Raw genomic sequence first — 144,179 nt, 5'->3', positions numbered from 1 at the left:
CCTTCACGACATATGCCGCATATTTACGTCATACGTCAATGCCCTGCATCTGATGCAGGCTCACACACAGTCCGCATCTTTCTCTGCACATGTTGACTGATTTAAGAGCCAAGAGGAACGGTACTGTGCCCAAGGGTGTCAATCTCTTAAATCCCACTGCCAATCTGACAACAGTATTTAACATGCACCTGCGGGGCACTCATCATTCCATGCTCCAATTGGCACGCCTGGGATGCGATCGTAGGGTGCCGATGACATGTCATGCAGCCGAGGGTCTGCTGCTAACCCTCCTGCTTGTCATTACGATGCTACTGTGAATGCTGGCATTAATGGGAGATAGTCATTTCTGTTATATACATCAGTACTAAAGCCTTGTTATTTACTGCACAGGCAGTTGGAAGTTTGCAGCTTCAAGTCTTGTAAAGCAACTTGGGGTTTGTGCACACGCTGCGGATCCGCAGCAGTTTCCTATGAGTTTACATTACAATGTATACCTATGGGAAACAAAAAACGCTGTGCACATGCTGCGGGAAAAAAAAAAAAAAAAAGCGCGGAAACGCAGCGGTTTACATTCCGCAGCATGTCACTTTCTGCGGATTCCGCAGCAGTTTTACAGCTGCTCCTATAGAAAACCGCAGTTGTAAAACCGCAGTGAAGTCCGCAGCAAAAATGCAGCTTTTTGCCCTGCAGATTTATCAAATCCGCTGTGGAAAAATCTGCAGTGGACCAGAATACGTGTGCACATAGCCTAAGAGTGAACAGAAGAAAAAAAATTGCCAGGTAGTGAAGGGGTTAAAGAGGACCCAAGTGTCACATGCCAAAAGGGACTCAATACGATACCTGTGACAACCGTCCCGTCTGTGTTAAGGGGCAAAAAAACCTGCACTAACCGACCATAATAAATGCTTGTTATTGTCAGGTTTATTGCATCTCGTATAAGAGACGTGATTATTTTACAGTTTTGCAGTGAACCTTGTACTCCATACATAGAATAGAAAGTACATGGACCCTGGTCCACCATGTGCTATAAAAACAGAAAATCTCATCACATTGCAATGTTTATGTCCCAGATTTCTATGGACGGAGGAAGTTATGTTTGTCACGGATCCCTTCTCCGTGATGTCACTTATTCGTCACGTGCCTGCTCTCACACGTGACTTGGGGTTGTGCCTGCAAGGGTTAATCTATCTCCCCACTCTCAGTCCAGCATTCAACCTCTGTCCTATGCTGTAATGGGAGCATAAATCACACACCAACCCAGGCCACACACCCGCTCATACACGCTACCACCACTCATCGAATACACGGGCGATGAGTCCCGGAACTAATAATACTAATAAAAATGTCTATCACTCATAAGGCTCACACACCTTAGGCTATGGATTCTTTTGAACATTGAAGGTTCAACTTGTTCAAGTTTTATACTTTAGTAACAATGCTTACAATAAGAAAAAGGTATAAAAATATGATCATAAAAAGACATACAGCTTATGCAAAACAGTATCAAAATAGACAGGAGAAAACTTACAGAAATTATCTAACTGGTAGTTGCTTTCTGCTCCTTGAGGGTAGGATGAATGTAGATTTGATCACACCAGCTTCTCAGGCTGCCCCCCCATCATGTGAACACAATTCTCTGTCTGCAGCCTAAATTTATAACTTTGGTCTGAGGTCAGGTTTCTAGACTGGCCCCCCAGGTTAATATCATAATTGCGGTCTGTTTGATTGGGCACGGCCGCTCTACTAATGAATGAGATATATATATATATTTTTCCTCTGGAGACACTTGTGAGATGGTTCCCAGGAATAGCTAACCCTCAGGCCGCAATTAGCATCTCCCCTCCAAGCACTAGGGGGTGTCAAGTGTTCCTTTCTTCTTGGCCCTAACCAGACCTCCTGGTGAGATATGGAGAGACAATTTCTACTAGTCCCAAGGAAGTACCTATTAACACCTAGGTGTGACGTGCCTTCAGGACAGATGTTACATCATCACTAGTCACACGTATAACCCCTAGACATATGTCACTACACACATATAGATATATATTACACATATTTCACCACAATATTGTATGTGAAAAAGTACAAGAATGTGGACAGGGGCAAACAGATTGGAAGTACAGGGCCCAGAGCACCACAATACTGCCACAGTAGTAGGGACAGGTACTGAAACTTTTCTGGGAGCCAAAAAGCTTATCGCTTTCCACACTGCTGTAATCTGCAGTGCGCTACAATTTGTGGACCACCGAGTGTACTGAATCTATACAGAAAGTTTGTATTTTTCACTTTACTGCATGGATTCAAAAGAGAGAAAAAAAAAATAAGTAAATAAATACCCCCAATTGCCTTACCTCGGCAGCAGCTTTCAGCTTCATACTGATGTACAAGTTGGAATCATCTCTGTCTCCCACCTTTTAGAAAAAAATAAATAAAAAACCATCCCAAAACACAGATTCAGACATGATTGCAGCTGTAAAGTGATAAAAGGGAAGGTCCAGCACTGTTCATTTCTGCAATGGGATGAGAGCGGTGTCGGATCTTCACATACCTGCCAGGACTCATACAAATGGGCTAAAGCAGTGTTCCCCAAGTTTGGTCCTCAAGAGCCACCAACGGGTCATGTTTTCAGAATTTCCTTAGTAATGCCCAGGTGAGAACTCCATAATCTAGACAGGCATCAATTCCATCACCTGGACCATATACTTGAAATCCTAAAAACACGACCTGTTGGTGGCTCTTGAGGACTGGAGTTGGGGAACACTGGTCTAAAGTATGAAAATGTAGTTTAGAAGCCATATGCAAGGCAAGCTGGAAGTGCTCTGTGCTTCCACAGTGAATTTCAGATGACGGGCATATCTGAGCTTCACAAAAATGTATGATATTCATTACGGGACAAAAGGCCACTACTCCTATATGTAAAAACGTGCCGATGACCACATGTTTAACATGTCCGCCACAAAAGAGAAAATCCCTTTTGGATCCAGGTTACAGACAGCAAAATCCAGATACAGCGTCACCACTGTTACACGTTCTAGGGGCTTTTTCCAGCATTAAAATCAGACACAAGGTCAAGAAACACATACAAACCTGCAAAATGGCCAGACCCGGGCGGAAGCCAGCGTGCCTTTCCTGCATGGCTGCAACTTCATTTTTCAGACGTTCTCGGACAAGTCTGTAATAAAAGATGTAATAAGCGGCATTATTAGATGTGCCACAGCGTCATACAACATCCCGGTAGCATCTATACATATGAGAAAAGGCTGAAGAACTGGTCAGTCACATTCAGAATTCCTGATGACAGGGAGCTCAAAAAGCATAAAGACAATCAGGGAAGTTTTTTTTATTTCCTGCTTACAATTTTTTTTTTTTTTTTAAACCAACTGAGGCTCATTAATAATTTTGGCTCATTTGTCTTCTACAGCATCTATGAATCACTGTACATAAAATGCTGGAGAACAGATTGATGTACCATAGATAGAATAGCCAAGTTCATTAGCGAGAACATCTTAACTTTTTTGGATAAGTTTACTGAAGGAGTCAAAGTTAACTCACCCTACAATGCACTGATCCATAGAGGATAAAATAAAAAAGGGGGGTTGGAATCATCTAGTAGTCGTGTGTGATCGATGCTCATGTGACCCCCAGAATATAGCATTTCCTGCTCAGTTACCAGTGCAGACATCTCCGGATGTACAGACATAGCCCCCCAGGGTGCAGATGACATTACAATCTGATCAGCAGCATGCATCGTCCTTTGTCATGCCCACAAGAGCAAAACTGCGCAAGCCAAGCAACCGGGCATCACGCCACCTTGTGACAAGGGGCAAAGTTTAATGTTGTTTTTGTTTCCAAGAGACCCGTACAAAAACAAGATGAGGGTTATAGACCCACAGAGAGCAGAAAGTGGGGGATGGGAGGGAGGCCCTGGCACACTGGGGTTAAAAAAAAAAAAAAAAAAAACCTTTATGAACTGATCCCATCCAGAGTATTAATATGTGAATGTACCAAGGACCCCCATACAGGTTAGAAAAGGTCCCTGCATACAACCTCCACAGGCTGTAGGACAGCAACCTGCACTGAGCACTTTATCCTTCACCTGTCCCTAACTTAACTCCTTCAGCGCCAGGCAGGGTCATTCCTAAAGCTGTGTGTGTGTGTTGATACATTTGCAACAAAGAATATCAGTAGTGGAAACATGTATAGCTGGTGCAGATGCAATTGTAACAGACCCTCAGCAGTGGCAGCCCCCGGTGTAGCACACCTTCCTGGCACACTTTGTTTAAAAAGTTTCCGCAAAGCTTTAAATTTAACCCCTTGCATGTTGAACGACCCCCAAATCCAAACTGTCAGCAGCCTAACACCCCTGCTGCACCCGAACCTACAACTGTATATCCCAGCGACCCCCACGTGCTGCATTAACCCCTCCACTACCGGGGGAGGGGAGTTGTGAGGCTTCCTCCAGGAGCCGACATACCTTGGCAGCCGCTGCAGTACTTACCCGGACACGAGCTTCCCGCTGAGCACCTGGGCCGGCATAATGAGCGGGGAAACGCGGGTCCACACCACTCCGATGATGAGGGACGAGAAAGATTCCGGGCCGGGAGTGACGCTGACCCTCGTGGAGTAGCTCAAAGCCTACTGCGCATGCGTGTATCAGTGGGGAGAGGGGTGTGTTAACTCTGGTGCATTGGGCGGGGTTAGGAAGGTTAGCTCCGCCCTCGTATAATAAGCGAAGCCTCAAGCGCTGATAACATGACAGGAGGAGGCGGGTTGGTACTTGGTACAAGGTGGCGGACTCGGAGGCGATACACCTTTTCTCTTGCTCTAGCTGACAGGTTTCTTTTTTCGCCTCTTCTCCTTCCAATACCGTGACGTGACTAATTTATACTTCCGTTGACAAAGCCATAGCTTATGAGGGCTTTTTTGCAGGACGAGTATTAATTTTTTTTTCCAAATAATCTTTATTGGATGACGAGTATTAATTTTTACCTCATAATGTAAGTGGCGGGAAATGGGGAAAAACACGCAATTCCACCATTGGTTTTTGGGTGTGTGTTCATGTTATGGTAAAATCACTTTACACCGTGACTCCCCCAGTCAGTGCAGAGACGGCGAGGCCACAGGGTGTCATTTTTTTCTTTTGTATAATATATATGCACATTTTAGTGGTTAAAAATCTGAACTTTAACAAAAAAAAAAAAAAAATTATGTCACCTTGTTCTCAGACCTGTTTTCTGTGGAGACTATGTTTTACTTAGTCTACGTTCACATTAGCGTTGTGCGGGGCTGTGTTGGGCGCAGCTGCGGCGACGCATGTGCCCCTATATTTAACATGGGGGGGGGCGCCTGGACATGCGTTTTGTGACGCATGCGTCTTTTTGGCGCAACAGAAAACGCATGATGCAGTGTTTTCTGTGCCACAAATCATGAAAGCATGAACGCATGCATCACAAAAAGCTGCGTTTTGCATGCGTTGTGCGTTGCGTCGCCGACGCAGCACCGCACAACGCAAATGTGAACGTAGCCTTATTGCTTAATTAAGACCTGTCAATAATAATCATTTTTATTTCTATAGCGAGAATATATTCCGCAGCACTTTACATTTCAGAGAGATAGTGTACAGACGATAAAGACATCACAGAATAACACATAATTCAAAATGTACCAAGTGGTGTGGAGTCCTTGGTCTCTAGCTCAAATAAATTGAATTACATGCTTTTTTTTTATAAATCCCAGAGCTCCCCTGATTCTGATGCTCTTTTTGTTTTTGCTCTGAGTCGCTCCTTTTTTGAGGTATTCACATTTGTTGCTTTTGGAGCTCAGTATAATAACAATAATTTTGTTTCTATAGAGCCAACATATTCCGTATGTGAAATCTCTGCTTGGACTCCAACTGGGCATTTCATCAGTCTTTGGAGGCAGGCGCTTTCACCCCGCCCTCCCAGACACGACCAATCACAGCACAGCCGTGCCTGTGTGCTAGATCAACTACTGAGCTGTATTGGCCAGAGAGGAGAGGGATGAAGACACCCCCACCCCCAGAGATGACTCTGAACAATCCCACAGTTGGACTACAAGCAGAGATTTCACAAACTGCTCTCCAAAACCAACAAATGTAAATATCTCTGTAATGGAGCAACTCGGCAAAAAGCGGCAGAATCTGGGCCAATCAGGGATTTATATAAGGCTACGTTCACATTAGCGTTACGCTAATGTGCATCGCTGTTGCGTCGGCGACGCAGCGGCGACGCAGCGGCGACGCGCCCCTATGTTTAACATAGGGGACGCGTGCGTTTTTTTGTTAGCGTTTTTCGACATGTTCGTCGTTTTCGACGCTAGCGTCGGACGCACGAAAATGCAACAAGTTGCATTTTTCGTGCGTCCGATTTTCGTCAAAAAATGACGCACGTGTCGCAAAACGCAGCGTTTTTGGTGCGTCGCCGACGCACCGGCGCGCAACGCTAATGTGAACGTAGCCTTAGGTATTTCATTAATAAGTAAGTCTCTTTAAGTAATGAGTAAAACAATTTTCTTTAAAAAGGAAAAACTCACAAAATGCTGCAAAAGATGCACTACTTCTACTTCCAACCTTTTATTGCCTTCATATTGACTTGTATTGTAAAGTATAGAGCGTCTTCCAAGTGGAAACTACCAGAAGAATGGTCCGCTCACTTCTTTTAAAGGGAACCTGTCACCCCCCAAAATCGAAGATGAGCTAAGCCCACCGGCATCAGGGGCTTATCTACAGCATTCTGTAATGCTATAGATAAACCCCAATGTATCCTGAAAGATGAGAAAAAGAGGTTAGATTATACTCACCTGGGCGGCCGGTCCGATCTGATGGGCGTCTTAGTTCGGGGCTTCCTATCTTCATAGGATGATGACGACGTCCTCTTCTTGTCTACACGCTGCGGCTCCAGCGCAGGCGTACTTTGTCTGCCCTGTTGAGGCCTCTCTGACCTTTCCTGGCGCCTGCACACTGCAGTACTTTGCCCTCAACAGGGCAGACAAAGTACGCCGGAGCCGCAGCCTGAAGACAAGAAGAGGACATCATCGTAAGGGTATTTGTCCACGTTCAGGAAACGTATCTAGATGTTACAGCATAGTGGAGGAGATTTCACGAAATCCCGTCTCTACTATGCGGTAAAACACGCAGGCGGCAGAGCCGCGTAAACGGACATGCGGCGCATCTTTTCAGAACGCAGCATGTCTGTTTACAGTGGCACACGGACCCTGGAATGGCCTTCCCTACCACCACAACCATGCAGTGGCACACGGACCCTGGCATGGCCTTCCCCACCATCACAACCATGCAGCAGCACACGGACCCTGACAGGTCGCCCACCATGGCCAGGCTGCTAGCAATGAGCCCAACGAGGCTCCCCCTACCTCAGCGCCGATCCCAAAAACGGAAAGGCAAGAAGAAACAGAAGACTATTGCTATCCCTCCCCTCTCACCTCTCAATGTGTCTGTAATGTCTGGTTTGTCTCACCTTTCCAGTGTGTCTTTGACCTCTCATTCGTCGAGCCCCATCCCTGAACTGCCAGACCCCAGTAATTTAATTGCCCCTTCTCCTGCCACCCCTGCGTCATCCACAGTGAGTCAAGCTTCACAGCTACATACCCCCCGTTTCCGGCACTCTACCCCAAGTAGGCGCAGTAGTTTTGTTTGTTTTTTGGTGTAAAAATAAATAATAATGTTTTTTGCCCAAAAAAATATTTGGCTAATTGTGTATTCCACCTCCGGCAACACACACCGTGCGCCAAATAAAACACTGCACCGCACACTTTATTTTTTTGCCACCTCATAGCTCCAGTAGTTAGCAAGTACAACACTGCAGCTTTGTGTGTGTTTGGTATAGAGATATGAGGTGGCCAAAAAATGTATACTTGTATTTTCTCCATAATCTCTTCCTTCTGCTTACTTTGTGACTAGTGTTGCAGGCTGAAGAGAAAATGGCGGCAATACAAAGCAGAACTCTACAGGTCATGTGTCCAAAAACTCATTAGTTAGGACACCTGACCTGGTGAGTAGAGAACTGCCTTGTATAACCTACATTTTCTCTTCTGTGTACGTTATCTAATTCACACAAAGTGAAGGGACGATGGCGGTCATACAAGTCATATCTATGCTCACCTGGACATGTGTCAGAAATGGTGAATTCATGAGGCTGTTATATGTGCATCATGAATTCATTATTTCTGACACCTGACTTGATGAGTATAGATCTGTTTTGTATTAAACAGCCATCGTCTTTTCAGTCTGCGTCCAATAGATACTGCAGAACAGAATCAGGACGCAATTACGTCAACAACCTTACCACTAACAACCTATGGTTTGTAGAGGAAATACATAGGAGACAGTCAAGATAACAAAACACATAGTTTATTAACAAATATTAGTAACATTTAAAGCATAACTGGTACAGACCCAAACCCAACAGGACACAATATTGTCCTGCCATGCCACACTTCCAATATCAGAATAAAAAAAAGCAGCAAATTGGTTCTGCATGTGGCCAACTTCAGCAGTTGACCCCAGCGGGTGATGCTGGTAATCTGGCAATGGGTTTGCAACTGGTTCATCCAGTTCAATGTTGGGTCGCTCCTTAGCCAATATGTAATTGTGGAGAATCACACAGGCTTTGACCATCTCATCGACTGTCTCCATTTTTAGATTAATGGCTGTTGCAAGAATGCGCCATTTTGAGACTAGAATCCCAAAGGTACACTCTACTGTTCTTCGGGCCCTGGTCGGTCTGTAGTTAAAGATCCTTTTAGTGTGGTTCAAGTCCCGACTGGAATATGGCTTCAGTAGGTTTTTACACATCTGTAAGGCCTCATCCCCAACCATAACAAATGGCATCGGTGGGCCTTCAGCGTTGGGGAGAGGTCGTGGCCGTGGAAAATTAAAATTTTTGCCATACACACGGCGGCCCATATCCGAGTTCTTGAAAGACTGGGAATCGTTGCCCCGGCCAAAAGCTCCAATGTCCACGGCGAGGAAGCGACAGTCCGCATCTGCGATTGCCATGAGCACAACAGAAAAATATTTCTCTAGTAACCCCCCACGACAGCACACCTGGAGGATGTTACCCCTTTCCTAATAGGGACAGGAAATGACAAGAGGATAAATAACCCCTCCTTCATCCTCCCCTCAGTGTTCTTTCCTGTCCCTACTAGGAATGAAGAGGTCATCCCAGGTGCACTGTGCCGGCAGCGGTCACCGGGGGTAATAGAATAATCTAGCCGGGCAGCTGGGATCAGACTTACGTCCATTCCCCGTCGCTGCTCCTGTCTCCTACGACTCGGGACTCCTTTCGCCACCATTCCGCACCTGCGGGTAAGGTCTGGGGCGTTCTTCGGCTGGAGGCTTCTCTGAGCTCTCCAGCCCTTCTCCTCCTCCGCGCGCGCGCGTGTGAGTATTTCCGGTTTGAAGCCGGCGGCCGGATATGACGTCAGACGCCGGCCGGCTTCTCTGAACAGGAAGTTCCTCGTGCGTTCCAGCCGGAACGCTAGGCAAACAGCGTGGAATACGTCGGCGTTCTCCCCCCACGTACTTCCGGACACCGGAGGAGGAGGTCCTCATCCAGGAGGACAGGTGCTGCGGTCCGGTCGCCTATATATTCAGGCCCTGGACAGGAAGACATCGCAGGTAGGACCACTGTGTGGTGAAGACTATGGAGATGTCTGCTTCCTCGCGCTCTGCACCTGCAGAACACAGCACCATCCCTGCCCCAGTGAGTAGTCTGGCCCCGGGTGTCCATTCCCTGATGTGGGTTGTAGTCTTATGATTCCTTCTCCCCTTCCTTTTTAGGGGGACAAGGAATCCACATCAGGAAGCCAAACAAAAACTACCCGCAAATGCGCAGTTTGTATGAAGAAGCTGTCCTCTTCATACAAGAAATCATTGTGCAAAGAATGCACAGACAAAATTATCAGGGAGGAACAGCCGTCCCTGATGGAGGAGATTAAAACCTTAATCCAGCATGAGATTAAAACATCTCTGGCCACTCTTTCCCAGCCTACACCATCTCCTAGTGCCCCTCCTGAGGCTACGAAAAGGAAACTTAATCCACAGGAGGAAAAGCAGGAGGACTCTCAGGGAGAGACGTCGGACAAACCCCCAGAGGAGGGTGAATTATCCCTGGACTCTGAGACCGTCCAGCAAGAGAGATACTACTTCTCTTCATCTGATATAGAAGAACTCCTCACGGCTGTAAGGAAAACTATGGAGATTGAGGAAGAGAAGACGGCCCAGTCAGTACAAGAAGAGATGTTTGGAGGACTTTGTTCTAGGAAGCGTCAGGTGTTTCCTATTCACCAAAATATCCGGGATTTAGTTCTGGAGGAGTGGGAATCCCCAGAAAAGAAGCTGACTACTCCAGCGGAAATCAAAGACAGATTTCCTGTAGATGCCGAGACAGTGTCATGCTGGTCAGAAGTTCCAAAAGTGGACGTCCAGATTGCCAAAGTAGCCAAAAAGACCACGCTACCATTCGAGGATGCCTCCCAACTGAGAGACCCTCTGGAACGTAAAATGGACGGACTACTAAGAAAATCGTGGGAAACATCAGCGTCTTTACTGAACATCAATTCAGTATCGACTTGCATGGCTAGATCGATGCATCGCTGGCTGGGGCAGCTAGAGGAGCACTTGTCCTCAGGTACTCCGAGAGAAGATATTCTTGCCTCCTTGCCTATTTTCCAGAAAGCAACAGGCTTTTTTAGCAGATGCTTCCGCAGAATCCGTGAGAGTGACGGCGAGATCATCTGCACTGTCAAACTCAGTAAGGCGTGCACTCTGGCTAAGATCCTGGTCTGGTGACATGACTTCCAAGATGAGGCTGTGTTCTATTCCTTTCAAAGGAAAGTATATGTTTGGACCAGCCTTGGATGATCTCTTTGGAGAAAAAGACCTTACCAGAACCTAGAAACCCTAGGAAAAGACCCTTCCGCGCTCAGCAAGAGCATACTCCTCAATACAGAGGAAAGGGTAAGACAGGTCGCTGGAGTTATCCAAAAGGAGGGAAAGACAGAAATCTTTTTCTTTCCCAACCCCAAAACCAGAGAAAGCAATGACGCCGTCATAGTGGGGGGTCGAATTTCAAACTTCCTCCCAGTCTGGCAAGAGATCGGTGTGGATCAGTGGACCTTAAGATTGGTCAAAGAGGGGATGAAAATAGAGTTTACATCATATCCCCAAAAAAGAATGAAAACGACAACGTTATCAACACCGAAGCTACAGTCCACTCTGATAACTGGGGTAGAAGATCTCTTATTCAACAATGTGATCTCCATAGTCCCAGAAGACGAAAGAAACAAAGGTCATTATTCCAGCCTATTTCTGTTAAGGAAACCAAACGGATCCCATCGGATGATAATCAATTTAAAACCTCTGAATCAATATGTAACCAACAGAAGATTCAGAATGGAGTCCGTGAGATCAACAGTACCCTTAATAGGGCAAGACTTCGTCATGGCAACCATCGACTTACAGGACGCATATTATCACGTCCCAGTCCATCCAACCTATCGAAAATTTCTAAGGTTTGCTGTCACCAGAGGAGAGGCTATAGACCACTTCCAGTTCAATGTCCTCCCATTCGGACTATCGTCAGCTCCAAGGATCTTCACAAAGGTCATGTCCGAGGTAATGGCCTACATCAGAAGTCGGCAGATATGCATAATCCCGTACCTAGACGACCTCTTGGTAGTGGCTCCCACGGTTCCAATTCTACAGGAACATCTTCAAACAACAGCCCAGATCCTGTCATCCCTGGGATGGGTGGTAAACTCCAAAAAATCGGATATGGTTCCGTCCAAAACGAAGATCTTTTTAGGGGTCTTATTAGACTCCCACAACCAAACATCTTTCTTACCCGAACAAAAGCGGTCCCTGCTTACATCAAAGATAAGAATGTTGCGGGACAAGAAGAGAGTATCTCTAAGATGGGCCATGTCGGTTCTAGGAAACATGACATCTTGCATCCAGATGGTGGCATGGGCACAAGCCCACACCAGGATACTTCAGACCCATATTCTATCAAGCTGGGACGGATCCCCAGGTTCTCTAGACAAAAAGATCTGGATACCACCGCATGTAAGGTCCTCATTGACATGGTGGCTACAAAAAGAGAACTTAATAAGAGGAGTTCCCTGGTTGCAGGTCCCAGCAGTGACCATAACAGTAGATGCCAGAGGAAAAGGTTGGGGAGCTACGGTAGACCAGCACATATTCCAGGGATTCTGGTCAACTGAAATAGCACAGCAATCCTCAAATTTCAAAGAGCTAAAAGCAGTAGAAGAAGTTCTCAAAGCGGCAGTAACGCTTGTACAAAATTCCCATATAAAAATATACTCAGACAACATGACAACAGTTGCCCACCTTCGCCATCAGGGAAGTACAAGACACGAAGAACATGTTCTCTCCATATCCGCCCTACATATAAAAGGAGAGATAAACATACAAGCAGACTTCCTGAGCAGGACAGAGGTCCATGCAGGAGAATGGAGCCTAAACCCGGAAGTCTTTCAGATACTGGTCAAAAGATGGGGACAACCAGAAGTGGACTTGTTCGCGAACAGTCAGAACGCAAAGGTAGACCAGTTCTTCTCGCTAGATCCAATAAACCCGGGGTTAGCTGTGGACGCATTGGTCCAGCCATGGACTTTCTCACTAGCATATGCTTTCCCGCCATTGCCAGTCCTACCAAGAGTCCTGCAGAAGATAAGGGCAGAAAAACTCAAGGTGATCTTAGTGGCTCCACTTTGGCCCAAAAGAAGTTGGTTCGGGGCCCTCATCAGCCTAAAAATAGATGGACCAATAGCACTTCCACCAGTCAAAGACCTTCTCTACCAGGGGCCAATACTCCATCCAGATCCCGAGAGGTTACACCTATATGCCTGGCTTCTGAATTCTCAATTCTGAGGACCAGAGGGCTATCAAAGAGAGTAATTAAAACACTACAAAAAAGCCGTAAAACAGTTACTAATTCTATCTACCAAAAAATCTGGAAGACTTTTATCACATGGTGTGCTCCTGAACAACCTAACCCAGACAGTCCGAACCTAGCCAGGATCCTGGATTTCCTACAAGATGGGCTGGAAAAGGGTCTCAGACCCAGCACCCTCAAGGTACAAGTGGCAGCCTTAAGCTCTTATTTTGACCAGTCTTTAGCTGACCATAGATGGGTGAGAAGATTCATGACGGCAGCATCTCGCATATCTCCAAGACCCATAAATATAGTACCATCCTGGGACTTGAATATAGTCCTGAAAGGACTTACACTGCCACCGTTTGAGCCCTTGTCATCCATAAGTATGGATAAACTCGCCTGGAAGACCACCTTCCTGGTAGCCATAACAACAGCCAGAAGAGTTGGTGAACTACAAGCCCTGTCAATCAATGAGCCCTACATGAAGATTCTTCAGGACAGGCTTATCCTGCAATTAGACCCATCCTTTCTCCCAAAGGTCGTCTCTGATTTCCACAAATCGCAGGAGATAATTCTTCCGTTGTTCTATCAGGAACCAAAGAATGAGGAAGAGGAACATTTCCATACTTTGGATGTTCGAAGAATGGTACTCTATTATCTTCATGCATCAGAGAAGATTAGAAAAGATCAGAATCTGTTTATTCATCTTCTTGGCCAGAATAAGGGGAAGAAGACTTCCAGATCCACAATTGCAAATTGGATCAAAAGAGCAATCCTGGAGGCTTATCAAATTCAAGGCCTTCCACCACCAGAAAAGCTCACAGCCCATTCTACTAGAGCAACAGCTGTCTCCTGGGCCGAGAAAGCCAGTGCTTCCATCGAGCAAATATGCAGAGCGGCTACGTGGTCATCGGTCCATACGTTCTCCAAACATTACAGGCTTGAACTGATGTCAAAAGAAGACTTAGCCTTCGGAGAAAAAGTCCTTAGTGCTGTAGTCCCTCCCTAAAAATTACTCTTGGGTACTGCTCCAGGTGTGCTGTCGTGGGGGGTTACTAGAGAAAATAGAATTATTCTTACCGTTAATTCGGTTTCTAGTAACCCACCACGACAGCAGGAGTAATCCCTCCCTTTTGCTTAATATACGTTCTGAAAAGAATAAATATAATTTGAAGCATTCATTCTCCTGTGGTCCTTTAGAATAACACTGAGGGGAGGATGAGGGAGGGGTTATTTAACCTTGTCATTTCCTGTCCCTATTAGGAAAGGGGTAACATCCTCCAGGTGTGCTGTCGTGGTGGGTTACTAGAAACCGAATTAACGGTAAGAATAATTCTATTTTTTTGTAGTTGAAGTACTCCGATCCTGTTGTGGCTCGTTTGATAATGCGTATGTGCTTTCCATCCACCGCTCCCAAACAGTTGGGGACATCACACACACTCTCCAGAATTTCTCTGCAATTCCCATCCACATGTCCTCGGTGGGTAGGGGTATAAACTCATCCCGGAGAACATTCCACAAAGCCCGGCAGGTGTCTGCAACCATTCCGGACAGGGTGGAAATTCCATGCCGGTATTGGAAGTGGAGGGATGAAAAGTTCTCTCCGGTTGCCAGAAATCTGTAATAAAATAAATAAAAAATAAATTACAATCAATTCTATTTATGGTGTTGTTCTGCTAAAGACATAAAGGAAAATACAAAGAATACATGTCAGACCAACAATAATTATGAATGGCATTTGTTTAGAATTGTTACATACCTTAATGTAACCAGCAGATGTTCCTCTGCTGGAATCGCTCTTCGGAGCTGGGTGTCCTGTCTCCGTATGGCTCCTTGGACACGACCAAACAAATCACAAAAAGAGTCTTGCGAGTCGCGACATTCGGGTATATTCCGGGAATTTGTCCGGGTTGGCAATAAGCTCGCCATATAGCGTGTGATAGGCTCCACGGCTCTCACGGAGTTCGATAATGGGGTGTCACCAAAAACGCCTACGCTGTGTCCGTCTCTGTCTTTCGCTATTTCTGTGTTGCTCCCAAGCAAACGCACAGACAAGAAACAGCTTGATGCTTAAATCCAGGTTGAAATAAAAGCTATCCATGCGAACATCCATCATGACACAGGATACAGTAGCACACTGTTAAGATTTCAGCAGTCCTAGGGTCTATATATAGATATCCCATGATACACGCCCTCTGAAGTCCCATTGGCGGTGTCTGGTTATCTAGATTTTCTCCTGTAAAATTTTCCACCATGCGCACAAAAAACGCGAACGCATGGAAAAGCGTGAAAATGCGGCGTTTTATAAACTCCATGCGTCTAAAAACGCTGCGTTTGTACGTGTTTCTATGTGTTTTTTCCTGCACTTGCGGTTGCGGATTAAACGCTGCGGATTCGAACGCAAATGTTAAACTAGCCTAACGCGTCAAAAAACGCATGAAAAACGCAGGTGACCTGCCAGTGACCTCAGGTGCAGATTTTACCTGCGTCAAATCCTGATGCAATCCTGAACGTGGAAACATACCCTAAGAAGATGGGAGGCCCCGGACCGCGACGCACATCGGACCGGATCGCAGTGGGACCGCCCCTGGGTTAACCTCTTTTTCTCATCTTTCAGGATACATCGGGGCTTATCTAGCATTACAGAATGCTGTAGATAGCCCCTGATGCCGGTGGGCTTAGCTCACTTTAGATTTTGGGGGTGACAGGTTCCCTTTAACTAATTGGCGAGTTTAGAAACCTGAAGCTGCTAAAAGATGATCAAAAGACCGAACAAATAAACAGTACAATATATTTTTTTTTTTGGGGGGGGGGGATTCATGATGCACAGATACAGCAGAGAAATATAGCACAGCCGAGTAGCATATAACACAGCCCACGTAGCATATAGCACAGCCACGTAGCATATAACACAGCCACGTAGTATATAACAGCCCACTTAGCATATAACACAGCCCACGTAGTATATATCACAGCCACATAGTATATAGCACAGCCCACATAGTATATAGCACTGCCCACGTAGTATATAGCACAGCCCACATAGTATATAGCACAGCCCACGCAGTGTATAACACAGCCCACGTAGTATATAGCACAGCCCACGTAGTATATAACACAGCCCACGTAGTATATAACAGCCACGTATATAGCACAGCCACTTAGTATATTGCCTAGCCACGTATATTGCACAGCCACATAGTATATAGCACAGCCCACGTAGTATATAACACAGCCACGTAGTATTCAGCACAGCCCACGTAGTATATAGCACAGCTCACGCAGTATATTGCCCAGCCACATAATATATTGTACAGCCACGTAGTATATAGCACAGCCCACGTAGTATATAGCACAGCCCACATAGTATATAGCACTGCCCACATAGTATATAGCACAGCCCACATAGTATATAGCACAGCTCACGCAGTGTATAACACAGCCAACGTAGTATATAGCACAGCCCATGTAGTATATAACAGCCCACGTAGTATATAACAGCCACGTATATAGCACAGCCACTTAGTATATTGCCCAGCCACGTATATTGCACAGCCACATAGTATATAGCACAGCCCACGTAGTATATAACACAGCCACGTAGCATATAGCACAGCCCACGTAGTATATAGCACAGCTCATGCAGTATATAACACAGCCAAGTAGTATATTGCCCAGCCACGTAATATATTGTACAGCCACATAGTATATAGCACAGCCCACGTAGTATATAGCACAGAGACGTAGTATATAGCACAGCCCACGCAGTATATAGCACAGCCACGTAGTATATAGCACAGCCCACGTAGTATATAGCACAGAGACATAGTATATAACACAGCCCACGCAGTATATAGCACAGCCCATGCAGTATATAACAGCCCACGTAGTATCTAACAACCCACGTAGTATATAGCAATGTGGGCACCATATCCCTATTAAAATAAAAGAATTAAAATAAAAAATAGTTATATACTCACATTCCGGCGGCCCCCAGATCCAGCCCAGGCATTTAGCAATGCTCCGGTCCCAAGAATGCATTGTGGTCTCGTGAGATGATGACGTAGCGGTCTCGAGAGAAAGACATTTGTCCATCCAGTTCAGCCTATATTCCATCATAATAAATACCCAGATCTACGTCCTTCTACAGAACCTAATAATTGTATGATACAATATTGTTCTGCTCCAGGAAGACATCCAGGCCTCTCTTGAACCCCTCGACTGAGTTCGCCATCACCACCTCCTCAGGCAAGCAATTCCAGATTCTCACTGCCCTAACAGTAAAGAATCCTCTTCTATGTTGGTGGAAAAACCTTCTCTCCTCCAGACGCAAAGAATGCCCCCTTGTGCCCGTCACCTTCCTTGGTATAAACAGATCCTCAGCGAGATATTTGTATTGTCCCCTTATATACTTATACATGGTTATTAGATCGCCCCTCAGTCGTCTTTTTTCTAGACTAAATAATCCTAATTTCGCTAATCTATCTGGGTATTCTAGTTCTCCCATCCCCTTTATTAATTTTGTTGCCCTCCTTTGTACTCTCTCTAGTTCCATTATATCCTTCCTGAGCACCGGTGCCCAAAACTGGACACAGTACTCCATGTGCGGTCTAACTAGGGATTTGTACAGAGGCAGTATAATGCTCTCATCATGTGTGTCCAGACCTCTTTTAATGCACCCCATGATCCTGTTTGCCTTGGCAGCTGCTGCCTGGCACTGGCTGCTCCAGGTAAGTTTATCATTAACTAGGATCCCCAAGTCCTTCTCCCTGTCAGATTTACCCAGTGGTTTCCCGTTCAGTGTGTAATGGTGATATTGATTCCCTCTTCCCATGTGTATAACCTTACATTTATCATTGTTAAACCTCATCTGCCACCTTTCAGCCCAAGTTTCCAACTTATCCAGATCCATCTGTAGCAGAATACTATCTTCTCTTGTATTAACTGCTTTACATAGTTTTGTATCATCTGCAAATATCGATATTTTACTGTGTAAACCTTCTACCAGATCATTAATGAATATGTTGAAGAGAACAGGTCCCAATACTGACCCCTGCGGTACCCCACTGGTCACAGCGACCCAGTTAGAGACTATACCATTTATAACCACCCTCTGCTTTCTATCACTAAGCCAGTTACTAACCCATTTACACACATTTTCCCCCAGACCAAGCATTCTCATTTTGTGTACCAACCTCTTGTGCGGCACGGTATCAAACGCTTTGGAAAAATCGAGATATACCACGTCCAATGACTCACCGTGGTCCAGCCTATAGCTTACCTCTTCATAAAATGCTGTGTAACGCAGCCATTAACCCTGTGTGAGCGCTGACTGAAGGGGAGTATAGAGGGGGCACTGATGGAGAGTAGGAAGGGGCGAATTCGCGGACGGACTGTGCCCGTCGCTGATTGGTCGCGACCTGCCAGCCGCAACCAATTGGCGACACGGGATTTCAGTTACAGACAGACAGACAGACGGAAGGACCCCTTAGACGATTATATAGGTAGATTAATGGGGATGTCCACTCCTGAATTCCTATGTTTCCCCACCCTCCCAGGAAAATAATAACATTCACCTCCAGTGTCGGCGCCATTCTAGTGGTGTGAGCATTTGCTCTCCCGGGGATCGCATGACATTTTTACGTCACGTGATCCCTGCGCTCAATCAGCGCTTGCTTCACTCTCTTCTCCGACAAACTTAATTAACATCCGGAGGAATTGACAGCATAGGCAGCTCTCACTTTCTCTGAATGTCTTATTTTTCCGAATGTGGGGAGAATAAAGAAGACGCTGATTGGTTGCAAGGATTGCATGACAAAAATTTCATGAGATCTTTGTTAGAGCCATAGTTGACACAGCTGTAATGGCGCCGCCACCGGTGGTGAGTATAGGTGTTATTATTTTGCAAAGGGGAAACATAGGGATTTAGAGAAGGGATTGTCGGAGTAGTGAGCAACCCCTTTTAATTGATCAACTAAAAATTGGATGGAAGACCATATGGGATCTAATTTTAGGGGTTTTTTTTCGCAGAGAATTGAGACAGAAAAACACATTTGAGCAGCCCTATTCAATAACATTGGACAATAATACGGACAGCACAAATAATAATAATAGCAGCAGCACACATACTGATAATACAGACAACACATACAGGTGCTTCTCACAAAATTAGAATATCATAAAAAAGTTTATTTAATTTCTTCAATACAAAAAGTGAAACTCATACACCATGTTTCAAATTATTATGTTAATTGGATTTAAGTGTCATAAAGATTTAATTGTTTTGTTTTTCAAATACTCGTGGATGGTATTGTGTTTCAGGGCTCAATGGATCACTGAAATCAATCTTAAACACATGTGATAATTGGTTTTCCAGGTGATTCTAATTAAAGGAAAACTACTTAAAAATTATGTTACACATTATTAAGCAGGCCACAGGTTTCAAGCAATATGGGAAATAAAAAGGATCTCTCTGCTGCTGAAAAGCGTTAAATAGTGCAATGCCTTGGACAAGGTATGAAAACAATAGATATTTCACAAAAACTTAAGAGTGATCATCATACTGTGAAGAGATTTGTGACTGAAACGAAGCACAGAGTTCATGCAGATAAAGGCATAATGAGGAAGGTTTCTGCCAGACAAATTCATTGGCTTAAGAGAGCAGCTGCCAAAATATCATTACAAAGCAGCAATCGGTTATTTGAAGCTACTGGTGCCTCTGGAGTCCCTCGAACCTCAAGGTGTAGGATCCTTCAAAGGCTTGCTGTGGTGCATAAACCTACTATTCGGCCACCCCTAAACAGTGTTCACAAGCAGAAACGGTTGCAGTGGGCCCAGACATACATGAAGACTAATTTTCAAACAGTCTTGTTTACTGATGAGTGTCGAGCAACCCTGGATGGTCCAGATGGATTAAGTAGTGGATGGTTGGTGGATGGTCACCATATCCCAACAAGGCTGTGACATCAGCAAGGAGGTGTAGGAGTCATGTTTTGGGCCAGAATCATGGGGAAACAGCTGGTATTGCAGTCAATAGGTGCGCTAATGGATCCGTTACATAGCGTTAATTGCGACAATTGCGCCATGTAACGGAGTCCGTTAGCGGACACCCACTAACGCAATGTGAACCTAGCCTGAGGGTAGGAGGCAGTTCACATCAAAACAACAGCTCTGGGAGGCTATTCTGACTTCATGCAAAGAAATAGAAGCAGATACTCTCCAAAAACTCACAAGATCAATGGATGCAAGAATTGTGAAGGTGATATCAAAGAAGGGTTCCTATGTTAACATGTAACTTGGCTTGTTAGGATGTTTTGGAGTTAAATAGTTTTTTTTCTTCAGTGAATGAGACCTCCTAATGCTGCACAAATTCAAGAAATTAGCGTTTTCAGTTCTTTAGAACATATCAAATGTTTAGAAATTCTACTGTGCCTAATAATTTGGAACAGTGCATTTTGAGGTTTTATTCATTTTGGAGATTATACTGTTATCATTGGGAGATTTCTTCAATAAAATTTGCTGTATACTCTAACAGGTGATGACTTTTATTAGACTGTCATTTGCACCGACCATTTAGGAAAATCTGAAAAAAATACCATTTGCATAATAATTTGGATCATGGTGTATATAGAGTCATTACAAAAAGAGTGATCTATTTCAAGTGTTTAATTCTGTTAATGTTGATGATTATGGCTTATATGAGTTTCACTTTTTGTATTGAAGAACTGAAAAATAATTTTTTTTTGCTGATATTCTAATTTTGTGAGAAGCACCTGTACTTATAATACAAACGGCACACATAATAATATGGATAGGACACATAATAATACGGACAGCACACATACATATAATACAGACAGCACATACAGATAATACGGATAGTACACATACAGATAATACGGACAGCAAACATACATACAGTACAGACCAAAAGTTTGGACACACCTCATTTAAAGATTTTTCTGTATTTTCACGACTATGAAAATTGTACATTCACACTGAAGGCATCAAAACTATGAATTAACACATGTGGAATTACCGTATATACTCGAGTATAAGCCGAGATTTTCAGCCCATTTTTTTGGGCTGAAAGTCCCCCTCTCGGCTTATACTCGAGTCATACCCAGGGGTCGGCAGGGGAGGGGGAGCGGGGGATGTCAAGTTATACTCACCTACTCCTGGCGCGGTCCCTGCACATCTTTTCCCCGGCGCTGACAGCTTCTTCCTGTACTGAGCGGTCACAAGGTACCGCTCATTACAGTAATGAATATGCAGCTCCACCTCCCATAGTGGTGGAGCCGCATATTCATTACTGTAATGAGCGGTAACGGTGACCGCTCAGTACAGGAAGAAGCTGCCGGCGCCGGGGAACAGACGTGCAGGGGCCGCGCTAAGAGCAGGTGAGTATAATGGGGAGGGGAGCGCTGCACAATATTCACCTGCTCGTTCCGGTGCCGCCCCGTCTCCAGGAGTGACGCTCAGGTCAGAGGGCGCGGTGACGTGGTTAGTGCATGCCCTCTGCCTGAACGTCAGTGCAGGAGACACTGAAGATGGAGTGGCACCGGAACGAGGAGCAGGTGAATATTGAAAGTGCCGGGGGCCTGAGCGACGGAAAGGTGAGTATGTGATTTTTTTATTTTTTTATCGCAGCAACAGCCATTATGGCAAGTGTCTGTATGGAGCATCTATGGGTCCATAATGTTTGTGCAGCACTATATGGGGCCATAACGTTTGTGCAGCACTATATGGGGACATAACGTTTGTGCAGCACTGTAGGGGGCCATAACATTTGTGCAGCACTGTATGGGGCCATAACGTTTGTGCAGCATTATATGGGGCCATAACGTTTGTGCAGCACTGCATGGGGCCATAATGTTTGTGCAGCACTATATGGGGCCATAACGTTTGTGCAGCACTGTATGGGGCCATAACGTTTGTGCAGCACTGTATGAGACCATAACGTTTGTGCAGGACTATATGGGGCCATAACGTTTGTGCAGCACTGTATGGGGCCATAACATTTGGGCAGCACTATATGGGGCCATAACGTTTGGGCAGCACTATATGGGGCCATAACGTTTGGGCAGCACTATATGGGGCCATAACGTTTGTGCAGCACTGTATGGGGCCATAACGTTTATGCAGCACTATATGGGGCAAGTGTCTCTATGGGGCCATAACGTTTGTGCAGCACTATATGGGGCAAGTGTCTGTATGGGGCCATAACGTTTGTTCAGCACTATATGGGGCAAGTGTCTGTATGGGGCCATGATCAACGTTTGTGCAGCACTATATGGGGCAAATATCTTTATGGAGCATCTTGTGAGGCCATAATCAACATTTGTGCAGCATTATATTGGGCAAATGTGTCTATGGAGCATCTTATGCGGCCATTATTAACCTTTATGCAGGATTATATGGGGCATATTTTAATATGGAGCATCTTATGGGGCCATCATAAACTTTATGGAGCATTATATGGGGCTCCTGATTCAATATGGATATTTAAAAACACTTAACCTACTGATGTCTCAATTCATTTTACTTTTATTGGTATCTATTTTTACTTTTGACATTTACTGGTAGCTGCTGCATTTCCCACCCTAGGCTTATACTCGAGTCATTATGTTTTCCCAGTTTTTTGTGGTAAAATTAGGGGGGTCGGCTTATACTCGGGTCGGCTTATACTCGAGTATATACGGTATATAATTAACAAAAAAGTGTGAAACAACTAAAATTATCTACTATATAATTGTCTAAGGGTCACTTCCGTCTTTCTGTCTGTCCTTCTGTCTGTCACGGATATTCATTTGTTGCGACCTCTGTCTGTCATGGAATCCAAGTCGCTGATTGGTCGTGGCAAAACGCCCACGACCATTGCCACGACCAATCAGCGACGGGCGCAGTCCGGTGGCCAGGGCCGTATTTGCCACTAGGCACTTGAGGGCACGTGCCTAGGGCGGCGGGATGCGGGGGGGCGCCCTTGAGCTAGGTTTTTTCCTTTTTTTTTTTTTTTTTTATTTTATAAAACTCCGGGGTCACGTTTCCGCCCCCCCTCCTCCCTCCCCCCTTCCCGCCCCCCCCTCCTCCCTCCTTCCCGCCCCCCTCCCTCCCTCCCTGAAGACGTAATACTCACCTTCCTCCAGCGGTGGCTGCAACTGCGTCTCAGCGCCGTCCTGTCTTCAGCGGTCACATGGTACCGATCATTAAGGGTGATGAATATGCGCATATTCATCACCCTTAATTAGCGCTACCATGTGACCGCTGAAGACAGGAAGGAAGACGCTGAGATGCCAGGAAGTTCTGTGCTGCGCGCCGGTGAGAGGTAAGTATGACAGGGAAAAAAGTGGGGTGCCGTGCACACAGGGGAGGAGGATGGGGAGCCATGCATACAGGGGAGAAGGATGGGGAGCCGTGCATACAGGGGAGAAGGATGGGGAGTCGTGCATACAGGGGAGAATGATGGGGAGCCGTGCACACAGGGGAGAAGGATGGGGAGCCGTGCATACAGGGGAGAAGGATGGGGAGCCGTGCATACAGGGGAGGATGGGGAGTCGTGCATACAGGGGAGAAGGATGGGGAGCCGTGCACACAGGGGAGAAGGATGGGGAGCCATGTACACAGGGGAGAAGGATGGGGAGCCGTGCACACAGGGGAGAAGGTTGGGGAGCCGTGCACACAGGGGAGAAGGATGGGGAGCCGTGCACACAGGGGAGAAGGATGGGGAGCCATGTACACAGGGGAGAAGGATGGGGAGCCGTGCACACAGGGGAGAAGGATGGGGAGCCGTGCACACAGGGGAGAAGGATGGGGAGCCGTGCATACAGGGGAGAAGGTTGGGGAGCCGTGCACACAGGGGAGAAGGATGGGGAGCCGTGCACACAGGGGAGAAGGATGGGGAGCCATGTACACAGGGGAGAAGGATGGGGAGCCGTGCACACAGGGGAGAAGGATGGGGAGCCGTGCACACAGGGGAGAAGGATGGGGAGCCGTGCATACAGGGGAGAAGGATGGGGAGCCGTGCATACAGGGGAGAAGGATGGGGAGCCATGAACGCAGGGGAGAAGGATGGGGAGCCATGAACGCAGAGTGGGAGGATGGGGGAGCCATGAACGCAGAGTGGGAGGATGGGGGAGCCATGAACGCAGAGTGGGAGGATGGGGGAGCCATGAACGCAGGGGAGAAGGATGGGGGAGCCATGAACGCAGGGGAGAAGGATGGGGAGCCATGAACGCAGAGTGGGAGGATGGGGGAGCCATGCTTGCAGGGGAGAAGGATGGGGGAGCCATGAACGCAGGGTGGGAGGATGGGGGAGGCATGAACGCAGTGTGGGAGGATGGAGTATAAATATGGAGTATAAATACTGGGCCCTATAAGGGGGACACAGTGTGAGAGGACAGTGTGAAGAGGGGACTGGTATAGAAAGGAGAGGACAGTGTGAAGAGCATGTACCATAAGAGGGACAGTGTGGGGGTCATACTTTGTGCAGACAATATAGTGAGGGGCAATTTTTTATTTGGGAGCATTATAATGACACTTGTATCTTTAAGGGCGTCATGTGGAGACTTTCTGCAAAAGAGCGGCGAAGATGGAAGTCTGCAGAGACGGCTGTGGATGAGAAAACTCATCATGGGATCTGGACAAGATGAAGAAAAGGAGAACGGCTCCAGAGGCGACGTCATCTATAAGGTACCTGGATGTAAATGTTATTTGTGATGCTAACTCTCATGTTTTTATATATGTTAGGAGATTTAAAGGGACACTGTCACCTGAATTTGGAGGGAACAATTTTCAGCCATAGGGGTGGGGTTTTCGGGTGTTTGATTCACCCTTTCCATACCCGCTGGCTGCATGCTGGCTGCAATATTGGATTGAAGCTCATTCTCTGTCCTCCGTAGTACATACTGTACCTGCACAATCTGCAATCTTGCCTTGCGCAGGCGTGTACTATGGAGGACAGAGAATGAGCTTCAATCCAATATTGCAGCCAGCATGCAGCCAGCGGGTAAGGAAAGGGTGAATCAAACACCCGAAAGCCCCGCCCCTATGGCTGAAAATTGTTCCCTCCAAATTCAGGTGACAGAGTCCCTTTTAAAGGGGATGTCCAGGCTTGTGATGAGTCTGCAGTCATTCTTTGTGACTGCAGACTTCTGAATTCTCACAGTGCACACTGCACGCTGTCAGGATTCTCTCATGCTGGGGATTTACATTAATGCGATCACGTGCTGACTAGACATGCGTGACCTCCGTCAATGAAAATGAACTGAGCGAGGCCGGGCACATCTAGTCAGAATGTGGTCAGAAGTCTACAAATCACATACTTGTGCTGACATGACCGTCCACCGGCAAGGGAGAATCCTAAAAGTGCAGTGCATGCGTTGTGAGAATTCAGAAGCTGCGATGTCAGGATTCAGCTCTGCAAGTTCCAGTAGTCGTCACATGGACACGTCACTCATATGCGATTTTTCAGACTTAGGGTGTGTGTCCACGTTCAGGATTGCATCAGGATTTGGTCAGTATTTTACATCAGTATTTGTAGCCAAAACCAGGAGTGGGTGATAAATACAGAAGTGGAGCATATGGTTCTATTATAGTTTTCCTCTAATTGTTCCACTCCTGGTTTTGGCTACAAATACTGATGAAAAATCCTGACCAAATCCTGATGCAATCCTGAACGTGGACACATACTCTTATGGTCCTGTGACATCGAGCTTCTCTTCTGCTTCTCTTAGTTTTTCACTGAACATTGAGAGCATTAGGGAGAGGAGCTCGTGGGCACATGACTGAGTGTGCAAATCACATATGTCCTTGGCGGAGGGGGGGCACCAAAATGAATTCTTTCCCCGGGTGCCAGAAACCCTAGATACACCTCTGCTGGTATGCTACTGCGAGCGGTGATTACCGGGTGCGGTGGAGGGAGGTCTGTGCACAGGCAGTGAGGCAGGGACTGAGGGTGTGCACAGAGAGGATGGAGACCCGGACACTGCCCGTCCCAGTCTACGCCGTAGCCTAGAGCCCTCATTATCATAGGAATATGGCAGTTAATAAATTGCTTTTCTGAAGCTTTATAGTGTAGTTTTAGGTCAGGGAGGGTTGGATAGGGATGAGCTAGCAAGGTGCAGGGACAGGTAATGATGGCTACTTGCGAACATGTGCGGCAATTGCGGTTTTGCACTTACGATGATACATAAAACACTGCTAGTAGTGTTTTTTCTCATTGCTGCAAGTACCGCATTTGCCGGATGGCGGCAAAACCGCAAGAGCCGCACATGTCTGTAAGTCCCATAGGGAATGAATGAGGCCGAACGCAGTGTTGCCCTAAGTGATCCATTACGCGGCAGATGCGGAAAAACTGTCGGATCTGCTGCAAAAGGCGACTTTCACATCAGCGATTTTTGCCAAAGTCACTGCCGATAGTGTCATACTCACCAAAGGGGGAGGCAGCGCTAAAAGTGCCTAGGGCAGCAGAAACTCTAAATACGGCCCTGCCGGTGGCTACATGGCCGCTCCTTCCTCCCCGCAGTCAGTGCCCGCTCCATACTCCCCTCCAGTCAGCGCTCACACAGGGTTAATGGCAGCGTTAACCGACCGCGCTATTCCGCAGTGTAACGCACTCAGTTAACGCTGCTATTAACCCTGTGTGACCAACGTTTTACTATTGATGCTGCCTATGCGGCATCAATAGTAAAAAGATCTAATGTTAAAAAAAATAAAAAATCGTTATATACTCACCGTCCGTCGGCCCCTCGGATCCACAACAGGCCTTTCCCGCTCGCGACGCTCCGGTAACGGTCCTTGCTGCGATCTCGCGAGATGATGATGATGTAGCGGTTTCGCGAGACTGCTACGTCATCATCTCGCGAGACCGCAATGCACTCTTGAGACCGGAGCACGCGACGAGCGTCGGTAACCGCTTCGCTTGGATCCGGGGCCTCCGGAAGGTGAGTATATAACTATTTTTTATTTTAATTCTTTTTTTAAACAGGGATATGATACCCACATTGCTATATACTACGTGGGCTGGGCAATATACTACATGGGCTGTGCTATATAATATAGTACGTGACTGGGCAATATACTACGTGGCTGGGCAATATACTACGTGGCTGGGCAATATACTACGTGACTGGGCAATATACTATGTCGCCGGGCAATATACTACGTGGCTGGTCAATATACTACGTGACTGGGCAATATACTATGTAGCTGGGCAATGTGGCTGGGCAATATACTACGTGGCTGGCCAATATACTACGTGACTGGGCAATATAGTACGTATCTCGGCAATATACTAAGTGGCTGGGAAATATACTACGTCACTGGGAAATATACTACGTGGCTGGGCAATATACTACGTGGCTGGGCAATATACTACGTGGCTGGGCAATATACTACGTGGCTGGGCAATATACTACATGGCTGGACAATATACTACGTCACTGGGCAATATACTATTTGGCCGGGCAATATACTACGTGGCTGGTCAATATACTACGTGACTGGGCAATATACTACGCCACTGGGCAATATACTACGTCACTGGGCAATATACTACGTGGCTGGCCAATATACTACGTGACTGGGCAATATAGTACGTATCTCGGCAATATACTACGTGGCTGGGCAATATACCACCTGGCTGGACAATATACTACGTCACTGGGCAATATACTACGTGGCTGGGCAATATACTACGTGACTGGGCAATATACTACATGGCTGGACAATATACTACGTCACTGGGCAATATACTACGTAACTGGGCAATATACTACGTGGCTGGGCAATATACTACGTGGCTGTGCTATATACTACGTGGCTGGGCAATATACTACGTAACTGGGCAATATACGATGTTACTGGGCAATATACTACGTGGCTGGGCATTATACTATGTGGCTGTGCTATATATTATGTGGCTGTGCTATATACTACGTGGACATGCATATTCTAGAATACCCGATGTGTTAGAATCGGGCCACCATCTAGTGTCTTATATTCTAGGTTCTTCAAAGTAGCCACCTTTTTGCTTTGATGACTGCTTTGCACACTCTTGGCATTCTTGTGATGAGCTTCAAGAGGTAGTCACTGGGAATGGTCTTCCAACAATCTTGAAGGAGTTCCCAGAAATGCTTAGCACTTGTTGGCCCTTTTGCCTTCACTCTGCGGTCCAGCTCACACCAAACCATCTCGATTGGGTTCAGGTCTGGTGACTGTGGAGGCCAGGTCATCTTACTCAGCCTGGAGGTGTGTTTGGGGTCATTGTCCTGTTGAAAAATAAATGGTGGTCCAACTAAACGCAAACCGGATGGAATAGCATGCCGCTGCAAGATGCTGTGGTAGCCATGCTGGTTCAGTATGCCTTTTTGTTAAGTATATAATTCCACATGTGTTAATTCATAGTTTTGATGCCTTCAGTGTGAATGTACAATTTTCATAGTCATGAAAATACAGAAAAATCTGTAGATAATACGGACAGCACGCATAATAATATGGATAGGTCACATACAGGTAATACGGACAGCACACATAATAATACGGACAGCACATACAATAATACGGACAGTACACATACAGATAATACGGACAGCACACATAATACCGACAGCACACATACAGATAATACGGACAGCACACATACAGATAATATACGGTACTTGTCTATTTAGCACTTAAGAAGTGTCCATCTTTTCAGACAAGTAGTAAAACAAACCATAGGGCCTGATTAATCTGGTAATTTTTGCCAGAATTTCTGGTGTTAAACTGTCTAAAATGTTATTTTTTTTAATGTGGATGGGATTAGGTCTTGCCAACCACATCTGAGAAATAATTACAGCATATTCATTGGGCCCTATGTGGAGCTTATATGCACATTACATACCTGCAGTCAGCGTCGGACTGGAGCACCTTGGGCCCATTCTTGGGGCCCACTATGTAGCTACATAGAAATAAATACAAGACCACCAATTGTGCAGTAAGACATGCTAATATCAGGGTATAATATAAGGTAGTACAAGTCTTAATTATGTAGCAGGGGTTGGGGTAGCCCCCTCATAGAATATAATGCAGCCCTCATATAGTATAATGCTGCCCCCTTATAGAATATAATTTAGCCCCACTCATAGAATATAATGTAGCCGCCTACAGAATATAATGTAGCCCCCTCATAGGGTATAATGCAGCCCTCCCACAGAATATAATGTAGCCCCCTCAGAGTATAATGCAACCCCCTCATAAGGTATAATGCAGCCCCATAGAATATAATATAGCCCCCTCAGAGTATAACGCAGCTCCATTATAGGGTGTAATGCAGCTCCTTCATAGGGTACAATGCAGCTCACTCATAGGGTATTATGCAACCCCCCACAGAATATAATGCAGCCCCTCCCACAGAATATAAAGTAGCCCTCTCATAGGGGATAATGCAACCTCCTCTTAGGGTATAATGTAGCCCCCTCTTAGGGTATAATTTGGCCCCATCATAGGGTATAATGCAGCCCTCTCATAGGATAAAATGTAGCCCCTTCATAGGGTATAATGCAGCCCCTCACAGGGTATAATGCTGCCCACTCATAGGGTATAACACAGCCCCCCAAAGAATGTAATGCAGCCCCACAGAGAATATAATGCAGTCCCCCTCATAGGGTATGATGCAGCCACCCTCCCACATAATATAATGCATCCCCTCCACAGAATTTAATGTAGACCCTCAAAGAGTATAATGCAGCCTCCACATAGAATATAATGTAACTCCCTCAGAGTATAATGCAGCCCCTTCATAGGGTATAATGCAGCCCTCTCATAGAGTATAATGCAGCCCCCTCATAGTTTACAATGCAGCCCACTCATAGGGTATAATGCAGCCCCCCACAGAATACAATGCAGCCCACCAAAGAATATAATGCAGCCCCCTCATAGGGTATAGTGCAGCCCCCCTCATAGGGTATAATGCAGCCCCCTCATAGGGTATAATGCAGCCCCCTCATAGGGTATAATGCAGCCCCCTCATAGGGTTTAATGCAGCCCCCCTCATAGGGTATAATGCAGCCCCCCATAAGGTATACTGCAGCCCCATCATAGGGTATAATGCAGCCTCTCACCCCACAGAATATAATGCAGCGCCCCCACAGAATATAATGTAGACCCCCATAGAGTATAAAGCATTTCTGCGTGGAATATAATGTAGCCACCGACTCCCTCCATACAATATAATCCACCCTCGCAGCCCTACAGTCTAATGGCCACCAGGACTCACTCACTGATATATATATATATATATATATATATATATATATATATATATATATATATAAACAAACACAATACTCACCTCTCCTCGTTCCCCGTTGCTCTCGGCCCTCCTCCGATATAAGCAGCTTCAGCGCCATCTGCCCGACACACAGCGGGTATGCGATGAAGTGAAGTGTCATTGCGCACCCGCTGTGTCAGAGGCAGCGGGGAATGATGGGAGAGGAAGCATCATCTGATGCTCTCTCCTCCATTATTGCTTTCAACTGTATCGGCATCTATGGTGCCTGGGCCCACCGGAGAATCCTCCGGTTCTTCGGGGGGCCAGTCCGACCCTGCGTGCAGTATCTTTCTCATACGTGTGATTTCTACAAAATATGCATCCTCATTGTATTATGATTGACTTGCTGAGCATCACAATTTTCTTTCATTTTTGCAGCGTTTTATGACTTTCCCCAAGGCTGGGTTGCTTCCCATGTACCATATTGTACCATGCTGCCAATATTCTGCATATGGTTGCGGTTTTGCAATGCGTTTTTGGCTACAACAAATGATTGGGAGGGGCGCTGTAACATTGTCCCTGTAGTATTCCATTATTTATTATACATTATTATTTGCTTAGTATCTACTCTAATCTTTGCTGTTTATTGCAATTACCGTAATTCACTGTCCGGGAATGCAGAATGTCTGATAGTCTAGAAAGTCTAGTAATCTGGCACTTTTTTACCAGCATGTAATATAAATTCGCACAATGGATGATAATTCGTCACGTAGAACAATGTATAAACCCACAGCATATAAGACCGTAACGGTATACGGTGCTCCAGTGTCACTACGACGCATGCACCGTGCACGGCCAGTGCTATAGCAGCCAGTATTGATCACACTATTGGTAGTGAGTACATCAATAGTAATACATGAGTCTGTTTCTCAATGAATCCTACACTTAGTGACAAGTTACTACAACAATGCGACAGTAGGACAGGTGTTGTGCAGGTCCCCATAGGAACAAAGAGCGTGCCACTCCTATTTTCCCAATAGGAACCCATGCACTTGTATAGTAGAAGCCATTGTCAGTGGCAGTGAGGTGTTACTACTACAAGACCACAAGAACAGCAAGTCACCACAGTCCGGCAGGATGTCAGATGTGTCCAATCAATACAACTACGAGGATCGAATCGAAAGATTATTCGACACAGGTTCATCTCCTGGCAGATCTCTTTCCAAGTTTCGGGATTCTCTGAAGTCCTTTTCGGAGGTATAGCCTGGAAACTATTTTATTTATTTCCGTGTTATTACTTGTTTATTATATTAACAATGCTGTAGTTGTAGACCTGTGCCCCTATTGTTGGAGAAATACGGCTCCCATTAACTATTTTTTATTGTGTCCTATAAATTTAAGGGTTTCTATGAAAAATATTTAGAATTGAGAGTCCTCAGTGGTTGATACCTTTTAATGGCTAACTGAAAATTTTAAAAGGTATCAACCACTGAGGACTCTCAATTCTAAATATTTTTCTATCTACTGGCTAACACGGTACCAAGATATATATCTTTCCTGTATCAAAATAGGGTTTCTATGAGAATTTAAAGGGGTTTTCCACTACACACTAATATTGATGATTTATCCAAAGGTCATTCATATAAATGCAATGGAAAACCCCTTTAAATGGGCACCCCCATGGATCAGCTACTAGCAACTGGATGTAAACAGTGTACAGAGTGGAAAGCCTCTGGTCACAGTGTTTAAAGGGGTTGTCCAAGTTTAGCATAAAAGTCTGCAGTCTTTATGAATCCTCACTGTGTGCACGGTCAGGATTCAATCGTGTCAGCGGTGAGACTAGTCGGTCTCATGACAAGATATGTATACTCCTGGCCACGTTCCGACTAGAGATGCGCAGCCTGGCTCCATTCACTTGTATTGAACAAGACCGCGCACGTCTAGTTGGAATGTAGCTGGGAGTTTGCATATGGCATACTTGCAGTCACATGACTGCCTGCTTCCAGTGCCAGCACTAGAGAATCCTGACAGCATGTGCTGTTCGTAATGTAAGGATTCACAAGTATGCAGTCACTCCATGCCAAACATCGACAACACCTTTAATAGCCGCTCCCGGGGACTACTGAGCAGCTCCTGACTGAACATGAGCTGCACTACCCGGCAGTGGCCACTACATAGCGGGTGGCGCTGTGTTTCGGCTCTGTCAGCTGTATATGCCACCTGAAATTAAAAAGATTAGCCATTGAAATTCCCACTGTTGATCCTCTCAAACACACCATCCGCTTGTCAGCTTTGTCCGACTTTCATCTAATGTGTATGAGGGCATGAAGGGGACCCCAAATTATTCACTGTTGTCCTGCAAATCTGAGCTGTTTATAGCAGCCTGTGTCAGGGGTGGACACCGACAGAAAAGGGCCCCTGTGTAAGAATACTATATGAGCCCTTTGCAGTCCAATGTCACTGGGATAAAAGCCGCTTGCTGCTTTGGAGGTAGTAGTGGCCCCCTTTCCCCTTTGGTCCCTGTTCGGCTGCACAGGTTGTACTGTACCAATGATATGTCCGCCCCTGGTCTCTAGATTGTTAAAAGATTAATAATAACAAATGGAGTGCGGAATCCAAGACTTACCAGGAACTGTAGAAAACTTCACGGTCTCGGAAAACTCCCAATCACATGGTTGTCCTCAGTATAACTTCCACGATGAAGGGACAGTTGGTGGCTTTCTTCTGTAGGGTCATACGTTCTCCAGATTTCTTGGTCTTGCTGTAAGTGAAGCAAATGAACATGTTACATCCAATTATAATTTATTAAATGATTAGTTCTAGAGTAAATTTTAGGAACATGATGTATTGCAACATCTCTGAGAAACAGATGGTTCTTATGACTGCACAAATAAAGCAGTGTTCCCCTAGGGAAGGGAAATACAATGTCACAGCTAAAAACCTGCCGACTGTAAAATAGGTTGCAGCTAGATGAAGCACACTACATTACCCTCCACAGTCCCACTATCTATGTTGTGGTTCCAATATTGGAAATTATGAGAGAGAAATGTCAGATGATGGTAGGTGGGCTCCATGCATTCAGGTAGCTCTAACCTCTAACTGTAGAGAGTTATTCCCAAAATAGAAAGTTGTCCCTTATCCTCTTATCCATAGGATAGGAAATAACTTGCTGATTGTTGGGGGTCCGACCACTGAGATTGTTGAATTAATAAGGTTAATAGATTACTCAAAAGTGAATCTGTCAGAAGTTTTTGTTACTTAATCTGAGACTGCATGATACAGGGCAAGAGAGGCTGATTGCAGTGATGTATCACTTCTGCTGTAGATTCAATACAATTATTAGTATTTTATTAGCAGGAGATTATCACTAGAGGACTAGGTGTCTCATAACTCCTGCCAACCAAGCCCCCACCACTGATTGGTATCTTTCTGCCTATGCACAGTGTACACATGTTCATTCCCTTCTATAGGAGGTGTATGAGACATTTTAGCATATGCAGAGGAGATGGAAATTCATAGAAATGTGTAATTATGAATTTTTATCTTTTTTCCTTTTTAGTTTCATGATCAAGAACATTCATTCACAAATAATAAAGATGGCTCCCAGCAGAAAACAAAAAGGTATTTCTCTTGTGTTGTTGTAACCTAATGGATACAGTTTATCAAATGCACAAACACACAATGTAAGGCCTCGATCAGACAAGCTTTATAAAATAGGATAAGTAGTAAGCCGGGAGGCCGGGTAGTGGTGCCTTTCTGAAGTCCTCTGTTCAGACAACCCCTTTAAAGAGGGATGTCCACTACTTTAAAAAAACAACCTAAATGGCTCAAGATGGCGGGAAAAGTAAAAAAAAAAAATAATAATAAAAAAGAAGAATGATATTCACTTACTGTACTGGAGCCGGTTGTTACTGTGTTCCCCTGCTGGTCTCCTGGCTTGTTCTTCTGGTGGGGACATCATGTGACTAGTGATGAGCAAGTATACTCGTTGCTCGGGTTTTCCCAAGCACGCTCGGGTGGTCTCCGAGTATTTGTAAGTGCTCAGAGATTTAGTTTTCGTTGCCTCAGCTGCATCATTTACAGCTGATAGACAGCTTGAATACATGTGGGGATTCCCTAGCAACCAGGCAACCCCATGTACTCAGGCTGTCTAGCAGCCGTAAGTCATGCAGTTGCGTCAACAAAAACTAAATCTTGAGCAGTTACAAATACTCGGAGATCACCCAAGCAACGAGTACACTCACTTATCACTACACGTGACCACTGCAGCCAACCAGCCTTCACATTCCATCCAAGCCGAATGATAGATTATTTATTTTAGCTGGGAATATGAAGGCTGCAGCGATTGTGTGATGCCTCCTTTTCATGAGAAAAAAAGTCAGGAGACCGGTGGGGCGACACAGTGCAGAGTATGAGGATCTGATCCAGTAGTAATGTTTTTTTTCTAATTATTTTCCCACCGTCCTTGACCTATTCAAAATATATTTTAAAGTAGTGGACAAACCCTTTTGTGTAAATCTTTATTGAAACAAATTGCATGAAAATATTCATTACAGATCAAATCATCGTCAGACAAATATGTGTTTAAACAACTTTCGATGTAAGCACTTTTGAACAATAAAATGCGTTATGGTTTGAAGTAACTTGAGTGATAAAATTCTATCATCCTTGGTGTGAGCATATGGAGTCGGTTAAGATTTAAGAGCTGGATCAGCTATATTATAACATCATGTAATAACTTCAAAATAGCTTAAACTTTATTTATGTTTAAGAAAAGATAGAGAAGAAAAGAGAGAAGAGGGGGGGAACAAGTGAGGAGGGATTGGGTTCCTGGTTTCCCGTCTGCAATCAACTGCGTCCCATCCAAGATATCAAATCCGGAGTCTCTCTGAACATGATCCATGGAGACTGAACTTTGTCTAGGGTTCCTGTGTCCTGCCCAATCAACTGCTCCATTCTGTATATATGGTTCAATTCTAAAACAAGATCAGAGCGTGATGGAGATTTGGATTGTTTCCAATACCGAGGTATTAGATTGCGTGCGGCTGTGAGTAAATGTCTAAGAAGACCTCCCTTAAATCTGGCAATGGAGAGATCGCATATCGATAACAAGGCCAGCTCCATAGTCGGCTGCATCTCATAAAAGGATAATTTGTTGTGTAGATCAAATACATCCTTCCAGAATTTATGAATGGGAGGACAAGACCACCAAATATGTGAGTATGATCCCTTTTCTGTCCAACACCTCCAACAGAGATCTGGGGTGGATGGGAACATATTGTGGATACTGTCCGGGCATGTATACCATCGGGTCAGTAGCTTATAACTTCTCTCTTGGTGGTCAGCACACGGCGAAGATCTGAAGGTATGGAGGAGACACTTGGATCTATCCTCTAGTGATAAGGTTTTGTTTAGATCATTCTCCCATTTCGCAAAGAATGTAGGAGAGCCAAACGCGGTTACCTGATGGTCCTGAAACATCCTATATAAGAATGATACCGAACGCGTAGGAGGGCCCGCACCCAGGCATACCAACTCAAAGGGAGTGAGGGGTCTAAATATGTTGGTCTGCTTAGAAATCACATTAATGAAACTCTTAATCTGTTCATATGGAAACCATGAGCCAGGAGGTGGGTTTGATTCAGCAAAGAGGGACCGTAGGGGTTTTATTGCGGATTGGGTTATATAATCATAGATTATCGGGTGGCTGTCCTTGTGTTTATGCAAAAAGAAAGCTTTATCCCGTCCAGCAGGAAAATCTAGGTTGTCGATAACCGGGGTCATGGGGCCAGGTATCGAGGAAATGTTGAGTTTTTGGCTACCGTTTTTGATGAAAAGCACTAGGTTTCTTGTGGGGAGGGGAAGTTCCTCTCTCAGTTCCTGTGCGTTATTCTTTTGCCAAATGTTTGAAATAGGATTGGCCGTAGAGAGTTTAAATTCCAAGTTCACCCATTTTTTGTTACATGCGTGATGAAAAAGATCCAACACGCATGTTCCCAGGGATGCATAGTTGCAAAGCTGGAAGTTTGGAAGGCCTAGTCTTCCTGTCTGCTATGACCTGCTTAAGAGCTGGTACGATATACGTGAGCGCTTGTCAGACCAGATATATCGTGTGATCATGGTCTTAAGCCTGGAGAAAAAGGAGGGCGGGAGAGCCATAGGGATAGTCTGGAAAAAGTAGAGAAGACGTGGCAGCAAATCCATCTTGATGGAATTAATTCTGCCCAGTCAGGATAGATGAAGTTTATTCCACCTTTCCAGATCTATCTCTGCTCTGCGAAGGGCCGGTCTGTAATTGGCTTCATATAATTGTGTTGCTTTTGAGGTTAGTGTAATGCCCAGGTATCTAAGGAAATCTGTTCACCATCTGAACGGGAAAGAGGAGCGCAACTGGGAGACTAAGGAGGGCGAGAGTGAGACATTTAGAACTTCTGATTTATGTGAGTTTATCTTGAAATTGCTCAAGAGCCCAAATCTCTGAAGCTCTGAGATGATGTTGGGAATGGTGGTTATAGGAGAGGTGATGTACACGAGCACAACAAACAGGGCCAGTTTGTGTTCTTCTGACTGAATCTCTATACCCTTTATGGATGGGTTGTTGCGGATCGTGGTGGCTAAATGCTCCATGGTTAAAACATATAGTAAGGGTGAGAGGGGACAACCTTGTCTAGTGCCATTGCGAATTTGTATAGAGTTTGACAAAGACCCGTTCACTTTGATCTGTGCCGAGGGAGCCTCATAGAGCGCCATGATACTCCTCAGCATCTTCTTTTTCAACCCAATGCCCTCTAGTGTTCCGTGCATGAATTCCCATCCCACCCTATCGAATGCCTTCTTGGCATCGATTGAAAGTATACACATGGGACCACCACCCCTGTTGGCCCTATCAATCAGAGGGTTGGATCTTATGGTATTATCTCTCGCCTCCCTTCCTGGAATGTGGACAAACCCTTTTATTAGTGCATCTGTTGACTGCTTCCAGTGACAACCGGCAGAATTGTGAATGCAGCTCTGAAGTATAATAACTATTGTATCACAGGATCAATACAAGATAAGTAACAATGTAGTTACACAGCTACTGTCAGCTGTTATGTATGTAGCTGCGTCGTCTAATGCAGAGGTGTCAAACTGCATTCCTCAAGGGCCGCAAACAGGTCATGTTTTCAGGATTTCCTTGTACTGCACAGGTGATAATTTAATCACCTACACACATAATGATTACAGCACCTTGTGCAATGCTAAGGAAATCCTGAAAACATGACCTGTTTGCGGCCCTTGAGGAATGCAGTTTGACATCTCTGGTCTAATGGCTGCAGTCAATAGTATAGTTCACCATAGGGATTTAACGTTTCAAGGCAATGATGTCAGAAGATCAACAATTAATTCTGACACTGAAATGATTAAATAAAATAATATTAATAGAAAAAAAACTTTTTGGGGGTCCACGGTAAGAGGACCATGACCCTTCTGGGACCGCAGATAAGTAACAGTCTTATGTTATTTTCAATCTGCTTGAGTTCTACAATAATGCAGCTCTCACATCCAGGGAAGTAGAAACAAAGATATTGCTGAGATTAAAGTCACTGTTTGTTGTTTGATGACAGATATAAGGTCGAGAATCACATATATTTTGGAAATAACCTGAAGAAAAGACCCAGTGTTCCTCGAACAGACCTGATGCAGTGATATATAACAACAGTGCTGTAGTATGGACTGGACTCACAAATTGGTGCTGCACAGTTATTGCTTGCAGCACAAATCTATAATAATAATAATCTTTATTAATAATAATCTTTATTTTTATATATCGCCAACATATTCTGCAGCACTTTACATTTTTTGCACACATTATCACAATCTAAATTCCCTATCAATATGTCTTTGGAATGTGGGAGGAAACCGGAGTGCCCGGAGGAAACCCACGCAAACACGGGGAGAACATACAAACTCTTTGCAGATGTTGTCCTTGATAGGGTTTGAACCCAGGACTACAGCGCTGCAAGGCTAACCACTGCGCCACCACTAGCGCCAACATATTCTGCAGAGCTTTACAGTTAAACAGTTTCAAACACAAAAGTCATAAGTAACAGTGTTAACAATAATATAATGATTAAAGCAAAATATGACGACCCTGCTCGTGAGAGCTTACTGTCACGCACGCGCCCAGACTTGTTTGTGCGGGCATACGGGGGTGTGGCCCCACTGGACCACAGACCAAACTTCCCTGGAAGGGGCGTAACTAAGTAGCTTCCTAGGTGTTCGCTGGAGCCTCTGATGGTGAGGTCAGACTTGTGCAATAGGAAGCTACCAGGTGCCACTCCAGGGTGATGTCTGGCTGTGGCTGCTGATCCCACTAAGGAACGGAGCGGGCACGGCTGGCACTCTGGCTGACAGGCGGGCACGGCTGGGACACAGGCAGGCAGACGGGTACAACAGAGACACTGGCGGGCAGGCGGACACGGCTGGCTCTCTGGTAGGCAGGCGGGAACGGCTGGAACATAGGAAGAACCGGTAGGGACCGGTCTGGCAGGAAGGTATGTGAAACAGGTTGGAACTAAGGAGGACTAAGTAACAAGTAGAGAAAGACCGCAAGAGCGGATGCAGAGCGAAAGCACAAGAGCTAGAACCAAGAACAGAAACGCAGGAGGCTGAGTACGAGTAGAAGGTGGAGCAAAGAGAAGAGAAGGAGAAGGCAGAGCCAAGGGCGGAGCCGCAAGAGGCGGAGCCAAGGGCGGAGATGCTGGAGGCGGAGCCAAGGGCGGAGACGCTGGAGGCGGAGCCAAGAGCAAAGACGCTGGAGGCGGAGCCAAGAGCGGAGATGCTGGAGGCGGAGCCAAGAGCGGAGACGCTGGAGGTAACGCCAAGAGCGGAGACGCTGGAGGTAACGCCAAGAGCGGAGACGCTGGAGGCGGAGCGGAGATGGAGCCAAGTGCAGAAACAAAGGAGGCGGAGCCAGATAGAACCGCAAAGAGCGGAGCCAGATAGAACTGCAAAGAGCGGAGCCACAGAGCAAAGCCAGAGAGTGCGAAGCAAGGTCTGAGTGCAGAGCTGCAAGAGTGCGGAGTGTAAGCAGACTGAGAACACAAGGAAAGACAAAGCAGGGAAGGAAGCCACAGACAAGGAGACCGAGAAAAGACAAAGTACAGACAAGGCAATGGAACAAGACACAGGGACAAAGACACAGAGACCAGGATATTCTGCCTCTTGGAGGGCGGACTACAAGATCAAGGCAATAGCACAGAGAAAAGCCTCCAGAGAGGGAGAAACTCAGAGCAAGACCTGGCAAACTCAGAAGCAAGAAACAAACTGAGCTAACACATTGCACAGGCCCAGACCACAGGGTGGAGCTGCACTATATACAGGAGGCCTCTTGGTAATTGGTCAGGAACTGATTAGACAGATGCACCTGATTCCTATAAGAACCAGAGAGTTCAGGCGCCGGCCTCCTATACACATAGCCATGAGGCATGCAGAGAGCAGAGACACAGAACATGGAGCTGGCATGAAACAGAAACCACATCATGGCCTGGAGCAGTGGGTAAGATTGTGTGAGAGATGTGAGGCCATGATGTGATGCCAGCAGAGTTGTTACACTTACAATCTACAATGAGGTGGTGGAGATACAAAGTACAGGTGTGTATTTACAATGATGTATTTATAATGATGGTCCAGCCATCTTTATGGGGTGCTGAATAAGTGGAAATAGTGAATGGGCTACACATGCACACTTACCGTATTTTTCGGACCATAAGACGCACTTTTACCCAAACAATTTTGTGGGAAAAAGGGGGTGTGTCTTATGGTCGCAATATACTTACAAATCCTGTGGCTGTGGCGGTGCGGCAGGGCTCTGTGGTGTGGTGGTGGTGGTGGGCTGTGCTCCAGGGAAGTGGCAGGGGCTCTCTGTGCTCTGTGGGGGGCTCCGCCGGCATTTCGTCAAAGCCCGGAGGCCCCCGCATATACGTTGCTGCCATGTTGTGGTGGCCTCCAGGAAGATGGCCGACGAGCTGGGGGCGGCGCATGCTCAGATTCAGATCTCGGGACTGAATCTGAGCATGCACCGGCCCGGCGGCCATGTTCCCGGAGGCCACCGCAACATTGCAGCAATGGATGTGCGGGGGCCTCTGGGCTTTAACAAAATGCCGGCGGAGCCCCCCACGGAGCTCAGAGAGCCGCTGCCACTGAGCCGCTGCCCCAGCACAGAGTCCCTGCCCCAGCACAGAGCTCCAGCACAGAGCCCCTGCCCCAGCACAGACCCCATGCCCCAGCACAGAGCCGCCACCCCTGCCCCAGCACAGAGCCAACGCACCAGCTTGGGATGGGGTTTCCCGAAGGCCACCGCACCAGTCTGGACCACTGAACGACCTCTATGACCACTCCCCCACTTGTGCCGATCTCTTCCCTGGTAAGCTGAATTCGGACTGTAAGATGGACCCCCATGTGACACTTCCCCCCCCCCCCCTATTTTCCTTCTGAAAATTTGGGGTGCGTCTTATGGTCCGGTGTGTCTTATGGGCCAAAAAATAAGGTACACATAAAATGGAAGAAAAGAGGCAGATCCCTAGCAAGAAATATTGGGGGGACATTTTCATTATAGTTTTTCAATTTTTTTGATGTAGGCTGAGCTTACTTCCTTCGCTTTATAAAGCCTGACACATTTATGAAATGTTTTCATCCTGCTTTACCGCATTTTGCCCTCTCCTTACTTTCTTGTCCCATGTTCCACTGTTGGGATAGTTTGAGCAGCACAAGGTTCTCCATTGGATTTTTGATTTGCTAAATTTTTTAAACGTTTCATATTATGGCATAATTTCACTGTACAAAGGGGATAGTGTATAATGATTCTCAAAGTTTCAAGTAGAAACGAAAATCTAAAGACTGTTGTGACAAATTTCTCAATGATTGTGCATCTATTTGGTAAATTTGTCACACTTTACATTTGCAGATTAAAAAATGCACACCACTGAATTACAAATTTTCAAAATGCCTCCATTAATAAAGTTTTGACAATTGAGTGTGCAAATATTACAAAAAAAAGTTTGCATTTTGATTGTATTACTTTAGTAGTAAAGGGAGAGCGCTTTAATGAACAAAAAAAATCAAAACTAAAAAACGACCATGGGTGGCCTATGAATCTGACCACAATGGAAATTCAGTTCTCACTGTGACCCTTCAGGCTCCCATACACATTAAATATCGTCCAAACCTGCTATTTTTGGTAGGGTGGGCCAACCACATAATGTGTACTGGGATGTCCCGACAGATGATTTACTGGGTAGGGAGAATATTGTTTTGTGGAGGTCACAGGAACGTGAAAAATATAATTTCAACAGCTAATAACTTCTTTGTACCTGAACACCCCTTTAAGTAACGACAGGGAAAACTGGAGCATTTGCGCTGGATTGACAGTCGATTGAAGAGGTAAGTAGTGTTTTTATTTATTTTTTATTTACTTATTTGTTAAACTTTTATAAGATTTGCACTTCTTTTTTTACTTTTTTCTAGAACCAATCTTTGTAACTAATCCCACTCAGATAACAAAAATCTAAGGTTGCGCTGCCCTGTAACTGTGGAGAGAGGAGGTCACCAGTCTAACTGGCTTGGTGACTCTGCTACGGCAACAACTTGCATGGGACAAATACCTCGCTTCTATGTGCACTTGAATTTTGTAGACAGATTTAAGTCACAAGAATTACATTAGATAGGGGCTCTTAACACAGGACATCGTAGTACACACGCTTTCCCAGAAATACTAGCTTAGCTACAATTACTGTATAGATGGATAGACTGGACTTTGACTTGCAAGACACTATTGGTTTTCCTGGACAGACCTGATTTAAGAATGTTTTTTTTTATATTGTTTGTCACTGTTGGAGTATACAACAGCTGCAGGCTTATTTATACATATGAGTCCAAAAAGGTGAATACGGAACACATTCACAATATCAATACCTCAAAAAGACCTAGTAGATGTATAGACCAGGCTACAGAATGTTTTTGTTCAAAAACTAGAAAATTGTATTGACATAAATAGAATAAAATATACACACACAGTAATATAACAGGATGCCTCCAATCCAAAACCAGCACTGAGAGTGTTAACAGGTATGTAGCCAATAATAATTTAACTTTAAGACAAAATATGTAAGGAACATTTCCATTATAGTCATGTGACTAATATTTTGTGGCTACAAAGAATGTCTATGATTGAGTAGGGTGCTGGGGAGAGATTGCTATACTCTGGTACTACTAAGGCTGTATAAAAATACTAAAGAAAGCCTATTGCATATATAGATGTTGTTTTCTTATATTTCTGACTACCATGCCTTGCATATATATGTTCCCAGAGCATATACACCTCACTAACAGGGTATAAATGAATACAAATAACAAAAGTACAACATCATTGAGATAAATAGTCAGGGAACCCTATGACCGATGGTATCCAGATACTATTACCCTAATTAGTAAAGGCTGAATGCACTCCAAACCCCAGCAGTAACCTAATCAAACTTCATAGTTACCTCTAAACACTCACTGAGCCGGGAAGTACCCCTACGCGCGTTTCGATAAGCTTCTTCCGGGGGCGTGTGTAGTTAGGAGGAGAAATGAGGGCTAATTTAAATAAGTTCCCAGCCAATCACCGTAGATGAAAAGTTCATGTGAGCCACCCTTGTAAGTACGGTATCTTACGCTATATCCTGTGCGGCCTTGTTCAATCGTAGATAAAAAGCGCCAGGTTGCTAGGTTACCGTACGCTTGGTATGAAGCACTGTGCAGTTGTACGTAGGAGCGGAAATCAAAGAACACCGTACACCTATTATCTAATGCGCAGCCGCTAACCAAGGAGTTGCCTAGCAGCCGTAATGCCAGTTACTAAGCGTACGGTAACCTAGCAACCTGGCGTTATGACTGCTGGGCAACACCTTGGTTAGCAGCTGCGCATTGGATCATAGGTGTACGGTGTTCTTTGACTTCCGCTCTTGCGTACAACTGTACAGTGCTTCATACCAAGCGTACGGTAACCTAGCAACCTGGCGCTTTTTATCTACGATTGAACAAGGCCGCACAGGATATAGCGTAAGATACCGTACTTACAAGGGTGGCTCACATGAACTTTTCATCTACGGTGATTGGCTGGGAACTTATTTAAATTAGCCCTCATTTCTCCTCCTAACTACACATGCCCCCGGAAGAAGAAGCTTATCGAAACGCGCGTAGGGGTACTTCCCGGCTCAGTGAGTGTTTAGAGGTAACTATGAAGTTTGATTAGGTTACTGCTGGGGTTTGGAGTGCATTCAGCCTTTACTAATTAGGGTAATAGTATCTGGATACCATCGGTCATAGGGTTCCCTGACTATTTATCTCAATGATGTTGTACTTTTGTTATTTGTATTCATTTATACCCTGTTAGTGAGGTGTATATGCTCTGGGAACATACAGTATATATGCAAGGCATGGTAGTCAGAAATATAACAAAACAACATCTATATATGCAATAGGCTTTCTTTAGTATTTTTATACAGCCTTAGTAGTACCAGAGTATAGCAATCTCTCCCCAGCACCCTACTCGATCATAGACATTCTTTGTAGCCACAAAATATTAGTCACATGACTATAATGGAAATGTTCCTTACATATTTTGTCTTAAAGTTAAATTATTATTGGCTACATACCTGTTAACACTCTCAGTGCTGGTTTTGGATTGGAGGCATCCTGTTATATTACTGTGTGTGTATATTTTATTCTATTTATGTCAATAAAATTTTCTAGTTTTTGAACAAAAACATTCTGTAGCCTGGTCTATACATCTACTAGGTCTTTTTGAGGTATAGCTGCAGGCTTATGCTGTATGTGAAGTACACTGTGTATGTTTATTAATACTGCACTGTCTGACCTCTTTGGTTTGTTTGTGTTGGCATTTCCTTTAATCCCCCATGCTATGATGATATAGGTAATGGTTGCTGTATGTCCCAGGTATAATAGTTTAACTCATTGGTGACAGAACTAATTTTGTCCTTAATGACCAAGCCAATTTTTACAATTCTGACCACTGTCACTTGATGAGGTTATAGGTCTGGAACACTTCAACGGATCCCACTGATTCTGAGACTGTTTTTTTCGTGACATATTGTACTTCATGATAGTAGTAAAATTTCTTCGATATGACTTGTGTTTACTTACGGAAAAAAAACGGAAATTTGGCAAAAATGTTGAAAATCTAGCAATTTTTAAACTTTTAACCCCTTAAGCCCCAAGGGTGGTTTGCACGTTAATGACCGGGCCAATTTTTACAATTCTGACCACTGTCCCTTTATGAGGTTATAACTCTGGAATGTTTCAATGGATCCTGATGATTCTGACATTGTTTTCTCGTGACATATTGTAATTCATGATAGTAGTAAAATTTATTTGATATTACCTGTGTTTAGTTGTGAAAAAAATGGAAATTTGGCGAAAATGTTGAAAATTTTGCAATTTTTCAACTTTTAATTTTTATGCCCTTAAATCACAGAGATATGTCACACAACGTACTTAATAAGTAACATTTCCCACATGTCTACTTTACATCAGCACAATTTTGTAACCAATTTTTTTTTTGTTAGGGAGTTAAAAGTTGACCAGCAATTTCTCATTTTTACAACACCATTTTTTTAGGGACCACATCACATTTGAAGTCATTTTGAGGGGTCTATATGATAGAAAATAACCAAGTGTGACAGCATTCTAAAAACTGCACCCCTCAAGGTGCTCAAAACCACATTCAAGAGGTTTATTAACCCTTCAGGTGTTTTACAGGAATATTTGGAATATTTAAAAAAAATTAAACATTTAACTTTTTTTCACAAAAATTTACTTAAGCTCCAATTTGTTTTATTTTACCAAGGGTAACAGGAGAAAATGGACCCCAAAAGTTGTTGTACAATTTGTCCTGAGTACGCCAATACCCCAAATGTGGGGGTAAGCCACTGTTTGGGCATATGGCAGAGCTAGGAAGGGAAGGAGCGCCATTTGACTTTTCAATCCAAAATTGACTGCAATTGAGATGGGACACCATGTTGCGTTTGGAGAGCCACTGGTGTGCCTAAACATTGAAACCCCCCACAAGTGACACCATTTTGGAAAGTAGACCCCCTAAGGAACTTATCTAGATGTGTTGAGAGCTTTGAACCCTCAAGTGTTTCACTACAGTTTATAGAGCCATGAAAATAACAATTCTTTTTGTTTTCCACAAAAATTATTTTTAAGCCCCCAGTTTTGTATTTTCTCAAGGGTAACAGGAGAAATTGGACCCCAAAAGTTATTTTCCAATTTGTCCTGAGTGCGCTGATACCCCATATTTTAGGTTAAACCCCTGTTTGGGCACACGGGAGAGTTCGGAAGGGAAGGAGCACTGTTTTACTTTTTCAATGCAGAATTGGCTGGAGTTGAGATCAGACGCCATGTCGCGTTTGGAGAGCCCTGATGTGCCTAAACAGTGGAAACCCCCAATTCTAACTGAAACCCTAACCCAACCACACCCCTATCCCTAATCCCAACCCTAACCACACCCCTAACTCAAAACACCCTTAACCCTCATCCCAACCATAACCCTAACCACACCCCTAACCCTGACACACCCCTAACCCTAATCCCAACTGTAAATGTAATCCAAACCCTAACTTTAGCCCCAACCCTAAGGCTGGGTTCACACTTTGCGGTTTTTACCGCGGAACCACCGCGATTTTGATGCTGCGGGTCCGCAGCAGTTTCCATAGCGTTTACAGTAACATGTAAACCCTATGGAAACCGCAAACCGCTGTGCACATGCTGCGGGAAAAACCGCGCGGGAACGCAGCGGTTTAAAACCCGCAGCATGTCACTTCTTTGTGCAGAATCGCTGCGATTCTGCACCCATAGGAATACATTGAACCGCTTACTTCCCGCATGGGGCTGTGCCCACGTTGCGGGAAGTAAGCGGATAATGTGCGGTTCCTACCCGGGGTGGAGGAGAGGAGACTCTCCTCCAGGCCCTGGGAACCATATTTGGGGTTAAAAAATAAAAAATCATGTTATACTCACCCTCTGAAGTCTCAGCGCTGCACGCGGCCGTCCGGTCAGAGTTGCTGTGCGACCAGGACCTGCGGTGACGTCGCGGTCACATGACCGTGACGTCACGAAGGGTCCTTCTCGCACAGCATCTTTGGAACCGGACCGCCGGGTGCAGCGCCGAGGAGATCGGGACGTCAGAGGGTGAGTATAACCAATTTTTATTATTTTTAACATTACTATTGATGCTGCATATTGCTGCATATGCATCATCAATAGTATAGGCGGAAACCCGCAGCGGAAACCGCGGAACAAACCGCGATAAATCTGCAGGGAGAACCGCAGTTGTTTTGCCCTGCAGATTTATCAAATCCGCTGCGGGAGAACCCGCAGAAGGACAACGCAAAGTGTGAACATAGCCTAACTGTAGCCCTAACCCTAACTTTAGCCTCAGCCCTAACCCTAACTTTAGCCCCAACCCTAACTGTAGCCCTAACCCTAACTTTAGCCCCAGCCCTAACCCTAACTTTAGCCCCAGCCCTAGCCCTAACTTTAGCCCCAACCCTAACTGTAGCCCTAACCCTAGCCCCAACCCTACTTTTCCCTAACTAAGAGGGTGATGAAGGGGGTTTGATTTACTATTTATAGCTTTTTTTTAGCGTATTTTTGTGATTCGCAGCTGTCACACACTAAAAGACGCTGTTTATTGCAAAAAAATAGTTTTTGCGTTTCCACATTTTGAGAGCTATAATTTTTCCATATTTTGGTCCACAGAGTCATGTGAGGTCTTGTTTTTTGCAGGACGAGATGAAGTTTTTACTGGTATCATTTTCGGGCACGTGACATTTTTTTGATCGCTTTTTTTTTCGATTTTTGTGAGGCAGAATGACCAAAAACCAGCTATTCATGAATTTCTTTTTTTTTTTTTGGGGGGGGGGGGGAGTCGTTTATATCGTTCCACGTTTGGTAAAATTCATAATGCAGTTTTATTCTTCGGGTCAGAATGATTACAGCGATACCACATTTATTTTTTTTAATGTTTTGGCGCTTTTATACGATAAAAACTATTTTATAGGAAAAATAACTATTTTTGCATTGCTTTATTCTGAGGGCTGTAACTTTTTTATTTTTTCGCTGATGATGCTGTATGGCGGTTCGTTTTTTGCCGGACAAGATTACATTTTCAGCAGTACCATGGTTATTTATTTCTGTCTTTTTGATTGCGTGTTATTCCACTTTTTGTTTGGCGGTATGATAATAAAGCGTTTTTGCCTCATTTTTTTTTTTTACGGCGTTCAGTGAAGGGGTTAATTAGTGGGACAGTTTTATAGGTGGGGTCGTTACGGACGCGACAATACTAAATATGTGTACTTTTATTTTTTTTTATTATTTAGAGAAAGAAATGTATTTATGGGAAAAATATATATTTTTTTTATTTAGGAATTTTTTTTTATTTTTTTTTATTTTTTCTTAGGCCGGTTTCACTTCGCGTTTACCTGATCTGCGGCGGGCTGCGGACTTCCTCCGTGAAGCCCCGCCCTCGGCCGCAGCTCCGCGGCTAGCTCCGCCTACATCCGCATGCGGCCTGCGTACCTATATTTATCATTAGGTACGCAGGTCGTGCAGATGGTGCCGTATGCGTCGTTTTGACGATGCGGCGACCAGCGTAGGACGCAGCCTGTAGCAATTTTTTTTTCCGCATCGTCAAAACAACGCATGCGGCACAATCCGCATACAGCCGCTAGCAGCGGAGGTGCGGCGGTGGGCGGGGCTTCACGGAGGAAGTCCGCAGCCCGCCGCAGATCAGGTAAAAGCTTGTGTGAAACTAGCCTTACACATCTAAATATTTTTTTTTTACTTTATAAAGTTTTCCCGGGTGGGGGGGGGGAGATCACACTATAGGGTCACATCGCTGATCTGACACTTTGCACAGCACTGTGTCAGATCAGCGATCTGAGAAGCAGGACTGCAGGCTTACCAGCACTTGCTCTGAGCAGGCTCTTGTAAGCCACCCCCCTGCAGGACCCGGAAGTAGCCCCGTGGCTATTTTGGATCTGGGGCCTGAAGGGAAGAGACTCTTGGTACAAGGTGAGCACATCGTCTTGTATCGAGGGTCTCAGGGAAGCACGCAGGGAGCCCCTTCCCTGCGCTATGCTTCCCTATGCCCCCGGAACACTGCAATCATGTTTGGTCGCAGTGTTTCGGAGGTTAATGTGCCAGGTGCGGTCCGTGACCACTCCTGGTACATAGTGCCGGATGTCAGCTGCGATACTCGGCTGACACCCGGCCGCGATCAGCTGCGCTCCCCCCTGTGAGCGCGGCCGATTGCATATGACATACTATCCCGTCACTTGGAATTAAGTCCCAGGTCACCTCGTCGGGATAGTACGTCATATGGGATTAAGGGGTTAATGTTTGTGCCCTTAAATCAGAGAGCCAGATCAAACAACATAGTTAATAAATAACATTTCCCACATGTCTACTTTACATCATCACAATTTTGGAAACATTTTTTTTTTTGTTATTAAGTTATAAGGGTTAAAAATTGACCTGCGATGTCTGATTTTTTTCAACAAAATTTACAAAACCATTTTTTTTAGTGACCACCTCACATTTGAAGTGAGTTTGGGGGGTCAATATGACAGAAAATACCCCAAAGTGACACCATTCTAAAAACTGCACCCCTCAAGGTGCTCAAAACCACATTCAAGAAGTTTATTAATCCTTCAGGTGCTTCACGAAAACTAAAGCAAGGTGGAAGGAAAAAAATGAACACTTTACTTTTTTCACAAAAAATTTACCTTGGAACCAAATTTTTTTATTTTCACAAGGGTATCAGGAGAAAATGGACCACAAAATTTGTTGTTCAATTTCTCCTGAACCCGCCAATACCCCGCACGTGGGGGAAAGCCACTGGTGGGGTGCATGGCAGGGCTCAGTAGGGAGGGAACACCATTTGACTTTTTGATCACAAAATTGGCTGGAATCAAAGGCAGGCACCATGTCACGTTTGGAGACCCTGGATGTACCTAAATAGTGGACGCCCCCCAATTATAACACCAACCCTAACAGCCCTACCCATGACCCCAATCCCAACCCTAAACCTAACCACAACCCTAACCCCAACTCCACCACCACCCTAATCCCAACACCCCAACCGTAACCCCAACACAACCGTATCCCCAACACAACCCTAGCCCTAAGACAAACCTAACTCCAACCCTAACCCCAACACCACAACCATAACCCCAACAACACAACCCTAAGCCCAACCCAAAACCTAGCCTCAACACTAACCCTAGCCCCAACCCTAGCCCAACCCTAACCCTAGCTCTAACCCCAATGCTAGCCCCAACCCTATCCTCAATGCTAGCCTCAACCCTAGCCCAACCCTAATCCTAGTTCTAGCCCCAACCCTAACCCTAATGGAAAAATGGAAAAAAAATACTTTTTTTAATGTTGTTATTTTTACCTAACTAGGGGGGTTTGATTTACTTTTTTAAAACATTTTGATCACTGTGATAGGGTCTATCACAGTGATCAAAATGATCCTATAGGAAAAATCTCCTATTTTTGCTGGGTACTGGCTGGCACATGTCGGCAGGTGCACTGCACATGCACCCTCCATTTTCTTCCTGGAAGAAGCTGCTGAGGGCCGGCGGACAGAGCCGGAGGGTTACATTGATGCCGGAGGTACCGGGTAGGCTCGATGGACCACATTTCTCTGTCCTCTGGTATGCTTGATCATATCAGTGGAGAGAGAAATAAATGGGAAATCGGACTAATCAAATAACGGCGATTGCAACACTGGGGACAGTAACCGAGTAGCCGAGCCCCCGGAGATTTTCCGAAGCTGGCGGGTGCTATACCCTTAAGTGGCGCTGAGGAATAAGTACCCTTAACTGACGCCTTTAAAAGGCGTATTGGTGGTCGTTAAGGGGTTAATACCCCACAATGTTCTGCTTCTGCTGAAAGCTGAAATCTGTACCAGTCACTCTGACTGCTTTGTCTCCTCCTGTTATTGGCTCTTTGTAAATATTTGTCCATGCAGCCGTCACACATAGCACAGGAGTCAAGAGTTGAAATAGCATGACACTTTACCATGATTATTTTTGTTCTTGTCTTTATGGGATCAGGGAGGTCAGATCCCCAACAATTGGACATTTGTAGCATGTCCTAGAGATTACTACCAAGGTTTATGATTGCTCAACTCCTTTAACCCCTTCATGACCTTGGGATTTTTCGTTTTTCCGTGTTCGTTTTTCACTCCCCTCCTTCCCAGAGCCATAACTTTTTTATTTTTCCGTCAATTTGGGCTTATTTTTTGCGGGACGAGTTGTACTTTTGAACGACATCATTGGTTTTAGCATGTCGTGTACTAGAAAACCGGAAAAAAAATTCCAAGTGCGGTGAAATTGCAAAAAAAGTGCAATCCCACACTTGTTTTTTGTTTGGCTTTTTTGCTAGGTTCACTAAATGCTAAAACTGACCTGACATTATGATTCTCCAGGTCAGTACGAGTTCATAGACACCTAACATGACTAGGTTAATTTTTACCTAAGTGGTGAAAAAAAATTCCAAACTTTGCTAAAAATAAAAAATAAAAATATTGCGCCATTTTCCGATACTTGTAGCGTCTCCATTTTTCATGATCTGGGGTCGGCTGAGGGCTTATTTTTTGAGTGCCGAGATGACGTTTTTAATGATAGCATTTTGGTGCAGATACGTTCTTTTGATCGCCCGTTATTACATTTTAATGCAATGTCGCGGCGACCAAAAAACGCAATTCTGGCGTTTCGAATTTTTTTCTCGCTACGCTGTTTAGCGATCAGGTTAATGCTTTTTTTTAATTGATAGATCGGGCGATTCTGAGCGCGGCGATACCAAATATGTGTAGATTTGATTTTTTTTTAATTGATTTATTTTGATTGGGGCGAAAGGGGGGTGATTTAAACTTTTATATATATTTTTTTTTTTTTCACATTTTTTTTAACTTTTTTTTTTTACTTTTGCCATGCTTCAATAGCCTCCATGGGAGGCTAGAAGCAGGCACAGCACGATCGGCTCTGCTACATAGCAGCGATCTGCTGTTCACTGCTACGAAGCAGAAAATCAGGTGTGCTGTGAGCGCCGACCACAGGGTGGCGCTCACAGCTACTGGCGATCAGTAACCATAGGGGTCTCAAGGACCTCTATGGTTACAATGGAGAAGCATCGCTGACCTCCGATCATGTGACGGGGGTCGGCGATGCCGTCATTTCCGGCCGCCCGGCCGGATGCGGTAGTTAAATGCCGCTGTCTGCGTTTGACAGCGGCATTTAACTACCGTATATACTCGAGTATAAGCTGACCCGAGTATAAGCCGACCACCCTAATTTTGCCACAAAAAACTGGGAAAGCCTATTGACTCGAGTATAAGCCTAGGGTGGAAATGCAGCAGCTACCGGTGAATTTCAAAAATAAAAATAGATCATTATTTCCCCATAGCTGTGCTATATAGTGCTCTGCGCCGTTCATATCTCCCCATAGCTGTGCCCCATATAGTGCTCTGCACTGTTCATATTCCCCCTTGGCTGTGCCATATAGTGCTCTGCAGCGTTCATATCTCCCCATAGCTGTGCCCCATACAGTGCTCTGCAGCGTTCATATCTCCCCATAGCTGTGCCCCATATAGTGCTCTGCAGCGTTCATATCTCCCCATAGCTGTGTCCCATATAGTGCTCTGCACTGTTCATATTCCGCCTTGGCTGTGCCATATAGTGCTCTGCAGCGTTCATATCTCCCCATAGCTGTGCCCCATACAGTGCTCTGCAGCGTTCATATCTCCCCATAGCTGTGCCCCATACAGTGCTCTGCAGCGTTCATATCTCCCCATAGCTGTGCCCCATATAGTGCTCTGCAGCGTTCATATCTCCCCATAGCTGTGCCCCATACAGTGCTCTGCAGCGTTCATATCTCCCCATAGCTGTGCCCCATATAGTGCTCTGCACCGTTCATATTTCCCCATAGCTGTGCCCCATACAGTGCTCTGCAGCGTTCATATCTCCCCATAGCTGTGCCCCATATAGTGCTCTGCAGCGTTCATATATCCCCATAGATGCTCCACATAAATCTGTGCCATGGCCGCTGCTGCTGCAATAAAAAAAAAAAGCCATACTCACCTCTCTTGCTTGCAGCTCCCCAGCGTCCGGTCCCGGCGTCTCTGCACTGACTGATCAGGCAGAGGGCGCCGCGCACACTATATGCGTCATCGCGCCCTCTGACCTGCACAGTCAGAGCGGAGACGCTGGGAAGATGGAGCGGCGCCCTGCGGCTGGAACGCGGACAGGTGAATATGACATACTTACCTAGTCCCAGCGATCCTGGCGCTCCCCGCCTGTCACAGCTGTCTTCGGTGCCGCAGCTTCTTTCTCTATCAGCGGTCACCGTTACCGCTGATTAGAGAAATGAATAGGCGGCTCCACCCCTATGGGAGGTGGAGCCGCCTATTCATTTCTCTAATGAGCGGTCCCACGTGACCGCTGAAGAGGGGAAGAAGCTGCAGCACAGAAGACCGTGGGACGGCAGGGACAGCGCGAGGATCGCTGGGACTAGGTAAGTATACCTCAGCGCCCTCACCCCCTCACCCGCCGACCCCACCGCTACCGTGACTCGAGTATAAGGCGAGAGGGGCACTTTCAGCCCAAAAATTTGGGCTGAAAATCTCGGCTTATACTCGAGTATATACGGTAGTTAATAGGCGCGGGCAGATCGCGATTCTGCTCGCGCCTATTACGGGCACATGTCAGCTGTTCAAAACAGCTGACATGTCCCGGCTTTGATGCGGGCTCACCGCTGGAGCCTGCATCAAAGCAGGGCTTCTGACCTCGGACGTACTATCCCGTACGAGGTCAGAAAGGGGTTAAACACAACTAGCTAACTACGGTAATAATCTCAATAATAATATTGAGATCTGAGCTATTACACATGAGTTATAGAAAAACAACCCTGGAATTGACTTTACACCAGTGAAGTGTTGCACTTCGTTACTCATTCTTTTTTTTTTCCAGACACTACTATGACCTGCATGACAGTCGTGGAGATGATAAGGTAAGATGGTATTGTGGAGTAACAGCAGGTTATTACTGTTTGTGCAACTTTCCCCCATAAAAGATGGATATACCGAAAATAATAATGCAATTTTCACATGTAAGATACTGGAGCGAGTTTCTAAATGTGTTAGGGATTGAAAAACCCCAAACCATGATGCAAATGGCACTGACATGGCATCAGTTTACCAAAACGAAGAAAAAACACGACAAAAAGATCACAAATCTAATTAAATAATCAATATAAATGTATTAAGTGCTCAGGTAAAGATGACAAAAAGGAAGGACAGGGAAGGGGGTACAACCACTAACACATGTCAAAAAGTAAGGGCGCTCACTGGGCAAAAAGTGTACATAGGCAAACAGGAATCCATATAGTACTATCAAATAACATTATATATAGGTATTGCACATTTCCCGTGAAGCCTAGTCTGCATAAGTCTGGCAAAGAGGTATAGGTCATATGCTCCTGGACTTTTTCCTGGCATATACAGGTAATTATATCAGCTATTTTAAGCTGTTTCTACTTTTCCCCTTGTATTTATGACCTGATTTCTCCTACTCCTGCACTAATTAAAAGCACTTCACCTTCATATTAAATGTTGTAAATTTTTTTTTAGCAGAGCAGGGTTAATCTGATCAGTTGAGAGCTCCTGGAAGCTTTACTCTGTTAAGGCTCTCAGCTGTGTACTGTTAGCCACTCCCATCTCCTATATAATCTGGGCCCTGGCTAGCACTCAATCTTTTGCTGCATGGCTGGAGGCTGTTGGTGGTTGTTATTGGAGAAGGCGTTTGGTGGATTTATCTTTGACTGTTGCTTGGCTTGGAGTGTGTGATAATTCCCTTTCTTCTTCTACTTTGGTTTAACTCCATCCCCCACAACCTGGTGCACACCTTTGTTGTTTATATGTGAGTATATTTGTATGATTGGTATTTTCCTTTATCCCTGTTTGTATTACCTTGTTTGTCTGGTTGGTGTATTATGGTACACTACTACTCCCCTCTTCCCTGGATGGGGGAAGGGTACAGACTGAGGGCGGATTCAGGAGCTAAGGCAAGGTATGTGGCCCCTGCCTCTTCACCATCAGACGTAATCTGGGGAACAGGGCGAGCTAGGGCGCCCCTAGCATTAGGGACAGAGAAGGAGCCCCTGGTCACAGGACACCCGACAACAGAGTCAAGACACACTGTTTTGATGCTGACCAGGATTGCTAGAGGGCGCTGTCAAGGTTCACGCAGTGTTTACAAGCCAGACAGTAGCGGTGGTTGCTCTACTACGCAACAATCTGTAAACAAAAGAAAAGTGTTAATATCTCAAAAAGGGCTGCAAATTTGAATACACAGTAAACTGAAAGAGTTTTTGTTTTTAAAAGGACTATCTGACAATAGCCAGCTATGACGAAGAGCAGACCCCTTTAGGAAAAGGGGACATGTATAAGCGTGTTGTGAGATATATATATATATATATATATATATATATATATATATATATATATATATATATATATATATATATATATATATATATATATATATATATATATATATATATATATACAATACAGACAAAAAGTTTGGACACACCTTCTCATTTAAAGATTTTTCTGTATTTTCGTGACTATGAAAATTGTACATATATATATGTCTTATATTCTAGGTTCTTCAAAGTAGCCACCTTTTGCTTTGATGACTGCTTTGCACACTCTTGGTATTCTCTTGATGAGCTTCAAGAGGTAGTCACCGGGAATGGTTTTCACTTCACAGGTGTGCCCTGTCAGGTTTAATAAGTGGGATTTCTTGCCTTATAAATGGGGTTGGGACCATCAGTTGTGTTGTGCAGAAGTCTGGTGGATACACAGCTGATAGTACTACTGAATAGACCGTTAGAATTTGTATTATGGCAAGAAAAAAAGCAACTCAGTAAAGAAAACGAGTGGCCATCATTACTTTAAGAAATGAAGGTCAGTCAGTCCGAAAAATTGGGAAAACTTTGAAAGTGTCCCCAAGTGCAGCGGCAAAAACCATCAAATGCTACAAAGAAACTGGCTCACATGAGGACTGCCCCAGAAAAGGAAGACCAAGAGTCACCTCTGCTTCTGAGGATAAGTTTATCCGAGTCACCAGCCTCAGAAATCACAGGTTAACAGCAGCTCAGATTAGAGACCAGGTCAATGCCACACAGATTTCTAGCAGCAGACACATCTCTCCAACAACTGTTAAGAGGAGACTTTGTGCAGAAGGCCTTCATGGTAAAATGGCTGCTAGGAAGCCACTGCTAAGGACAGGCAACAAGCAGAAGAGACTTGTTTGGGCTAAAGAACACAAGAAATGGACATTAGACCAGTGGAAATCTGTGCTTTGGTCTGATAAGTACAAATTTGAGATCTTTGGTTCCAACCACCATGTCTTTGTGCGACGCAGAAAAGGTGAACGGATGGACTCTACATGCCTGGTTCCCACCGTGAAGCATGCAGGAGGAGGTGTGATGGTGTGGGGGTACTTTGCTGGTGACACTGTTGGGGATTTATTCAAAATTGAAGGCATACTGAACCAGCATGGCTACCACAGCATCTTGCAGTGGCATGCTATTCCATCCGGTTTGCTTTTAGTTGGACCATCATTTATTTTTCAACAGGACAATGACCCCAAACACACCTCCAGGCTGTGTAAGGGCTATTTGACCAGGAAAGAGAGTGATGGGGTGCTACACCAGATGACCTGGCCTCCACAGTGGCCAGACCTGAACCCAATCGAGATGGTTTGGGGTGAGCTGGACCGCAGAGTGAAGGCAAAAGGGCCAACAAGTGCTAAGCATCTCTGGGAACTCCTTCAAGATTGTTGGAAGACCATTCCCGGTGACTACCTCTTGAAGCTCAACAAGAGAATACCAAGAGCATGCAAAGCAATCATCAAAGCAAAAGGTGGCTACTTTGAAGAACCTAGAATATAAGACATATTTTCAGTTGTTTCACACTTTTTTGTTAAGTACATAATTTCACATGTGTTAATTCATAGTTTTGATGCCTTCAGTGTGAATGTACAATTTTCATAGTCATGAAAACACAGAAAAATCTTTAAATGAGAAGGTGTTTTGTTTTTCAAATGAACTCGTGGATGGTATTGTGTCTCGGGGCTCAATGGATCACTGCAATCAATCATAAACGCATGTGATAATTAGTTTTCCAGATGATTTTAATTAAAGGAAAACTACTTTAAAATGATGTTCCACATTATTAAGCAGACCACAGGTTTCAAGCAATATGGGAAATAAAAAGGATCTCTCTGCTGCTGAAAAGCGTTAAATAGTGCAATGCCTTGGACAAGGTTTGAAAACATTAGATATTTCATGAAAACTTAAGAGTGATCATCATACTGTGAAGAGATTTGTGACTGAAACAGAGCACAGACAAAGTTCATGCAGATAAAGGCATAATAAGGAAAGTTTCTGCCAGACAAATTCATTGGCTTAAGAGAGCAGCTGTCAAAATACCATTACAAAGCAGCAAACAGTTATTTGAAGCTAGTGGTGCCTCTGGAGTCCCTCAAAGGCTTGCTGTGGTGCATAAACCTACTATTCGGCCACCCCTAAACAGTGTTCACAAGCAGAAACGGTTGCAGTGGGCCCAGACATACATGAAGACTAATTTTCAAACAGTCTTGTTGAGTGTCGAGCAACCCTGGATGGTTCAGATGGATGGAGTAGTGGATGGTTGGTGGAGGCCACAATGTCCCAACAAGGCTGCGATGTCAGCAAGGAGGTGGAGGAGTCATGTTTTGGGCCGGAATCATAGGGAAACAGCTGGTAGGTCCCTTTAAGGTTCCTGAAGGTGTGAAAATGACTTTTTGCGTAACATACGGTCAAGCTGCTCCCACAACAGCTCATTGGGGCTGATATCTGGTGACTGCACTGGCCACTCCATTACAGATAGAATACCAGCTGCCTGCTTCTTCCCTAAATAGTTCCATAATTTGGAGGTGTGCTTTGGGTCATTGTCCTGTTGTAGGATGAAATTGGCTCCAATCAAGAGCTATCCACAGGGTATGGCATGGCGTCAGGGCCGTATTTGCCACTAGGCACTTGAGGGCACGTGCCTAGGGCGGCGGGATGCGGGGGGGCGCCCTTGAGCTAGGTTTTTTCCTTTTTTTTTTTTTTTTTTATTTTATAAAACTCCGGGGTCACGTTTCCGCCCCCCCTCCTCCCTCCCCCCTTCCCGCCCCCCCCTCCTCCCTCCTTCCCGCCCCCCTCCCTCCCTCCCTGAAGACGTAATACTCACCTTCCTCCAGCGGTGGCTGCAACTGCGTCTCAGCGCCGTCCTGTCTTCAGCGGTCACATGGTACCGATCATTAAGGGTGATGAATATGCGCATATTCATCACCCTTAATTAGCGCTACCATGTGACCGCTGAAGACAGGAAGGAAGACGCTGAGATGCCAGGAAGTTCTGTGCTGCGCGCCGGTGAGAGGTAAGTATGACAGGGAAAAAAGTGGGGTGCCGTGCACACAGGGGAGGAGGATGGGGAGCCATGCATACAGGGGAGAAGGATGGGGAGCCGTGCATACAGGGGAGAAGGATGGGGAGTCGTGCATACAGGGGAGAATGATGGGGAGCCGTGCACACAGGGGAGAAGGATGGGGAGCCGTGCATACAGGGGAGAAGGATGGGGAGCCGTGCATACAGGGGAGGATGGGGAGTCGTGCATACAGGGGAGAAGGATGGGGAGCCGTGCACACAGGGGAGAAGGATGGGGAGCCATGTACACAGGGGAGAAGGATGGGGAGCCGTGCACACAGGGGAGAAGGTTGGTGAGCCGTGCACACAGGGGAGAAGGATGGGGAGCCGTGCACACAGGGGAGAAGGATGGGGAGCCATGTACACAGGGGAGAAGGATGGGGAGCCGTGCACACAGGGGAGAAGGATGGGGAGCCGTGCACACAGGGGAGAAGGATGGGGAGCCGTGCATACAGGGGAGAAGGTTGGGGAGCCGTGCACACAGGGGAGAAGGATGGGGAGCCGTGCACACAGGGGAGAAGGATGGGGAGCCATGTACACAGGGGAGAAGGATGGGGAGCCGTGCACACAGGGGAGAAGGATGGGGAGCCGTGCACACAGGGGAGAAGGATGGGGAGCCGTGCATACAGGGGAGAAGGATGGGGAGCCGTGCATACAGGGGAGAAGGATGGGGAGCCATGAACGCAGGGGAGAAGGATGGGGAGCCATGAACGCAGAGTGGGAGGATGGGGGAGCCATGAACGCAGAGTGGGAGGATGGGGGAGCCATGAACGCAGAGTGGGAGGATGGGGGAGCCATGAACGCAGGGGAGAAGGATGGGGGAGCCATGAACGCAGGGGAGAAGGATGGGGAGCCATGAACGCAGAGTGGGAGGATGGGGGAGCCATGCTTGCAGGGGAGAAGGATGGGGGAGCCATGAACGCAGGGTGGGAGGATGGGGGAGGCATGAACGCAGTGTGGGAGGATGGAGTATAAATATGGAGTATAAATACTGGGCCCTATAAGGGGGACACAGTGTGAGAGGACAGTGTGAAGAGGGGACTGGTATAGAAAGGAGAGGACAGTGTGAAGAGCATGTACCATAAGAGGGACAGTGTGGGGGTCATACTTTGTGCAGACAATATAGTGAGGGGCAATTTTTTATTTGGGAGCATTATAATGACACTTGTATCTTTAAGGGCGTCATGTGGAGACTTTCTGCAAAAGAGCGGCGAAGATGGAAGTCTGCAGAGACGGCTGTGGATGAGAAAACTCATCATGGGATCTGGACAAGATGAAGAAAAGGAGAACGGCTCCAGAGGCGACGTCATCTATAAGGTACCTGGATGTAAATGTTATTTGTGATGCTAACTCTCATGTTTTTATATATGTTAGGAGATTTAAAGGGACACTGTCACCTGAATTTGGAGGGAACAATTTTCAGCCATAGGGGTGGGGTTTTCGGGTGTTTGATTCACCCTTTCCATACCCGCTGGCTGCATGCTGGCTGCAATATTGGATTGAAGCTCATTCTCTGTCCTCCGTAGTACATACTGTACCTGCACAATCTGCAATCTTGCCTTGCGCAGGCGTGTACTATGGAGGACAGAGAATGAGCTTCAATCCAATATTGCAGCCAGCATGCAGCCAGCGGGTAAGGAAAGGGTGAATCAAACACCCGAAAGCCCCGCCCCTATGGCTGAAAATTGTTCCCTCCAAATTCAGGTGACAGAGTCCCTTTTAAAGGGGATGTCCAGGCTTGTGATGAGTCTGCAGTCATTCTTTGTGACTGCAGACTTCTGAATTCTCACAGTGCACACTGCACGCTGTCAGGATTCTCTCATGCTGGGGATTTACATTAATGCGATCACGTGCTGACTAGACATGCGTGACCTCCGTCAATGAAAATGAACTGAGCGAGGCCGGGCACATCTAGTCAGAATGTGGTCAGAAGTCTACAAATCACATACTTGTGCTGACATGACCGTCCACCGGCAAGGGAGAATCCTAAAAGTGCAGTGCATGCGTTGTGAGAATTCAGAAGCTGCGATGTCAGGATTCAGCTCTGCAAGTTCCAGTAGTCGTCACATGGACACGTCACTCATATGCGATTTTTCAGACTTAGGGTGTGTGTCCACGTTCAGGATTGCATCAGGATTTGGTCAGTATTTTACATCAGTATTTGTAGCCAAAACCAGGAGTGGGTGATAAATACAGAAGTGGAGCATATGGTTCTATTATAGTTTTCCTCTAATTGTTCCACTCCTGGTTTTGGCTACAAATACTGATGAAAAATCCTGACCAAATCCTGATGCAATCCTGAACGTGGACACATACTCTTATGGTCCTGTGACATCGAGCTTCTCTTCTGCTTCTCTTAGTTTTTCACTGAACATTGAGAGCATTAGGGAGAGGAGCTCGTGGGCACATGACTGAGTGTGCAAATCACATATGTCCTTGGCGGAGGGGGGGCACCAAAATGAATTCTTTCCCCGGGTGCCAGAAACCCTAGATACACCTCTGCTGGTATGCTACTGCGAGCGGTGATTACCGGGTGCGGTGGAGGGAGGTCTGTGCACAGGCAGTGAGGCAGGGACTGAGGGTGTGCACAGAGAGGATGGAGACCCGGACACTGCCCGTCCCAGTCTACGCCGTAGCCTAGAGCCCTCATTATCATAGGAATATGGCAGTTAATAAATTGCTTTTCTGAAGCTTTATAGTGTAGTTTTAGGTCAGGGAGGGTTGGATAGGGATGAGCTAGCAAGGTGCAGGGACAGGTAATGATGGCTACTTGCGAACATGTGCGGCAATTGCGGTTTTGCACTTACGATGATACATAAAACACTGCTAGTAGTGTTTTTTCTCATTGCTGCAAGTACCGCATTTGCCGGATGGCGGCAAAACCGCAAGAGCCGCACATGTCTGTAAGTCCCATAGGGAATGAATGAGGCCGAACGCAGTGTTGCCCTAAGTGATCCATTACGCGGCAGATGCGGAAAAACTGTCGGATCTGCTGCAAAAGGCGACTTTCACATCAGCGATTTTTGCCAAAGTCACTGCCGATAGTGTCATACTCACCAAAGGGGGAGGCAGCGCTAAAAGTGCCTAGGGCAGCAGAAACTCTAAATACGGCCCTGCATGGCGTTGCAAAATGGAGTGATAGCCTTCCTCATTCAAAATCCCTTTTACCTTGTACAAATCTCCTCCTTTACCAGCACCAAAGCAACCCCAGACCATCACGTTACCTCCACCATGCTTGACAGATGGTGTCAGGCACTGTTCCAGCATCTTTTCAGTTGTTCTGTGTCTCACAAATGTTCTTCTGTGTGATCCAAACACCTCAAACTTGGATTCGTCTATCCATAACACTTTTTTCCAATCTTCCTCTGTCCAATGTCTGTGTTCTTTTGCCCATATTAATCTTTTCCTTTTATTAGCCAGTCTCAGATATGGCTTTTTCTTTGCCATTCTGCCCTGAAGGCCAGCATCCCGGAGTCACCTCTTCACTGTAGATGTTGACACTGGCGTTTTGCGTGTACTATTTAATGAGTTGAGGACCTGTGAGGCGTCAATTTCTCAAACTACAGACTCTAAAGTGCTCTTCTTGTTGCTCAGTTGTGCAGTGGGGCCTCACACTTCTCTTTCTACTATGGTTAGAGCCTGTTTGTGTTCTCCTCTGAAGGGAGTAGTACACTCCATTGTAGGAAATCTTCAGTTTCTTGGCAATTTCTCACATGGAATAGCCTTCATTTCTAAGAACAAGAATAGACTGTCGAGTTTCACATGAAAGTTTTTTTTTTTCTGGCCATTTTGAGAGTTTAATGGAACCAACAAATGTAATGCTCCAGATTGTCAACTAGCTCAAAGGAAGGTCAGGTTTATAGCTTCTCTAATCAGCCAAACTGTTTTCAGCTGCGCTAACATACTTGCACCAGGGTTTTCAAGGGTATACTAACCATCCATTAGCCTTCTTACACAGCAGGCAAACACAAAGTACCATAAGAACACTAGAGTGATGGTTGTTGGAAATGGGCATATATACACATATGAAGATATATATTGCATAACAAACCAGACGTTTGCAGCTGGAATAGTCATTTACCACAGTAACAATGTATAGAGGGTATTTCTGAATTATTAAATGTTAGCTTCATTGGAAAAAAACTGTGCTTTTCTTTAAAAAATAAGGAAATTTCTAAGTGACCCTAAACTTTTGAACAGTAGTGTATATCTATATATATAACTAGATTGTGGCCCGATTCTAACGCATCGGGTATTCTAGAATATGCATGTCCCCGTAGTATATGGAAAATGATTATTCCAGAATTCGCAGCAGACTGTGCCCGTTGCTGATTGGTCGAGGCAACCTTTATGACATCTATGTCGATACTGTGCCCGTCGCTGAATCAGAAACGTGGGATTTCTATGTCCTTTATGACATCATCGTCGCTGTGCCCGTTGCTGATTGGCTGAGGCCTGGCGGCCTCGACCAATCAGAGACGCGGGATGTCTACGTCCTTTATGACATCATCGTCGCTGTGCCCGTCGCTGATTCAGAGACGCGGGATTTCCAGGACAGACAGACAGACGGAAAAACCCTTAGACAATTATATATATAGATTGTCTAAGGGTTTTTCTGTCTGTCTGTCTGTCTGCATGGCGACGATGATGTCATAAAGGTTGCCTCGACCAATCAGCGACGGGCACAGTCTGCCGCGAATTCGCCTCGACCAATCAGCGACAGGCACAGTATCGACGTACATGTCATAATGGTTGCCATGGTGATGATGATGTCATAAAAGTTGCCTCGACCAATCAGCGACGGGCACAGTCTGCCGTGAATTCTGGAATCATCATTGTCCATATACTACGGGGACATGCATATTCTAGAATTGTCCATATACTACGGGGACATGCATATTCTAGAATACCCGATGCGTTAGAATCGGCTACCATCTAGCATATATATATATATATATATATATACACTAGCTATTGAACCCGTTCTACGCCCGGGTGGCGAGCATTTATATTGGTATATGGTCTCCATCCTGTCATGTGCTGCTCCATCCTGCGTCCCCATCCTGTCATGAGCTGCTCCATCCTGCACCCCCATCCTGTCATGTGCTGCTCCATCCTGCGCCCCCATCCTGTCATGTGCTGCTCCATCCTGCGTCCCCATCCTGTCATGAGCTGCTCCATCCTGCGCCCCCATCCTGTCATGTGCTGCTCCATCCTGCGTCCCCATCCTGTCATGTGCTGCTCCCATCCTGCGCCCCCATTCTGACATGTGCTGCTCCCATCCTGCGCCCCCATTCTGACATGTGCTGCACCCATCCTGCGCCTCCATTCTGTCATGTGCTGCACCCATCCTGCGCCTCCATTCTGACATGTGCTGCTCGCCTCCTGCGCCCCCATCCTGTCATGTGCTGCACCCATCCTGCGCCCCCGTTCTGTCACTGGCTGCTCCCATCCTGCGCCCCCGTTCTGTCATGTGCTGCTCCCATCCTGCGCCCCCGTTCTGTCATGTGCTGCTTCCATCCTGCACCCCCGTTCTGTCATGTGCTGCTCCCATCCTGTGCCCCCATTCTGTCATGTGCTGCTGCCATCCTGCACCCCCGTTCTGTCATGTGCTGCTGCCATCCTGCGCCCCCGTTCTGTCATGTGCTGCTGCCATCCTGCGCCCCCGTTCTGTCATGTGCTGCTCCCATCCTGCGCCCCCATTCTGTCATGTGCTGCTTCCATCCTGCACCCCCGTTCTGTCATGTGCTGCTCCCATCCTGCACCCCCGTTGTCATGTGCTGCTGCCATCCTGCGCCCCTGTTCTGACATGTGCTGCTCCCATCCTGCGCCCCCGTTCTGTCATGTGCTGCTTCCATCCTGCACCCCCGTTCTGTCATGTGCTGCTGCCATCCTGCACCCCCGTTCTGTCATGTGCTGCCCTATTCTGTCATGTGCTTCTCCCATCCTGCGCCCCCGTTCTGTCATGTGCTGCTGCCATCCTGCACCCCCGTTCTGTCATGTGCTGCCCTATTCTGTCATGTGCTGCTCCCATCCTGCGCCCCCGTTCTGTCATGTGCTGCTCCCATCCATATGCCCCATACGCTGCTCCATAAAGGTTTATGACCCCCATCAGGTGGCGTAAGTAACAAATAGCTGTGGCATGAAGTGCCACAGCCTCATGGCACAGCAATTTGTTACTTACGCTACCTGATTCTTTTCCGGCGCCATTGTCTTGCTCCTCCTGGTGCCGGAATCGGCTCCTGCGCAGTCCGTGCTTTCCGGCGCCATTTTCTTGAAGACACACTGCTGTGTGTCTTCAAGAAAATGGCGCCGGTAAGCGCAGACTGTGCAGGCGCCGATTCCGGCACCAGGAGGAGCAAGACAATGGCGCCGGAAAGGAATGGCGTAAGTAACAAATTGCTGTGGCATGAAGTGCCACAGCCTCATGGCACAGCAAGTTTTTACTTACGCTATTCGTTTCGGGCACCATTATGTGCACCATCCTGTCATGTGCTGCTCCCATCCTGCGCCCCCATTCTGACATGTGCTGCTCCCATCCTGCGCCCCCATTCTGACATGTGCTGCACCCATCCTGCGCCTCCATTCTGTCATGTGCTGCACCCATCCTGCGCCTCCATTCTGACATGTGCTGCTCCCATCCTGCGCCCCCATCCTGTCATGTGCTGCACCCATCCTGCGCCCCCGTTCTGTCACTGGCTGCTCCCATCCTGCGCCCCCGTTCTGTCATGTGCTGCTCCCATCCTGCGCCCCCGTTCTGTCATGTGCTGCTTCCATCCTGCACCCCCGTTCTGTCATGTGCTGCTCCCATCCTGCGCCCCCATTCTGTCATGTGCTGCTGCCATCCTGCACCCCCGTTCTGTCATGTGCTGCTGCCATCCTGCGCCCCCGTTCTGTCATGTGCTGCTGCCATCCTGCGCCCCCGTTCTGTCATGTGCTGCTCCCATCCTGCGCCCCCATTCTGTCATGTCTGCTTCCATCCTGCACCCCCGTTCTGTCATGTGCTGCTCCCATCCTGCGCCCCCGTTGTCATGTGCTGCTGCCATCCTGCGCCCCTGTTCTGACATGTGCTGCTCCCATCCTGCGCCCCCGTTCTGTCATGTGCTGCATGTTACTTACGCCATTCCTTTCCGGCGCCATTGTCTTGCTCCTCCTGGTGCCGGAATCGGCGCCTGCGCAGTCCGCCCTTTCCGGCTACATTTTCTTGTAGACACACAGCAGTGTGTCTTCAAGAAAATGGGGCCGGAAAGCGCGAACTGCGCAGGCGCCGATTCCGGCACCAGGAGCAAGACAATGGCGCCTGAAACGAATAGCGTCAGTAAAAACTTACTATGGCGGCGGATTATTTGCATAATCAGGGCGCAAATATGTAGACGGCGTCCCCGTGCTCCCGACCCCTGCTATCGGCGGCATTTTTTCTATAATGTAACGCTAGGAGCTTCGGACAGAGTGACGCTCCCAGCGTTATATTATAGATATACAAATATATACATTCAACTTTAACTCACTGTAAAAATAAATAAAAATATATAGGTAACAGTAAATAGTTATGACAGCATATGTCAGTCATGATTTATTTCTAAGTGACTGATAAAAATCTAAATCAATTTTCCATTGCCCGATATTTGCCTGTATTTTCAGAATTTGGTCACTAGAGGGCAGTCTTGTAATACATAAATGATGAAAAGCAATCAGAAGTGAAATATTGAGCTTTCAGAAGTTCAAGGTTAAATCACGACCACTATGTCCAATAGTTAAGCACAGTGGATTAATACAGAATTTAAAAAGGAACATTTTCTACTCATTTCATCATATGAAGTACAAATTAAATTGTACATGAACATAATTTTTCTTTTTATGTGCTCCAGTTCCTCTGTGGAAAACACCTCACAGACCTTTGCCAGTTATTGTCTATGGCATGTCTGTTCCCTGCCATGTGTTCAATCATTGAGTGGCAAATGACAGCACTGAAGACAATCTGTTGGCAGGATTTCACCCCTAAACTATTTATATTCACACTAGATGATAGCCCAATTCTAACGCATCGGGTATTCTAGTATATGTATGTAGTTTATTTATGAAGATTTTAGAATACTACATTGAATACACAGGATACGGCCTAACGCGACCAATTAGCGAAGCGTGGTTCAAATCCCGCACCAATTTGCGGCTGGACTGCACCTGTCTCTGATTGTAAGCAGCTGGCCACGTAGTATATAGCACAGCCACATAGTATATAACAGCCCACATAGTAAATAGCACAGCCACGTAGTATATTGCACAGTCACGTAGTATATAGCACAGCCACATAGTATATAACAGCCCACGTAGTGTATAGCACAGCCCACGGAGTATATAGCACAGCCCACGGAGTATATAGCACAGCCACCTAGTACAGTTGTGGCCAAAAGTATTGACACCCCTGCAATTCTGTCAGATAATACTCAGTTTCTACCTGAAAATGATTGCAATCACAAATTCTTTGGTATTTTTATCTTCATTTAAACTGTCTTAAATGAAAAAAACACAAAAGAGAATGAAGCAAAAAGCAAACCATTGATCATTTCACAGAAAACTACAAAAATGGGCCAGACAAAAGTATTGGCACCCTCAGCCTAATACTTGGTTGCACAATTTTTAGCCAAAATAACTGTGACCAACCGCTTCCGGTGACCATCAATGAGTTTCTCAAGATGCGCTGCAGGAATTTTAGACCGTTCTTCTTTGGCAAACTGCTCCAGGTCCCTGATATTTGACGGGTGCCTTCTCCAAACTGCCATTTTTAGAGCTCTCCACAGGTGTTCTATGGGATTCAGGTCTGGACTCATTGCTGGCCACCTTAGAAGTCTCCAGTGCTTTCTCTCAAACCATTTTCTAGTGCTTTTTGAAGTGTGTTTTGGGTCATTGTCCTGCTGGAAGACCCATGACCTCTGAGGGAGACCCAGCTTTCTCACACTGGGCCCTACATTATGCTGCAAAATTTGTTGGTAGTCTTCAGACTTCATAATGCCATGCACACGGTCAAGCAGTCCAGTGTCAGAGGCAGCAAAGCAACCCCAAAACATCAGTGTTCTTTTCTTTGAATGCCTCTTTTTTTCCTCCAGAAAGGCCGTACTGGGCCTCTGGCCCTTGGGGGAAGCCGCCATGACAGGGTGACGTGGGACAATAGGGAGCTCGTAGGAAGTTGGGGGGTTATAGGGTTAACAGAAGCTAAGAGGAGGGACGGAGTTTTTTGAATTTGAAAAAGGAAGGAGGGGTCGGAGACAGGGCAGGGGGGGGGGGGGCTATATAAAAGGGGGTGGCCACGTGGAGGGGGCAACCATTTGGGTACTCACCAGCCACAGAAGAGAAGCTCCTTGTACCCAAGCGATGGATGTCGAGGCCTTGCTTCAGCAGCTCCGGGTGGAAGCAGCCGCCCAAGGGACGGATTGGCTGCAGGCTTCTGTGAACAGCCTGCTTCAGGGGTCGGTAGCCGGAGCCTCCATCGCCCCTCCAGCAGGACTCCGGCCGCGGAGGTCTCGGCCTCCGGCGCGCCTTAGTCCTGAGGCTACCCCCCGGGTCCGGCGCCGCATACGGAGCCCCTCCAGGGACCCTCCAGCCAGGGCCGGTGGACGCGGTCCCCCTGCTCCCCGCCCGCAGGCTGGGAGGAATCCATCCAATAGGCGGGACCTACAACAGGGGCCGGGTCCCCCCCCCCCCCCGCGGCACAGAGACGACGGGATCCAGGAGCGGCGGGCGTCAGCGGCTCTGCAGGCCCCGCTCGGCATGGAGGAGCGCGTGGAGGAGCGCGAGGTGCCAGGGGGCGGGCCCCTGTGCGGCGACGTCCCAGCGGCCGGAAGCCGGCCGGCCTGTCTTCCAGCACGCCGGATGGAGCGGCGTACCGAGGATCGATGGGGGCGGCCCCGGCGAGCAGCGGGCAGCGTTCGGCTGCCTCGGTCAGCAGCGCTGCAGCGGCGCCACTCTCCCAGGACTTCATCCAAGATGGCGCCGCTGCAGGAAGTGCGGCACCACGTGAGAGAAGTCTCCGGCAAGATGGCGCCGGATCTGGGAGCCCGGCGCCTGCGCACCAGCACCAGGGACTACATCAAGATGGCGGCGCCCTGTGGAGACCTCCCCAAGATGGCGGCGCCCTGCAGATCACAGCGGCAGCTCCGAGGGGCCCTGCAATTCTTGCCGGTTCGCCTGCTTCTGGCGGTGGGCAGCCGGTGAGGCAGGTTGACCCGGGAGCTGCGGAGCCACCGGCAGACGGAGCCAGCATGGGACCAGCACGCCTTCATCAGGACCCAGGACCTTTGGCTGCTGGGTTCACAGCGCCCAGGCAGCCAGGTGAGAGCCAGCAATTTACTAATTTTAACCCCTCCGTAGCTCCCAGTGAGAGTAGGGAACGGGAGTTATTTATGGGGGGGGCTAGCGGGGGGATGGGCCTAATATTACATGGCCTTAGAGATTTAGCCAGAATATGGTACGGGGGCCCTCAAGGGGGGGGTCACCTGCAGCGGCATGGTTAGGAATCGCGGAAGGGCCAGTGGGGATAGGGGGGTTAACAAGCCCTGAGGTAGTGTCGCAGTGTGGGGGCCAGGGTACAGCGGTCGCAGCTACATCAGGGGGGGGCGGCAGTGAAGCAGGAAGGGGGACGGGGTCAGCAGACGCGGGAGGCCAAAACGAAGGGGCTAGCAAAGATAAGGAAAATGAGGACACGGTGCGTCTGGATGATTCCGCTAGGAGCGAAGTATACGTTTGTTTTGAGGGACCTCTGGGGTCACATTTGCGGGAGGAGGTGAAGGAAAAGATCTGGAAGGGGATTACGTAAATATTTTTTCATTACTACCGTTGGAAAGATTTAATCTGGATAGGTTAAGAAGAGACGATTCCAAGAAAGATGATGAGGAAAGGAGGCGGTACCGCCTAATCCCTCGTTCTTTTTCAAACTGGTTGCAGGCGTTTGCTATATTGGCAAGCGTGATAGGCGAAAAGGCACCCGAAAATTGTTCGGGACTTTTTTGCTATATGGACGCGATTGGGGAGGCTTACAGGGTATATGGCGGTTTGGGATGGTTAAGGTACGACGAGCAGTTCAGGCAGCGCAAAGCGGTACGACCAGGTATACGTTGGGATCATAAGGATATAGCACTGTGGATGAGAGTTATGGCACCGGTTAGAGCGAATCAGGGAACCCAGCCATTTCAGGGGGGCGCCAGGGGTTCAGGGCAGTCAGGACACTCGGTCGCAATGCAGAAGGGACTGTGTTTCTCCTTTAATGAGGGGACATGTAGATTTGGGAGCAAGTGCAAGTACAAGCACGAATGCTCAAGTTGTGGGGGCACACACGGGGCGGCTAGATGTTTCAGAGGGGGAAAAACAAGAGGGGGAGACGGTGCTGAAAAAAGGGGAGACACCGGTGCGGCTGGACGCGATGGAAGCTTATCTAAATAGATACCCAGATGTAGCAGCAGCGTCACTTTTGAGGGAAGGTTTTGGTTACGGTTTTAAAATTCCGTTTATTGAGCAGGATGTTTGTTTGTCAAGAAAGAATCTAAAGTCGGCACTGCAGTTTCCTAGCGTTGTTTCTGAAAAATTGAAAAAAGAGGTTGATCTGGGTAGGATGGCCGGACCTTTTCCAACGGCTCCAATCAGTAATTTGAGGGTGTCACCGCTAGGAGTGGTTCCGAAGAAGGAGCCTAACAAATTTAGGCTTATTCACCATTTATCCTTCCCAAAAGGTCTGTCAGTAAACGACGGTATTGATCCTCAACTGTGTGCAGTTTCTTACATGTCTTTCGATGCAGCGATTAATCTGGTACGGTTGTGTGGTAGGGGTGCTGTGATGGCAAAAACGGATATCGAGGCGGCGTTTCGTCTGTTACCAGTGCATCCGGAGAGCATGCACCTGTTAGGCTGTTTTTGGGACGGAGGTTTTTTCATTGATCGTTGTCTTCCCATGGGCTGTTCGCTATCATGCGCCTATTTTGAAACGTTTAGTACATTCTTGGAATGGGTGGTTAAGGATGGTTTGAATTCGTGTTTGCATTATCTTGACGATTTCTTGTTTGTAGGCCCGCCACAGTCCGCTGCTTGCTCGATTCTACTGCACACAATGGAGAGGGTAGCAAAAGGTTTCGGAGTTCCATTAGCGGCTGATAAAACGGTTGGGCCAGTGACGACACTAAGTTTTCTAGGCATAGAAATTGATACCGTTGCAATGGAATGTAGATTGCCTGATGACAAATTAGTTGCTTTTCGGGAAGAAGTGAGAAAAGCAAGTACCCGGCGCAAGATAACGCTGCACGATTTGCAATCTTTATTGGGCAAGCTGAACTTTGCTTGCAGAATTATGCCAATGGGCCGCGCATTTTGTCGCCGTTTGTCTTTGGCGACGGTGGGGGTAAAGTCTCCCCTGCATTTCATCAGATTGACTAAGGAGTTGAAACAGGATTTGAAGGTGTGGGCTCTTTTCTTAGAGGAATACAATGGCAAATCCATTTGGATTCAAACAGTGGAAAACGCAGTAGATCTAGGTTTTAGCATTAACGTGATTGAAAAGCGTGGTTTCAATTTGTGGTATCGCGGTCAGGTGTTGGTGGCGGAGTGGCCACTCGATTGGCGCGAACGAGGTTTATTACAAAACCGGGTCTTATTACAGTTATTTCCTCGAGTAGTGGCGTTGTCAGTGTGGGGCGAGTCAGTGATGAATAAAAAGTTCTGTTTTTCTTGCGAAAATGTGACTGTCGTGGAAGCCATCAATTCGCTGTCTGCAGAGTCTCAAGAAGTAGTTAGGGTACTGCAGCACTTGGTTTTCTTGGGGCTAAAGCTCAACTTGTGGATTGTAGCGGATTGCAAGGCAATTGAGCCTACTAATGCTGATGATGTTCTTTTCCATTCACAGTGGCATCAGTCTCAAGGGCCGAGGCCTTACTTGGATTCAGTGTGCCGGGAATGTCCAGCGGAGCTGTGGAACCTGCCTTTAGGGCCGTGAAGGAGCTATTTGCTAGATCACTGTCAGAAAGGTCTTGGCTGCAGTACGAGCAGGCCTGGAGTACATGGGAAAGTTGGAAGGTGTCTTACGGGTCCGTTATGGACGACGAGAGCAAGCTGTTGTTGCTAGTAGGGCATGTGTGGGAATCCGGTTGGTCGGTGTCCAAAGTGAGTAAGTTTCTAGCTGGTTTAGCATTTGGTTTCAGGGCTAGAGGTTTAAACGATGAGACGAAATCATTTATGGTAATGCAAGTGGTAAAAGGTTTGAAAAAAGGGCAGAAGTCGTTCGATGGTAGACGACCGGTCTCCTTTGAGGTGCTGTTGACAATCGGAAGGCAATTACGAGCGGTTTGTTTTTCGGATTGGGAAGTAATTTTATTCCAAGCGGCTTTTGCATTGGCGTTTTTTGGGGCATTTCGCTTGGGGGAGTTGGTTAGCCCTTCAAGATTTAAGGGAGGGGGTTTACGGAGAGAAGACGTGGATGTTACGTCTGACAAGGTAGTGGTGTTTATCAGGTCGTCAAAAATGGATGTAACTGGCAAAGGGTGCAAATTAGTGTTATTTCAAGTTCCAAATTGTCCATTGTGCCCGGTAATCTGCGTGGATAGGTTGATGAGAAGAGGGGGTGTATTATCCGATCCACTGTTGGTTCATGCAGATGGTTCGTTCTTGTCGCGCTACCAATTTGTTTCAGTTTTTCGGAAGTGTTTGGAGACAGGGGGGATTTCGCCAGCGAAGTATAGCGGCCATTCATTCCGGATAGGGGCTGCAACGGAAGCAGCCAGGAGAGGGTTGGGGGATGAAGTGGTTAAAGGAATTGGGCGGTGGGAATCAGAAAGGTTCCGGTCGTATGTTCGCCCAGATCTGGTTTAATTTTACATGGTCACGTATTCGGTGGGTTTTCTCGAAATGATCGGTGTTAATGTTTATTCTCTTACAGAACACGATAGAAGGCTGGTGTGGATAATGGGACACTCGTTCGTGTTCTGGGCGGCGGAGAGGGCAGCGGTTCGCCCGGATGGCCGCCAATTGGGTTTTTCGCGGGACGTCGCAACGCTGAGATGGATCGGGAAAAGGGGGATGACTTGGAGTCAATTTTTACCGGACTTCCATCGTTTCGTGCGTTGGGACCAGGTCCCACAAATTTTAGTTATTCACCTGGGGGGTAATGACCTCGGAAAAAGGCCATGCAGGGAACTTATAAAAGACATTAAGTTCGATGTATTGAGGCTATGGGCGATGTTTCCAAAGGTCTTGGTGGTGTGGTCGGACATCGTACCGCGGAAGGTTTGGCGGGGTGCTAGGTCACCAGAAGGGGTGAACAGGGCAAGGATTAAGGTAAACAAGGCTGTTTCGAGGTTCATGGCAAGGAACGGAGCGGTAGTGGTGCGTCATATAAATTTGGAGTCCGGTACGGGAGGTTATTGGAGGTTGGATGGGGTGCACTTGAATGCAGTTGGTACCGACATGTGGTGTCTGGTGATCCAGGAGGGCATCGAAACAGCTTTGAAGGTGTGGAGGGACATAAATGGCTAAGGGGTTAGTACATTTATGTTTGTGGCTGGGGTGGTGGTCCTCGAAGTTGGTGGAAGTGGAAAATGGCGGATTGCCGGGGGGGGGATCTCAATAGGTCCTGGACTCCCCGGGGTAATTTGAAATGGTAAAAGGGGTATGGATAATCCCGTGGAGGGGATTATTGGGGGACCCACAAACTGGTGTGCGGTTTTGGCCTGGCGGGTGGAGTTTGCCTCCGAGCTGGTGCTTAGCGGCTGGGGGTAAGGCGGATATAAGGCCAAAATAGGTGGGACGGTTGGCTGAAAAACGTTAATACTGGTTTCGGGCTTCGAGGACCATCCACTTCCGGGGTTTACTGTTATTATATTGTTGTATGTTAAATTTTAATAAACGGCTGCTGTGGCCAATTAATCCAATTTAATTGTCGTGTGTTTAATAGGGGGTAATCCTTTGTCACAGGAAAGGGGGAGGTGGCCGTTACTCCGGGGTGTCATAAGGTAAGGTAAATGGTTTTATACTAGAGCTCACAGGAGTCACGGATACCCGTTGTCATGTAAACTCTGTTGATGCTTTTGCCCAAAAAGCTCTACTTTTGTCTCATCTGACCAGAGAACATTCTTCCAAAAGTTTTAGGCTTTTTCAGGTAAGTTTTGGCAAACTCCAGCCTGGCTTTTTTATGTCTCGGGTAAGAAGTGGGGTTTTCCTGGGTCTCCTACCATACAGTCCCTTTTCATTCAGATGCCGACGGATAGTACGGGTTGACACTGTTGTACCCTCGGACTGCAGGGCAGCTTGAACTTGTTTGGATGTTAGTCGAGGTTCTTTATCCAACATCCGCACAATCTTGATTTGAAATCTCTTGTCAATTTTTCTTTTCCGTCCACATCTAGGGAGGTTAGCCACAGTGCCATGGGCTTTAAACTTATTGATGACACTGCGCACAGTAGACACAGGAACATTCAGGTCTTTGGAGATGGACTTGTAGCCTTGAGATTGCTCATGCTTCCTCACAATTTGGTTTCTCAAGTCCTCAGACAGTTCTTTGGTCTTCTTTCTTTTCTCCATGCTCAATGTGGTACACACAAGGACACAGGACAGAGGTTGAGTCAACTTTAATCCATGTCAACCGGCTGCAAGTGTGATTTAGTTATTGCCAACACCTGTTAGGTGCCACAGGTAAGTTACAGGTGCTGTTAATTACACAAATTAGAGAAGCATCACATGATTTTTCGAATAGTGCCAATACTTTTGTCCACCCCTTTTTTATGTTTGGTGTGGAATTATATCCAATTTGGCTTTAGGACAATTCTTTTTGTGTTTTTTCATTTAAGACAAATTAAATGAAGATAATAATAACAAAGAATTTGTGTTTGCAATTATTTTCAGGAAGAAACTGAGTATTATCTGACAGAATTGCAGGGGTGTCAATACTTTTGGCCATATAGCACAGCCCACGGAGTGTATAACAGCCCACATAGCATATAGCACAGCCACGTAGCATATAACACAGCCACGTAGTATATAACAGCCCACTTAGCATATAACACAGCCACTTAGTTTATAACAGCCCACGTAGCATATAACACAGCTCACGTAGTGTATAACACAGCCCACGTAGTGTATAACACAGCCCACGTAGTGTATAACACAGCCCACGTAGTGTATAACACAGCCCACGTAGTGTATAACACAGCCCACGTAGTATAACACAGCCCACGTAGTGTATAACAGCCCACATAGTATATAGCACAGCCCACGTAGTATATAGCACAGCCCACGTACTATATAACAGCCCATGTAGTGTATAGCACAGCCACTTAGTATATTGCACAGCCCACGTAGTATATAACAGCCCATGTAGTGTATAACACAGCCCACGTAGTATATTGCACAGCCCACGTAGTATATAGCAATGTGGGAATCATATCCCTGCTAAAAAAAAAGAATTAAAATAAAAAATAGCTATATACTCACCTTCCGTTGGCCCCCGGATCCAGGCGAAGCTACGTCATCATCTTGCGAGATCGCAATGCATGGAGCTGTCACCGTAGCATCACAAGGAGCGGGAAAGGCCTGTTCTGGATCCGAGGGGCCGACGGAGAGTGAGTATATAACAATTTTTTATATTTTTTATTATTTTTAACATTAGATCTTTTTACTATTGATGCTGCATAGGCAGCATCAATAGTAAAAAGTTGGTCACACAGGGTTAATAGCAGCGTTAACAGAGTGCGTTACACTGCGGCATAACGCAGTCCGTTAACGCTGCCATTAACCCTGTGTGAGCGCTGACTGGAGGGGAGTATGGAGCGGGCACTGACTGCGGGGAGTAAGGAGCGGCCATTTTGCCACCGGACTGTGCTCGTCGCTGATTGGTCGTGGCTGTTTTGCCACGACCAATCAGCGACTTGGGATTTCCATGACAGACAGAAGGACAGACAGAAAGACGGAAGTGACCCTTAGACAATTATACAGTAGATGTACCTCTTTCAAAGATAAGTCCATTGATACCTTTACATGGCCAGTCAGTTCCTCCATTACTGAGAAATAAACGTTTGTATTGATATGCAAATTAGGCTGAACTGCTATGCAGGGCCGGCGTTAGGGGCAGGCATACTAGCCATCCGCCTAGGGCCCTCGCTCCTCCAGGGGCCTCCAACCAGTGGCGTACCCCCTTCCGCATCACGCATTCAACTTATCACCATCATAGATGCCGATACAGTTGAAAGCAGTGATGGAGGAGAGCGCATCATGTGACACTCCCTCTCCCGTCACTTCACCCTCTGCCTCTGACTCAGCGTGTGCCAGCAGTGGAGTTGATCAGATGCTGAGACGCTCTGCAGAAGCCAACAACGGGGGAACGAGGAAGAGAGGTAAGTATTGTGTGTGTGTGTGTGTGGGGGGGGGGGACTGCACTCTACTATGTTGTGTGTGTGTCTGCTGCACTATACTGTGTGTGTTGGGGGATGCACTATACTGTGTGTTTGGGGGACTGCATTATACTGTGTGTGGAGGGGGTTGCATTATACTGTGTGTGGGGGGGTTGCATTATACACTGAGGGGGCTGCTTTATACTCTGGGGGCTGCATTATACTATGTGGGGGGCTGCATTATACTCTGAGGGGCTGCATCATACTGTGTGTGTGTGTAGAGGGCTGCATTATACTGTGTGTGTGTGAGGGGACTGCAATATACTGTGATACTGTGTGTGAGGGGCTGCAATATACTCTGATGAGGCTGCATTATACTGTGAGGGGCTGCTTTATACTCGGGGGCTGCATCTTCCTGTGTGTGGGGCTACATTATACTCTGATGGGGCTGCATTATACTCAGGGGTCTGCATTATGCTCTGAGGGAGCTACATAATACTCTGAAGGGGCTGCATTATACTATGAGGGGCTGAATTTTGCTGTGTGTGGGGGGCTACATTATACTCTGAGTTGGCTACATTATACTCTGAGGGGGCTGCATTATATTCTGAGGGGGGCTGCATTTTACTTTGAGAGGCTGCATTATTCTCTATGAGGGGACTACATTATACTCTATGAGGGGCTGCAGTATACTCTGAGGGGGGCTGTATTATACTCTATCAAGGACCATGGGGAGTGCATTAAACTATATGTACTATATGGGATCTGCATTATACTATGTCGAGGACTGTCTGCACCAATCATTCTTCCTCAGCCGGAGTAACGGTAGGTGCACATAGTCAGTAAACCATGCGAGTTGGACGCTGCGTACTCGTGCAGCATCCAAATGTTCTAGCATAGTGGATGGGATTTCAAGAAATCCCATGTCCACTATGCGTCCATAGACGCACCCGGCTCACATGCAGAGACGGACGTGCAGCACATCTCTCCAGACCGCAGCATGTCTATTTATCTTCCGGAGACGCAAGTCTCTGCAAGATAAATTTCACCTGTACAATGTATTGGACGCGGTGAATCCGCTAGCTCAGTGATCACAGAGGATTCACCTGCGTTCAATAGCCGGCAGCGTTTTGGACACAGCGGACATGTGTCACGTCCAAAGCGCTTCCAATTACTCAACGTCTGCAAATACCCTAAAGAGGCCAGGACACAAGCGTCGAACGACTTCAGTATTGTCGGTCGCACTCGTTTAACGGCCTGAACTCAGCACATGTAATTACAATCAAATGTTTCTGTGTGATGGTGCAATATGTGAGCATTTGGGGCCGCACTTTAAACTTTTGCCCAGGACCCCACTTTGTCTAAAACCGGTCCTGGTGCTATGGTAGATCTGAATCCTCTGTCACTTCAGCTGACACTTGCTTAACTGACAGCTCCTTTGCATGGAAGTCACACTTCATAGAGGCTGTCAGTCAAGCAGAAGGAGGCGGATCTGGGCAGGGAATAGAGCTCTAATAACAGAGGCATAAGATCTACCACAGCTCTTTCATATCAATTCAAATGCTGATGTCTCAGTAATGGAGTAATGGACTGACCATGTAAAGGTATTGCTGGACTTGTCTTTGAAAGAGCTACATGCATATAAATGGTTTGGGAGGTAAAAACCTGATTAAATATTCCCTTATAGAGGTTATTCTCATCAATAAGAAAGTGAAAAAGCAACTGTGCTAGGCAAGTGTGTGTGTATACAGTGGGGCAAAAAAGTATTTAGTCAGTCAGCAATAGTGCAAGTTCCACCACTTAAAAAGATGAGAGGCGTCTGTAATTTACATCATAGGTAGACGTCAACTATGGGAGACAAACTGAGAAAAAAAAATCCAGAAAATCACATTGTCTGTTTTTTTATCATTTTTTTTGCATATTATGGTGGAAAATAAGTATTTGGTCAGAAACAAACAATCAAGATTTCTGGCTCTCACAGACCTGTAACTTCTTCTTTAAGAGTCTCCTCTTTCCTCCAGTCATTACCTGTAGTAATGGCACCTGTTTAAACTTGTTAACAGTATAAAAAGACACCTGTGCACACCCTCAAACAGTCTGACTCCAAACTCCACTATGGTGAAGACCAAAGAGCTGTCAAAGGACACCAGAAACAAAATTGTAGCCCTGCACCAGGCTGGGAAGACTGAATCTGTAATAGCCAACCAGCTTGGAGTGAAGAAATCAACAGTGGGAGCAATAATTAGAAAATGGAAGACATACAAGACCACTGATAATCTCCCTCGATCTGGGGCTCCACGCAAAATCCCACCCCGTGGGGTCAGAATGATCACAAGAACGGTGAGCAAAAATCCCAGAACCACGCGGGGGGACCTAGTGAATGAACTGCAGAGAGCTGGGACCAATGTAACAAGGCCTACCATAAGTAACACACTACGCCACCATGGACTCAGATCCTGCAGTGCCAGACGTGTCCCACTGCTTAAGCCAGTACATGTCCGGGCCCGTCTGAAGTTTGCTAGAGAGCATTTGGATGATCCAGAGGAGTTTTGGGAGAATGTCCTATGGTCTGATGAAACCAAACTGGAACTGTTTGGTAGAAACACAACTTGTCGTGTTTGGAGGAAAAAGAATACTGAGTTGCATCCATCAAACACCATACCTACTGTAAAGCATGGTGGTGGAAACATCATGCTTTGGGGCTGTTTCTCTGCAAAGGGGCCAGGACGACTGATCCGGGTACATGAAAGAATGAATGGGGCCATGTATCGTGAGATTTTGAGTGCAAACCTCCTTCCATCAGCAAGGGCATTGAAGATGAAACGTGGCTGGGTCTTTCAACATGACAATGATCCAAAGCACACCGCCAGGGCAACGAAGGAGTGGCTTCGTAAGAAGCATTTCAAGGTCCTGGAGTGGCCTAGCCAGTCTCCAGATCTCAACCCTATAGAAAACCTTTGGAGGGAGTTGAAAGTCCGTGTTGCCAAGCGAAAAGCCAAAAACATCACTGCTCTAGAGGAGATCTGCATGGAGGAATGGGCCAACATACCAACAACAGTGTGTGGCAACCTTGTGAAGACTTACAGAAAACGTTTGACCTCTGTCATTGCCAACAAAGGATATATTACAAAGTATTGAGATGAAATTTTGTTTCTGACCAAATACTTATTTTCCACCGTAATATGCAAATAAAATGTTAAAAAAACAGACAATGTGATTTTTTGGATTTTTTTTCTCAGTTTGTCTCCCATAGTTGAGGTCTACCTATGATGTAAATTACAGACGCCTCTCATCTTTTTAAGTGGTGGAACTTGCACTATTGCTGACTGACTAAATACTTTTTTGCCCCACTGTATATATATATATATATATATATATATATATATAGTGCCTTGCAAAAGTATTCGGCCCCCTGGAACTTTTCCACCTTTTCCCACATATCATGCTTCAAGCATAAAGATACTAAATGTAAACTTTTTGTGAAGAATCAATAAAAAGTGGAACACAATTGTGAAATTGACCGAAATTTATTGGTTATTTTAAATTTTTGTGGAAATTCAAAAACTGAAAAGTGGGGCGTGCAATATTATTCAGCCCCTTTACTTTCAGTGCAGCAAACTCACTCCAGAAGTTCATTGTGGATCTCTGAATGATCCAATGTTGTCCTAAATGCCTAATAATGATAAATATAATCCACCTGTGTGTAATATAGTCTCCGTATAAATGCACCAGCTCTGTGATAGTCTCAGGGTTCTGTTTGAGGCACAGAGAGCATCATGAAGACCAAGGAACACAACAGGCAGGTCTGTGATACTGTTGTGGAGAAGTTTAAAGCCGGATTTGGATACAAAATGATTTCCAAAACTTTAAACATCCCAAGGAGCACTGTGCAAGCGATCATATTGAAATGGAAGAAGTATCATACCACTGCAAATCTACCAAGAGATGAGGCCCATGATCACTCTGGATGAACTGCAGAGATCTACAGATGAGGTGGGACAGTCTGTCCATAGGACAACAATCAGTCGTACACTGCACAAATCTGGCCTTTATGGAAGAGTGGCAAGAAGAAAGCCATTTCTCTAAGATATCCATAAAAAGTGTCATTTAAAGTTTGCAACAAGCCACCTGGGAGACACACCAAAGATGTGGAAGAAGGTGCTCTGGTCAGATGAAACCAAAATCAAAATTTTTGACAGCAATGCCAAACGATATTGTTATGGCTGCTGCTCCCTCCACTGCTGTGTCTACTCACCTCTCCAGGCGTCGCGCTGCCGCCACCTCCATTGTGTCCGTTCCCACCGCAGGCTCCGCTCCTGGGTCCGCTGTCCCGCTTCCTCCTCGCTGCTCTGGTCGTCTTGCCGCCATATCCTCTGCTGCGGTCACTGCCGCCGCTGTCTCTGGGGTTTCTGTTCCGCCTTCTCCTCCTCAACGCCACGCTGATCTTCATCCTCTCATTCTGCCACTAGGGGGCTTCAGCGTGGAGCTCCTTTCCATTTATTCTCTTGGCCTGCTTCTGCTCCATGCATGCGCCATAGGTCGCGGGCGCGTGCTCCTCTCCCCTATTAACCCTCTCAGCTCCTTCCCAGTGGCCCTTGCAGCTCAATCAGCCTTCAGCACAGGGTATATCAGGCGGCTCTACCATTCTGGCTGCGCCTGATTATCGTGTGCACTCCATACGTGCTTCTGGCCCATTTTCTGTCCCGTCCTGCTTACTTGGTTGTGCTAACCTTCTTGTTCAGACCTATTGGACTCTGATCGTCTGTATCCTGTCCTGTGCTTCCTTCCTCCTGAGTCGTCCCTCTTGGTTCCAGCTGTTGCGGTATCTGACTCCCTCGGGCCTGCTCCTTACGATCCCTGTATAGGGGTTGGTCTCCCAGGTCTGCTCGCCCTTGGGAGCTTCAGTGCCGTGACCCAGAGGGTCCACTCTCGCTCCACGTCTCTCCCAATGTCATAGATACAGTGGGGCAAAAAAGTATTTAGTCAGTCAGCAATAGTGCAAGTTCCACCACTTAAAAAGATGAGAGGCGTCTGTAATTTACATCATAGGTAGACCTCAACTATGGGAGACAAACTGAGAAAAAAAAATCCAGAAAATCACATTGTCTGTTTTTTTATCATTTTATTTGCATATTATGGTGGAAAATAAGTATTTGGTCAGAAACAAAATTTCATCTCAATACTTTGTAAAAATCCTTTGTTGGCAATGACAGAGGTCAAACGTTTTCTGTAAGTCTTCACAAGGTTGCCACACACTGTTGTTGGTATGTTGGCCCATTCCTCCATGCAGATCTCCTCTAGAGCAGTGATGTTTTTGGCTTTTCGCTTGGCAACACGGACTTTCAACTCCCTCCAAAGGTTTTCTATAGGGTTGAGATCTGGAGACTGGCTATGCCACTCCAGGACCTTGAAATGCTTCTTACGAAGCCACTACTTCGTTGCCCTGGCGGTGTGCTTTGGATCATTGTCATGTTGAAAGACCCAGCCACGTTTCATCTTCAATGCCCTTGCTGATGGAAGGAGGTTTGCACTCAAAATCTCACGATACATGGCCCCATTCATTCTTTCATGTACCCGGATCAGTCGTCCTGGCCCCTTTGCAGAGAAACAGCCCCAAAGCATGATGTTTCCACCACCATGCTTTACAGTAGGTATGGTGTTTGATGGATGCAACTCAGTATTCTTTTTCCTCCAAACACGACAAGTTGTGTTTCTACCAAACAGTTCCAGTTTGGTTTCATCAGACCATAGGACATTCTCCCAAAACTCCTCTGGATCATCCAAATGCTCTCTAGCAAACTTCAGACGGGCCCGGACATGTACTGGCTTAAGCAGTGGGACACGTCTGGCACTGCAGGATCTGAGTCCATGGTGGCGTAGTGTGTTACTTATGGTAGGCCTTGTTACATTGGTCCCAGCTCTCTGCAGTTCATTCACTAGGTCCCCCCGCGTGGTTCTGGGATTTTTGCTCACCGTTCTTGTGATCATTCTGACCCCTCGGGGTGGGATTTTGCGTGGAGCCCCAGATCGAGGGAGATTATCAGTGGTCTTGTATGTCTTCCATTTTCTAATTATTGCTCCCACTGTTGATTTCTTCACTCCAAGCTGGTTGGCTATTGCAGATTCAGTCTTCCCAGCCTGGTGCAGGGCTACAATTTTGTTTCTGGTGTCCTTTGACAGCTCTTTGGTCTTCACCATAGTGGAGTTTGGAGTCAGACTGTTTGAGGGTGTGCACAGGTGTCTTTTTATACTGATAACACGTTTAAACAGGTGCCATTACTACAGGTAATGAGTGGAGGAAAGAGGAGACTCTTAAAGAAGAAGTTACAGGTCTGTGAGAGCCAGAAATCTTGATTGTTTGTTTCTGACCAAATACTTATTTTCCACCATAATATGCAAATAAAATGATAAAAAAACAGACAATGTGATTTTCTGGATTTTTTTTTCTCAGTTTGTCTCCCATAGTTGAGGTCTACCTATGATGTAAATTACAGACGCCTCTCATCTTTTTAAGTGGTGGAACTTGCACTATTGCTGACTGACTAAATACTTTTTTGCCCCACTGTATGTTTGGAATACTTTTGCAAGGCACTGTATATATGAAATGGAGAAAAATGGCACAACATCAAATACCTCATCAGCCGTACCAGAAATAAGAAAAATGTGAATGAACACATTGGATAACTACCAATACAATATACCAGTCCAGAGGAGAGGATAAGTTAGTTAAATGATAAGAAACTTTTTTTTCCTATGAGAAACAAAGAAATCCACTCACATATCGACGAAATTCAGCTTCCTCGGAGGAACTTGTGCAATTTAGTGTTAATAAAAATTTGACACCATTCCTAAGATATGATTACTTTTCTTTGTAAGCACTGCGGTAAAGTGCACTCCAATGATCACAACATTGCTTATAAGCTCAACAGCAAAGAGTTTGTAAGTACTGTGCATGGTCTGCAGTCTTGCAGTGGTGGTCGGTTTCTAAGGAAACAAACTGTAAAATAAGAAAAGTGTTCATGGGGTCGTTCCCTTTCAATTACATTTCTTCCCTGGCTGGAGTTTTCAATAACAAAAGCAAACCACACTGTACTCACCTTCCCAGGTTCCACCGACGAGTCTCCAACACTGTTCCCGGTGTATGGCATTGGCTCTGGTTCTGATGTCATCTTGACAGCGCTGCAGCCAATCGGGTACATGTGTAGACGTGATGTCAGATCAGCAGCCAAGGCTCTGTATTCTTGCCGGTAGACCAAGGGAAAGTGAGCTACAGTCATGGAATTCAAAGGGAACAACCTGTTTAATATCTGAAGAATGGCTAAAAATTTTAAAGATGTTGTCCGAGACTATTTTATTTTTTTACTATGGGCCTAAAAACTAACAGGCAGGCAGTTGCTAACATAGGCAACTACCTGCTAACATAGGCAACTACCTGCCTGTTCTTCCTGGTGTTTTCCAGAGTGGTCACGGACACTCCTGCTGGCGATTCAGCTGCTGCAAGTCAACAGAACAGCTCTTACTCTACCAGGCTCTTATGTTGAAAAGGCGTGACTGCGGATGTCATGCTGATTGACAGCTGGCTCTCAGCAGTAGTCAGGGGGGATCTATCTGACAATCAGAATGACACCTGCAGTGACGCCCCCGTCAAAAGAGCAGAGGGGAAGAGAAGCCACCGCTTCTCGTATAACTCCACCCTCACATCAGCCATAGACTCAGTCGCCCCTCTCATGCATGGCACAGTGCGACAAACCAATAGGCAACCTTGGCATAACAATCCCACAAAAAAACTTCGACAAGCATCCAGGGTTGTCAACATATAACCCAAACCCATTACCACACATTTGGGATGGGTAGCACTCAGATATAGCACTAAACATACTGATCCACTAGGCAGATATTACGCTGCATGTTGAATCACAAGAGTGTCCTGTTTTTTTATAAAAAGTTAGAATTTTATTAACACAAACAATACAAATAATAAAACAATGCCTCAAAACCGTAAACATTATATACTGGAAACAAGCGTTTGTAGAATTCTAGGAAAACATTAGGTAACATACATATCGTTAAGCCCATTGTATTGGGCACTAGAGCATGCTAAGAAAATTCTTAATAAAATTTTTTTTGTGTTCATTTTTTATTGCATCATAATACCAAACTATGAGCTAATTCTGTACCACTACACAATTTGATAATGATATAAATTATTTCATTATTATTAGAGGCATGCTGGAAAATCAGCACAGGCATTAAAAAGCACTCCGACAAATTGCTGCTCAAAAGCACTAGACACACTGTTACAAATACCCTAAATATAGTTATACAAAAATAGATAATACCAATGGGTGCAAGAGATTATTAGATCCACAATTAATGATATGGTTTAAAGTACTACTTGGTGATAATTTCAATACACCGTCGGGAAATCCCATACTTTAACCCCAGCTACCATTGGTGCCATAAACGCTGGAGGTAAGTAACTCTATAGTGTCATACCAGCTACTGTGAGTGCCCTGACCGCTAAATTGATGATTATATAAACAGTGCAACTTGATGCAAATAAGCAATTGTTACCCTAAAAATATGTTAAACTAGCTCCTATTGGTGCCGTGACCCCTAAACTAATGATTGTATAAATAAAGCAGTTTGTTATAATTACGCGCTGCTGCCGTATGGGTAAACAGCTCCAACAGAATGCGAACCTAGCTACTACTGAATGCCGCAGTCACTGGGCCAATAATCATACAGTCAGGACAGCCCGTTATACATAAGCGTTTGTTACCGTGATGCCAGACCACTGCATGCCCTGATTGCAAGAACACATAAGGTAAGTACACTCTATGCCAAGAGGATTCCTACAAGGTGCAACGCACAAACCAACAGGTAATACTCGGAACTAAAATGGAGCGTTATAGCCACCCATATGTACATAGATGAACAATGCGTCCCTACGTTGGTCCCAGATAAATACAAATGCCGTATAATCAGCCCTCTACATGCAATAAAATATGCCTGAATAAATGGTACAAAAACACCCACACATATATATATTACCTAATTGTGAGACGCTTCTCACTTCCAGCCGCACATGGCACGCCACTTTCCAGAGACCCCGACGCGCGTTTCGCAACAGCTTCCTCCTGGGGGCGCCCCCAGGAGGAAGCTGTTGCGAAACGCGCGTCGGGGTCTCTGGAAAGTGGCGTGCCATGTGCGGCTGGAAGTGAGAAGCGTCTCACAATTAGGTAATATGTATATGTGTGGGTGTTTTTGTACCATTTATTCAGGCATATTTTATTGCATGTAGAGGGCTGATTATACGGCATTTGTATTTATCTGGGACCAACGTAGGGACGCATTGTTCATCTATGTACATATGGGTGGCTATAACGCTCCATTTTAGTTCCGAGTATTACCTGTTGGTTTGTGCGTTGCACCTTGTAGGAATCCTCTTGGCATAGAGTGTACTTACCTTATGTGTTCTTGCAATCAGGGCATGCAGTGGTCTGGCATCACGGTAACAAACGCTTATGTATAACGGGCTGTCCTGACTGTATGATTATTGGCCCAGTGACTGCGGCATTCAGTAGTAGCTAGGTTCGCATTCTGTTGGAGCTGTTTACCCATACGGCAGCAGCGCGTAATTATAACAAACTGCTTTATTTATACAATCATTAGTTTAGGGGTCACGGCACCAATAGGAGCTAGTTTAACATATTTTTAGGGTAACAATTGCTTATTTGCATCAAGTTGCACTGTTTATATAATCATCAATTTAGCGGTCAGGGCACTCACAGTAGCTGGTATGACACTATAGAGTTACTTACCTCCAGCGTTTATGGCACCAATGGTAGCTGGGGTTAAAGTATGGGATTTCCCGACGGTGTATTGAAATTATCACCAAGTAGTACTTTAAACCATATCATTAATTGTGGATCTAATAATCTCTTGCACCCATTGGTATTATCTATTTTTGTATAACTATATTTAGGGTATTTGTAACAGTGTGTCTAGTGCTTTTGAGCAGCAATTTGTCGGAGTGCTTTTTAATGCCTGTGCTGATTTTCCAGCATGCCTCTAATAATAATGAAATAATTTATATCATTATCAAATTGTGTAGTGGTACAGAATTAGCTCATAGTTTGGTATTATGATGCAATAAAAAATGAACACAAAAAAAATTTTATTAAGAATTTTCTTAGCATGCTCTAGTGCCCAATACAATGGGCTTAACGATATGTATGTTACCTAATGTTTTCCTAGAATTCTACAAACGCTTGTTTCCAGTATATAATGTTTACGGTTTTGAGGCATTGTTTTATTATTTGTATTGTTTGTGTTAATAAAATTCTAACTTTTTATAAAAAAACAGGACACTCTTGTGATTCAACATGCAGCGTAATATCTGCCTAGTGGATCAGTATGTTTAAAGCATCCAGGGTTGCGGAGCGGCGTTGGAAGAAAACACACCTGCCAGACGACTTCACTGCTTTTAAAAAAGCTACATTTGACTTCAAATTAGCCCTCACCTCCGCTAAACAGACCTATTTCACTAACCTTGTATCTTCACTATCCTACAACCCAAAACAACTAGTCAGCACATTTACCTCCCTCCTCCGCCCACCACTGCCACCTCCAACTCCCCTCATCTCTTCCAAGGACTTTGCCACCTACTTCAAAAATAAGATCAACCAAACAAGGCAAACCTTTACTGTTCCATCACCCCAACCACTCCATATACCAGACCTCTGCCCTTCCCTAATAACCTCCCTCTCCAACATCACTGAAGGAGAGCTTACTCGCCTCTTTTCCAAATCGCACCTCACCACCTGTGCACTTGACCCCATCCCCTCCCACCTGCTCCCCAACCTCACTAACATGCTCATTCCAGCCCTAACCCATCTCTTCAACCTATTGCTATCTTCTGGTACCTTCTCTTCGGCCTTCAAACATGCCACCATCACACCCATCCTCAAGAAAACTAACCTTGACCCAACTGCTATGCCAAGCTACCGCCCCATATCACTGCTCCCGTTTGCTTCAAAACTCCTTGAGCAGCATGTCCATGCTCAAATTTCTTCCCACCTCTCATCTAACTTTCTCCTTGACAACCTCCAATCTGGCTTCCGCCCACACCACTCCACCGAAACTAATTACTAATGACTTACTCACAGCCAAAGCTAACAGACAGTTCTCCATCCTCCTCCTTCTTGACCTGCCCTCTGCTTTCGACACAGTCAATCACTGCCTACTGCTACAGATTCTTTCTTCCCTTGGCATCAAAGACCTTGCCCTTTCCTGGATTGCCTCATACCTTTCCGACCGCACATTTAGCGTTTCCCACACCACCTCCTCATCCTGCCCTCTCTCTGTTGGAGTCCCTCAAGGCTCTGTCCTAAGGCCCCTACTTTTTTCCATCTATAATCTTGGCCTAGGACAACTCATAAAGTCCCACAGCTTCCAGTACCGCCTGTATGCGGATGACACTCAGATCTACCTCTTTGGCCCAGATGTCACCTCTCTGCTGTCCAGAATCCCGAAGTGTCTGTCAGCCATATTCTCCTTCTTCACCTCTCGCTTCCTAAAACTCAATGTAGACAAAACCGAACTCACCATCTTTCCCCCATCTCATGTATCCCCCCCTACCTGACCTATCTATTATGGTAAACGGCATCACGCTCTCTCCCGCACCTGAAATCCGCTGCCTCGGGGCAACTCTCGACTCTGCCCTGTCCTTCAAACCACACATCCAAACTCTTGCCACCTCCTGTCGCCTCCAACTCAAAAATATTGCCAGAATTTGTTCCTTCCTCAGCCCACAATCTACCAAAACTCTTGTGCATGCCCTCATCATCTCCCGCCTCGACTACTGCAACACCCTCCTCTGTGGCCTCCCCGCTAACTCTCTTGCACCACTCCAGTCTGTCCTCAACTCTGCGGCCCGGCTAATCACCTCTCTCCTCGCTACTCCCCTGCTTCTCCCCTCTGCAAATCCCTCCACTGGCTCCCAATTCCCCAACGAATCCAGTTCAAACTACTAAGACTGATCTACAAAGCCATCCACAACCTGTCCCCTCCCTATATCTCTGAACTAATCTCCCAATATCTTCCCTCACGTAATCTCCGATCCTCCCAAGACCTCCTACTCTCCTCCACACTTAAGGTACCGTCACACTTAGCGACGCTGCAGCGATACCGACAACGATCCGGATCGCTGCAGCGTCACTGGAGAGCTGTCACACAGACAGCTCTCCAGCGACCAACGATCCCGAGGTCCCCAGTAACCAGGGTAAACATCGGGTTACTAAGCGCAGGGCCGCGCTTAGTAACCCGATGTTTACCCTGGTTACCAGCGTAAAAGTAAAAAAAACAAACAAACACTACATACTTACCTTCCGCTGTCTGTCCCTCAGCGCTCTGCTTCTCTGCTCTGTGTAAGCACAGCGGCCGGAAAGCACAGCGGTGACGTCACCGCTCTGCTTTCCGGCCGCTGTGCTTACACAGGGCAGAGAAGCAGAGCGCCGAGGGACAGACAGCGGAAAGTAAGTATGTAGTGTTTTTTTTTTTTTACTTTTACGCTGGTAACCAGGGTAAACATCGGGTTACTAAGCGCGGCCCTGCGCTTAGTAACCCGATGTTTACCCTGGTTACTGGGGACCTCGAGATCGTTGGTCGCTGGAGAGCTGTCTGTGTGACAGCTCTCCAGCGACCAAACAGCGACGCTGCAGCGATCCGGATCGTTGTCGGTATCGCTGCAGCGTCGCTAAGTGTGACGGTACCTTAAGTATGGAGGAGAGTAGGAGGTCTTTGGAGGATCGGAGATTACGTGAGGGAAGATATTGGGAGATGTTTACCCTGGTTACCAGCGAAGACATCGCTGAATCGGCATCACACACGCCGATTCAGCAATGTCAGCAGGAAGTCCAGCGACGAAATAAAGTGCTGGACTTTCTGCAGCGACCAACGACATCACAGCAGGATTCTGATCGCTGCTGTGTGTCAAACTGAACGATATCGCTAGCCAGGACGCTGCAACGTCACGGATCGCTAGCGATATCGTTTAGTGTGACGGTACCTTTATTCGTTCCTCACACAACCGCCTCCAAGATTTCTCCCGAATATCCCACATCCTCTGGAATTCCATGCCTCAACATGTCCGACTATCGACCACCCTCGGCTCCTTCAGACGGAACCTGAAAACCCATCTCTTCAAGAAAGCCTACAGCCTGCAATAACCATTCTGCCGCATTGCCAGAGCCGCTGCCTCGCCAGAGCTAGAGCCGCTGCCTCGCCCCTACCTTCTGCCTCTTCCCCACTATCCCATAGACTGTAAGTCCGCAAGGACAGGGTCCTCTCCCCTCTGTACCAGTCTGTCACTGTAAATTTGTTTACTGTAAACAATATCTATAACTCTGTATGTAACCCCTTTCTCATGTACAGCACCATGGAATTAATGGTGCTATATAAATAATAATAATAATAAAGCCACTGATCTGTTGACGTGACATCAGCACAAGCTGCAGAAGCACCAGCAGGAACAGTCTGTGACCGCTCTGTGCTGGCAGACATTGGCCTATTAGTTCTTAGGCCCATAGTAAAAAAAAAATGAAAGCGTTCTCCTTTAATAAGCAGTATATTGCAAAATTGCTGGTATTCACAAGCTTTGACAATATCCAGTTATGAATATGGGGGAAAAAACTTTTAAGCGACAGATACATTTATTAAAGTCCATTATTTCACATTATTACATTTATCTTGGTGTACTCTGTAAGGCACCACAAAAATACCATTAGCCCATCTACCTAAACTATTCTCATCTCACTGAAATCATCCCCATCTTATAATACTTTATATCCTAGAAAATGCTCTGTTACGATCTGGAGATCAGCTCTGATCTCAGCTCGGCAACTTCAAAGGTAAATTATATTTCTGTTATTCTTATTTCTTATGTTACATTTTCAGACATTATACAGTAACTCCGGGATAAGAGACCAGTTACTTACCTACAAGATCACCGCCGATTCTGCGCAGAGTGAACATGCAGCCTTGCTGGTGAAGAATACCGCTTTACAAGCGGAGGTGAGCTCCATGTATTAATTATTGAAGTAACTTCATTGTTAGACTGCTGGGACTTCCACCGATCACCAGAATGGGAAAATGCGACCATTACACCCCACATGGCGTAGTGTCGTAAAGGAAAAAAACTAAAACTAAGATCTCTAAAATTGCCATATTTTATTCACCTCATAATTCCCCCTTAAATGCAATACAAGGTGATCAAAACATCATAATTCCCCCTAAATGGTGCCATTAAAAATGGTGTCTGCACAGCTCTATCAATGAAAAATTGTAAAAGTTTTGTGTCTTGGAAAACGGTGACACAAACCAATTTTTCTTTCTTTATTTTACAAACATCAGAATTTTTTTTTTACGCTACAAAAATAACAATAAAAAATATATACAAGTTTTGTATCGTCATAACAATACTGTCTTGAATAATCATGTTGTCAGGTCATTTTTGAAAAGTCCCCCCCCCCCAAAAAAAAAATAACAACGGCAAATGTTTTTACTTCATATGAAATTTTTCCTCTGTTTTTCAGTTCATTATATAGTAAAGTGAATGGTGTTGTTGAAAACTGCAACTTGTTCCATGAAAAGAAAAAAATATGAAAGTTATGGCTCTTGCAAGAAGGGAGGGCAATCAAAAAGGAAAATTAGCTGCATCTTTAAGGGATAAATACAATTTGGTGAAATCACTCTTTTAAAGTCAAATGCTACTGGCTCAGGTGGTGAGGTGTAAGTCGGTCAGTTTATGCAACATGGACCAAAGGTGATGGGGGAGGCACGGTGGCACGGTGGCGCAGTGGGTAGCACAGCAGCCTTGCAGCGCTGGAGTCCTGGGTTCAAACCCCATGAAGGACAACATCTGCAAAGAGTTTGTATGTTCTCCCTGTTTTTGCGTGGGTTTCCTCCGGGCACCCCGGCTTCCTCCCACATTCCAAAGTCATACTGATAGGGAATTTAGATTGTGAGCCCCATCGGTGACAGCGATGATAATGTGAGCAAAAATGTAAAGCGCTGCGGAATATGTTAGCGCCATATAAAGATTATTATTATGGCATGGCAAGCGGGGATTGCTGGAAGGCATGTGGTTCAGCAAGAACCAGGATAGCAGAGTATTAAGGATGACAGACAAACAAGCAGAGTAGAAAATACCAGCGGTCACTGAGTCAAAAGTGTGGATATTGTGAAGCAGTGACCGGTGTTATATGCGAGGGTCACTATGTGTCCCACAGGATGTGCAAATGTAAGAGGGTGAACTGTAGTCCCACTGAGAGGGCACTAGGACCCTGTGGTTTTTGCCTATTGCAGAAGAGAACAGACCGTGCAAAACTCCCAGAGACAATGTGTGCTGCTGGGTGGGGTCTAGTGTCTCGGGTGTAAAGTGAAACTTGGAAGTGAGAGCTGAGAGAGAAAAAGGCGGGAAGCAAAGGCAGAAGCTGCTGTGATATCTAAAAGAGAGACTGTGTGGATTTACTGCAAGTGTTTTTGGAGGAAAAGAAGCTTTTGAGAGACTTTTTGTTGCTAACGTTCCCCTGGAGAAGAATTAACCTTTTGTTTAACTCTGTGAGAGACTTGTGTGGCTAACGTTTCCTGGAGAGGAGTTAACCCTTTATTTAACAAAAGACTGAGACTTTACTAAGAACCCAGTACGTATTTGGAAGTCTGTGGATTCCCTGTGCATTGAGTGGAGAAACAAGTCTGGACAGACTGCTGATACAGAGACAGACGGATTGTCGTGGAACCATTCCTAGGAGCTACAGAAGCAGAGACAACATCGTGAGACCACTAACTAAGTCCCCGGCGTTTGGGCTCGGCATCGGCCGACAAGACAAGACAAGAGGAGTTTGCTGTAACTTATTGGCGCTGAAAATATGAACTGGCTGCAGCCTGTGCGGATTCCTGCCTAGGAGGAAATCCATCTCAGGATACGGTACCATAGTTATAGATACCCGGGTATCTCTGCTCAGAGTGTTAAATTGTTACTTTAGAGGTGTATCTTATATTAGAGTTGTGTAAGTTATACTCAGTGTGCCATTCCAGGGGCTCCCTTAATAACACTACATTCAATTTACACTTCTTCCTGTTTTTAGTTGCCTGTTAGGTAAATTTCTTACTAGTCTGTTGTAGTATACAGTTCTCAGGAGACCTTTGAGTGGCACAGTGATTTCAGCTGCTGCTGAATTGGTGTATCTTTGGGGTGCATCTGTCTTAATATTCTCCATATTACCTTGATTATTTTGCCTTTGAGTAAATACCGTTGGAGATTTCTGCCTTGGTCTTGGTTTGTGACTCACTGGATCTTATTCGGACCTCTGGTCATTACATTTTTTGGCGTAGTCGGCAGGATCCAGTGTTTGTCATGGACGAGGGCGAGGGTGGAAATGACCCCGCTGTATCCGCATCCTCCTCAGGGGTTGGGGTTCCCTTGGCAGCCGCTGCGACTCCGGGAGGGTATGTGCCTGTAGGGGCTTTACTTCAGCACATGCCGAAATACGATGGGCGCAATATGGCGTTGCAAGATTGGGCTGAGAGAATCCGGAGTATTCTGCGCATGTGTAATTTGACCCCCGCGTTACGCGCTGAGCTGGCATTAAATGCACTGGAGGGTGATATTAGGCGTATGGTGATGGTGCGCCCAGCATCAGAGAGGGATACATTAGAAAAGATTTTGGAACTGTTAGAGGGGAGTTTGGGGGGCCGAGCGCGTGTGGCTCAGCTTCGGTCCCTATTCTTTAATCGTCCCCAGAGAGAGTGTGAGTCCCTGATGCAGTACTCTAATATTTTGCAAGAGATGTTGAATGAGATGCAGCGACTAGACCCGGGGGCCATGGGGGCATTCCGGGAGGTAGACCGCTTGCTCCGGGACCAATTCATCACCGGTGTAGCCAATAGACTTCTCCGGGACAAACTGTTGGAAATGGCCCGGGTTGCACCAGAGTTATCTTTCTGGCAGATTTACCGAGCTGCAGTGGAAAGGGAAGAGAAATCGGCCTATGTTCCCGAGGGGTCAGTGAACAGTGCCCAGCTGGAGGAAGGTGGTTCATCAGGGTCGGGGGGAGAGGGGCTGGTAAGCGTGGTACAAGCTCTGCGTGCTGAGGTGAAGGAGTTGAAGCTGAAATTGTCTCAACTGACAGTTGATCCCGCCTCTACCCCCTCGCGGGAACCTCCTGCCTCACCCCCTGGAACGGTGACCCCGCAAATGGCCAGGTCGTCCTATCAGAATGAGTCAAGCCCTCGCCCACGAGGAACAATCACCTGCTGGAAGTGTGGCCGCCAGGGACACATCTCGCGTTACTGCCGGGCGCTTACAGCCCCAGAAACCCCGTCGCCGGCTTTAAACTTCCGGCCGCTGCCATGAGAGGGCAAGCAGCAGCGGCCCCACCCACACAAAGCCCTCGACGGAATGAACAAGATTTGTTTGCATGTAGTCCAGTGATAGAAGCAGAGTTTGAAGGGCGGAAGATGAGGTGCTTGGTTGACACGGGATCCGAATGTACTATAATGCCTCTAGAAGTATATGAGAGATACTTCAGTCGACTAGTGATTCCAGAGGATGGCCGAGTGATACGACTGACCGCCGCAAATAATGGTCAATTGTCAGTAAAAGGGATCGTGTGGATGCAACTAAAAATGTTTGGTCAAGAGCTGGGGCAGAAAGGGGTAGTACTGGTGGATCACCCCCCTAGAAGAGGGATGGAAGTGACGCTCGGAATGAACGTGCTGCGAGATTTGAATCACCAGATGTATGCCAGTGAAGGACCCCGATACTGGGCCCGTGCGACAAGACACCGACCCACACAGAGAATTCTACACCGTCTAGTGCTGAGTTGCGACTTGCTGAAAAGTGCGGTCCCAGGTGGCCGGGTGGGCCGGGTCCGAGTGACTTCGAGGGCCCCGATCCTGCTGGGACCCAGACAAGAGGAACTCTTAATGCTGCCTGTGGGAGCTGCACAGAGATTGAATGGGCTTGAAGTGCTACTTGAGCCCGCCCGAGAGGGTTCCTCATTTGCCAAGGTACATGTGGCCCGTTCTTTGGCGATTGTGAAGAATGGACGAGTACCGGTCCGATGCATCAATGTTTTAGATGAAGCTGTTGCAATTCCCGCTGGGACCATACTGGCTGAACTGTTCGTACCGGCAGAGAAGGTGCCGGAAAATGCAGGGTTCGAATTGCGACCAGACCAACAGTCATCCTGGACATTCGCGGTCGAGGTAGGCCGGACTGAACCTCCTACGGAGGAATGGAATGTTCATGTGATCATGGAGCAGATGGGAGTGGATCGGGAGAAGCTGACCCCCGTGCAGTTGGAGCAGTTGGAGAGAGTTTTGTGGGAACATCAAGAGACCTTTTCCCGACATGGAGAGGACTTCGGGTGTACCCAGACGATTGAGCATGAGATTCCAACGGGGGATACTCCACCCATTAGAGAAAGATATCGCCAAATTCCTCCGGCGCTCTATCAAGAGGTGAAGAGCATGGTGGCCAGTATGCTGGACAACCAAGTGATCCGAGAGAGCCGGAGTCCCTGGGCGGCCCCTGTAGTCTTGGTCCGCAAGAAGGATGGGACACTCCGATTTTGTGTGGACTATCGGAAATTGAATGCCCACACCGTACGGGACGCCTATCCTTTACCCCGTATTGAAGAATCCCTGTCGGCCCTGGGTCGGGCCAAGTATTTCTCAACGTTGGATTTGGCAAGCGGGTACTGGCAGGTCCCAATGGCTGAAAAAGATCGGGCCAAGACGGCGTTTGTATTGCCAATGGGGCTCTTTGAGTTCAACCGGATGCCCTTTGGCCTCGCTACCGCCCCGGGAACCTTCCAACGCCTGATGGAACATTGCTTGGGTGATCTAAATTTTGAATCAGTCCTGATATATTTGGACGACATTGTGGTGTTCGGAACCTCATTTGAAGATCATCTGGAGAAGCTGCGTCAAGTTCTCCGGCGGCTCAAGAGCTACGGCCTGAAAATAAAGCCAAAAAAATGTCAGCTGTTACGAAACCAGATTGAATATTTGGGGCATCTGGTGACCCCGGACGGGGTACTACCTTTAGCCAGTAAGATTAAGGCGGTACAAGAGTGGCCACCTCCTTGTGACCTGCGAGAAGTGCGGGCCTTCCTGGGCCTAGCAGGATACTATCGGCGGTTTGTGCCTAAATTCTCACAAGTGGTGAGTCCCTTGAATGAACTTTTGAGAGGGACAGCGCTGGGTCCTCGAAATCGCCCCATTCCATGGGGGCCCCTACAGAAAAAGGCATTTGATGGAGTGAAAACCGCCCTAACGAGTGCCCCATTGCTGGCCTACGCCCGGTTTGACACCCCTTTTTTGTTGTATACCGATGGTAGTCTTCATGGGTTGGGGGCAGTACTAGCACAGGTGCAGGACGGCCGAGAACGAGTGATTTCTTATGGCAGCAGATCTTTAAGAGACTCCGAGCGAAATCCGGCTAACTACAGCTCATTCCGTCTGGAATTGCTGGCCCTGGTGTGGGCAATGACAGAACGCTTCGCCGAGTATCTAACAGGAGCTGAGGTGCTAGTCATGACAGATAACAACCCGCTAGCTCACTTAGAGAATGCAAAACTGGGGGCGTTGGAGCAGCGGTGGGTCGCCAGACTGGCCAAGTTCAATTACCGCATTAAATTTCGCTCTGGTCGAGAGAACGGCAATGCAGATGCATTGTCAAGAGTGCCCCTTGGGTCATCCGGGGAAGATGTTGATGAACAACTTGAGGATACTGAAACTCCAGCTTTGGGGCAAATACCTATCTTCCAAAGTGTGGTACACTCAAGTGGGGTGGCCACCGGGATGCCCTGTGTCCTGGGTAAAACACCCTCAGATTGGACAAGAGTCCAGGATGAGTGTCCGGACGTTGCACTTGTGCGCCGTTGGGTACAAAACAAGGCCTGGCCCAGTGCAGAGGACAAGGCTCAGTTGTCCATGGAAGGAATGAAACTCCTTCGACAATGGGATAAATTGTGTGTGGAACAAGGTCTTTTGTATCGTAAGGTGTACCTGCCATCGGAGCTGCAGCATCGGTACCAACTGATAATTCCTGTGGGGATGGGGCCGGTGGTCGCTCGTGAGGCGCATGAGAAGGGGGCCCATTTTGGAAGTGAAAAGACACTTCAGTGGTTGCAGCGAGTCCTCTACTGCCCTGAGTTGGGAGGGATGGTGGCCGACGCGTGTCGGCAGTGCCGAATTTGTGGGCTCAACAAAAGCCCTGAGCAGCGGGCTCCCACACAGTCTATTAAGACTTCAGCTCCACTGGAACTACTCATGATTGACTACGTGTTGATAGGGTACTCTACATCAGGGTACTCCTACTGCCTGGTGATGACAGATCACTTTACCAAGTATGCTGTAGCGGTGCCGACAAGAGATCAGACGGCCAAGTCGGCGGCTGAGGCAGTGTGCCGACATTTCTTCCAAGTGTTCGGGTGTCCGCAGAGAATACATTCAGATCAAGGGGCCTGCTTTCAGGGAACGCTGATGAAAGAGTTGCACCAGCTCTATGGTATCGAGCAGTCGAGAACAACGCCTTACCACCCTCAGGGTAACGGGGCGTGTGAGCGTTTTAATCGGACCCTGTTGCAAATGTTGAGGTCCTTAGAGAGTCAGCAACAGACATGCTGGCCTGAGTATCTCCCCGAATTGATGTGGGCTTACAATAACAGGGTGCACAGTACTACTGGTTACTCACCACACATGTTGATGTTTGGTAGACCTGGCCGAGACATTGAGGATTTGAGCATGCCAGATCCCTCCTCCGCCCCCCTTCGGACTGCATCCGAGTGGGTACGAGAGCATCGGCGGCGGTTGAGGGTGGTGCATCAGGTGGTGGGTGACCGCCTTCGCCAGGTGGTCCATAAGGACACGCGACCTGTACAAACAGAGCTGTTCTCTCCGGGAGACAGAGTGTTGGTGAGGACAAAACGACGGTCAGGAAAGCTGAGTGACCGATGGGAGGCGATACCGTATCTGATAAAAAAACAGGTGAACCCTGAGATTCCAGTGTACGAGGTCGAACCGGTGGGGACAGGGGGGCCAACCCGTAATTTGCATCGTAACATGTTACAGCGGTGCTGGTTTGAAGATTCGGCGCCTACCCCCCTAGAGCCAGAGGCCATGTTTCAAGGGGCGGAAGCTCTGAATGATCTTGAGTTTGATGGTGTGCTTACTCCTGCGCCTGCTTATTTGCCCCCTGTGACCGATCTGGCCTAGGGTGATGAGAATGTTGGGGATATGGAGGATGTTGTTGAGGAGAGTGCATCAGGTCAACTGCTTGGTCCTGACGCTGTATCACAGGACATCGAGCCGCAGGAGGAGACAACTCCACTTACGCCCACTGACACGACCATGGAAGAGACTCTAGCTCCCTCTAAGGTCGCACCTGTTGATGTAGGACTCAGGAGAACTACACGATCTACGGCAGGAATACCGCCTCAGCGATATGCTCAAGATGAATTTGAGTGGGAAGGTATGTCGAGGACGCCAACCTCTAGTGGGGTGGCATGTAAGAGGGTGAACTGTAGTCCCACTGAGAGGGCACTAGGACCCTGTGGTTTTTGCCTATTGCAGAAGAGAACAGACCGTGCAAAACTCCCAGAGACAATGTGTGCTGCTGGGTGGGGTCTAGTGTCTCGGGTGTAAAGTGAAACTTGGAAGTGAGAGCTGAGAGAGAAAAAGGCGGGAAGCAAAGGCAGAAGCTGCTGTGATATCTAAAAGAGAGACTGTGTGGATTTACTGCAAGTGTTTTTGGAGGAAAAGAAGCTTTTGAGAGACTTTTTGTTGCTAACGTTCCCCTGGAGAAGAATTAACCTTTTGTTTAACTCTGTGAGAGACTTGTGTGGCTAACGTTTCCTGGAGAGGAGTTAACCCTTTATTTAACAAAAGACTGAGACTTTACTAAGAACCCAGTACGTATTTGGAAGTCTGTGGATTCCCTGTGCATTGAGTGGAGAAACAAGTCTGGACAGACTGCTGATACAGAGACAGACGGATTGTCGTGGAACCATTCCTAGGAGCTACAGAAGCAGAGACAACATCGTGAGACCACTAACTAAGTCCCCGGCGTTTGGGCTCGGCATCGGCCGACAAGACAAGACAAGAGGAGTTTGCTGTAACTTATTGGCGCTGAAAATATGAACTGGCTGCAGCCTGTGCGGATTCCTGCCTGAGAGGAAATCCATCTCAGGATACGGTACCATAGTTATAGATACCCGGGTATCTCTGCTCAGAGTGTTAAATTGTTACTTTAGAGGTGTATCTTATATTAGAGTTGTGTAAGTTATACTCAGTGTGCCATTCCAGGGGCTCCCTTAATAACACTACATTCAATTTACACTTGTTCCTGTTTTTAGTTGCCTGTTAGGTAAATTTCTTACTAGTCTGTTGTAGTATACAGTTCTCAGGAGACCTTTGAGTGGCACAGTGATTTCAGCTGCTGCTGAATTGGTGTATCTTTGGGGTGCATCTGTCTTAATATTCTCCATATTACCTTGATTATTTTGCCTTTGAGTAAATACCGTTGGAGATTTCTGCCTTGGTCTTGGTTTGTGACTCACTGGATCTTATTCGGACCTCTGGTCATTACACAAAGAAGCATATGGAAGCTGTGGAAGTGCATTTCAGTCACAGGCATACCTGTGATTGCAATGCAAAATAAAAATGAGCATTGGTCTTGGGCATGCTATGTGTCCAGGGCAGATATAAGAAGACCTGTTCTGGGTTTTTATTTTTGAAACGGACTACAGGATGGCAGCGGGGCAGTCTATTTCCTCCCCAGCCCCAAGTTTTCCATGTGGCCGACGGCCACAGGTTCTTTTGTAAAAACCCCTGTAGCAGTGGGTGGGGTGTGTCAGTTTTGGTCTTGGAAGAGCAGAAGGCTTTGCAGAGCAACACAGGGCCAAGCAGAGCCAAATGGCCTGGCAGCCTTAGCGTACATGGCGGTGCAGTCGCCCACGGCAACCAGTCATGGACTGTCTTTGTTTTCCCGGCTGGCGATCGGGAGGATACAGCGTGCTGTACACTGTGTGAGTTTTGGACATTAATCACGTTTTGCTTTGAACTTTGCTGGTTCACTGCCTCATCACTACACAACGTGGATACTGCTGCACTACAATATAGACAGGTAATGTAAATGTTTAGTCAAGTCTAGGACTTGCAGTAAACAAATAGTTAATGGTAGAGTTATATCCTATCAGCAGACTGCTGGTCAATGGCAGTGAATTAGGCAATCAGCAACAAATGATTAATCGCAGGTAGTAGTGATAAACAGGCAAATTGGATACTAACTTGGATACTTGGAGAACAGTTAACACACTGTTCCAGCAGCGTAATGGTGTGAACACAGTATTAGTATCAGCAGAGAAAAGTTCTTTATACTTACAACAGATAAATGGTTAACTGCATGTCTGATCTAGGAAATAAACGCAGATAGATGATAAACATGCAGGAGTTCGCTGAAGTGATGACTTTACTTAAAACTCGTGTGGCCCAATGCAAAACATTTGACAGGGCTTCCAACTATCTTGGGACTTTAATGGTATTGGCAGTAGTGTAGCTACCCAGGGGATTGCCCAGGGCCCCGCGCTCTAAGGGGGCCCACCCAGAGCTACGCTACTGTAACAGTTACATTCTGCGGCAGAGCAAGGAGAACTTATCTCCCTGCACTGCCGCTATGGGGCCCCTGAGCAGGCGGGGGGGCCCTGTGCCAGCAGGGGGCCCCCCACCCATCATCGCAGGGTCAGCTGTATCGGCTGGATACCGATACAGCTGACCACAGTGATGAGTGAGGGAGTTTTATGCTCCCTATCCCATCATTCCCCTGTCAGCATCTGACGTCACCGACGCTGACACTGACAGTGGGCGCGATGACATCAGTACTCGGTGCCTGCAGTCAGAGATGAGCGGGAGCAGCGCAGGAACTAGGAGGAAGAGAGGTGAGTATTTAGTTTATGGGGCTACATTACACTACAGAGTGTGGCTATGGGGGTGCATTATACTACAGAGGGTGGCTATGGGTCTGCATTACATTATAAATGATGCCTATGGGGTTCATTATACTACAGAGGATGGCTATGGGAGTGTATTATACGACAGAGGGTGGCTATGAGGTGCATTACATTATAAAGGATGACTATGGGGTTCATTATATTACAGAGGGTGGCTATGGGGGTGCATTATACCAGTGATTTTCAACCTTTTTTGAGCCGCGGCACACTTTTTATACTTAAAAAATCCCGAGGCACACCACCAACCAAAATGGCACAAAATGGTGCGTCCAGGTTTGAGATGAAAGTCTGCAGTCATTCTATGTGACTGCAGGCTTCTGAATTCTCACAGCGCAAGCACTGCACACTTTCAGGATTCTCCCTTGCCGGTGGCCAGAGTGGACGGTCATGACAGCACAAGTATGTGATTTGGATACTTCTGGCCACATTCTAACTAGACGTGTCCGGCCTCAGTCAATTCATTTTCATTGAATGAGGCCACACATGTCTAGTCAGCACGTGACCGCATGTATGTAAATCACCAACATCAGAGAATTATGATAGCAGTGTGCACTGTAAGAATTCAGAAGTCTGCAGTCACATAGTATGACTGCAGACTCATCACAACCTTGGACATCCCCTTTAATGTTCCTAACAAATAAAAATAAGAATTAGTATCACAAAAAAAACACATTTACATCCAGGTACCTGATAGATGACGTTGTTTGTGGAGTCGCCTCTTTCTTTTCATCTTCACCTTGTCCAGATGCCATGATGACTCTTCTCATCCACCGGCAGAGCTCGTTTCTGCAGACTTCCATCTTCTCCTGTCTTCTGCAGCACATCCCGACAACACCCTTAAAGATAGCAGTGTTATTATAATGCTCCGGAATAACAATATCTGCCCTAGGCTGAGCCCCTGAGTAAATAATTGCCCCTCACTTTATTCCCAGCATATAATATGACCCTCACTGTCCCTCTTATGGTACATGCCATCCACACTGCCCTCTCTCTCTTTTCCATACTTCACGCTGCCTTCTCATACTGTGTCCCTCATAGAGAGCCCAGTCTCTCTACTGTGCCCCTTCATTACACTCCTCCTACTTGGCATACTGTCTCCTCCTGGCTGTTACCCTCACACTACTCAGTATCTATTCTGTGTCCACTCACACTTTCATCCCCCCATACTGTCTGCACACATTTCTAATAGCCTCCTCCTGTACATCCCCCCCCTGCTAACATACCCCTTTGCTCTCTCCATATTTCCTCCTCACACATTCCCCCCCTCACACATTCCCCCGACTCCCCATACTGTCCTCACACATCCCATCACCGTTGCTCCCAGTACTGTCAGCACACATCTACTGTGTCCACCCCCATCTCCCCACTCACCCCCACAGAATATATCCACTGCCCTTCCGATAGAATAAATCCATCCCCTTCCACAGAATAAATGCACCCTGCCCCACACATGCTAAATAAATTCCAGCCCCCCCACGTACACACTGAATAAATCCCCCCCACACACTGAATAAATCCCCCCACACACTGAATAAATCCCCCCCACACACACTGAATAAATCCCCCCCACACACTGAATAAATCCCCCCACTCACTGAATAAATCCCCCGCGGCACACTGGTTGAAAAACACTGCATTATACTACAGAGGGTGGCAATGGGGCTGCATTACATTGTAGAGGATGCCTATGGGGGTGCATTTTACTACAGAGGTGGCTATGGGGCTGCATTAGATTATAAAGGATGCCTATGGGGGTGCATTACATTATAGAGGATGCCTATGGGGTGCATTACACTACAGAGGCTGCTTATCGGGGTGCATTACGCTATAGAGTTTGCCTATGAGCAGTTCAGTATTCAGTATACTATAGAGTCTGCTAATTGGAGTGCATTATACAGTATAGAGTCTGCCTATGTGAAGTGCATTATACTATATGGAGGCCTATAGGGAGTGCATTATACTTTATATAGAGTCTGCCTATGGGGAGTGCATTATACAATATGAAGGCCTATGGGGCGTACATTATACTTTAAGGAGGACTATGGGGCATGCTTTGTACTATATGGAGGCCTATGGGGAATGCATTATACTATATAGAGTCTGCCTATGGGTGATGTTATGGCAGCTAGATGGTATACCTTCCCACAGGTGAAGTATGTCCTCAGGGCTTCCCAGAGTGTAGATGGTGGATGGTGTGAGGCGCAGTGAAGAACGAGGACACAAGGTTGCAGTCTCTTTACCTTTACTGAAGGCTTCAGCATCCACAGTCCAGAGCACCAGATCACAGGGCAGGCAAAGTCTGGCCGGTTTGAAGGCATATCCAGAGTCCCCTTATCCAGGTGGAAATCAGTAGCCTTCCTCTAGCGCCTGGGTGTTGTAGTACCTTCCTGCTGAGCTTCTCGTAAGGTCCTCACAACTGATGTTGGTGTTCTAGATGTTATGTCTCTCTCTGCCCCCCAGATAGATAGGAACAAACCCGTATGACTGATGGCCTGAGGCTTTTTGCAGGGAATCTAGCAAGCCCCGACCCCACAAGTTGCCACTGTGCCTCCTGGGTATAGGGCGGATCAGTAACTTGGAATTAGCTGTCCTGCCAGTCTCTGAAGCAAGGCATAAAGGACTGTTGCTCCCTCGGTGTTCCGGCTACCGGATCCTGCGCCTCAGAAGGAGGCAGCCTGTATAGGGCAGAACTCCTGGTTTCCTCTCCTTTTGCTATGACTTCTTCACCCTCTCTACAATGCAGTTCGCTGTTCGTGTCTCTTTCTTAGGATGCTGCCGCACGTGGGGCAGGCGCAGCTCCATGACCTTCCATCTAGGCCTCTGACAGGCTCCCACCCCTGTCAGGGACCATCTCTGTCAGCAACTACTCGATGTTCCTCCTTCCTCTCTGTCTGCCTGACAGGAACTGACTGACTTCCTATCCAGGCCACCAGCTTTACCTAATTGTGAATTGTGAAGAGTGCCCTAAGAAATAGGAGCATAGCTCCCCCTGGTGGATTGGAGTATGAAGTATGTTGTGTGTTGGTGTTACCTGGCAATGAGATATCCTTTATTGCCTTCAAACGTAACATCACTCCCCCTGCTGGAAGAATGATATTACTGCAATGACCAGGACCCTGGGGCGCTGCATGAGTGTCAAAGGGCCACAAAGGGCAATATTACTTTTTTAGGGGACAAAATGTGAGCACTGTTTTCTAAGGCACTTGTACCCGGCATTACTATATTATAGACAATTGCTTTAGAATTTAGAAGGCACAGAGAACCACACAGTAGGTGCAGTAATAGGGACACATACGGCAGCAGCGGCTCAGTATTGGGGTATCAGCAGGATGAGGAGTTTGTGCAGGTTGGGAATAGATGGTGATGGGCAGTGCCGTATTTAGAGTTTCTGCTGCCCTAGGCACTTTTAGTGCTGCCTCCCCCTTTGGTGAGTATGACACTATCGGCAGTGACTTTGCTCTGACTAGCGGTGGATACCGCGTCTCTGCCTGCCACACCGGCACGCCGTTCACCTGGGCTCCCATGTATTACCGGTTTCCCGTTTTTTGGACATTTCACGTCCCTGCAGATTCACTCTGCTACAGTGCTGATGTGGGACACTTTTACATGCGGTCATTCACGCATATTTCTAATCCTGCACAATGTTACTGAAGAAGGCCGTTTATTGTGGCCGAAACGTTTATTTTGATGACTACATTAAATCATAAAATTCCGCTAAGTTGAGTGCCTAAGTTTATTTTCTCTTGATATATGGTGTTGGACCCTACTTGGGCACCTTCTCGGGTAGTGCATACGGTGTTGTTCCAATACTGTATAATGACCCCACATGATGTTCAATACTGTATAATGGCCCCACATGATGCTCAATACTGTATAATAGCCCCACATGATGCTCCATACTGTATAATGACCCCACATGATGCTCCATACTGTATAATGGCCCCACATGATGCTCAATACTGTATAATGGCCACACATGATGCTCCATACTGCATAATGGCCAAGCATGATGCTCCATACTGTATAATGGCCACACTTGATGCTCAATACTATATAACGGCCACACATGATGCTCAATACTGTATAATGGCCACACATGATGCTCAATACTGTATAATGACCCCACATGATGTTCAATAGTGTATAATGGCCCCACATGATGCTCAATACTGTATAATGGCCCCACATGATGCTCCATACTGTATAATGGCCACACATGATGCTCCATACTGTATAATGGCCACACATGATGCTCCATACTGTATAATGACCCCACATGATGCTCCATACTGTATAATGACCCCACATGATGCTCAATACTGTATAATTGCCACACATGATGCTCCATACTGTATAATGGCCACACATGATGCTCCATACTGTATAATAGCCAAGCATGATGCTCAATACTGTATAATGGCCACACATGATGCTTAATACTATAGAACGGCCACACATGATGCTCAATACTGTATAATGGCCACACATGATGCTCAATACTGTATAATGACCCCACATGATGTTCAATACTGTATAATGGCCCCACATGATGCCAAATACTGTATAATGGTCACACATGATGCTCCATACTATATAACAGCCACACATGATGCTCAATACTGTATAACGGCCACACATGATGCTCCATACTGTATAATGGCCACACATGATGTTCAATACTGTATAATGGCCCCACATGATGCTCAATACTGTATAATGGCCCCACATGATGCTCCATACTGTATAATGGCCACACATGATGCTCCATACTGTATAATGGCCACACATGATGCTCCATACTGTATAATGACCCCACATGATGTTCAATACTGTATAATGGCCCCACATGATGCCAAATACTGTATAATGGTCACACATGATGCTCCATACTATATAACAGCCACACATGATGCTCAATACTGTATAACGGCCACACATGATGCTCCATACTGTATAATGGCCACACATGATGTTCAATACTGTATAATGGCCCCACATGATGCTCAATACTGTATAATGGCCCCACATGATGCTCCATACTGTATAATGGCCACACATGATGCTTCATACTGTATAATGACCCCACATGATGCTCCATACTGTATAATGGCCACACATGATGCTCCATACTGTATAATGGCCACACATGATGCTCCATACTGTATAATGACCCCACATGATGTTCAATACTGTATAATGGCCCCACATGATGCCAAATACTGTATAATGGTCACACATGATGCTCCATACTATATAACAGCCACACATGATGCTCAATACTGTATAACGGCCACACATGATGCTCCATACTGTATAATGGCCACACATGATGTTCAATACTGTATAATGGCCCCACATGATGCTCAATACTGTATAATGGCCCCACATGATGCTCCATACTGTATAATGGCCACACATGATGCTTCATACTGTATAATGACCCCACATGATGCTCCATACTGTATAATGGCCACACATGATGCTCCATACTGTATAATGGCCACACATGATGCTCCATACTGTATAATGACCCCATATGATGCTCAAATTCCCCCCCTCCTGTATGCATGGCTCATCTCCCTTCCATCCCATATGCATGGCTCATATCCCCCCTCCTGTATGCATGGCTCATCTCCCTCCCATCCCATATGCATGGCTCATATTCCCCCCTCCTGTGTGCATGGATCATATCCCCCCCGTATGCATGGCTCATCCCATATGCATGGCTCATATTCCCCCCCACCTGTAGGCATGGCTCATATTCCCCCCCTCCTGTATGCATGGCTCATATTCCCCCCCTCCTGTATGCATGGCTCATATTCCCCCCCTCCTGTATGCATGGCTCATACTCCCCCTCCTGTATGCATGGCTCATATTCCCCCCTCCTGTATGCATGGCTCATCTGCCTCCCATCCCATATGCATGGCTCATATTCCCCCCTGTATACATGGCTCATATTCCCCCCTGTATGCATGGCTCATATTCCCCCCCTCCTGTATGCATGGCTCATATTCCCCCTCCTGTATGCATGGCTCATATTCCCCCTCCTGTATGCATGGCTCATATTCCCCCCTCCTGTATGCATGCCTCATATTCCCCCCTCCTGTATGCATGGCTCATATACCCCCCTCCTGTATGCATGGCTCATATACCCCCCTCCTGTATGCATGGCTCATATTCCCCCCCTGTATGCATGGCTCATTTTCCCTCCCTCCTGTATGCATGGCTCATATTCCCCCCTCCCGTATGCATTGCTCATATCCCCCCTGTATGCATGGCTCATATTCCCCCCTCCTGTATACATGGCTCATATTCCCCCCCTGTATGCATGGCTCATATCCCCCCCCCCCCGTATGCATGGCTCATATCCCCCCCCCGTATGCATGGCTCATATTCCCCCTCCTGTATGCATGGCTCATATTCTCCCCCCTCCTGTATGCATGGCTCATATTCCCCCCCTCCTGTATGCATGGCTCATATTCCCCCCTCCTGTATGCATGGCTCATATTTCCCCCCTCCTGTATGCATGGCTCATATTCCCCCCTCCTGAATGCATGGCTCATATCCCCCCCTCCTGTATGCATGGCTCTCCCATTCTCCCACCCTGTATGCATGGCTCATATTCCCCCCCCCTCCTGTATGCATGGCTCATATTTCCCCCCCTCCTGTGTGCATGGCTCATATTCCCCCTCCTGTATGCATGGCTCATATTCCCCCCTCTCCTGTATGCATGGCTCCCCCATCCTCCCACCCTGTATGCATGGCTTCCCCATCCTCCTACCCTGTAAACATGACTCCTCCATCATCCTCCCCTGTCCTCCTCCGTCTTCCTCCATCCACCCCCAGTCCTTCTCTATCCTCCCCTCCCTGTCATACTCACCTTTCTCTCACCGTGCGGCGCTGAACTTCCCGGCATCTCTGTCCCCGCAGCGTCTTCCTTCCTGTATGAGCGGTCACATGGTACCGCTCATTAAGGTGATGAATATGCGTCCATATTCATCACCTTAATGAGCTGTACCACGTGACAGCTGAGGACAGGAAGAGCTGCCGGCGCTGAGACAGAGTTGCAGCAGGCACTGCTGGAGGGGGGTGAGTATGAAGTCTTCAGGGAGGGGGCGGGAGGGAAAGAGGGGGTGGGAGGGAGTGGGGGCGGGCGCTTGACCCCAGACTTTATTAAAAAAAAACCTTGCTCAAGTGTGCCCCTCCACATCCTGCCGCCCTAGGCACGTGCCCTCAAGTGCCTAGTGGCAAATTCGGCCCTGGTGATGGGGCTGGAATATAAGAAGTGAAATGTGTCTTTGTTGTATTCTCTGTCCAAGTCCTGGCTGGAGAAGTTGTCATGTTGGTCTGGGCCAGATGGAAAAGATGTGAAAAGTAAACAACTCCATCAGAAAGAACGTCGGCGGTAAGTCATTATCTGTAACTGTACTGTGATCTCTTATATGTTCTGTAGGACTGGTATCTACCACTGACCATATGGCGGTAATATCTATATTGGTCTTTGTATAGAGATCATCTTCAGTAACAGCGCAGTCATCTGCTGAGGTTCTCCTCCACTATTAGGGTGCGTCACTGAGTTATAATCAACGTTACCTGGTTGGGGGCCCACTGAGTTTTGCCCCCCCCCCCCCTGAACCAAAACCCTAGCTACGCCTCAGAGTATTGGTCTTCCAATATGGACCACATCGAACTGTTGGGCACCCCTAGGCTCCAGGGCCCAGGTGAGTCAGTAACCCCTGCACTTGCTATGGGTACACCCCTGGCAGAGTATACAGGAAATGAATAAGGATGGCACCCAGAGTGTGAGATCGTGTGAACTGCTGCTTGTAATAAGGTACAATTTCCAGCAATAAGAAAAATGCGCCTGACCTTTTCTTAGTCACTAAGTAGTGATATTTCTAACATGTCAAGTGAATTCACTGCCAGCCGTACATCCCTAACAAAACTTGTCGCTCCTCATCTAATGTTCCTTGAAACAAAAATCCACTGGAAAAAAACCATTTGGTTATATACAGGTCCTTCTCAAAAAATTAGCATATAGTGTTAAATTTCATTATTTACCATAATGTAATGATTACAATTAAACTTTCATATATTATAGATTCATTATCCACCAACTGAAATTTGTCAGGTCTTTTATTGTTTTAATACTGATGATTTTGGCATACAACTCCTGATAACCCAAAAAACCTGTCTCAATAAATTAGCATATCAAGAAAAGGTTCTCTAAACGACCTATTACCCTAATCTTCTGAATCAACTAATTAACTCTAAACACATGCAAAAGATACCTGAGGCTTTTATAAACTCCCTGCCTGGTTCATTACTCAAAACCCCCATCATGGGTAAGACTAGCGACCTGACAGATGTCAAGAAGGCCATCATTGACACCCTCAAGCAAGAGGGTAAGACCCAGAAAGAAATTTCTCAACAAATAGGCTGTTCCCAGAGTGCTGTATCAAGGCACCTCAATGGTAAGTCTGTTGGAAGGAAACAATGTGGCAGAAAACGCTGTACAACGAGAAGAGGAGACCGGACCCTGAGGAAGATTGTGGAGAAGGACCGATTCCAGACCTTGGGGAACCTGAGGAAGCAGTGGACTGAGTCTGGTGTGAAAACATCCAGAGCCACCGTGCACAGGCGTGTGCAGAAAATGGGCTACAGGTGCCGCATTCCCCAGGTAAAGCCACTTTTGAGCTACAGAGAAGCAGCACTGGACTGTTGCTAAGTGGTCCCAAGTACTTTTTTCTGATGAAAGCAAATTTTGCATGTCATTCGGAAATCAAGGTGCCAGAGTCTGGAGGAAGACTGGGGAGAAGGAAATGCCAAAATGCCTGAAGTCCAGTGTCAAGTACCCACAGTCAGTGATGGTGTGGGGTGCCATGTCAGCTGCTGGTGTTGGTCCACTGTGTTTCATCAAGGGCAGGGTCAATGCAGCTAGCTATCAGGAGATTTTGGAGCACTTCATGCTTCCATCGGCTGAAATGCTTTATGAAGATGAAGATTTCATTTTTCAGCACGACCTGGCACCTGCTCACAGTGCCAAAACCACTGGTAAATGGTTTACTGACCATGGTATTACTGTGCTCAATTGGCCTGCCAACTCTCCTGACCTGAACCCCATAGAGAATCTGTGGGATATTGTGAAGAGAAAGTTGAGAGACGCAAGACCCAACACTCTGGATGAGCTTAAGGCCGCTATTGAAGCATCCTGGGCCTCCATAACATCTCAGCAGTGTCACAGGCTGATTGCCTCCATGCCACGCCGCATTGAAGCAGTCATTTCTGCCAAAGGATTCCCGACCAAGTATTGAGTGCATAACTGAACATTATTATTTGATGGTTTTTTTGTTTGTTATTAAAAAACACTTTTATTTGATTGGATGGGTGAAATATGCTAATTTATTGAGACAGGTTTTTTGGGTTATCAGGAGTTGTATGCCAAAATCATCAGTATTAAAACAATAAAAGACCTGACAAATTTCAGTTGGTGGATAATGAATCTATAATATATGAAAGTTTAATTGTAATCATTACATTATGGTAAATAATGAAATTTAACACTATATGCTAATTTTTTGAGAAGGACCTGTAGTTCTAGTTTTCATTGTTATTTACAGTGCAAATCTGATTAGTTTTATTCTTAGAACATCCATGTTATGTTTCCAAAGACTTGCTACAACTGTCACCTTGTAATGCATCATATTTGGAGATGTCGGTGGAATATCACATAGACTAAAACCCATCAGGGGTATAGATGTAAATCACAGGACACAACCCCAATGAATTTGTTCCTTTTTTTTTGTAATTTATTTCCAATATGGAGTTCCAATTAATTTCTTCAGATTTCTTTGTACTGGTGGGAGATCCATTTCTCTTATGTGGAACGTCATTACTCTAGTGACCTTCAGCCACCACTAGGGGGAGCTCATGTGCTTATTACATAGCAAACTGTATATACAGTATATATAGGTAATATATAGCACCATCTGCTGACTTAAGAAGATGTCATTGTCCTCTCCTATAAATTGCACATGGTATGTGGGGGAAACCGTTACATATTTTATTATGTTTGGCCTGGTGAGGTGAATCATCAAAGTCCTCGGTCCGGATGAGTAATTGGAATGCAGCATGGACAGATGACATGTGTATAGCAGGGCGATTCGGTTGGAACTACTGAGGCTGTGGAAACTGTGTAACTATTGTAGAGGTACAGCAGTAGTGGCAGAGCAATGTTGAGTATGTGCAAAGTCAAACTGTGGAGATGTAGCAGAGTCCAGTGATGTAGCAGTATTAAGATTGTCAGAAGGCACTCTCAAGCAATGAAGCAAAGCCCAGTGGCACGCAGCACATCATGTATGATGTGCACTCAGCTCCTGAGCCAGCTCTATATATCGACATCCAACATATGATGTGCAACACATCGCATCTTGGTGCTGTGATTGAAAGCGACATTCAAATAAACAGCAGTGATCAGAGCAAGCTCCTATTGCTGCAATTATAGGCATCCAAAGTGATTTATATGTACATCACCCACATGGAAGGGTTAGAGGAAATGGACACATTTTTTGTACTTAAATGCATATATTTTTTTGAGAAAAATAATTTTGGCAATTACCTTTTGTATCCCCTGTGTTGCCTGTAAACCAGTACTGGCTGACTTCGAGCAAATAAAATTTAATCAGAATTTTTATGTGGCCCATGGTCATAAAATCAACTGATAGAAGGTCAGAAAAGGACTGATAAAATTTATAAAACTCTCCCACCTGAACAAGCTCACTGAAAGATTCACAGTTAACTCATTCTGCAGCCAGCAATGTGCAAAAAAGCCAAATGAACCCAACTACAATAATAATGTCCCATTATTTAAAAACTCACAATCAGAAAATCTGAAAAACCTTTTATATTTTCCCTGTTACGTGATTGTTTTTGGATACAATCTGTATCCTCGCAGAGTAAGTTATTAGGTGTTAGAAAGGGGTAATAGATATTCAGCCATCCCTCTGGATGTGCAGTTGGAGTGTCCCTAATCTGGCGAGAGTGTTCTGTACTCACAGTCTAGGCAAAAATAAATGCTTTGGAAAATTTTTGTAGCTGTTGGCAAGCTGTACACAATACTGAATGGAAAGTGTAATAATGATGATCAATGATCTTTTTTTATTATTACATATTTGCTTTATAAGGAGAACTATTTAGGCTTAAATCTTGTTTCTTTTTAATAAAAACACAAATAATTGTTATGGTTTGGCTGCAACGAGCAAAAAAAATGTAGGGTTGCTGAAATATTCCATATACAAAAATAATACATTTTATTCCAAAAAATCCCCAGCTGACACCAGTTTTAAAGGCAAGCGATTATCAGAAAATTACCTACTGTTTAAATCAGGTTTTCATGTTGCTTGTATTTAAAAAAAAGTTTGGGCAGGTTTTTTTCACTATTATTATAAAAAAAGCAAACTAGTAACCTTGCAATTTCACACTTGTGACTGGGACTTTTATAGACTTGTACTTCCTGTCCTTTTCAGGAAGAGTTTTCAGCAGTCTCATTATCATCTTCCGGGCATGATTAAATGACTGATAACTCATCTATACACGGCAGAAAAGATGATGTCACAGCTCACCTGCTCCCACACCCTTATCAATTACCTTTGCACAGTCTCAGTAGATGTTTCAATACAAAAGATAGGGTCCGGGTCTAATGTGCATGTATTCTTTCCTGAAACAACAACGAGTATGTCAGAGTCTAAAAAAAGTGGCCAGTGTGAAAATTGCTATTTTTTTTGTTTTTGTATGTAATACAGATTGTGATATGGGTAAAAAACATTTCGCTAAAGGAATTATATTTTTGATTTTTGATTATATTTGGCACAATCAATACCATTTGTTTTCATTGCTGGCAGCAGCATGTGTACCCGTCGACCTATTGATGCTAGTGCATGGAAGCTTGTGAAGGGGATGGCACTAGCGTCAGTGCGAATTACCAACCTCCATGACATTTTTTTACTTTAATACAAACTACGGTATTTAACCAAATATATTGAATATATTCCATGTAGCCCGGAAATGCACTGATCCAAGACCACATAATGTACAAAGGCAAAGGCAGGACGTAAGAGGGTCACCCAAATTTTAACAGACTACTCCGGTGCCAAAACTCAGTACCAGGTAGATCACAAGACGCTCTAAGGTATGAGCAGTTGATCTTCCCCTCATTATGGTTGACTAACCCTTCTTTGAAGAATAAAAAGTTGATAAAAAAATAATCATAATTGATGAAATGCTTAAATGTTAAAAACCAAGACAAAAACTTTCTTCTAATCCTTGGTTTTATAGTTTATGGCAGTGTTCCCCAACAAGAGCCTCAAGAGCCACCTACAGATCATGTTTTCATGATTGCCTATATGATAATTCCATCGCCTGTGCATTACTAAGGAAATCCTGAAAACATGTGTTATGTCCCCCAGGAAGAGTTGAAGTTAGTCATGTCAGGTAATGAATCGCACTCTTCTTTAGAGATGGCGTTATGCATGTCCTATTTTAAGTGGATTTCCTTTCCTTCAGTTCTGTGAGGGTTAAGGAGTATTTTCATGCTATCTGAGACCATACAGCCTGGTTGTCCTCAGTTGCAACTGCTTATCATTTGCTCTCTCTGTATATTATGGCTTTGGCCTTTAGTCCTTGTCGGTGAAAGATTTGTCTTCCTGTGCTGAGTGCTAAAGCTGAGTAGTTGAAGTTGGAGTTGTATTAAACTGTAGTTTGCTGAAGTATGTATGTGTTCATCTCCTGGTCCCTATTCTTTTAGTTTGTTCCTCCCTGTCCCTATCCTCCTCCCTACCATTGGTTGGTGCTTTTGTATGATAGAGGATTTCTGTTATACCTGATTTGTCTTTGTGCCTTGTTTACCTTACATTTCTGTCCCATGCCTCAGGGTGGAGGAAGGGACAGATCAGGGTTTAACTGGAGCATAATAAGGACGGAAACCTGGGTTTCTGTACCTTCAAGAGTACCCCTGGGCCAGGTATAGTTAGGTTCTCAGCTCCAGGGGCAGTTTGAGGCCCCTGTTCCTTATCGAAAGCCATCACAGGTGTGACAACATGATCTGTTGGTGATTCTTGAGGACTGGAGCTGGGGAGCACTGGTCTGTGGGTTCAGTGTGGACCAGTTGTTTCAATCATTTGTGTGTGTATCCTGCCATAAGATCTCTGACCTCAAGAAACGCCTGGCAGCTAAAGATGCTCACCTGCAAGAAATAAAAGAGGAATTAGAAAAATACAAAGAGAGATGTGCCCGCCAGCTGTCCCAGATGCAGACCCTCAAAGAACATATCAAGGACTATGACCATACAACTAGTGAAAAAGCAGAACTAAACATGGAGATACACTCTCACCGGAGAGAAAATAAAGAGTTAAATGACAGAATTAAAGAATTGGAGAATCGACTAAGGTTAGTGGAAACAAATCGACTACTTATTTATTAGAACGCTAAGGATGACTTAATTAGGTAAAAAAATAGAGCATATGTTAAGGTTGGGCGACATAAAGGGAATGGAGCATAAATTATTTAGGAAATAAATGAAATGTTATGGTTTATTAAGTTTTAAAAATGTTATTTATATTTTATCATTTTCATGGAGACATCTGTGTTGGTGGCAATCCTGTACTATCTTTTTAGAGAGTTAACCAGGGGTGTGTGTACTCTATGACAGCTGCAATAAATAGGAGTTAATGGTCAGAAATGCGTCTATACACTAATACAGAGATATATATTAATATGTAGATTGCATCTGATTGAAAGAGAAAAAGCTGAACAGAAAAGCAGTGGTCTTGGGAAAAGACTTCACGAGGCTGTTGAGAGGTTGTCCTCCTGTCTTAGTATGAACATAAAGGAACATGAGGATCCCCTGGATGCATTGGTGTTGAAGGTAAAACCTCTTTGCCTTTGTTACAACGAAATAACTAAGTATTTATTTTTGTACAATATAAAAGAAGTCACTTTGTTGATAAACTACTGATGGAAAACTTTTTTTTTTTTTTTACATAAAATGTTGAGTAGTGTTACAGAATTTTTTTTGTTGCAATTCTTGCACAGAGTTTAAAAATAGTTCTAAATAGTGTTAGAAAGCAGGAGGTAACATCCTGGATGGCAGGTATGCGTCACCGAGGTGGTTGGCCTCGGTGATGTAGTTCCCAGGAGAAAGTGCTCCAGTAACAAAAGGTTGCTGAAATACTTTCATTTTTTACTGAATTTTGGAACCGGGATTTAGGAATGACCTAAAGTACCTAGATCAGAAAAGTCACTCCCATAATCAAGATCTTACAGGTCTAATAAAAGGCAGCTGGATTAGCACAACTTAGTGTGTGGGTTGTGTTTTAGCTGGAGAAAAACCCATTAATGGTGGACAGTCTATGTGTAAAAAAAAAGTGTCTGTTTGATTTTAATATTTTTCTCTATCGTCTTTTTTTTAATAACACAAAGTGATATTTTTTAATGATGTCACTATTACAGTCATTTTTGCATCTGGATATATAGATTTGGGTGGTCCAGAGGGGAATAGAAGCCATAACTTAAACAAGCGGTGTCATTGTTTGTTTTTAATTTTAATTTTGAATTTATTTTTTGTTTATTTTATTGTCATTCATCTGCATGATTTATCTGTGTAGGGTTATATGTGGACCAGTTGGGAGCCTTAATTCATTTAGATGTGTGCAAGTCTTTTAATAAAAGTTACTAGTGATTGGTTGGATCGGTTGCAAAAAGTCAATGGCTGCATTAGTCTTAGAAGGTCAAGTAATATTTGTGTGTGTTTTTCTTAAAGGGGTTTCCTGGCAATACACCTTAAAGAGGACCTGTAATTTGCCATAAATATGTAATTATTTACCTGGTGTAAATGCCGCTGTCTCCTGAATCTGGCGTGGTGTTTTTCTTTTGTTCCTGCTCCTCTCCGTTCCTGAAATATGGCCACATCTTCCATGTTTATAAATCTAGTCTTTTTATCCAAGTGGGTGTAGTCCTCAACTCGTTTTGGGTGTCTTTTTTAGGGCAATGGCCAGGTGGCTAAAAGACTAGATTTTTGAAAATCTGATCCCAGGTCTCTTCTACATGCTTTCTTCAACTCTACCCACAAGTGATCGATTGGATTGAGGTCTGGGGACTGTGAGGACCAATCGAGCACCTGTACTTTATTGTCATTGAACCATTTCTTCACCAATCTCGACGTATGCTTCCTTTCGTTGTCCTGCTGGAACACTATGACGTCCTTTTCATACCCATAGTACTCGAGTGTAAAAAAAAATAATTTGTAGGATACTCACTTATTATTATTATTGCGCCATTTATTTGAATAATCTTGAACAAAACGTCAAAGTCACCTACTGGTACAAAATGAGAGAGAGGACCCTGCCCGCGAGGGCTCACAGTCTACAAGTGAAGGGTGAGGATACAGTAGATGAGGGAAGAGCTGGTCGTGCAGCAGTACGGTGGAACGAGGGTTACTGCAGGTTGTACACTTGTCGGAAGAGGTACATCTGCAGGTTCCCTTTGAAGGTTTCCATGGGATTGAAGGTTGCGTGCAGGTAAATTCCCGGGAGATTAGGTCACAGATGTATGGAATAGACAGGTTGTGGATGGCTTTGAATGCCATGGTTAGTGTTTTGAACTGGACTCTCTGGGCAATGGGGGGCCAGTGATGGGATTGACAGAGAGGAGAGGCCAGGGAATAGCGAGGGGATAGGTGGATTAGTTGGTCAGTGGAGTTTAGGATAGATTGGATGGGGGGTGAGAGTGTAGTGGGGAGACCACAAAGCAGGAGGTTGCAGTAGTCGAGGCGGAAATGATGATGCCATGCACTAGTGTTTTTTTCAGATTCTTGGTTAAGGAATGTGCGCATATGGGAAATATTTTTGTGTTGGAGAGGGCTTAGATATGTGGTTTGAAGGAGAGATCAGAGGCAAGGGTTATATAACTCAGCACTTAGACCACCACTGATCCTGGTCAAGTATCCAACATAGCGAACAAAAAAAGATGAATGGGTACTCCAGCTCCAATAAAAGGTGAAAGTCTTTATTATTCCAAAGTTAATACTGCCTGGCATGAGTAAGATCCTTATGGATCGAAACGCGTAGCCGGGACTGTCGCTTTCGCCTACTTGTTCACTATGTGCGTTGGATTATCCTTTTTAACTTTGGAATAATAAAGACTTTCACCTTTTATTGGAGCTGGAGTACCCATTCATCTTTTTTTGTTCGCTATCGCTTGGCGTCTGGGTCAGGACGGACTCTCGTGCTCTACATCTGGTGGTCTGGTCGGTGAGCTGGCTGTGGCTTTTAGCCGTTTCTTTTTGTTATATTTGCCAAGTATCCAAAATATTTGACTGTGAAACAACTCCATATCATAAGGCTTCCTCCACCAAACTTAACAGTTCCTTCAATTTCTCAATCTGTTAGCCCCTTTTTTCCTTGTTTCTTCCAGACCGATTTCCACGCATCAGAGCCAAGTCTATAGATTTTAATCTCATTGCTCCAAATCACCCATTCCCAGTCTTCTACTGTTCACTTTTGTACCTTTTCGCAAACTTGAGCCAACGCTTCTTATGATGATATTGAAGTTGAGGTTTCTTCACCTTTTTTCGGGCCACCATTTCAGACTTGTGTAACGTGCGTCGTACGTTGATTGCATGGATGTCTGTGGTCTCACAATTACGAATCATACGAGCCACCTCCACTGCATGTTTGTCGCACCAGAACTGATAGACCTTGTGATGAGCCAGCTTGTTGACTCCGATATTTTGCCTGTATTTACACCTCTTGGCTTTTAAATGGATGGACAAATTTCATTTTGTATTCTTCTGACTGTCAAGGGGTTCACATGATGCAGTTTGGCAATTTTCTTGGCAAAGATACAGCTATTAATGAGCTGGATGATGCTGTTTCTCTTTTCTTGGTAAATCTTCTTCATGACTTCTCCTTGATTGAAACCAGTGACCTTTCGCTTGGGAATCAACCTAATAGCACAGTGAGCTATTACAGAGTGTAATAACAGGTTGTAATTTTGTAGTATTCAGGAAGAAAAAGATTTTTCCACCATCAGGAGCAAAGCAGCTACAATGATAAGAATCTGCTTAACTAACCATATGCTAAATAATTGCAAGTCAAATTTATGTATGAGATAGTCAAGAAGATTGTCTATAAAATTATGGTAGCCTCATGTTCAAAGCAGTAGTGGATGGTCAGATATGCAGCCTGAAAGTCAAAAGTTCAAAACATTGTTACCCTTTTGCTCGTCACTGTATGTGGCTATTCCTGGTACAGTAACTCATCCACATTCATTGACCCCAACCAATTAAGCACTGATGGCCTTGCCTAATAATTAGCCATCAACTTGTATTCCTAAAACCCCTCTTTATCATCTTTCATAATAATGAATTTGTTTAATTCTAGGTGGAAAAATTGATGAAAGAACATAAACTGCACAAATCTAGAATTTCAAGTCTTGAAGATGCCTTGGCATGCCAACAAGTCGAGTCCAAAGCCAGTCGGGATACCATTGTAAAACTGGTGGCAGAGACCGAAAAACATAAAAAGGCTGCGGCTGGTTTTCCAGCAGAGCTGCAATCTCTGAAGAGGGTGAGATAGAACACAAGTGTTTATCCCCTTAAAGACCCATGAGAGCAATAGTCACAACTACTGAACATACAGGGCTTATAGCTCCGTCTTTGTTTTTGTGAAGAATGACACTGAGGGTCTGTATAACCCAAGACTGCACCTTGCAAAGTCCTCTGTGGTTGTCAGAGATAATTCATCAATTTGATTGTTTCTTCTACATTTTATCAGGTCACTTTTCATGTCATGTCTTTCGCTTTGTAGCTAGAACGACACTAGTGACCTGTATTGTCAGAAGTTAGGTCAGACATTCAGAATCACTTTGTATCTGTTACTTGATATCTAGTAAAAAAAAATTGACCTTATATAAAGTTTTTGGGGTCTTTTTTTTTTTTTTTTTAAACTATACCTTTGACACACCTACCCCCAAAGTCAAGACATGCAACTGTTATAGGGTCCAGTGTGGACATGGCCGAAAACTGAACCGGTCCCATTAATTGACTGTCAAAGCAGCTGCGGTACTTGCAGTGGCCACTAGTTATTATATTCAGATTTATACGGCTCAGTTATCGCCCCCTAGTGGTGCGCATATGCTGCCAAAATTATATCCTTTATCACATGAGAATTTTAGATCTACACAGTAGAGATGTATTATGACATTAGAAGAATCATATAGATGAATTAAATTTGATTAGTATATCTGGTGCTAATATATTCCACAGCAATGTACTAAGATTGTCATCACTGGCATTGCTCATTGACAATTGCGGCTTACAAACTTAGTCTCTATTAGGGTGTTTTTGATGTCTGGAAGGACAGGGTATTTCCTAGAAAGAGGGAGCACATACAGACTTAATGCAGATTTTACCTTTGGTTCAAACCCCAGAACTTAGTGCTTTACAGAGAACAGTCACTGTTTTTTTTTTAATTGAAACTAAATACCTCCACTAATTGCCGCTGCTTCACTGATGAGAGAACAGTTTTTTTTTATTCTGTGTCCCTCCAATCTAAAAATATGAAAATATGTCACTTGGTAATAATGGTGCAAATGTACCCTTCAACTTGGCGTATACCACAGAATTTCTCTGTGGACATTTGCTTTTTGTCCTCAAATGCTGGCCGATCAAGACAAGGCTGCTCCAAAAGAGAAGTTCTGTGGTATAATGGTTAAAAAGAAAATGTGCAATTTTTTTTCTTTTAGGGGCGGGGGCAGAACACACATATATATTTATATAGATGAGTTTGGAACTTGGTTTTCTCCGGCAGTCCCATAGACAATGAATAGAACAGAAGTTGAACAGGCACATCTCCTATCCATTCAAGACTGTGCTCTACACGCAGGGGTGTCAAACTGCATTCCTCGAGGGCTGCAAACAGGTCATGTTTTCAGGATTTCCTTGTACTGCGCAGGTGATAATTTAATCACCTACAATAATGAGTTGGTGATTAAATTATCACCTGTGCAGAACAAGGAAATCCTGAAAACATGACCTGTTTGCAGCCCTCGAGGAATGCAGTTTGACACTCCTGCTCTACAGAGCACAGTTCTTAGGTTCCAAAGTCCATTCCTAAAAATTTGGACTACTAGCGATCAGTAAGTTATGCCCTATTCTCTTGATTGAGGATAATTTGCTATCTTGGGAATAACTCTTTAAATAGGACCTGTCACTTGCTCAAAATACTGAGCTAATCACCTTGTGAAAATCTGAGGGTCACTGATTCTGCGGTTTTTTTTTCCTGTTTTGGGCTGCATCACTCCATTGCAGAGATATTCACATTTGTTGAATTTGGAGTGCAGTACGTGAAATCTCTGCTTGGAGTCCAAATGGGCGTTTCTCCACAGTGTTCTCTGGAGGTGTGTTCTTTCACCCATCCCTTTCAGATGCTGCCAATCACAAGTCAGCAGCTTATCATGTAGTCTATCTGTCTCAAACACTGCTGACCTGTGATTGGTAGTGAATGGGAGGGAGGGGTGAAAACACACCTCTAGAGAAGACTCTGAAGAAACGCACAGTTGAACTGCAAGCAGAGATTTCACATACTGAACTCCCGAAGAAACCAATGTGAATATCTCTGCAATTGTCACTAGGTATTTCACTCAAATGTTTGGAGCATGTGACAGAGGAGAAATATAGAAAAATCTCTACCCGCGATTTTATATTTCTATAATAAAGCTTTTGTGCAGAGTCTCATTATTATAGTGTCCATTTTTACCCTTTTGTTATAGGAAAGAGATGACGCTGTTCTGTCCAGGAAGAACAACGAGCGAGAAAAAGAAATTCTACAAGAGAAACTGAAGGAGAACCATAAAGAATGGGGCAGTTTTCGCCAGGAGCTGATGGAAAAGGAGAAGAAAATAAATGATCTGGAGAGGACTCTGCATTCCTCAGATTATGAGACGAAAGCATCTCACAGCCTGCACCAAAGCTTCATAAGTCAGCTGGCTACAATCCTGACTAAAGGATTTACAACTGTACCTAGGACAGAGGAAGCTGTAAAGGAGAGGATCCAAAAACTCTGCAGCGAGGAACAAACTTGGAGATCTGTAAGTGATACTCACAACAAGTCTGTAGTAATAAATCACAAACTAAAAAACTAAAGAGGACTGACATGAGGAACATAGGATTCAGCATAAAGGGTCTGTACACCTACAGTATATCTGTCTGACTTCTATATAACAGTGTGGAAAAATTTGCTAAAATTTTAGTTATTTCTTCTTTTTTAATTTTCTTTGCTCCAGTAAATCTTAAAGCGGTTTCTGATTTAGAAAACCTATTTTCCTATACCCTACTGAGTGAAGGTCTCCGTTTCAGCATTCACATCTGTTTGTAAGAGCAGAGAGCAGCTACCAGTAACATTTCCTTAATTTTTCAACACTTTTCCCCCTAAAATCTCTATCTCTAATTTTTTGTTATCTTTAAACCATTCAATGGAGACTAGCTGCTATGATGTCTCCTAAGCACAGCAAACTTATACATGAGGATCACCTGCTCTTCTGTCTCTATGTAACACATGTTCAGAAGCAGCAAAAGCATGGAGGACATTGTACAGCAATACTGAGCAGTGTAACTGTGAATCCAGCACTGGGGTGATATAAAACACTTACTAGAAAGCCAGGGGAGCGAATTTGTGTGTCTCTCTGCATTTCTGTTTTACACTGTTTTTCACTCCTACATTCCCCTCTCGCCAGTAATTTTAAAAGGCAGCTGTAATCTGACACCTTAGTGCCCTGGTAGTCGCTCTTTTCTTGAGTAAAATGGATTTTTAATGTTTTATAGCTTAAATGATGAATTTGGGAGACAGAGGAAGGAGAATAAGTGGAGAAAGGAGCATATTTTGCTTGAAAAGATCCCTGAGCAAATGGGGGCTCAGGGGTTGTAGAAATTATCTCTAGCCAAATGGGGATCTCAGGGGTGTTGGAAAAGATCCCTGGCCAAATGGTCATGTCAAGGGTGGTGGCAAAATCATTAACCAATCATGGAGTGATTGCGGTACAAGGATTAATGCAGATGGAAAGAATCAATTAGGACAAAATCGTGAAATGCAAAATTTTTACCAGAAAGACTGCAAAAGTTGTTTGTAACGGAGCTGAAGGAGAGAAATACAGCTTTATTTGTTTCTGACCACCTACATAAAAAATGAGGTGACTTTACAAATAGTCTTGACTAAAGAGATCTTTGTTTTAGGTATACAGCTCGTGTCTCCATGGTGACAGACTACAAACAAGCCCTGTGTAGTCTGGTTATAGATTATGTGTTGTTTTTCTTCTTAATAATCTACAGACAGTAGAAGATGGGGCACATTAAAGATAAGGAATAAATTATGGTACCAGAACTCATTTTGTGTCATGATTTGTGTAGTGTGTAGCAATATCTGAGCTGTGATCCTTTATACACTTAGACATGTGAAGATCTGCAGCAGAAGATTGTTAAGCTCAATAAACAAGTAGAGAAACAACTGGATCTGTATCAGGAGGCTGCAGCCAAGTCCTATAAGGCAGAAGAATTACTACAGGAACAGCAGAATTCCATGAAACATTTAAAGGGAAAGCTTGTGTCCGAGGAGATGATCAAAGATGGTTTCAACACGGAGAGAAAAAGGGTAAGGATCGTAAATAAGTAGCATGCTTGTTAACGTTAAACTTCTTCTTGCCACCCTACATCTGCAAATTTGCAACTTTGAGTATGTTCTGTTATGCAAAGGCTCCAAGAAAATGATGTCTGCAGTAGTTGCCCAAAAGCTGAAGAGCTACAGACAAAAGGGTTTTCCAGGTATGAGTTATCACCTATCTACAGAAAAAATTGTAACTATTAGACCGGTGGGGTCCAAATAATGAGACTTGGGACCCCCGTGTTTGACTGAGGAAGAGATCACTCATACTTGCTGACTGGACTCATATTGGGTTCACAAGACTACACCTGATGTGGAGCACAACAGAGGTCAGTTGACCAAGGTGAAAAAAGCAGAGCCGGGAATACTGAGATGTGCATAGTTATAACCGGAATACCTATAGCGCTGTTGCCGGCACCCCTGCATAGTTCCCCTTCCCCCTCCATGCAGGGACGCTGGCATACTCATCGCCCGGCAGCATGATGTGGTTCCCGGCGTGCTCCCTGTCTCCAGCTGTGTGCGTTCCCGGGGGCAGTGCGCACATAGTCAGTGTCTGGAAGTCATTTAGTATTAGTGAGGACCTGAATAAGGACCAGTTATCTGTTAATTCACAATGCCCTAAAAATATATTTGAAAATAGGCTTTGTAAAATATGGTGAACATGCTACCCAAGCCCATTCACCTACACAAGGGGTGGGCAACACTCTTCAAAATATGTGAACATACTGATCATATAGTCATTACACTATATTAAATCAAGAAGTGCCTTTATATTGTTTAATTAAAAAATAACCTTTATTTAGACACATTAAAATACATGCAAAAAATTAAAATAGTGCCTCAAACCAAACACAAGATAACCACGGAGGTCAGCTGAAGCATATACAGTACACATAAATACCCAGGGAGAAACAAATGGGATTACAGATTCTTTTGCTACTCCTAAAAAGGTGTAGGGTACTGGCTATAATTTTTTAAGATTGTGTTCACATCATATCCTCACGTATAAATTCAAAGTCAAAAGAGGATATCACCTTTAAATACAAAGTAAAGGGTGAGGCAGCATGCACAGTATCTAAAGTGCAAATGCATGAAAGATGCAACATCCGTATCATATTTCAAATAGAATCATTAATCATCACCTATAAATTCAAAGTCAAAGGAGAATATACCCTTTAAGTACAACATAACGAATAAAACAGCATATATCTAAAGTGCAAATGCATGAAAGGTGCAACATCCATATCACACAAGGAATGGAACCATGAGTACAACGATAACGGAGCTCCAAAATGTCACCGCATTGCCAGCTACCATACCTACATCTTTATTATTGATTACCAAGAGCATAGTTAACATCCCATGTCAGTACATATTACCTGGGTCTGTGTCTGCTTCACATGTGCAGTGCCGAGTGACACGCTGCACCTCCAAACCCTGATGTGCGTTTTGCGAGTGCTTCTTCTTGGGGGCGTGTCTGTGGATGGGCATCATAGGATTTATACCCTCAAGTGGCCAATAGAGTTATAATGGGGAGGAGTTGATTCCTGCGCTTCATATAATGACAGCGCATGCTGCTTTATCTTCGCGGTAAGTATAGAGTACAGCCCAGAAAAAGAAAAAAGAAAAAAAATGACTGCAGCGCGACTATCTCATGCATATGATGGGCATCAAAAGAACTAACCCATCACACAATCCATAAAAATACACTGGAATTAACTCATGTTCCTCACCTAATGACTGCGCGTGCCGCTATATCCTAACAGTAACCATGGAACCCAGCACCAACAAAAAAGAAAACATGATGCGGATGTATCACATTGAAAAGCTCTGAAGGTACCGAAGGACCTAAAAAAACAACATCCAGGGAAAACATGACTTAATACACCTATGACCATATAATATCTTCAAAATTTACAAGATGAAAAAACAAAATCAGCATAATACACATACTGGAAAATATGGGTCTGTGGCTAGATGAGGTGAGGAAGAAAAATTATTTTTCTACACAGCCCTTCTAGAAAATTAAAAATGGCAGTGCAATATAATATAATGAGAAAGGGATCTTGATCATATTCCAAAAGCGTAGCCACCTCAATGCTAACTTGTAAAGGTGTTGTGGTCTAGTTGGGACAGAAGCGCATAATATGGCAGAGGTGAGAGTGCTGCTCACCTGGAATGGTCATGTATGGACACAAAACCAATAAGAGCATTAGAATCCTGCAGCCCAGTGGCTGGAGAAAAAATTCTTCCAGTCCGGCACAGAAACGCGTTGGTATAATGAAAACATTAATTTTATACCATTGAGGATTCATCGTTTCTGCAAGCGAAGCCCAGGTACTCTGACCTGAACTTGTAATGGCGGACACACATCTTCACCTCGTTAAAGAGGTTGTTTCAACTTCTTAAAAGGGTAACAATCAACTTTGCAATTCTAAAAGAATGAAGCCATTATTAATTTTATAATTTGCTGCTGGTTGGCAAGATTACGGCCACCTCTGCAGGCTATCAGTGATTTGTTCAAAGGCAAGGAGCGTGCATTTACAAGCTGTTTGATATACTGCTTGCAAGCACTGCTCTGAAGTTGATCTAGTGATCCCGCCAGCTTCAGTGCCCCTGTGCGCCTCCAATGCTACAGAGCAATGCCGCCTCTGGTAGCAGCATCACCGTTCAGAGCCGCCGTAGTGTGATCATACTGCTTGTCTGAACGGTCAATCTTCAGGAGTGCACTGTCTCCAGCAAACAGGAAATAAGGAGGAAGGGAAGCGGTGTGCTCATGAAGACAGAAGATTAGACAACCCCTTTAAATATGCGGAAAAGTTTTTTAATCACTTTTAGAAAAATGGCACAAACTACTCTTCATTTCTTACGGTTGACGTTTTTGCCCTTTTAGTAGAAATTGGTTTAAGAACTATTTTCCCAGTCATAGACTGTATCATCTTTCAGGATTAGTCTGTCTGGTTGACACCTGCATTTTGAGATGGCATAACACTTAAGAAAATAGGTTTTTAGAAACACATAATATGAGAGAGGTTAGATAATAATTATACTACTTCTCCATGCTGTTAATACACGTGAAATGTGTGTACAGCTGTATCCTGGGATGTTCTGCTCTACAATAAATCACTACATTTGTGATATTTTTGTTTCTATTAAATTAACCAAATGCAGCCTGCTTTAATGTATAGTGTACTGCTAATATTGAACTTTAGAGATTTTCACAGGAAATCTTCCATACTTACTATACAGCACTATACAAATGGGATATTCCATTTCTATAGGGCCGACACAAAGGGGAGCTTGGTCCGAGTGGTGACCCTTTTCAGGCCTGTGTTGGTGATGTGGGTGGGAGAATAGAGTGATCCTGGTTCTTGTACTTGCATATTATAAGTTACCAAATGTGGGATTAGTGGTGAGCTTTAAAGGGGTGATATATTGTGCTTTCCAGGCCTTTGAGCATACAGAACCAACATTTTAACCATGATTCCTTTCCTTTATTGTGCGTCCCACCAATCTGGTGTAAACCATGGTTTCCCTTGCGGATAAAGATTTTGGATGCTATGACCCTTTTACATGTACGATTTTCTCGTGCACATTCTATATGTATTTTTTGCATCTTGTAAAAGAACAAGTACAATTTATAGTCTATAGGGCTGTTGACATGCTCTTTTTTTTTGCGGTCCAAGTTTCTGCAAGAAAAACAAACACAGAATATGTCTGTTTTTGATCCAAATCATTGATCAAACTCATAACTGCAAGTCTGTGGGGATGGGACTAACTCAGACAGCACACTGATTGCATCTTTATTGCCTCCTAATGCGATCTGTTTTTCACTGACTGTTTGCTAGGAAAAGCTAAGAGAGGTCCATCAGTTTATTCTGTTAAAAATAGTTTCTTTTGTGGGGATTTTTAACGTATAACTGGGGAAGAGGGGAAGACATAATAAACATATAGAATGAGCAATACAAATTAACATAAATAATAATGTAATTCGTCACTCCAACTATCTAGGGGGAAGGGAAAAATAAGGAATAAGGTCAGGATTAAAGACAAAAGGGAAGAGAGAAACAAGGAGAGAAAGGGAATGGGAAAGAAGGAAGGAAAGGGTAAAGGAAAGAATAAGGAAAAGAAGGGAGGAATTAAAATAAACTGGAAAAAAAGGGAGGTGGAGGTCCATCAGTTTTTAATGGCCTTTTGCACATTATTATTATTCATTTTATAGTGCCCTTTATTCCTTGGTGCTTTACATGTGAAAAAAGGGGCATACATAGACAAGTACAATAAACATGAGCAATACAAGGCACACACAAGTACAGAGGGAGAGAGGATCCTGCCCGCGAGGGCTCACAGTCTACAGGGCATGGGTGAGAATACACTAGGAGAGGGTAGAGCTGGTCGTGCAGCGGTTCAGTAGACTGAGGATCACTGCAGGTTGTAGGCTTGTTGGAAGAGGTGGGTCTTCAGGTTCCTTTGGAAAGTTCCCGTGCACATGAGAAAAACTGATGGTAAAAACTGTCAGAAATCATTCGAGTTATTGGGTTATTTTTTGTTCTTTTTGGGCATTTCTGAAAAACCGATGGATGAATTATAGCCTAATAGTCTTCTGGAAACAATGGAGTAAAGGTCCCCATAAACATTACTATAAAGTCAGCTGAACCCACCGATATTGACAGAATAGTCACTCAGTCTAATGTGTTTAGGCCTCCCAATTCTTCCCCAAGGATGATGTTCTGGAGAAAAGGATCTGGCCTTATTGAATTTCAGTAGCTGATCCTTTTCTTCTCCGTAGAGATTAGCTGCTGCCAGAGGAGTCTGGCAGTGGTTGCCTCATAGAAAACACAGGAGCGTACATCCGAGCATTCATGTCTATGGGGAGTCAAGAGAGGTAGCTGTCAGATCAACAGAGGGCCTTTAAGCCCATCTGTCCCAGAAACCAAGGAGTGACCAGGAATCCTGTGTGTGTAGTGTTGCTCTAATGCCTTAATAGACCTTTAGCTTTATAATACAGCTGTTTTCTGTATTTTAATGATATTGAGATGATTCTGCTGATTGTACCTTATTCTGCACACCAAAGCTAAGAGTTAAGTTGAAGAAAACATGACATGTAAATCTATTATATGAGTGAAAACTGGAATATTTCAAGATATTTTTATTTTACTTGGATAGTCCTTTTAGACCGAAATCATAGACTGTGAACCAGAATGGATATGCAAGGAGATGAAAGGTGGGGAAAGAAATCAGCAAAACTTTGCACAAAGTAAAAAAATATTGTGAAAAGATTAAACGATGTATTTGTAAAGTTTATCATAATGTGATATAAACTGCTAAATGGCATCCGAAAACTGAGATTTTCCTTTTTCTTACATTCTGACTATTTTCTCTAGGGCTCATCTCAGAAGCACAATTATGTTAACATTTTGTCTGTTTTCCTCTGGTTTTTCATAGCTCAAGAAGTTCTTGCTGCAGCTGGCCGAAAAGATGAAAATAAGCCAAGACATTTCATCTGAGAGCCTTGTATCTCAGTACGACATGTTACTGAACAGAGCTGATGAAATCTGTAAGAGGGATAAAGAATTTCTGAGTGATAATAAAACTCTTATCTACAATCTCCAGAAGAAGGTAATGATGAGATTTACGATGCCGGCCATTTACACAGAGATATTAGGTTTTTCTAATGATCCAGTATATGGCAATGATTAGTATGCTTATTAGTATGTGCATTAATATTTAAATACATTATTTAGTTGCATTTTACGCTATTTTTCATTTTATATTTATAATATTATGGGCTTGTACGATTGCCGCCATTTGGTGCTAATTCTTCTATATGCCACAATTGTGCTCTGTGCCTTGTAAAAATAACAGGCACATGAAGGTACAGTATGGCCCCATATCAGTTTATGTGTGAACCAACATTTATATAAAAGGTGTTGTCCAATTCCACCAAAAAATGATATAAGCAAAGGATAGGTAAAACATAATAAAATGATGTCTAAATATCTGATCTAATCCCTAGAGGTCCAGCATGGGCCACTTTGGTGGTCTGTGGTGGGACAGGAAGCAAAGATGTCTTGTTCTCTGTTCATCTGAATTCTGAGGGCTGTGATTGTTGGTAGCAGTCAGATGACTTGAGTGGCGCATCAACAGAAGGTCATACGATTAGCTATCAGGGTATATCCACCTTTGAACACCATTGTAAAGAAACGGTTTACCAAGAAAAATTGTTTTCATGACTGTTTGCTAGTCTGTTGCTTTTTTGGCATCATCCTGAAACACCCTTGAAAAAAATTCAGCAAAAAACTAAAGTTAATTTCCTGTTGATCTGTTCCATATTCAGCAGGTGCTTTAAGGAAGACCTTCCCTCTTGACTAAGGGGGTGGGGCTTATGAATCTTTTGTCCTAATACATACAGGACAGGGGAGAGGCTCCTGCAGGAGCCAATTGTCTTGCAGACAGACAAAAGATAGTAGAAAGGGGACATGGCTGAGTTAATCGACAGATTCCCAGATTATAGGGTTCCTAGTTTTAATAGTAATATGAGACAAAATAGAACAAAAGGAAAAGAAACAGATTAAGTGTTATGGGCTCAGCTGGTGAGGTGGATTCTTTGAACCATAGGTGTCACAGCATCAACATGGACCCGGAGATGCTGGTGCAGCAGAATGGGTCTAATCAAGGCATTGTATGTGAATTAGTAAGGACCAGGCCAGCTGAGTGTGCAAGATAGCAAACAGACAAACGGAGCAAGAAACAGCAGATGAAACAGAGGCCGGTGTGCAGATGCACACAGGACAGTAGATGTATAAACAGTAAACCTCAAAAATGTATTATATGCCTAGGTCTGTGGCACTTCAAAAAATTCATGAATCAAAATTAAAGAGAAGGGCTGGAAGCTAAATGCCATAAAATCCACAAAGTTTATTTATACAGTTTTAGAAAATAAAATATTATTTGCGGGATATTACTGCACGCAATGTACTTGTACCCTTATGTACATTATTTATGACATCCTGCTTTTGGGATACTGGTTTAGCTGCTTTTGACTCCTTTTGGAAATGGGTTGCATAAAGTTAAATGATATGTCCTCCTTAAATTAACTTTTGTGGCCTCAATACATATTATACTACTATTTATTTAGAAGCATTTGTTTTGCTCTTTACATGTATTTAAATATTTATTTAAAATACTTATATTCTTTTGGCCTCATAGTAACCCTGTCTTTTAGGATTTATATGTGAATGATACATTACTTTGGCTTCCCGTACTCCTTTGTGGCTTTTTTGCATTTGTTGTCCCTATTTGAAACCAGTTAACTTTTTTTTTTTTTTTAATTGTATGAGTAAACTTTGTGATTTTTATGGCATTTAGCTTCAAGCCCTTCTCTTTAATTTAGATGTATAAACAGTTTGGTAACTTACTTGCAGAAATGCTTATACACAATGGAATAGTAGGTGTATATGCTATAAGGAACTTGCAACAGGGATAGGGTTAATCTCAAGGTAGCAAAGATGAATTGGCAAACTAGTAACTTGCTTGTAGGGATGTGTTGCCTTGATAGCAGAGACTAAGGGTACCGTCACACTAAAATGACGCTGCAGCGATACGACAACGATGTCGATCGCTGCAGCGTCGCTGTGTGGTCGCTGGAGAGCTGTCACACAGACAGCTCTCCAGCGACCAACGATCCCGAAGTCCCCGGTAACCAGGGTAAACATCGGGTTACTAAGCGCAGGGCCGCGCTTAGTAACCCGATGTTTACCCTGGTTACCAGCGTAAACGTAAAAAAAAAAAACACTACATACTTACATTCCTGTCGCGTCCCTCGGCGCTCTGCTTCTCTGCACTGACAGTGAGCGCAGCGGCCGGAAAGCAGAGCGGTGACGTCACCGCTGTACTTTACGGCCGGCGCTCAGTCAGTGCTGGAAGCTGAAGGCGAGGGACATGACCAGACACCGGGAATGTAAGTATGTAGTGTTTTTTTTTTTACATTTACACTAGTAACCAGGGTAAATATCGGTGTACTAAGCGCGGCCCTGCGCTTAGTAACCCGATGTTTACCCTGGTTACCAGTGAAGACATCGCTGGATCGGCGTCACACACGCCGATTCAGCGAAGTCAGCAGGAGATCCAGCGACAAAATAAAGTTTCAAATGATCTGCTACGACGTATGATTCTCAGCGGGGTCCCTGATCGCAGTAGCGTGTCAGACACAGCGAGATCGTAAGGATATCGCTGGAACGTCACGGATCGTGCCATCCTAGCGACCAAAGTGCCACTGTGTGAAGGTACCCTAACGTGTGCACAGCACTTAGAACAGTTGTGAGAAGTTGGTAATCTAGAAATTTGATTGCAGAATGCTAGGTGTGGACTTCACCTAGCTAAAATGGACTGAAATTGGATTTAACACTGATATTAGAATGGATATCAGGATTAGCAGAGAAGATAATTAGACACTTCACTGGAGCAGAGTCAAAGGGTAAGAAAAATCAAACTCTTGACAAATATGTGGTAGGTGAGAATTATGCTTTCTAAATACTGAGGCAAACATGGGTGCCTGAGCCAGTTTTGGGTGATGACATAATTGGTATTACCGTATATAATATTATTTCCTGTTCTCCCCCAAGTTGAGCCATTTTATGAGGACTCTAGATTCCCAAATTCCGATTGCTTTACTGACCTTGACTGCTTCCCTTAGTAACCTAAGAAATATATCTTTGCAGGTGAATTCCCAAAGGGAAAAACTAGAGTTAAAATCTTCACAAATCGAACAACTAGAGAAGAAAATCAAACAACATGAAAGAGAAAAAGAGCATCAAGTTTTTCTGAGTGCCGAAAATTCAGCAACTATGACAGCCCAAAAATTGCACAAGAAGGTCGAGAGACTCCAGGGACAGCTCAGTGACATGAAAATTGCTAATCAAAACCTGACAGCTCAGCTTGTCGATATGAACGATCTAAAGGTGAACGCGCCACTTTAGAAAGTTTAGTGAGAAATTATGCATTGCTTCTTCCTTGTATTTTTATAGTATCAGTTAGGTTAAAAAAAATCAGTAAATTGAAGTTTGCAGCTTTACTTGCTTTGGCAACTACATGGCTTATTCATATGGGATCTCATTTAGGACAATTAGTCCTATTTTTAGGCACACCTCAAATCCAATATTAGGTAAGTGATCTGGTACTAGGACTTGATGGCACAAAGGTTCTTGCCAGCTTGCCAGAGGCCATTATGGCCTCCTGATTGCACATGCTTGTTGCTCTGTACTAGGACAAATGTTCCTGGGGCCAAGTCAGTAATTGTATTGGGAACCTTGGAAGCCACTTTCTACTGGCCAGCATAGGCAGTCATTGTTCTCTGCACCATAGGTCCTGTTTACACATGAAGATCTGCTGCTGAGATTGGTGATTTTTAAGCAAGTGTAAAGCCCCCGTCACACAAAGCGAGATCGCTAGCGAGATCGCTGCTGAGTCACAAGTTTTGTGACGCAACAGCGACCTCAGTAGCGATCTCGCTATGTGTGACACGTAGCAGCGACTAGTCCCCTGCTGTGAGATCGCTGGTCGTGTCGGAATGGCCTGGACCTTTTTTTGATCGTTGAGGTCCCGCTGGGTAGCACACATCGCTGTGTTTGACACCTTACCAACGACCTCATGACAGGACGTCCCTCATTGAGGTCTGTTAATCGTCATGAAATAGCTGCCATGTGACATCGTTGTACAGGTCGCTACAGGTCGCCGCATCGCTGCTGCATCGTTGGGGAGATCTCACAGTTTGACATCTCACCAGCGACCACATAGCGACGTAGCAACGATCCCTGACAGGTCGTATCGTTGTCGGGATCGCTTTTGCGTCGCTAAGTGTGACGGGGCCTTAATAATAATTTCACCTGGCAAAAAAAGTTTTGCTCATTTGTAAAGTGATTTACTCTGTTTACACTGTTTGATTATGGAGACACAAACGTTCCTAGGAGCACTCGTTTATTACAGTATAATCGGCCATTGTATATGCACCTTAAGTTTGCTCTGTCTAAGAACTATTGATAAATCTGACCCAACGTATTGAGACTAGGACATTTTTCAACTTCTTATAGACAGACTGACCCTAATATACTGTTTGATTAAATCTGTTTCCAAGATTAAACTTTTAGGTTTTCTTTTGCAAATTGCATCTTCAGAGAAAAAGAGGACTTAAACTCTATAGTGCCACCTGATGGAAGTAGCGATCCTACAAGTTACAATCAACCCTTTAACGAGTTGTGCAATATGACTTAGGATAAAAGCCAAATCAGTATCTCAATTCACAGACACAGTGTTTCGGGCTGTTGGCCCTCATCAGTGCGAAGCATGAGAACTAATTTGGCTAGGTGAGAGGCTCTGGTTTTCTTTTGTAATTTGTTAACAAGTTGGTATCAGATGAAACCATCAAAAATAGCCAACTAATCTCATGATAATATCTCTATTTTTCAGGGTTTTATCTGGTACAATTAATACATTAGAAAAGAAAACCTCAAAGTTCCAGCTTACAGACAGATTTAGTCAAACAGTTGAAAGATGTCCACTATCAGGGATTTAACTCCTATGCCTAGTGAGTAGATGAGAATCCAAACAGGGAAAGTTTATGTTGCGAATTAGACCAGATAAGTGCTTACATCGAATGATTAAAGGCATTCTCCTTTGAAAGTAAGTTATTGCCTATCCACAGGTTAGATCTTAACTTGTTGATCAATGGAGGTCTGACTGCTGGGACCTGCACTGATCAGCAAAATGGGGCACTTTAATTCCTGCTACAATGGAGTGGCAGTGCACATGCTTGACCATCACTCCATTCATTCCTTATGGGGCTGCCAATCCCGGCGCTTGGCTTTTTCCAGCACTCCCATAGAGAATGAATGGAGTGGAATTAAGCATTCAACCTGGCCCTCCATTTTGTAAGAGGGAAGAAAAATTCCCATTCTGCCAAACTGTGCTTGTTCACTGACCAGCAAGATATTTTCTATCCTTTGGATAAATGATAACTTGTTTTAACCAGACAGCCTCTTTAAGCAATACAAAATAGAATATAAAATATTAAGATAAACCTTGTAACAGGCTGGATGGTGGAACCACTGTGCAGTGGACCAAGGAAAGCCTGGAGGGGCGTGACTAGGTGCCTCACCAAATCTGACCCCGGCGGTTGATGATACATGATCCAAGGAAGAACTAAGGAGGTGGACAGGTGCTACTCCAGAACTGACCTTGCAAAGATGGCAGCTGACTCCCTAAGGAGGGGTAGCTGGGACAGCCCGAAGGAAGGTCCAGTAGATGCATGCAGGTGCTGTAAGAACACGGGAGCCACGGACACAGACAGGACCGGCTGATGTACAGATGAGCACTAGCAAGTGTGGCTGGACCGTTTGACGCAGAGATGAGCACTAGCAAGTGCGACTGGACCAGCTGACATAGAGATGAGCCTTAGCCAGTGCGGCTGGACCAGCTGACGTAGAGATCAGCCCTAGCCAGTGCGGCTGGAACAGCTGACGTAGAGATGAGCACTAGCAAGTGTGGCAGGACTGGCTGATAGACAGTCAGGCACGACTGATAAGCAGGCAGGTATACAGGAATACGAGCACTGAGACCTGAGAACTAAGAAGAGTATTTAGGAACCAACTTACAACGTTGCACAGGCACCTCCCTTCAGGTGGAGGAGCCTTAAAATAATGGCCATTGGTTGGGGACACTTTATGATAGCGCCCTTTAAGAGGATGGGGCCATGCTCGCACTAAGCATCGAGGATCTGCACGCAGTGCACACACCCTGGGTGTCAGCAGCCGAAGCAGGAAGTGAGGATAGGAGGCCACGGCGGTAAGTCGGCTTGTCTGCCAGGGAAGAGGAGCAGAGTGCAGAGACGCTGGCGCTACAAACCTTTTGACTTTGTTTATTCTCTACCATCTAATCTGGTTTTATCGACTTGGAATTATGGCTAAAACCCCTGGCAAACATACTTTAGACAAAATGCAAGCTGCAATAGGCAAAGAAGCACAAACCTCGTCTTTCCTCTGACAAGAAGCCCTGTTCTTGGAATTGATAGGAGTTCTAGCAGTCAGACCCTCACCGATTAGCAAGCTATCAGCCAAGTTCACCCATTAGGAAACCCCAGCTCCAAGCTGCACGTAAAGGTCAGCCCTAACAAAATGATTAAGGTGCCAATTCATCAGATTTTGCCTGAATCCTGTCGTAAGGCCATGTTCACACAATGCGTTTTTTACTGCGGAACCGCCGCGATTTTGCCGCTGCGGGTCCGCAGCTGTTTTCCATGCAGGGTACAGTACAATGTACCCTATGGAAAACAGGAACCACTGTGCCCACATTGCGGAAATTCACTAAAAAAGCCGCGCTGAATAGCTGCGGTAAAAAAGAAGGACCATGTCACTTCTTTGTGCGGAACTGCAGCGGTTCTGCACCCATTGACCTCCATTGTGAGGGTCAAACCCGCAGTAAAACCCGCAGACAAAAAAAATATCTGCGGGTTTTCTGCGGTTTGAGGTGCAGAACCGCTGCAGCAGGAAGTGCGTGGGTGGAGTGTGGCTGTCCCCCCGTGACCCAATCCCACCCCCCCCATGCTCCGATGCCACCCCCCCGTGCTCCGACGCCCCCCCCCCCCGTGCCCTCATCTCCCCCCCCCCCTTACACTTACCGGGCCTCCCGGTGTCCGTCCGTCTTCTCCCTGGGCGCCGCCATCTTCCAAAATGGCGGGCGCATGCGCAGTGCGCTCGCCGAATCTGCCGGCGGGCAGATTCGTTCCAGGCATATTTTGATCACAGTGATAACCTCACAGTGATCAAAATAAAAAAAAAAGTAAATTACCCCCCCCCTTTATCACCCCCATAGGTAGTAACAATAATAAAATAAAGAATTTATTTTTTTCCCCCCCCACTACAGTTAGAACTAGGGTTAGGGGTAGGGTTAGGGGTAGGGGTAGGGTTAGGGGTAGGGTTAGGGTATTTTCAGCCATTTTAACCCTAAAAAACTTCCTTGGAAAACACACAGACTCTGCAGAGAAAACTGCATAAAAAACCGCACTAAAAACCGCATCAAAAAAACGCACCAAAAACGCACAAAAAAACGCACCTGCGTTTTCTGCCAAGAGCTGCGGTTTTTAGTGCAGAGAAAACAGCAGGGAAATCAGGAACGTGTGAACATAGCCTAAAACTTGTCAAAATGTTTGTGCAACAATTTATCAACTTTTAACATTTTTATGACATTTTTAGCTAGGTCAGCTAACTTTTAGGAAAGTTGATGAAGCTTAAAAAAATGGTTCTTAATAAATTTAAAGCATCTTACTCCAGCACATCCTTCATCAAATGTGAGGTGCAAAACGCAACTTTTGATGTATTGGAGCCCAAGTTTCTCAGCTCACTACCTTCTTGTGTCTTTACAAGAGATACAGAAGGCAGGGATTGTAGATATTAGATGTTACACATCTAGTGTACAGGAGGGTGAATGAATAAAGATTTTTGGTGTGGTGGTTAGCTGGTTCAGAAGTGATGCACAGCAGACATGGGTGTATGGACCTTTTGAACCCTCAGAAATATTTGAGATACTTCTTAAAACCTAACTACTAAAGGTATCTTAAGGAAATAAAATTAATAAAATCTTTGTGTAATATAAATGTGCGCAAATAAAAATGTACCATGAGGAGTTTGGCTTTTTCCAGCCAGCAACTCACTCTCTTCTTTTTTTTTAAGGAGAAAGTCGACCACCAGAAGAAAACCATTGAACTTCTCAGCAAGTCTTTAGAAAAGCTTGAGAAAATTAAGGAGAAAGCTGCTAAAAAGGTAGTGAGCTTGAAAACAGAGCTGGACTACACCGAGCACGAGTCTGTTGGGGAGAAAGTGAGGTGTCAGCAGATGGTGGAAGCAGTCACTAATGAGCTGCACACAGCCAAGAGAGCCCTCGAGGAGGTAGCAAGGAGAGAAAAACAGGTACACTTCGTATATTAAAGTGAATCATTAGTATCTTTTTAGCAACTCTTAAAAACGCTCATTAAATAGTTTTTTTGGGGGGAGTTGTAACTTGCAGACACTTGAGAAGTTTAAGAGACTTTATAACAATACCTAAGAATAAAGACGTTTTTTGTCCCGTATATCTTGTGAAATGTCTTTTTGGAATAAAGGGGTCTTCAAGAAGTAATATAACAAGATTTTTTTTTTTCTATCCAACCCCAAAATGCAATTAGGAGGTGTTTTTGGGAGGTAGATTGAGTACCTGTGAAGAGTTTTTAGAAAAGGTTTAATTATCAAGGTGGTAAACGTAAGAGAGATGATTTTCCCTCCCTCGAAAATGATTTGTTAAGAATCTATACTGAAGGTGGCAGATCTTGAGAAAGTACAGTATTGAGATGCATTGATCTCTATTTTATTCTGCAGCTTGTCGACTTCAGAGAGACCATCACCAGAATGATGGGATTCAACATTAACACCCTGGCTGTTCCGGATTATGAAATCTTCGACCAACTTAAGCGGGTTTTACGGACAAATGGTCCTATTGATAACACCAAAACGGATAGATCCAAGTTGCCATATGGGTTTCGTACAGGGAATGGGGAGCCAGAATACACAGTGCAGCACATGAACCCTAAATACTAACGTGATGGGTTAAAAAAAGTTTCAGTATTGATTGCTACTCTGTTAAGCCATTTTTCACACATCCACGTTTCATGGTCCGAGTACTGATCCTGATGCATGGATCGAACAGCCTCATTGACAAGTATGAAGATGTTGAGTTTGAGCCAGGAGACAATTTGGACATCATGGTGCTGAAACACGGATGTGTAAAACCAGCTTAAAAGGAATATTTGACCTCTAGAAAAAAAAAGTAAAAAATAAAAAAGATTAACAAAAAAGAGTAATAGCTTATACTCTTTCGTGATAAGGGCCATTATAATTTTTTAATTTATTATTTAAAGGGAGAAGGAGTGTGCGATAATCAAAGAATCTGTTCTAGAGTTGAGCAAAAAGATTAGGAGAAACTTTTTCCAGCTGCCAAGCCAATAGTCCAAATTTACTGGACCAGTGCTCTCAGAACTTTCTCCCTACCGGCATCACCAAAGCTTCTTCTGATTAACAGGTGCCTGCGACATCATGTGTTCGTCAGCCACACTCATCAGGTATGAGGAGGTTAATGAGGTTCTTGTTTGGCAACCTCGGATTACCGGCCAGGGACCTACTAATCTTTTTTGCTCAACTCTAGTTAATTTGCAATGAGCCTGAACCAATCCACAAGATTATCTATGAACCTCGAACCTGTATGAAAGTTTGTGTCTTATGTTTTTTTTTTATTTTGCTGATGATAATTTATATTGTTTCATATATTAATATGACTACAGTTGATTCTGAACAGAAGAGTGGTTTAATAAAAAAATACTAACTATAACATGGTTTTATAATAAATTGTTATTAGACCAATTTTCCCATAGTGTGAATTGAGTGGATAAGAGTAAAATATATGGCTGCTATGTTCCAGGAAGGGTGCTTCTCTTGGTCATGTGTGGTGCTGCATCTCAAATTTATTGTTAAAAACCTGAATTAAATAGTGTGTACTTTTCTGACGTATTCCTGTAGTTTGTACTTTTTATATCATACTATTAAAAATAAAAAAACTTTATTTATTCTATGTAGTGTATTAAAGGATACTTCCACATTTGCATCCAATTTTTTTAATTGTCTTAATAAGAATTTTTTAACGCATTTATTTTGTTTCCACAGCTTTCACCATCATTGGATTCGATGTCACAGTGCGGCACAACTATTTCAATGTTATGCAAACATGTCGCTTTATATAAGAATCAAAATACCGTCATATGGAAGTTCAAAAATAATACAATAAAAAATGAAAATGACTAATAAATAATAATAATAAAAAATAATAATAATAAACACCAAGGTTGGGAATGATAGAATATGCCTTTATTGTATTTTATGGCAATACTGGCACAATTGTGCACGTACTTGGGAATTTATGTTACAGAAATAATTTAAAATATAAAATATAAAGAACGGACAAAGTAAAATGAAATATTGCACAATCTTTATAGAGAAACTTATAATAGTGTGCATGTATATCATGGGCATATATATATGGAGCGCCCCCAGACGCAGGGCCGCGGGTTACTCGGTACCGGTCCTCTCTGTCTCAGTTCTAGAGCTGTCACGGTGGCTGGACCCGGTCCGTGACCCTGCTAAGGGGCGTCCAATGGAAAGGAGTGATGAAAGTCGGCTAAGGTTTCGTGACGCCACCTGTGGTATTCGGTCAGGGTGACCGACGCTGCTTAGGGGTACGCTGGGGTGATGGAATGGCAGCTAGATGGTATACCTTCCCACAGGTGAAGTATGTCCCCAGGGCTTCCCAGTAGTGTAGGTGGCGATGGTGTGAGGAGCAGTTAATAACGAGGACACAGGGTTGCAGTCTCTTTACCTTTTACTGAAGACATCGGGATCCTCAATCCAGAGCACTGCTAACAGGGCTGTCTGAGACAGGCTGGTCCGAAGGCACATCCAGAGTTCCCTTTGCAGGTGGAAATCAGTGCCTACCACTAGCGCCTGTGTGTTGTAGTCCTTCCCTGCTGAGCATTCTGGATAGTCCTCACAACTTCTTTTCTCGTTCTTTCTTTTTCTCTCTCTCCGTCCCCCAAGTTTATCTGGATAGGACGCACCCGTTTGACGGGAAGGCTCGGAGCTATTCTGGGACCCTAGAGATGCCCCTCTCCACGCTTGCCCCCTATGTCTGCTTAGGTGATGTATGGTAGACAGACAACCTATAATTAACTGTCCTGGGGTATTTGAAGTAAGGCATAGAGTCAGTTACTTCCTCGGTGTTCCGGTCACCGGCTACGCGCCTCAGTAGGAAGTTGCCGTTCTCGAGGCACGACTCCTACTGGCTCTCCTTTGTGCTTGATCTCGTTTCTCACTTTCCACAATATCCTTCTCTTTGTGTCCTTTCTTAGGATACCGCCGCAAGGTAGTGCAGGCGCGGTTCCGTTGCTTTCTATTCATTCTGCTAGGCCCCTGTCAGGAACCCACCCCTGACAGGTCCTCCCTGGAGCTCTCCCAGGCTGCGTTCTCTTCTAACTTCCTATCTGACCCCCAGTTTTACCAGTGTGAGGAGTGGCCTAATACATAGTGCCTTTTGCTCCCCCTGGTGGCCGGAGTGTGAAGTGTAATGTGTGCTTGTGATACCTGGTCAGATGAACTCCTTTAGTGCAATCAGACATAACATCACTCCCCTTAGCGGCAGAGCAACATTACTGCAACGACCAGGACTCTGGGGCGCTGCATATACATGTGTATGAGGCATACAACGTGGTAAAAAGATATATGTGCGTACTTCAGTAAAATATTCCGTATAGATGTGTAATTAAAAAATGTGAGGTCCTAAAAATGAGGAGTGTATTAGTTAAAAGTACTCTATTGATGAGCCAACGAAAAACCAAAAGTGCATATGCTTAAAGTATATAAGATATATATATATATATATATATATATATATATATGTATGTATGCTAAATTCTAAGTGCAAAAAAGGGAAAAATACCATATATATATGCATATACATTCGCCCACATCACAGCTCCATGTTTGAATGCGCACACCGGAATTATATACAAGGATTGAGGAAGTGTATATACCTGTCTGTTCTGTGTTCCCAAGTACAGAGCACCCCACTTGTACTTGGGAACACAGAACAGACAGGTACAGACACTTCCTCAATCCTTGTATTTAATTCCGGTGTGCGCATTCAAACATGTAGCTGTGATATGGGCGAATGTATATGCATATATATATGGTATTTTTCCCTTTTTTGCACTTAGAATTTGGCACATATATATATATATATATATACATATATATATACATATATATATATATATATATATATATACTAGCTGAAGAGCCCGGCGTTGCCTGGGCATAGTAAATATCTGTGGTTAGTTATAGCACGTCACTTCTCTTATTTTCCCATTACGCCTCTCATTTTCCCAATCACATCTTTACTTTTCCCCCTCACACCTCTCATTTTCTCCCTCACTCCTCTCATTCCCGCCTAACACTTGTCATTTCGACCTCACATCTGTCATTCTCCGATCACTACACTATTTTCCCTCACTCCTCTCATTTTGCACTCACACCTTTTCATTTTCACCTCACACCTCTCATTTTCACCTCAGTATATACATGTTTGTCACCTCCCTTATATATAGTATACACCTGTATGTCATCTCCTGTATATAGTATATACCTGTATGTCATCTCCCCTGTATATAGTATATACCTGCTGTGTGTCATCTCCCCTGTATATAGTATATACCTGTATGTCATCTCCTCCTATATATAGTAAATACCTGTATGTCATCTCCTCCTATATATAGTATATACCTGTATGTCATCTCCTCCTATATATAGTATATACCTGTATGTCATCTCCTTCTATATACAGTGGGGCAAAAAAGTATTTAGTCAGTCAGCAATAGTGCAAGTTCCACCACTTAAAAAGATGAGAGGCGTCTGTAATTTACATCATAGGTAGACCTCAACTATGGGAGACAAACTGAGGAAAAAAAATCTAGAAAATCACATTGTCTGTTTTTTTATCATTTTTTTTGCATATTATGGTGGAAAATAAGTATTTGGTCAGAAACAAACAATCAAGATTTCTGGCTCTCACAGACCTGTAACTTCTTCTTTAAGAGTCTCCTCTTTCCTCCACTCATTACCTGTAGTAATGGCACCTGTTTAAACTTGTTATCAGTATAAAAAGACACCTGTGCACACCCTCAAACAGTCTGACTCCAAACTCCACTATGGTGAAGACCAAAGAGCTGTCAAAGGACACCAGAAACAAAATTGTAGCCCTGCACCAGGCTGGGAAGACTGAATCTGCAATAGCCAACCAGCTTAGAGCGAAGAAATCAACAGTGGGAGCAATAATTAGAAAATGGAAGACATACAAGACCACTGATAATCTCCTTCGATCTGGGGCTCCACGCAAAATCCCACCCCGTGGGGTCAGAATGATCACAAGAACGGTGAGCAAAAATCCCAGAACCACGCGGGGGACCTAGTGAATGAACTGCAGAGAGCTGGGACCAATGTAACAAGGCCTACCATAAGTAACACACTACGCCACCATGGACTCAGATCCTGCAGTGCCAGACGTGTCCCACTGCTTAAGCCAGTACATGTCCGGGCCCGTCTGAAGTTTGCTAGAGAGCATTTGGATGATCCAGAGGAGTTTTGGGAGAATGTCCTATGGTCTGATGAAACCAAACTGCAACTGTTTGGTAGAAACACAACTTGTCGTGTTTGGAGGAAAAAGAATACTGAGTTGCATCCATCAAACACCATACCTACTGTAAAGCATGGTGGTGGAAACATCATGCTTTGGGGCTGTTTCTCTGCAAAGGGGCCAGGACGACTGATCCGGGTACATGAAAGAATGAATGGGGCCATGTATCGTGAGATTTTGAGTGCAAACCTCCTTCCATCAGCAAGGGCATTGAAGATGAAACGTGGCTGGGTCTTTCAACATGACAATGATCCAAAGCACACCGCCAGGGCAACGAAGGAGTGGCTTCGTAAGAAGCATTTCAAGGTCCTGGAGTGGCCTAGCCAGTCTCCAGATCTCAACCCTATAGAAAACCTTTGGAGGGAGTTGAAAGTCCGTGTTGCCAAGCGAAAAGCCAAAAACATCACTGCTCTAGAGGAGATCTGCATGGAGGAATGGGCCAACATACCAACAACAGTGTGTGGCAACCTTGTGAAGACTTACAGAAAACGTTTGACCTCTGTCATTGCCAACAAAGGATATATTACAAAGTATTGAGATGAAATTTTGTTTCTGACCAAATACTTATTTTCCACCATAATATGCAAATAAAATGATTAAAAAAACAGACAATGTGATTTTCTGGATTTTTTTTTCTCAGTTTGTCTCCCATAGTTGAGGTCTACCTATGATGTAAATTACAGACGCCTCTCATCTTTTTAAGTGGTGGAACTTGCACTATTGCTGACTGACTAAATACTTTTTTGCCCCACTGTATAGTATATACCTGTATGTCATCTCCTCCTGTATATAGTATATACCTGTGTGTCATCTCCCCTGTGTATAGTATATATCTGTGTGTCATCTCCTCCTGTATATAGTATATACCTGTATGTCATCTTCTATATATAGCATATACCTGTATGTCATCTCCTCCTGTATATAGTATATACCTGTAGGTAATCTGCTCCTGTATATAGTATATACCTGTGTGTCATCTCCTGTATATAGTATATACCTGTATGTCATCTCCTCCTGTATATAGTATGTACCTGTATGTCATCTCCTCCTCTATATAGTATATACCTGTGTGTCATCTCTCCTGTATATAGTATATATCTGTGTGTCATCTCCCCTGTATATAGTATATACCTGTGTGATCTCCTGTATTAGACCTCGTTCACACGTTATTTGCTCAGTATTTTTACCTCAGTATTTGTAAGATAAATTGGCAGCCTGATAAATCCCTAGCCAACAGGAAGCCCTCCCCCCTGGCAGTATATATTAGCTCACATATACACATAATAGACAGGTCATGTGACTGACAGCTGCCGTATTTCCTATATGGTACATTTGTTGCTCTTGTAGTTTGTCTGCTTATTAATCAGATTTTTATTTTTGAAGGCTAATACCAGACTTGTGTGTGTTTTAGGGCGAGTTTCGTTTGTCAAGTTGTGTGTGTTGAGTTGTGTGTGGCGACATGCATGTAGCGACTTTTGTGAGATGAGTTTTGTGTGGCAACATGCGTGTAGCAACTTTTTGTGTGTCGAGTTGCATGTGACAGGTTAGTGTAGCAAGTTGTGTGCAGCAAGTTTTGCGCATGGCGAGTTTTGCGCGTGGTGAGTTTTATGTCTGGTGCCTTTTGAGTATGTGCAAGTTTTGTGTGAGGCAACTTTTGCATGTGTTGCAAATTTTGTGCATATAGCAATTTTTCCGCATGTGCAAGTTTTGCGTGTGGCGAGTTTTCCATGAGGTGAGTTTTGCACTTGTGGCGAGTTTTGCGTGAGCCTATTTTTTGCATGTGGCGAGTTTTGCGCGTGGTGAGTTTTGAGCGGCGACTTTTGTGTTTCGACTTTTATGTGGCGAGGTTGGCGTATGTGTGGTGAAATGTGTGCTGAGGGTGGTATATGTGTTCAAGCACGTGGTAGTGTGTGGCGCATTTTGTGTGTGTGTTCATATCCCCGTGTGGTGAGTATCCCATGTCGGGGTCCTACCTTAGCAACTGTACGGTATATACTCTTTGGCGCCATCGCTCTCACTCTTTAAGTCCCACTGGCAGCTGTCAATTTGCCTCCAACACTTTTCCTTTCACTTTTCCCCATTATGTAGATAGGGGAAAAATAGTTTGGTGAATTGGAAAGCGCGGAGTTAAAATTTCACCTCACAACATAGCCTATGACGCTCTCAGGGTCCAGACGTGTGGCTGTGCAAAATTTTGTTTCTGTAGCTGCGACGCCTCCAACACTTTTCCTTTTACTTTTTTCCTCATTATGTAGATAGGAGCAAAATTGTTTGGTGAATTGGAAAGCGCGGGGTTAAAATTTCACCTCACAACGTAGCCTATGACGCTCTCAGGGTCCAGACGTGTGACTGTGCAAAATTTTGTGGCTGTAGCTGCGACGGTGCAGATGCCAATCCCGGACATACACACACACATACACACACACACACACATATTCAGCTTTATATAGTAGACTAGCTGAAGAGCCCGGCGTTGCCTGGGCATAGTAAATATCTGTGGTTAGTTATAGCACGTCACTTCTCTTATTTTCCCATCACGCCTCTCATTTTCCCCCTCACATCTCTCATTTTCTCCCTCACACCTCTCATTTTCTCCCTCACTCCTCTCATTCCCCCCTAACACTTGTCATTTCGACCTCACATCTGTCATTTTCCGATCACTACACTATTTTCCCTCACTCCTCTCATTTTGCACTCACACCTTTTCATTTTCACCTCACACCTCTCATTTTCACCTCAGTATATACATGTTTGTCATCTCCCTTATATATAGTATACACCTGTATGTCATCTCCTGTATATAGTATATACCTGTATGTCATCTCCTCCTATATATAGTATATACCTGTATGTCATCTCCTATATATAGTATATACCTGTATGTCATCTCCTTCTATATATAGTATATACCTGTATGTCATCTCCTCCTGTATATAGTATATACCTGTGTGTCATCTCCCCTGTATATAGTATATATCTGTGTGTCATCTCCTCCTGTATATAGTATATACCTGTATGTCGTCTTCTATATATAGCATATACCTGTATGTCATCTCCTCCTGTATATAGTATATACCTGTAGGTAATCTGCTCCTGTATATAGTATATACCTGTGTGTCATCTCCTCCTGTATTCAGTATATACCTGTATGTCATCTCCTCCTGTATATAGTATGTACCTGTATGTCATCTCCTCCTCTATATAGTATATACCTGTGTGTTATCTCCCCTGTATATAGTATATACCTGTGTGATCTCCTGTATTAGACCTCGTTCACACGTTATTTGCTCAGTATTTTTACCTCAGTATTTGTAAGATAAATTGGCAGCCTGATAAATCCCCAGCCAACAGGAAGCCCTCCCCCTGGCAGTATATATTAGCTCACACATACACATAATAGACAGGTCATGTGACTGACAGCTGCTGTATTTCCTATATGGTACATTTGTTGCTCTTGTAGTTTGTCTGCTTATTAATCAGATTTTTATATTTGAAGGCTAATACCAGACTTGTGTGTGTTTTAGGGCGAGTTTCGTTTGTCAAGTTGTGTGTGTTGAGTTGTGTGTGGCGACATGCATGTAGCGACTTTTGTGAGATGAGTTTTGTGTGGCAACATGCGTGTAGCAACTTTTTGTGTGTCGAGTTGCATGTGACAGGTTAGTGTAGCAAGTTGTGTGCAGCAAGTTTTGCGCATGGCGAGTTTTGCGCGTGGTGAGTTTTATGTCTGGTGCCTTTTGAGTATGTGCAAGTTTTGTGTGAGGCAACTTTTGCATGTGTTGCAAATTTTGTGCATATAGCAATTTTTCCGCATGTGCAAGTTTTGCGTGTGGCGAGTTTTCCATGAGGTGAGTTTTGCACTTGTGGCGAGTTTTGCGTGAGCCTATTTTTTGCATGTGGCGAGTTTT

General features: G+C 45.0%; 2 protein-coding genes across 2 annotated transcripts in view; one reads left to right on the top strand and one right to left on the bottom strand.

The window, feature by feature from the left end:
• MTHFD1 (methylenetetrahydrofolate dehydrogenase, cyclohydrolase and formyltetrahydrofolate synthetase 1) overlaps positions 1-4,653 on the bottom strand; it is a 158,982-nt gene extending 154,329 nt beyond the window's left edge. The window contains exons 1-3 of the mRNA XM_069733956.1: positions 4,499-4,653; positions 3,088-3,172; positions 2,352-2,411 (exon numbers count right to left, since the gene is read on the bottom strand). Coding sequence (XP_069590057.1) covers positions 2,352-2,411; positions 3,088-3,172; positions 4,499-4,536 — 183 coding nt within the window. The 5' untranslated portion in view covers positions 4,537-4,653. The remainder of the gene's footprint in view (positions 1-2,351; positions 2,412-3,087; positions 3,173-4,498) is intronic.
• Positions 4,654-31,227: 26,574 nt separating this feature from the next.
• On the top strand, positions 31,228-136,605 carry LOC138644984 (coiled-coil domain-containing protein 170-like). The gene is made up of 13 exons (XM_069733944.1): positions 31,228-31,443; positions 33,746-33,807; positions 53,265-53,304; positions 89,130-89,246; positions 112,449-112,693; positions 113,027-113,171; positions 116,686-116,871; positions 119,075-119,392; positions 120,748-120,948; positions 126,403-126,576; positions 129,678-129,917; positions 134,679-134,915; positions 135,360-136,605. The coding sequence occupies exons 1-13, from the start codon at positions 31,324-31,326 to the stop codon at positions 135,576-135,578; spliced, it is 2,304 nt and encodes a 767-aa protein (XP_069590045.1). The 5' UTR covers positions 31,228-31,323; the 3' UTR covers positions 135,579-136,605.
• Positions 136,606-144,179: the final 7,574 nt, after the last annotated feature.

This window comes from Ranitomeya imitator, chromosome 1 (assembly GCF_032444005.1).
Source record: "Ranitomeya imitator isolate aRanImi1 chromosome 1, aRanImi1.pri, whole genome shotgun sequence".
NCBI classification, from domain to species: Eukaryota; Metazoa; Chordata; class Amphibia; order Anura; family Dendrobatidae; genus Ranitomeya; species Ranitomeya imitator.
This window is presented reverse-complemented; position numbering and strand designations above follow the sequence as displayed.

Bases quoted from the DNA above. Each gene is read 5' to 3' on its own strand.
- LOC138644984 (XM_069733944.1), top strand. From the start codon at position 31,324: ATGTCAGATGTGTCCAATCAATACAACTACGAGGATCGAATCGAAAGA. The intron at 31,444-33,745 runs GTATAGCCTGGA...TTTCCTTTTTAG, and splicing joins CTCTGAAGTCCTTTTCGGAG to TTTCATGATCAAGAACATTC. The intron at 116,872-119,074 runs GTGAGATAGAAC...CTTTTGTTATAG, and splicing joins AGCTGCAATCTCTGAAGAGG to GAAAGAGATGACGCTGTTCT.